This window comes from Lepus europaeus, chromosome 10 (genome assembly GCF_033115175.1).
Source record: "Lepus europaeus isolate LE1 chromosome 10, mLepTim1.pri, whole genome shotgun sequence".
NCBI lineage: Eukaryota > Metazoa > Chordata > Mammalia > Lagomorpha > Leporidae > Lepus > Lepus europaeus.
The window spans coordinates 13,408,934-13,541,617 of record NC_084836.1 but is presented as its reverse complement, the minus strand read 5'-3'; the positions used below and the strand labels follow the sequence as shown (position 1 = coordinate 13,541,617).

The 132,684-nt window shown below is 46.8% G+C and overlaps 3 protein-coding genes and 1 pseudogene across 10 annotated transcripts; 1 reads left to right on the top strand and 3 right to left on the bottom strand.

Annotated features, from left to right (window-relative positions):
* Positions 1-13,632: 13,632 nt before the first annotated feature.
* RTCB (RNA 2',3'-cyclic phosphate and 5'-OH ligase) lies at positions 13,633-42,994 on the bottom strand. The gene is made up of 12 exons (XM_062202959.1): positions 42,829-42,994; positions 41,080-41,158; positions 32,910-32,977; positions 31,410-31,509; positions 26,947-27,103; positions 25,349-25,505; positions 23,594-23,753; positions 21,478-21,653; positions 20,375-20,563; positions 19,313-19,423; positions 17,875-17,994; positions 13,633-14,750 (listed from the first exon to the last, which is right to left on the bottom strand). Exons 1-12 carry the CDS (start codon positions 42,919-42,921, stop codon positions 14,643-14,645), a joined length of 1,518 nt encoding a protein of 505 aa, XP_062058943.1. The 5' UTR covers positions 42,922-42,994; the 3' UTR covers positions 13,633-14,642.
* LOC133767556 (deoxycytidine kinase-like) lies at positions 37,088-39,180 on the bottom strand (annotated as a pseudogene).
* Positions 42,995-43,985: 991 nt separating the features above from the next.
* BPIFC (BPI fold containing family C) lies at positions 43,986-104,481 on the bottom strand. 4 transcript variants are annotated; one of them, XM_062202955.1, is made up of 18 exons: positions 102,517-104,481; positions 102,314-102,406; positions 89,457-91,870; positions 82,442-82,565; positions 77,694-77,814; positions 72,677-72,805; positions 71,357-71,512; positions 71,168-71,231; positions 69,060-69,120; positions 66,266-66,357; positions 64,068-64,244; positions 62,904-62,957; positions 61,561-61,731; positions 60,913-60,980; positions 50,757-50,799; positions 47,374-47,437; positions 46,570-46,646; positions 43,986-44,521 (listed from the first exon to the last, which is right to left on the bottom strand). In XM_062202955.1, the coding sequence occupies exons 4-18, from the start codon at positions 82,563-82,565 to the stop codon at positions 44,399-44,401; spliced, it is 1,524 nt and encodes a 507-aa protein (XP_062058939.1). In that variant the 5' UTR covers positions 89,457-91,870; positions 102,314-102,406; positions 102,517-104,481; the 3' UTR covers positions 43,986-44,398. The 4 variants fall into 4 exon arrangements, with proteins under 4 accessions (XP_062058939.1, XP_062058940.1, XP_062058941.1 ...); XM_062202956.1 differs by having other exon boundaries at positions 103,785-104,481; XM_062202957.1 differs by having other exon boundaries at positions 103,815-104,481.
* A 152-nt stretch (positions 104,482-104,633) lies between these two features.
* On the top strand, positions 104,634-132,214 carry FBXO7 (F-box protein 7). 5 transcript variants are annotated; one of them, XM_062202950.1, is made up of 9 exons: positions 104,634-104,935; positions 108,213-108,507; positions 113,888-114,115; positions 115,288-115,429; positions 119,806-119,889; positions 123,807-123,902; positions 127,107-127,283; positions 130,186-130,223; positions 131,509-132,214. In XM_062202950.1, exons 1-9 carry the CDS (start codon positions 104,814-104,816, stop codon positions 131,896-131,898), a joined length of 1,572 nt encoding a protein of 523 aa, XP_062058934.1. In that variant the 5' UTR covers positions 104,634-104,813; the 3' UTR covers positions 131,899-132,214. The 5 variants fall into 5 exon arrangements, with proteins under 5 accessions (XP_062058934.1, XP_062058935.1, XP_062058938.1 ...); XM_062202951.1 differs by having other exon boundaries at positions 104,636-104,935; positions 108,417-108,507; positions 131,509-132,213; XM_062202954.1 differs by having other exon boundaries at positions 104,857-104,935; positions 108,365-108,507; positions 131,509-132,213.
* Positions 132,215-132,684: the final 470 nt, after the last annotated feature.

Genomic DNA, 132,684 nt, shown 5'->3' with positions numbered 1-132,684 from the left:
AGCGCTTCTCTGCAGAGCCGTGGCTGCCAGGGCGGCGCTGCCCCTGGCGAGCTCTCCTCTCTAACAGCCGCCCCCCAGTCTCTCCTCTCCACGGCACACAGGCTGCTGGCGGAGAGGCCGAGGCCTGATGTTGCTTTGTGCTCTCTCCATGGGCTGTGAGGCCACACAAGCTGTTTTCGGCTCTTGGGTCCCGTGTGTGGCTCCCTCGCGGGCTCGCGGGCGGTGAGCTTGGTTTTCCATCCCTGCATCGCTCTTTGGCTGCGTCCTTGGGTGCAGACCGGTCACCAGCCTTTTCATGCTGGGTTCGTCGCTGTCGTTAACCATGGCCGGAGTGAACCCTCAGGGCTGCAGAAGGAAATTCATCCAGGGGCTAGAACTCTCCAAACTGCTTTTTGCCTACAGAGGAGGCCTGGAGGGGCCACTCCACAACATTTTTTATTTCCCCTGACAGTGGGGAGAAAAAAAAATCTCAGATGAAGGAATCCTGTCTCAGAGGCACAGGACCAGAAAAGGGCTTGGGAAATGACTTGAGCCGATGCTGGGCTTTTACAGAAATGACGGCTAGACCACGCAGGGCAGAAGCACATCTGTTCTCTCTCTCTCTTTAAAGATTTATTTATTTGAAAGGCAGAGTTGCAGAGAGAGAGAGAGAGAGAGAGAGAGAGTCAGTCTTCCATCCTCTGGTTCACGCCCAAGATGGCCACAATGGTTGGAGTTGGGCAGATCCGAAGCCAGAAGCCAGGAGTCAGGAACCAGGAGCTAGGAGCTTCTTCTGGGCTTAATTCTAGTAGGAGAAAGAGGATTAACAAGTAACTACAAATATGTAGTGTTCTAGGTGGTGATAATGGCTAACGAGAAAAAAAAGCAAGAATTTTTGTAATTCAGTTACTTTTTACTCTTCTTTTTAAAAATATTTTATTGTCTAAACTGACACAGAAAAATTATATATATTTATGGGGTACCAAGTGGTGTGGGTTTTGTTTGGTTTTAAAAACTGTATTTCTGGAGCTGGCATTGTGGAGTGGCAGGTTAAGCCACCCGTGACACCAGTGTCCCAGTATGAGCACCGGTTTCAATTCTGGCCGCTTCACTTCTGATCCAGCTCCCTGTCCACGCACCTGGGAAAGCAGCAGCAGATGGCTCCAAGTAACCTGGGCCCCTGCACCCATGTGGGAAACCTTGATGGGGTTCTAAGCTCCTGGCCCAGCCTCAACCATTGAGCCATTTGGGGAGTAAACAGCAGATAAAAGATTCTCTCTCTCTCTCTTTCTTTCTTTCAAATAAATGAAATAAATCTTTAAAATAAAACAAAAAAATGGTATTTCTTCTTTGACAGGCAGGCAGAGGGAAAGAGACTGAGGGTTCCCCTTCACTGGCCGAGGCCGGGAGCCAGGTACTCAGAGCAGGTCTCCACGTGGGTGTCAGGAACAGAGCTCCCCGAGCCACCAGCTCTGCCTCCCAGCACCTGCAGGAGCAGGGAGCTGGCGTCAGGAGCTGCAGCTGGGCGCTGGATCTGGGTACTTTGATGCGGGAGGCTGCTGTCTGAACAGCTAGCTAAACGCTCACTTGCTCACTGGCCGTGCAGGGCTTTGATAATGTTGAAAACAGGGCAAGCCCAGCTGTCTCCTCCAACACTTACAATTTCTTTGATGGAAACCACCCTTACTTCCCACCACCGTCTCTTCTTTCCCTACTCGGAGGCTGAGCCCTGAACAGATTCCAACAGGTAGGAAACGCTCACCCCTAAGAGCTGTTTGCACAGAGACAGAAACCCGCAGGGTCTCCCTCACGTGGAATCCAAAACCTGCAAGTTAATGGAAGAAAGAAAAGAAAAAACCCAGAAGTTGAGAGCAGAGTGTTGGCTACCAGAGGCCAGGTAGAGGCGGGGAGGGAAGAATGGAAAAAGGGTGACCTCTGGGGTCACAGGTCACAGGGAGGTGGAAGTAAGAAGTTCTGGGCTCATTCTGCACAGGGGGCTGGCTACAGATCAACATCAAGTACGCTGTAATTTTTTTTTAACAAAAAGGGCTAAAATTTTAGAAACGATTTTGAATGTTTCCACCATAATGAAAAGATCAGTGTTTGAAGAGATACATTTTATCCTAATTGAAACATTACACATCAAATCAGCCAAACATTAGATCGCATCCTGTAAATATGTATAATTTTTATGTGTCAGTAAAGAATTTAAAAAAATTTTTAAAGATTCTGGACAGCCTATTTGAAGGCTGGCATTAGGTCCTCTGGGAAGTTCTTCCTATTTGAGACCCATGGTTACCATACTCAAAACTACAATATCCATGTTAAAAATGGAGGATAAGGGCTGGCACTGTGGGTTAATGAGTAAAGCTACCTCCTGCAGTGCTGGCATCTCATGGGTGCCAGTTCGAGTCCTGGCTGCTCCACTTCTGATCCAGCTCTCTGCTATGGCCTGGGAAAGCAGCAGAGGACAGTAAGTCCTTGGGCCCCTGCACCCACGTGGGAGGCCTAGAAGCTCCTGGCTCCTGGGTCAGCCCAGCTTAAGCCATTGCGGCCATTTGGGGAGTGAACCAGTGGATGGAAGACCTCTGTTTGTCTCTGTCTCTGCCTCTCTCTAGCTCTGTTTAAATAAATAAATAAATATTTATTTTAAAAAAATGGAGGACAAGCATACTAGAGTGAATTTGGGGTCCTGGCTGATTAGTGACATTAGCTACACTTTGGCAAGGTGGATTCTGGTCTGGACTTTAGCCCTTCTGGGCTGTGCTTCCCCTGGCAAGAGACAGACCTCTCTGAACTTCATTTGTCAAATTAAGTACCTTGGGGCCAACGCTGTGGTGTAGAGGGTAAAGCTGCTGCCTGCAGTGCCGGCATCCAATATGGGTGCCAGTTCAAGTCCCGGCTACTCCACTTCTGATCCTGCTCTCTGCTATGGCCTGGGAAAGCGGTGAAAGATGGCCCAAATCCTTGGGCCCCTGCACCCGTGTGGGAGACCTGGAAGAAGCTCCTGGCTTCAGATTGGTACAGCTCCAGCCATTGCAACCATTTGGGGTGCCACGGCGCTGGCCCCTATAAATGACTTTTTTTTTTTTAAGATTTATTTTATTTATTTGAAAGACAGAGTTACAGAGAGAGGTAGAGACAGAGAGAGAGGTCTTCCAGAAGGCTGCAACGGCCGGAGCTGCGCTGATCCGAAGCTAGGAGCCAGAAACTTCTTCCAGGTCTCCCACATAGGTGCAGGGGCCCAAGGACTTGGACCATCTTCTACTGCTTTCCCAGGTCACAGCAGAGAGCTGGATCAGAAGTGGAGCAGCCAGGACTAGAACCGGCGCCCATATGGGATGCAAGCACTGCAGGTGGCGGCTTATTCTGCTGTACCTCAAGGCTGGCCCCATCTATCAAGTTCCTAATTCCTGGGTTTCTTTAAGTGGTTTTCACCCTCTTGCTACTTCAGTGACCTCCCATCTCCAACAGGGTCCAGTAGATGTCAGCTATTAAGGGGCTGGTGATGTGGTGTGGTGAGTTAAGCCATCACCTGCAGTGCTGACATCCCATATGGCTGCCTGTTTGACTCCCAGCTGCTCCATTTCCGGTCCAGCTCTGTGCTAACGCACCTGGGAAAGCAGTGGAAGATGGCCCAAGGGCTTGGGCCCCTGCACTCACGTGGGAGACTTGGAAGAAGCTCCTGGCTCCCAGCTTCAGCCAGGATGGAAGAGCTCTCTGAATCTCCTGCTCTCTCTCTCTCTCTGTAACTCTACCTTTCAAATAAATAGAAATAAATCTTTAAAAACCAAAGTGATGATTAGAGAGGGTTCTTGTGCTCTGGCGCGTGATCCATAGGGGTCTGAGTGGAATTTCCAGTTCAGCTGGCCACAGAACTCATTAAAATAAACAGAGAGGGGAAAACGCCGCAGCTTCTGGAAGGCACGAGAGAGACAAGCAGGTGTTCACTCCCGCAGAGCCCCAGGGGGAGCCTTGTGGAGTCTTAAACATTAGATAAGCAGCGCAGCACCTGGGCGGCCGCGGGCGGGAGGCGTCCATGGAGCCCTTCGGACAGCCTGGCTGCCTCAGCGTCCCACACCCCATGGAGGGCGGCGGCGAGGTGGGAAAACAGATGCTGTTCTGAACCTCCAGCCCCGACGTGACCTTGCTCTTTCCTGGAAGGCTGCAGCGCGCACTGCTTGGTCTCCAGTGGGTCGCGGGTTCCCTCGCAGCGTTCGTGTTACAGCACTGAGTACTGGCTGACAGCCTTCCAAGGGCTTGCTTTTCCTTTTCAGGGATTTTTATTTAAAGTCTATTAATTTGAAGGGTACAGCAAGAGGGAGTGAGCGAGCGAACGAGTGAGCGATTTTCCATCCATTGGTTTGTTCCCCAAATGTTTGAAGCAGCCAGGGCTGGGCTATGCCAGGTGAAGCCAGGAGCTAGGAACTCTATCCTGGCCTGGCATGTGGGACCCTTGTAACTGAGTCGTCATCTGCTGCCTCCCTAAGTGTGCATTAGCAGGAGGCTGGACTGGAAGAAGTGGTCTCTGTCCCCCGCACTGATATGGGGCTCAGGTGTGGCAAGCAGCAGCCTCACTGGCTGTGCCACAAGGCCCAACACCTTTTTAAATTGTTTTAATGGTAAGAGATCCTCAGATATGGGAAAAGCTTGCAACAAAAAGGCAGTGCCCTTCACTCTGGCCTCCGCTCTTTAAGGCTATGCTGTGTGAGGCTGGGCCCCATTTCCTGCCTGTCCCAGGGAGCAGGATTACCGGGCTATGTTGCTTTCTTCAAGTTCAGCACTGTGTGGCTTTGTCTTATTCAGCTCCTGGGTTATTCCACTCTGCACATTGCCTCCTGTCTCCCCGTGCACACAGATGGCACCACTGGAACCTGCGTCCTCTGTGACAGAAGGAACCTTGTCTCACTGTGTTCTCTGCGGGGTCCTAGAGCTGAACCAATCATGGAGCAGACACAGTGGCTGACGCAGGGGAGCTCCTGCCCTCACGGGGCTCACTTTCCTCTGGGGGAGAGAGGAAACAAACACCAAGGGAGGCGAGCGCTCAGGCTGGCCTCCTGGCCCCAGGTCACCGTGGGTCGCTGTCTGCAGGGGCAGCCTGCCCAGGAGGGGGCTCTGGAGCTGAGGTCTGGGGCCCCGAGGAGCTCGGTCAAGTCCCACACGCAGGAAGTTTCACCTGAAAGGGTCTGGGAATGGCCCACATGAGACGATAAGGCAGACCTGGGTAGTCGCAATTACAGATGAAGGGGATCGTTTAAGAAATTAGCCTGGAGTCAGATTACACAGAACTCTAGGAGCTGGAAAGTACAGATACACACACACACACACACACCCAAAGGAGGGAGAGAGGGGGGGGGGAAGCTGTTGCATAGGGGATGGTTGGTGGATAAGCATGGGGTTGGACAGATCATTTAAGAGGTGGCATGGAAGACGGTGCAGGGAGCAGGGCTGGAACATCTTCTGGAGGTGAACTACCAGGACTTGCTGATGGACTGGACGTGGTGGGAGAAGAGGGGGAGAAGAGCCAAGGGCAGTGGTGACCCTGCCAAAGGAGAGCATGGCTGAGCAGTTTTGGTATCTTTGCCATAGTCCAGAAGTTGGCCTAGGAACCAAATTTGACCCACTGTGAGCACATTCATTCTCATTCCTCTGCATTGTGTCTACAACTACTTCTGCGCTGCTGCAGCTTTTTCTAACAGCAGCATGGACTGGAGGGCTAGAAGCTTTCCAAAATAAAACCAAGGTGCAAAGATTAGAAAGAGGAGAATGGGGGCCAGTGCTGGGGCGTAGCGGGGAAAGCCTCTGCCTGCAGTGCCAGCATCCCATATGGGCGCTGGTTCGAGTCCCACTGCTCCACTTCCGATCCAGTTCTCTGCTATGGTCTGGGAAAGCTGTAGAAGATGGCCCAAGTCCTTAGGACCCTGCACCCGCATGGGAGACCCGGAAGAAGCTCCTGGCTCCTGGCTTCGGAACTGTGCAGCTCCAGCCATTGCAACCATCTGGGAAGTGAACCAGCAGATGGAAGACCTCTCTTTCTCTCAGCCTCTCTGTAACTCTGCCTTTCAAATAAATAAATAAGAGGAAAACGGACGTGGAGGGCAAGGTCCTGAGTTGCAGAGAGCAGGAGACAAGGGAGTGGGTGAAGTGAGGCAGGGAAACGAGCCCATCTGCCTATCTTTTATCCAGGATTCTCATCGGCTCTGGAATTCCCCATGCATGCATGAGTGAACCTCAACTCAAGTTGAAAGAGACGTGGCCCTGGGACCCTGGTAATTTATGTGGTACAAACAGTCTTTAGCCAAGATGGGTCTGTTGCTAAAGAAAGGCTCTAGCCCTTGGCGCAGCGCAGGGACCTCACAGAGTTCCCACAGAGGAGAGAGCCAGGAGCGTTCCTCATTCTCTGTTCATTTAATCCTGCATTCTCCCAGTACGGACCTACCAAGTACTTACACCTGACACTCATCCTTACTAAAGCGATTTGCAACACCGAGACTTGCTGTTTCCACTGTACCTGCGTTTTCAAAGTAAACCAGAGAGTCTTTGCCCAGCTTAAACCCATCAATGGCTCTGCTTTAGGAAAGGAAAGACCTTAAGCGGGCCTGCCTTAGCCTGCCCATGCTGGCACCTTCTGTCTCCATGGTTGTACCTCGATCCCCCTATCCTGAGCTCCTCTCCTACTGGCCTTCGCTCTAATGCTTTGAGCGTTTCCTGTCTCGTGGCCTTTGCATATACTATTTCCTTTGCTGGGAATTTTTTTCACTCCACTGTATACCTGGGGAAACCCCCAGACATCTATCAGGTCTCTGCTCCCTTGGCCAGTTAGGCACCTGTGGTTCCCTGTGCTTGTCCATCATAGCATAGCCCTGCATGCTGATTTGCTTTATCTGTTGGAGGAGATTGTAGCTGTCACTCAATCTTCCTCAACAGCCAAAAACCCCACAGGAAGGAAGGCTTTTCCACTCACCGAGGTGACCCTAGTGCCTAGAACGCATGGCTGAATGAATCTTATTTACGCAATGGTCTGCAGGTTTGCTGGTGTAGGATGGGAAGAAGGGGTTGTCTTCCTTATTGTCTGAGAAAGAAATGCAAGCACACGAAGTGAACCCGGTATTAGCAGAGCGGCTGCTGCGACCCAAGGGCAAGCTCCGTGGGCTCCTTTGCGTTTCCTGTGGAGGACTGGAAATCCATCCTCTAAGCCCCTCTGCTGACGCCCGCCTTTGGCACATACCCCCAGGAACAAGCTTTTAACATGTAAACAACAATATCCCTGAGACTGGGTGTCCTCAGGCAGCCCCTCGGCAGGCACACCCTCCAGCAGGCAGGGTAGGTTTGTCAGAACAGGCTACGTATTAGGCTGCAGACCACCAGGCCCCCACATCCCCGCAGACTTCAAATGAGAACTGTGTTTTCTTCTCGTGCATGCTACGTGTTCACCAAGAACTGTCCAAGGAGAATGGTGAGCTTCGCTCGTTGTGGTCATGCTGAGACCCGGATCTGCTGTGGACGCCACCTCTGCCTGGCTTCCATGGTTCCAGAGACAAGGGAACAGAATGTGTGTGGGCTCTCACAGCTTCCGCTTGTGACCCGTGTCATTGCCATTCACATTTCACTGGGCAAGGAGAGTCTACGGCTCCACTGGAGTACAACAGGGTGGGGATGGAGTCTCATGGGGCAGGGGCACTGAGCACCTGTGAGCAATGAGTCCATCACGTCGGTTGCGTGATCCGTCAGAGGTGTTTGGAGTTCAGCCCGAGTCATCTCGATGATTCTTTTATTCAACCAGAATGTGCTGGTTAAGGAAGGACTCAGTCTTCTCAAAGTTTGCTGATCCGAGTGTGACTTGGGGATGCTCCCAAGAGAAAATAGTATTTCTTTCAAAGAGAGCTCGAAAGGGGCTCCCACACTTGGCTGAGGCTAAGGCGTTGAAACGTTTCACAACACGTTATCAAGATCCGACTTACCTTCAGTTCTCAAAAACTTTGTGGCTAGATCCAAATCACTCTGGAACTTCCAGAGTTTCCTCTCCTGTTGGAGTGTGCTTTGGTTAAGTGCATGGCATTAAGTTGAGAGGGGAGAACCACCTGTTGAGTTGTGGGTATGTGGAAGAAATAAAATCCAGTACAAAGGTGGGCTTTTGAATGTTCTTACATCAAATCCTGACTCTGTCCCTTTAACTTGTGTGACCTGCAACGAGAGGTCATGTTTGCAAAGTGCCTCCTACTTAGTAGGTGCTCAACAAATGTTAGGTGGTGTTGTCACTGTTAAAGAAACTACTGAAAATGAGATTTAGGATATGCAAAATCTGGTGGCTTCTCCGTCTGGCACTCTGTCCTACCTAAGCTATTTACACATCCGTAACACAGACAGCAATGGGGGAGGCACTGCTATCCAACCTTGGTCGACAGCAGAGGTGATCTGAGAATCATACAAATAGTACGCCGAGGAGCTTTTCAACTCACGCTGTTTCAAAGTCTGAAACCCCCCTGTGGCCAGGTGCTGGAGCTGGGTCCAGTGCAGCAGAATTCAGCACCAGGGCCTGCTCCTGATGTTCCTCCCGGGGGTCCACAGCACTTGCTCTGGTTCATGTGGGTCCAGGCCCCTGAGAAGGCCAGGTGATGAGGGGTTTGGGAGGACTGGTCGCTCTAGCCCAGGTGAGCGGAGTCAGGCTCCGCAGAGCTGCAGGCACAAGGTGGCTTAGCAAAATCCTCTGAGAACGAGCAGGACTCCTGAGAGCCCTGCACACCCCACAGGCTGTTCCCCTGTCCAACACCCAGGACACTGGCACTGGGTGGCTGAGGCTGGCGAAGCCAGGGTGGTTTCTCCCCAGGTTCAGCTGCCGAATTCAGTTGTTACTTAAGGATGTAATAAGGAAGCACAAGTCTTTAAAGGTTTTTTTGTTTTTTGGTGAAGCTGCACCTGAGTTGAGCTGCCTGGGGATTTTTCAATAGGGTTGTACTGACACGAAGTCTTGGTTGATAGCAGAGGCGATCTGAGAATCATACTAACAGTACGTTGAGGAGCTTTTCAACTCGCACTGTTCCGAAGTCTGGTAGGCAAACACGGTCAGGGTGTGAAGGGGCAGAATGGGAGCATGCGGGATGGGGAGGCGCTGGCTGCACAGGCTTGTTCTGGGGACATGAAGGACTGTGTGCAGAGGCTTAGACCTGCGCCTGCCAGGCAGGAGGCGCTCTGCAACGCCGGTTATCGCTGCGGTCCTCGTTATCAAAGCAGCCACCTGCCCACCTGCCCACATCCGTGAGGGGTGCCCACAAGTTTGTGCATTTGCTAACCACTAGACGCAGTGACGCTGAGGTCTCCTGTTCTCTGCCGGGGTCCAATGAGAAACCTGCTCCCATTCCTGCGCCCGGACTGTTTCCTAACAGTCTACGGAAGTGTTCCCTCTCAGCCCCAGACTGAGTCCCGGGGGCCCGGCCCACATCTCCGGCTCCAGCACGCAGTATGGAGGCCAGATCAGAGTGCTCAGGGATGACCGACTGTTGAACGTGAGAGACCGCAGCAAAGGTGGTTGTTTGCTAGTGTGTCCTCCTTGGCTTCTTCCTCCTCTCACCCCAAACAGACCATGTAGCCCGAGCTTCATCCTCAGCCTCTCGCTCTTTCTCCACACTGGATCTCTTGCCAGTCTCACTGGCTCTGAGACCTAAGGCTCTGTTTACAACCTCTCTCTGCGTCCTGTAACGCATCTCCATTTGTAGCCTGGATGGCCCGCAGGACCTGGAACCCAACACCTCCTCCTACAAACTCAGGACCCCTTTGAAATCCGCTTTCCTTGGCACTTTCCTGTTTTTGTGAGAAGTACCCTTCCTTCAGGAATCCTGGTACAAAAATCAGTCTTGTTGTTGACTCTGCCCTTCAATTTTTATCACTGTCCCAGTCAGGAATCTTTTGGTTGCAAGAAAACTCGAGACTGGCTTAAGCACGATTATCCCCGCCCTCCCCGCCACATATGGGGAAGTCCAAAGGTATCCTGACTTCAGGCACAGACAAGTCCAGCGAACGCAGATGAATTCAGTGCTTATGTCCCAGGTTACCTTGCTGCTTCTGCCCCTCGGCTTTACTTTCCTTTATGTGGGCTCTGCTCAGGCAAGTTTGCTTGTGCTGTGTTCAGGTTAGGTTCAAGTCCAGGCCTTCAAACTATCCTCTTAGCAACACCAGAGGAAAGAGCACCTTGCCCTTGGGGAAGAGAGAACTCCCAGGATTCGTTTTTTTTTTTTTTTTGGACAGGCAGAGTGGACAGTGAGAGAGACAGAGAGAAAGGTCTTCCTTTTGCCGTTGGTTCACCCTCCAATGGCCGCCGCGACCAGTGCGCTGTGGCTGGCGCACTGCACTGATCCGAAGCCAGGAGCCAGGTGCTTCTCCTGGTCTCCCATGTGGGTGCAGGGCCCAAGAACTTGGGCCATCCTCCACCGCACTCCTGGGCCACAGCAGAGAGCTGGACTGGAAGAAGAGCAACCAGGACAGAATCCGGCGCCCCGACCGGGACTAGAACCCGGGGTGCCGGCACCGCAGGTGGAGGATTAGCCTAGTGAGCCGCAGCGCCGGCCAGGATTCGCTCTTACTCTAACCGGATTCTGCACCAGTTCCTTGCTCAGTAACACGGAGAAGTGATGCCCCTAGTATTCAGGTCTGAATCCGGAGGTGCAGTTAGCTCACCTAAACCACACCAATGAAGAGCAGCACTGGGATGGTCTCTAGGAAACACACGGGGGAAAAAGAACTTACATGGAGTGAGCTACCAGCTGCCACTGGCTGTGGCTGAGATGGTAGACAGGGATCTTCAGACTCACCCCGGAGTTAGAACTGACAAGACTTGGAGGAATGAAAACAGGCAAGAATCAAAGATGACAGTGATTTTCACCTATGGGGACTGGCAGGTAAGACTGCCTTCCCCGAGACTGGGGACAGACTTTCAAGGAGGGGAGAGAGGATGAGTTTGTGGGGTGTTAATGGGATTTTTAGGTGAGGCTAACAGATTTGGGCTGCACAGATGATATGAGGTCAAGAGCCAGAGATAATGGCTGAAGTGATGGAAGGAGGTGAAAATGCGCTCTGAAGAATGTGCCCACCACCAGGTCCAGGCCCTCCAGAGCAAGCGTGTTCTCAGGGAGTGCTCCCAGAGTCCTCAGCACCCAACACTGCAGTGAGCGTGTTCTCAGGGAGTGCTCCCAGAGAGTCCTCAGCACCCAACACTGCAGTGAGCGTGTTCTCAGGGAGTGCTCCCAGAGTCCTCAGCACCCAACACTGCAGAGTGAGCGTGTTCTCAGGGAGTGCTCCCAGAGTCCTCAGCACCCAACACTGCAGTGAGCGTGTTCTCAGGGAGTGCTCCCAGAGAGTCCTCAGCACCCAACACTGCAGAGTGAGCGTGTTCTCAGGGAGTGCTCCCAGAGAGTCCTCAGTGCCCAACACTGCAGAGTGAGCGTGTTCTCAGGGAGTGCTCCCAGAGAGTCCTCAGCACCCAACACTGCAGAGTGAGTGTGTTCTCAGGGAGTGCTCCCAGAGAGTCCTCAGCACCCAACACTGCAGAGTGAGCGTGTTCTCAGGGAGTGCTCCCAGAGAGTCTTCAGCACCCAACACTGCAGTGAGCGTGTTCTCAGGGAGTGCTTCCAGAGAGTCCTCAGCACCCAACACTGCAGAGTGAGCGTGTTCTCAGGGAGTGCTCCCAGAGTCCTCAGCACCCAACACTGCAGAAGGCCGGCCAATGAGCAACTAACTGGTGACTCTGGCGAGTAGTTTTTTCTTTTAATAAAGATTTATTTACTCAAAAGGCTGAGTTAGAGAGAGAGAGAGACAGGCAAAGAGAGAGGAATGTTTTCCATCAGTTGGTTTACCCCCCAAATGATTGCAATAGTCAGGACTGGGCCAAGCCCAAGCCAGGAGCTTCTTCTGAGCCTCCCATGTGGGTGCAGGAGTGCAAGCACTTGGGCCATTAAGTAGTGTGACTGGCGTGAGGAGAATCGGGGATGGAACGGGAGGACAGAGACTCAGGGAGGACAACCCTCAGAGACAGTCTGCCCACATGGGTCACAATTCTGTGTCCCTTCCTCGTGGAACTTTCCCTGGTGTCTACAAACCACCACTTGCTTTGCTTTTGTTTTGGGTCTCGAGAGCCGTCATTCCTTTGAGGAGTACCTGGAAGCTACTGACCTGTGGACTCCAAGTCGAGGCCCAGGGAGAGGCCTGTTTCACACACCCCCAACAAGACCACCACCCTGAGTGCTCAGTGCACTTCGCTGGCAGCCAGGCTCGCTGGCCTACCCCAGCAATGCCAACCAAGAGGACCGACTCCACTTAGAAGACTTTTATGAGTGCTCCGTGTTACAAGTTAGCTTCAGACTGGAACTAGCTAAATCTTGTCATGAGTAAGAAAATAAGAAAAGCAGTACAAAGCAATTAAATGAAGTGAGACGTCAGGAAAACAGCAGTAAATTTTGGAGTCCAAAGGCCTGGTTCCATGGGCTTGTAAGATACATACCTGGAAACCATTAAAAAAAAAAGAAAAGAAAAAAAAAAAAAAGGCCTGGTTCTCTTTGCCTAGCTTTGTCATCAGCTGGGAGCCCTTCAGCAAGTGGCTGCAGAAACAGGCTGTGCTCTAACCTGTAATGAGGTAGATACCTACCTTCTCCTCATTAAATTCCTCCCACATGGGAGGTCCAGACCAAGTTCAGAGTTCAGGTGTTGGCCTGGCCCAGTCTGCGCTATGGGGGTGTTTGGGAAATGACCGTGGATGGGAGATTGGTCTCTCTGCCTTTCAAATAAAAGAGCAAAACAGGACCAAGCAGTGCACGGTAAGAACCATCCTTTACAACTGAGGGAACGGACAGTGCTCCCTCCAGGGGCGGACCGAGCTGCATGTATGCACACAGCACGGAGCTGTTTTCTCACTTTGGGCAATCAAAGCAGTTGGCTCTGTTGCCTTCCTTTGAAGGTTAAGTGGTTTTTCTCCTCAAATGGCAAAAATAGCATCTTTTGAAGGAAAACAACTCAACTCAACATACGAACCGTTACTTTCTGTGGTCATGAAAAGGGTGAGTTTGCTGAAGGAGTGACGCCGAAGTTTCTTAAAGCAGAAAACTCCACTGCACGGTCATTCTGCGTTTCCCTTTCTCACCTACAGCATTTCCTGTCTGACACCAGCTGGTTCTGGGAGACTTGGCTTTGACTTTGTTTCCAGTGACACGCCACTAGGAGGCAAGCCCAGTCACAGGGAGCGCGCACGCATTATTCCACGCTGCCTCCGCGGCAGAGAACCTAGCACCCTGCCAGATCCCCACTCCTTACCCCTCTGGTGCTCACTGCTGGATCTGTGTAAGTCATCCGTGTCCAGAGGTGGCTCGTCCAGTCTGAAGGCATGAATAATTCATATTTGTGGAAGTAAGATTTCTAACTCGTTTATGCTTTCAAACTCTATCATCAAAATATTCACGTTACTGAGTACTCAAGGTAAGGAGATGTTGCTGCCATCTCCTATCACACATATTTGTCAGAGAAGTCTACTTTTTCCAGCCTTCCAAACACTAAGATTTAGAAGAGAATTCACTATGGGTTTTATTATAAGCTGAGAGATATGTTTTTAGGAGAATATTTTTTAGAATGAGTTGATAAAGACAACCTAGGAGAAAATCAGAAAACACAACACTGCCCAAAGTGAATCAAATACAAATTTAAATTGTGCTAAGCTATGAAATATAAGCAATACATGGCAACTTTATTAGATTTTTGTATTTTAGTGGCTGCTTGGACTCAACCAAGGCCTTATTAATGTGTAACTCAAAGACCTGAGAATGTCTTTAGGTGTCACCATATCTAACACAAAATCTGACTAGCTGGCCTGACACCAATCTGTCAAAACAGAGAAACTGTTAATGCCATAGCTCCAGCCACGCAACACTTTCATAATTCAATCACATGACATAAAGACATGCAGTTTTATGTGAGGCTTTTTTTTTTTTTTGCTGCTGTACAAGACATTACTCTAAACTTAGTTTACTGGGTCAGGCCTAACTGATGACAGCCACCACAGCAGGTGCCACGTTGCAGCTAAAACCCGGCCTTATATTTAGAATGAGAAAGGTAGCAAGGCCCGAGAAGTTAGTTTCTCTGCTGAGCCCCTAGTCCTGCATCTGCACCTACACCCTCTCCTCAATGCTCCCCACCACCTGATCACCGCCCCTCGGGTGCCCTCTGTTAAAAGATGCAGACGTGGTGTGTTAGATGGGTGATGAATGGACAAACCAACAAAGTGAGGGAAGAAAGCAAACATTCCAAAACCTTCTTATTTAATAGAACGTTCTTCATGGCACCTCTTGGTACGTAAACAGAACTCGAGGGGAAGTTCATCCTGATGATGAGACTTGCAGACCTGAGGCTGCTGCTTCACTTCTCCACCTACCAGAAGTTACTAAAACCTGTGGGCCAGGGAGCATACTTGTCTCTTTCCAAATCGGGGCAAGGGGACCCCTTCTGGAAGACTGTTTACAACACTGGCTCCTGAAGGCCGCAGCCTCCCCATCAGCCATGCCGACACGAGCAGCTACAGCTGCACACTTTGGAGCCTGCCAGGTCTGGAATTGATGTCTGAAGAGTGTTTCGGCCCACTTCCACTTCAGGGGGGTCAGTGTTGCCCAGCAGTCCTGCGGGCAGAGGTCCTACCCTTTGATAACGGCGATGGGCCGCAGTTTGATGGCCTTCTTGCTGATGCCAGCATCATGGCAGGTGTTCACCACGTCAGTCACGTTCTTGTAGGACTCGGGAGCCTGCAGGAAGAACCACACGCCGTAAAGGTCTACTAAGAAGGGAGCCTTCAAAGAACTCAACTTCACTCTAATTAAATAAATGCACATCAAAATAGAGGTAATTTCTGCCTATCAACCCTTGCAGTCATCAAGGGAACTCAACTGAGGTTTCCCATGTTGGTGGTAGGACTCCAACTATTGAAACCTTCACTTGCTGCCTCTAAGGGTGTGCGTTAGCAGGAAGCTGGAAACAGAAGCAGAGTCAGGACCTGAACCCAGGCACTTCCATATAGGATGTGGCCAGCCCAGGCAGCATCCTATGGGTTAGGCCAAACACCTGCCCTGCAGTCACATTATACCAGCTGCTACCTGCCCTTGCATTAATCACTGGAGTCCCAGCCATGCCCCAGCATCACTTACAGATTTCCAGCAAAACCTGGCTCACTCTGCACTCTCCCCTCTGAATTCTGAATGGTTTCCTTACTCACTGAGAGGACGCTTTCCGTGCCTTGGCTTCTGCTCCTCCCATGGTGACTCTGCTTACCTTTGCCATTCATTCACTCCCGGGGTCACAGGCCACAGCTTGTGCTCACAGTAACTACACCTCCCCATAACCTCGCTTCACAGCATCCCAGGCTGGTGATCACAGCCCACGTTTTCTGCTTGCTCCTGTTTGCTGCCCATCTGCAATAATCCTCCAAGCTCACAAAGACCTGCAGTCCCTCAGTAACAGCCTCAATAGTCCTGCTCTGACACTGTGCTGCACCTGTGACCCTGGCTAAAGGTAACTAACTCCATCCCTATCTCACTCCTGCACCTGTACGGCTGAAATACAGCGGAGAGGCCTTGGTGCTGCCTGGAAATCATCCAAAACCTCCCTGGGTCTTTCCTTCTCCCACAGCCACATTCCTGGTGCTGACCCTGCTTCCCACCACATGGGAAAACTTAGAAGTGACCAGAGTGGTATTCTCATAAGCTGTCTCACCGAATCCTCCCTTTCTGTGTCCAATCTGTCTTCATTGATTAACGATTATCTGTGTGTCTAGCAAAGATCAGCACCCTCCACTCGCACACCATCTCCATCTCTTCTCATCCACCCAAGGACACGGTGGCAGTCACTTCCTCCCAGTTTTGCATCATCGATTTCTCTTCTAGATTTTTTTCATCAGCAAACACCAGTCAGATCACATCTCTCTTCTGCCCGAAATCCTTCAGTGTCTTTCCATTTCACTCAGAGTTAAAGCAAAAGCCCTTTTGTGAATAAAAAATGATGAGCCACACAGTGTGGTACACCCTCCCTGACTTCATCTCCTTCTTGCTGCTCTTTTTTTTGAAAAAAATATTTTAGAAATTTTATCTGAGGGGTCAACGCTGTGGAATAGTGGGTAAAGCTGCTGCCTGCAGTGCCAGCATCCCAATATGGACGCTGGTTTGAGTCCCGGCTGCTCCCCTTCTGGTCCACCTCTCTGCTCTGGCCTGGGAAGGCAGTAGAAGATAGCCCAAGATCTCGGGCCCCTGCACCCATGTGAAGACCTGGAGGAAGTCCTGGCTCTGGATCACCCAGCTCTGGCCACTGCAGCCATCTGGGGAGTGAACCATCAGATGGAAGACCTCTCTGTCTCTCTGCCTCTGTTACTCTACCTTTCAAATAAAATCAGAGAGACAGAGAGATCATTCAACTGCTGGTTCAGTCCCCAAGTGCCAGCAACAACCAGGGCTGGGTCTGGCTGAAGCCAGGAGCCCAGAACTCAACATAGGTCTCCCACTTGGGCAGCAGGGGCCCACGTACTTGAATTAACACCTGTTGCCTCCCAGAGTGTACACTACTAGGAAGCTGAAATCAGAAGCAGCGGAGCCTGTACTTGAACTCATGCTCTCTAAAATGCGCTGTGGGAATTCCAAGCAGTGTCTTAACTGCTGAGCCCAACACTTGCGCCTCTTCCTTGCTCTTGCCACACTCGGCCTCCTTGCTGTTTCTCAAACACTGAGTCTGGAAAGCCTGGAAAGCTTACCTCCAAGTACCCAAAACCCTGTTCCCTGACTTCCTTAAAGTCTTTATTTAAGTTCCATCTCACAAAAGCCTTCCCTGACCAGCTAGTTAAAACTGCACCCCTCCCCACCTTCCTTTATCGCCTGTCCATGCTTTTTTTTTTTTTTTTTCACTTCACAGCCATACCTACGAGGTCATTAACACACATTTCATACTATTACTTGGTAAGCTCCACACAGAAGAGATTCACACTAGTTTTGTTCACTGCAGTATCCCTAGCAGCTACAGTAGACATTCAGTAAGTATGAGCTGAATCAAAAATGAAAAAAATCTTGTGCTACAAATAAAAAAAACCCTCAAAACCCCAAATCCCAAACGTTAACAGTGATTATCTGTCTAGTAAAACTACAGATGTTGGGGCCAGCGCTGTGGAGTGGCAGGTTAAGCCTCTGCCTGTGGAACTGGCATCCCATGAGTCCCGGCTGCTCTGCTTTTGATCCAGCTCCCTGCTAACGGGCTGGGAAAGCAGTAGCAGATGGCCCAAGTGCACGGGCCCCTGTACCTATGTGGAAGACCTGGAAGAAGCTCCTGGCGTCAGACTGGCCCAGCTCTGGCTATTGCGGCAATTTGGGAAGTGAACCAGTGGATGGAAGATGCCCCCCTCTTCTCTGCAACTCTGCCTCTCAAATAAATCAATAAATCTTTAAAGACAAAACAAAACTATAGATATTTTGGGTCAATGTTCTGCTGCTTTCCCAAGTGCATTAGCAGGGAGCTGGATCAGAAGTGGAGCAGCAGGGACCGGAACGGGCACCCATACTGGACGCTGGTGTTGCAGGCAGTAGCTTAACCTGCTCCGACACAATGCCGGAACCCCAGCTTCCTGTCAATGCACACCTGAGGGACAGTACTTGGGTCCCTGAGACCCACACGACTGAGTTCCTGGCTCCTGGCTTCAGCCTCGCCCAGTCTCAGCTGTTGTAGGCATTCAGGGAGTGAACCAGCAGATGGGAGGTCTCTGTCTCTGCCACTCAAATAATAAACAAAAACAAAACCAAAAACCCCTAACAGGTTCTGTTTGTAAAATCCTTATCATTGTGTACTGGTATAAACCACGCATGGATTTACGCTGAATATTTCCCAAATTCTACTTACCTCTTCCATAACCAGTTTGGGCGAGGCAACACGGATTGCGATCCCCATATCTGCCAGTTTGTCTAAGACGTCCTGGAAATCTAGATTACGCCGAGATTTAGCTCGGGACAATGCACGGCCCTAGAACAGAAAGGAATGCACATCACTTTTGAAATTGAGCTAAATTTTACGTTTGAATCCAGCAAGGACTTAAACCCTTGGTATTATATGCCTTTTCCTTATTTTTTTTAAAACCAAGAAAGTATTTGAAAAATAACCTTCCTGTTTTAATATCTTTTGTTATAAACTTCATTATACATATCCTTTTGGAAAAAATTTCTAGCTACATGAAGCGTATTTTTGTGTTCCTAATCATTGTTAATTGTTAAATATAAATATGTGGATTTTTAATTGCAAACAGTATGCCATCACAAAGCCCTTGAGTTCTTTGTGATTTAACACAGTTTCTCGACTTCAGCACTAGTGACCACGTGAACCAGAAAACTCTTTGCTGGGGCCACCCTGTGCTTGATAGCATGGACAGTTCCTCCCCAAAGCATGACGAGCAGAAACGCCCCAGACACTGCCAATATCCCTCTGAGGGTAGTGGCCTCAGCCTACTTAAGAAACACTGGGTTAAAATTAAGAGTTGGGAGGCAGCTAGAAATGAGGAATAGTCAAGAGGAAATTATTTGTGAATATCTGTCCCCTTTGAGGTTCCCGTTTCTATTTCCCATTTCAACACTGCCTAAGCATCTGATGGCTCAGAATAGGGGCTGGCAACCTGTAGTTTGTGCATCAAATCTGGCCAACTTTTTATTTTTTGGAAAGAAAGTTTTATTGGAACAAAGCGATTCCCAGTCACATGGTACTTATCGCTGCTTCTGCGCTGAAATGCACAGCTAAACAGCTGGTACAGAGACCACATGGCCCAGAAGGTCCACACTATTTACTGTCTGTCTCTTTATGCAAAAAACTTAGTGACTCCTGGCTTAGAAGAGGCAATGTGTAGTACAGACTACACAGGGGTTCTGGTTTGCAAATCAGGGCCATCATCCAAATCGAGTGGATGCATCCAATAGGAAGCAGCAAATTAAGCAAACAAACAGGGCCAGTGAACTGCTGAGATCAGCTGTGATGTCCATCTGCATCAGTTAAAGTTATATCACTTACAGATCTGTGAGAGTCAGCTCAGCTAGTGAGTTACTTTCCTGGTCTGGATTTTCTGGACTGGCAGTGATGAGGAACAGTCGCCAGCCCCATCATGGCCTCACTGAGGTCGACACTGGTGACCTTGGTTCACTAAACAGTATCAATCACGGGGAATCATTTCAAGTAGAAGACATGCAGATTCAAACCTCAACTTTGTTAACACCTGATTGGGTGCATTTACCCATCAAAATGCAAACAATAGCTACACTGAAGACAGCATTCCTAAGGAGGCTTCCATTTTCCTCACCGCTCCATGACAGGTTGTTCCAAAGGTCTCAGTCATGCCCTGTTCAGTGCCAGTAAGGACGTAACTGCAGGTTCCCATGGTGCCACCAATGAGCACCGGTTGTCCAGTGAGCTGAGAATGCACACAAATCAAACATGTTAAAATTCAGAATGCTACCAGTTTTTTTTTTTTTTTAAAGACTTATTTATCTGAAAGGCAGAATGACACAGAGAGATAAAGAGATCTTTTCATCTGCTGGTTCATTCCCTAAAGTCCTCAAGTGGCTGCAATGGCTAGGGCTGGGCCAGGCTGAAGCCAGGAATTCCACCTTGGTCTCCCACACAGGTGGCAGGGGCCCAAGCACTTGGGCATCTTCTGCTGCCTTCCCAGATGCATTAGTAGGGAACTGGATCGGAAAGCAGAGCTGCTGGGACTCAAACCAGCTTTCCTATATGGGATGCCGGAGTTGCAAGTGCAGCTTAACCTACAGTACCACCAGTGCTGCCCTACTGTAAGCTTTTTACACTTGACATTTACACTTAAGCCATTGAACTCTAGAAAACATTACTTTGATTCTTTCATACTTTGGGGGTGGGGGATAAGGAAAGGAGTCAATATGTGAGGACCAGGAAAGACAGAGAAGAATGTGAAAGCAAAGCAAACCCCCAAGTCTAGGAAGCGCTGCCAGAACAAACAGGCAAGGCACCTGCCCGCTCTGGCTCTGGTTTCCTCATCTACGAGACAGCAGTGCAGGCTGATGGTCCTCCTAACTCCTGCAGCAGACGCCGTAAAGATACGAGTGAACCAAATGGGCTTAATCTTTACCCTATTTTCCCATAACTAAGTCCCTAACTCGTCACATGGAGTAAAATACACTCCAGGGAGCACTTTTCCCACGGCACCCTGCACCACTGCCAGCAAACAATGGGCGCAGAGTCACTGCTCTGAAGAAGACCGGGACTCAGTGTCCTCACGCGTGATGGATTTCATGTTTTCCACAACTGCTGCCTTCCTGCTAAAATGCATCCACACTGAGAACTGTTTAAGATCCCACTGCTCAAAACCACAAAGGCGGCTGCGTGCCTGGTAATCCACGGCGATGAGGGGATGGTGAGGAGGGAAAGCCCGGGTGGATCCCTTCCTGTGCACCAGCAGCGTCCGCTCCTTCCCGTCCACCACGTGCTGCTCCACCTTGGCGATGTTGTGAGACACATCATAGATCACATGCAGGTCCAAGTCATCAGGGGTTGTGTTGAAGACCTTGGCAAAAGCCTACGAGAAAAAGCTCAAATGAGCAGCCAGAATCAGCTCTTTAGAACGTACCTTACTCATTCCTGTTAGGCTGTTCCTGAAGGCAGAGAGGCATGTAAGAGTCAGACACGTCAGCATTACTAACCTTCACGTAAAGGCAAACACTGCCTTTCAGAACACAGCAGTGCCACTCCACAGCTGCCGACTTTGGCTGAAAAGCTGCCTGCCTCATGACAAGAGCTTCCGGTGATCACCGACGTCATAACTAAGAGTGTCAACTGTTAAATCAACAACGGGAGTTACTGTGCACCTGCTCCCCAGGTGGATCTCTGTCCTTACTGTGTTGTACTATGCGAATTAATGGTAAAACTTGTCTTCAAACAGTACTTTAGACTTTGTGTCTCTGTGTGGATACAATCTTTGAAATCTTTACTTAGTATATACTATGTTAATCTTCCATATATAAAGATAACTAAAAATGAATCTTAATGAAGAATGGGAATGGGAGAGGGAGTAGGAGATGGGATAGTTTGTGGGAAGGTGGCTATGGGGGGAAAAACCGCTATAATCCAAAGTTGTACTTTCGGAATTTATATTTATTAAATCAAAGTTTTAAAAAAAACAAAACAAACAAAAGCTGCCTGGCTACTGTTGATCCCATCCTTTGAACCAGTTTCTCCCTCACGCTTCTGAATCTCTGTAAACAGCCTCTATCCTCTCTGCTGCTGCGGCACATTCTAGGAGTACTCTTGCTTTCTCTTCTCATTTCCTGAGCCTGATATGCTGCTGATTAAGAAGACACAAAATCTTAGACACACCTCCAATATTTTGAGTACTTACGTAAATTTCCAAAACCAAACCCACAGGCTTTGCTGACATCGTATTTGAAAGCATTTAACTTGGAATAACATGAAAGAGAGCAGCTCTGAGCCTACCTGGCGGGTTAAGAAAGTCATGGAGGAGCGGTTGACCCAGGCGTAGTTCCCAGCCGCTGCCATTCCCTTCAGGTAGTCCTGACCTTCCACAGAAGCGATTCGTGCACAAGCCAGCTGACGGTCATTTACGATGATCTTGTCTCTCTTCATGGCTTTTTCCATAGCCACCAGTGCATCTAGAACAAGAGTAAGTCCAGATCAGTTAGGTTCCCTTACAGAATTCAGATTTACTGAAGGCAGACTACATTCAAACTCATTCTACCAAAAAACAGGTGCAATACAACATCCCCTTTAATGTGGTTTAGAGCTTATCAATTTGTTCAGGGTTTACTGCGTCTTCTGTCAGTGTGACTACCACCACCTCTGTGGGATACAAAGTAAACACGCGCCCTCTAGGGACTTGTAGGAGACTCAGATGTGCATACAGGTAGCAATGCTCAGTTACTCCTTTCCCAATAGGTGAATGAAAGCCAGCAAGTCGGGGCCGGTGCTCTGGCACAGTGGGTAAAGCTGCCACCTGGAGTGCTGGCATCCTGTATGAATGCTGGTTCGCAACCCAGCTCTGTTATAGCCTGAGAAAGCAGAAGATGAGCCAGGTCTTTGGGGTCCTGCACCCATGTGGGAGATCTAGAAAAAGCTCCTGGTTCCTGGCTTGGGATCGGCCCAGACATCTGGCCATCTGGGGAGTGAACCAGCAGATGGAAGACCTCTCTCTGCCTCTGATTCTCTGTAACTCTGCTTTTCAAATAAATAAATAAATCTTTAAAAAGAAAATGAAAGAATGCTAACACGTGTTAGACATTTTAGTACCATCACAGCTTTTAATGTCTTAATATAAAAGAGCTAGACACGGCCAGCGCTGCGGCTCACTTGGCTAATCTTCCACCTGCGGCGCCGGCACCCTGGGTTCTAGTCCCAGTTGGGCACCAGATTCTGTCCTGGTTGCTCCTCTTCCAGTCCAGCTCTCTGCTGTGGCCTGTGAAGGCAGTGGAGGATGGCCCAGGTGCTTTGGCTCTGCACCCACATGGGAGACCAGGAGAAGCACCTGGCTCCTGGCTTCGGATCGGCGCAGCACACCGGCCATGATGGCCATTGGGGAGTGAACCAACGGAAGGAAGACCTTTCTCTCTGTCTCTCTCTCACTAACTCTGCCTGTCAAAAACAAAACAAAACAAAGAGCTAGACACAAGTTACTAGATCTGCAGGGAAATAAAAATCTCTGACAAAGTGTAGACAAGTATTCTATAGAATTTCCTTGAATACTAGTCAATGCTTCATATTTTCCTACATTAAGTAGTGTAAAAGATCAGGATGGCGCACATTCATAAATTCTCCCAGGCTAAAACTACAGAGGCTGAGCTATAACATGAAACTTAGATTAAATTCCTTGTGTCTATATACATTCTTATATATCCATAAATCCTTTTGCACAGCCTGTAAGTCAGCTGAAGTGACATATCCACTATTTTATTGCTTTTGTTCATGTTCTGTCACCAAGGTCCTGAGTGTGAGATTATCCAAACTGCACGGCGCACCTCAAATGTTATGTATCTACGAGGCCATCTCTGGTATCTTTCCTGAGCATGTTTTTTGTCTTTTACATTGTTATTTTGCCAATTTACTGCCTTCTGTCTTTACTTTTTTCTTGTAGATGACTATGACTTCTCCTTTATGAGACAATGAGAGCAGAGTACCCGCTTATTTTCTCACAGAATCCCCCCGACTACCTAATCTTACACAGTGGGTCTCTAACACACATGTGTTGAACGTTGACTCTGTGAACTTCCCAGGCTATTTTCCCCACTCTTTCTTGGCCACATACTTAATAACAAACAGGATGGTAACTGAAGCTAACACTCACTGATTAGATAGTGTCAAGCACTGATTTAAGCTCTTTATATAATTTTTTTCTTTTAACCTGCTGTGACAATACCACATGAAATAATTATGACACATTTTTATTTTTTTTTTCCAGATGAGAAAGTTAATTTGGTTGGTGAAGTTAATCTGTTTCAAGCAGCATAAAAACTCATGTAGTACAGTTTTAGAGCTTTCTCTCCTAAACCTCTATCCAGTTCTTCCTAGAATGGACATTTCAGCACCAATCAGACTGTACCTGTGGCTACTTGGTGGCCCAAGCCTCTGCTCCCACTGTGGATCATCACGCACACTTGTCCCTTATGGTCGATGCCCATTTTCTTAGCTGCATACTCATTGAAGATCTCATCTACAACCTGGATTTCTGCATAGTGGTTGCCTGCTCCCAGGGTCCCCAACTGCAAATGGAAGAATGACAAAGTTTCCTCTGTTGTTTTTTTAAAAACCATTTATAAGCAATTAAGTAAAAAATATACCAACAACAAAATAATAATACAACTACTGTTTTATGTAACCAAAAATTCCTAAACCTTAGAAATGATTCATTCAAGGGGCTGGCGCTGTGGCATGGAGGATAAAGCCAATACCTATAGTGCTGACATCCCATATGAACAACGGTTTGAGACCCAGCTGCTCCACTTCTGATCCAGCTCTCTGCTATGGCCTGGAAAGCAGAAGATGGCCCAAGTGCTTGGGCCCCTGCAACCACATGAGACCTGAAAGAAGTTCCTGGCTTCTGGCTTCGGACTGGCCCAGCTTCAGTCATTGCGGCCAACTGGGGAGTGAACCAGTGGATGCAAGATCTCTTTCTCTGCCTGTCTGTAACTCTGCCTTTCAAATAGATAAATAAATTTTTTATTGTGTAGTTTTTAAAGATTTATTTATTTATTTTAAAGGTAGAGGTACAGAGAGGAAGAGAGAAAGAAACATAGAGAGAGGTTTTCTATCCGCTGATTCATGCCCCAGATGGCCGCTCAACAGTCAGAACTGGGCTGAATCAAAGCCAGGAGCCTGGAGCTTCTTCTGGTCTCTCACCTGGGTGCAGGGGCCCAAGGACTTGGGCCATCTTCCACTGCTTTCCCAGGCCATAGCAGAGAGCTGGATCGGAAGTAGAGCAGCTGGGACTCGAACTGCAGGTGGTGGCTATATCCATTATGCCACAGTGCCAATCTCGATAAATAAATCTTAAAAAAAAAAAATTCATTCAAACAACAGCTATACTCGCTATATAACAAAAATAAGGTAGACAAGCTAATTTTCTATGCTTGATGCACACACACAGGATTCATAATTCATAAAACCTCAAGCCATTAAATGGCTTACTGGGCATTTTAAATAAGAACAAAAGGGTCAAATTTTGGGATGAACACTGGTCAATGCTGATTCTTAGATAAAGTCCAATTTCCAATGATTTCCAAAACATCTATGACTTTATGAATATCCACATAACTGAAAGAATGCGTCCCATAACTGGAGCCACAGGTGATCTGCAGAGTCATAGAACAGAAGTGCTAGAAGAGAGGCTGACTGGTTTTAACAATCCCAAGTTTCAATGCGAAAACTACAGTCTTGGCCAAGGTCACAGTGAATCAGTGGAAAAGCCATCACAACTGGCTACAAATTTCAAACACTGGTATATCCTCATCTAATGGACACCATGAACTGACAGGGTATCTCTTTCCATGTTTGATGCCAGGAAACTTTCAGACAAATCTACAGATGGTCAAAGCGTGTACACACGTGATGTTGGCAAGCACTGTAAGCCTTATAACTGTACCCCATTTTTCTCCTACTTCTACTTCAAATCTTGCTTTATTTTATGAACATCTGCAAGCTCCTGATGGCTTTTTAGAGTACAATGAAGTATAAACAATTTTGGGTTCTTTTCAATATACTATTTGAAAAACACCTGGAGACGCAATAGAAAATATAGCATTCTACAAAGGCAAAATTAGGAAAAAACGACATCCTGGCCCTCCGACCCGAGTGTTACCTGAGGAAGGCCTCTTTTTTTGGCCCGTGGAGACACCTTATTGGGGTCGGCTTGCAGCATCCTTCCGTACTCCTCACAGTGCTCCTTGTCTTCGGCCCAGGCATAGCCTTCTCTTAGAGACCAGTCCACACCCATCTCCAAGGCCTCCTCCAAGTCTCTGGGTAACAACAAGAATAGTCATTTCATAGCAAACATGAAAACCCAAGAAAGATCGCATCTCAAGGGGCAGCGGAACACACAACATTGTATTTCCTATGCACCGGGCCTTCTGCTAGACACAAAATTCATGCTCTTAGCAACTTCAGATTTTTCAGGAAAGCAGTCACACAGATAATTACAACAGGGAATGATAAACGCGGTATGAGAAATGACAGTTCTACTTGACATTTGCACTCCTTGTACTTTTCAAATCTTTTCTGTGTTAGATTTGCCTCTCCAATCCTGATTTCTATGAATTAGGCAGTCAAAGAAAATTTATAATCTTAATCAACTAGCACTATCTACCACTGATTTTATCAGCTGCACACCTTCATAGTAATTTGTGAAGAATTCCCATCAAGTACCGGTGTCTCAGTTTTCTCAGCGGACACAGGGTAAACTTTAAGGTCTGTTCCCACCTTCACAAAAGCACCGTGTGGCTTTACTGCATCTGCATGTTGAAGCTGAGCGAGCAAACCTTTCCCTCAGAGGGAAAACATTTTGGTTTTCATCCAACATCCAGTCTTTTTCTAAAATACGACCTGGAAAAACTAGTTTTCATTTCCATTCCCCACTAGTAATTTCAAACATTACTAGGACAACCTCACTATTTAAGTCCAGGCAGAGGCTTAGGCCACCAAGTAGCCAGTGTTGTGCGGGCTGAGCTGTTGTCTGCAATGCTGGCATCCCGCAAGAGCCCGTAGGAGTGCCGGCTGCTCCACTTCCAACCCAACTCCCTGCTAATGTGCCTGGGAGAGCAGAGAAGAGGGCCCAAGTATCTAGGCTCCTTCACACATGTGGGAGACCCAGATGGAATTCCTGGCTTGTGGCTTTGACCTGGCCTAGCCTTGGCTGTTGTGGTCATTTAGGGGAGTGATCCAGTAGACAGAGGATCTGTCTCTCCTTCCCTCTCTGTCTCTGTGCCTTTTAAACATATGAATAAATAAGTTTTTCTTTTCTTTTCTTTTCTTTTTTTTTTTTTTTTTTGGAAAAAAGGAGAACTCAGCCTCTAAAAGAGTCAAAGGATTTTGGTTTGACTTCTGACCTCACTTACCCAGCTCATTTACTATCTAAGCTCAGTTCCCCCTTTCTCATAGATCAGGGATAACAGCAGGGTTACTGTCTAGATGAAATGTGACGCACGGTGTCCTACACATGCTCTCAACGAGCACCAGTGGAATGCCATTCTGTTTCCAACACTACTCCGTGTCAAACGCTGTAATAATGAGCATCAGTTGTCTAACATTTCTAATAATGGGCTGGGCCTCACACTTTAAAAAACAATCAATTCATTACTATATTCTGAAAAGTGACCCCCATCTCCAAGTGCCCTACACTGGAAATGAGACTGAGGGTCACGTGGTTTTTCTCTCTCGCACTCTATTCACTTGTGTTCTTACTTGGCATTCATTGGAATGACACCTTTTGATCCCACCCCAACGGGAATGTGGTCAAACATGGCTTGTGCAAGCTGCTCCTTCACAGGCTGGACATCACTTTCATCTAAATTGGTTCTCAGCAAGCGGACGCCACAGTTGATGTCAAATCCGACACCACCTGCAAAATACAGAGAAGTTAAATATTAGCAAAATCAGGTAATTAGGCATTGTTACCTTCAGTTTCTTTCCACTAACATAGGGTTAAAAAGTTATTTAAATATACTGTTTCAGGGAGAGCATTATGGTGTAGCAGGTAAAGCCACTGCCTGCAGTGCTGGCATTCCATATGGGCGCCAGTTCAAGTCCTAGCTGCTCCGATCCAGCTCTCTGCTATGGCCTGGGAAAGCAGTGGAAGATGGTCCAAGTCCTTGAGACCCTGTGCCCATGTGGGAGACCCAGAAGAAGCTCTTGGCTCCTGACTGACACAGCTCTGGCCGTTGTGGCCATCTGGGGAATGAACAGGGGATGGAAGACCTCTCTCTCTTTCTGCTTCTGCCTCTTTGTGATTCTCCCCTTCAAATAAATACATAAATCTACTATTTTAGGAGCTCAGCAATGGGCATTTGACACAGTGGTTAAAGACACTGTTTGGAATGCCTGTATCCCATATTGGAGTGTGTAGGTTCAAGACCCAGATCCATTTGATTCTAGTTTCCTGCTAGAAACTGGGAGGCAGCAGGGAAGGCCCAAGTACTTAGGTCCCTGCTGCTCACTTAGGAGACCCAGATGAAGCTCCTGTCTCCTGGCTTTGGCCTAGCCCAACCCTGGCTATTGTAGGCACCTGGTGAGTAAACCAGTGGATGAAAGATCCCTCTTTCAAAACAAACATTTCAAAGTAGCCAACAAAGTGGTTTGGTGCTGGTTAATTCTGCTAACACCAAAAAAATCCAAAGTAGACACATATTAAAGGTACTTCAGGGGGCACACGTTTGGCGCCACGATTGAGTCAAGCCGAATGCTTGCTCTGGTGCTGCTCTCCACTGCAGCTTCCTGCTAATGGACACCCAGGGAGCAGCAGGTGACAGCTCAAGTCGTTGGGCTCCTGTCACCCACCTGGAAGGCCCAGTTCCTGGCTCCTGGCCCAGCCCTGGCTATTGTGAGCATTTGGGGAATAAAGGAATAAATGAGTGAATGAGAGATGTCTCTCTCCAACATTAAAAAAAGGTACTCATGGGTCAGGAAGGCAGTAATGATCAATAAGTAACATTTAATGAAAGTAAAAATAGAAATAATATATCTTTTTTTCTTAATCAGTTGTCATGGGTTGCTGATTCTATTAGTTCTGAATTTCAAATAATCAATTTCTGGCTTTGCCAGTATCTTTTTACATTCTTATGTTTTGTTTTTTGACAGGTGAAGAGACAGAGAGACAGAGAGAGAGAGAGAGAAAGAGAGAGAGAGAGAGAAATCTCCCATCTGCTGGTTTACTCCCTAAACGTCTATAACAGCTGGATCTGAATCAGGCAGAAGCTGGGAGCCAGGAACTCCATCTGGGTCTCTTCTCCCATGTGGGTGGCAGGGACCCAACCACTTTAGCTAATACCTGCTGCCTCCCAGTGTGTGCATTAACAAGAAGCTGGAAATGGGAGCTGGGTCAGGACTCCAACCCAAGCAGGAGCTATGGGTTCCCAATACGGTGGCTTACACACTGTGCCAAAGGCCTATCCTACCCTTTAACTTTATAAATTGATTTCTTTAAGGCTGAATAATATTTCATTGTTTGTGTACACCTCCTTTTCTTTATCCATTCTTATGTCAACTGGTACTCAGGTTGTTTCTGTATTTTTGCTATCGTGAATAATGCTACAATGAACACGGGATACAGATTTCTCTTCATGGCAGTGATTTCTGCTGCTATGGAGACACTTGTATACCAGTAAGTGGGACTGCTGGATGTTCATCTGGGCATTCCAGAAGGGCACTTCAGTTTCTAATAAAATTAAATCGAAACCCAGGTGTATCTTGCTACATAAAGCATTTTAAAATTAATACAATTTTTTATAATACATTTTCCATATCCTATGCAGTTATTTTGCACCAAATTAAACTCATTTTTCATTGTTTCTCTATGTGCTTTCTAAAGTATCCTGTACTTTCACTTGTCTGAGGAGCCTCCATATTGTTTCCCCTAACAGCAACACAACTCACACTCCTACCCAGAGGGTTCAAAGGCTCCCTTTTCTCAACACTCTCCATTTGCAGACCTAAGTATGTTTCTTAACACTGAAATTAGGGGTGAGCATTTGGCCTAGTAGTTAAGCTGCCAGTTGGAATGCCCTCACCCCATATCAGGCCCAGGTTCAAGTCCTGCTGGGCTCTCGACTCCAGTTTCCTGCCGATGTGCACAAGCGGAGGCAGCAGGAGGTGCCTCAAGTAGCTGAGTTAGTGGCTCCTGCCTCAGCCAGGCCCAGTTCTGGCTGTTGTGGGTATCTGAGGAATGAACCAGCAGACAGATGCTTTCTCCATCTCGCACATAAGAAAAAAATTAATAAGGAAAACTATTTTCTAACTTGTCATGATTTTATTGGACTCATGAGTCTTTTAAAAGATACTATTTAATTTCCAAAATATGCAGACATTTTTTAAAAATAAGCATTTTAAATTAAAAAAAAAAAAAGCTTTTGTTTATTTGAAAAGTAGAGAGGTAGGGGGTTAGGGAGAGAGCAGGGAGATATCTTCCATCTGGTGGTTCACTGCCCAAATGCCTTTAACAGCCAGGGCCAGGCCAGGCTGAAGCTCAGGTCCAGCTCTCCCACAGGGTGGCAGGGACACAAGCACTTGAGTCATCATTTACTGCTATGCTTGATCTTAGCCAAAGGCTGAGAAGCAATAATCTACTGCTTCCTAGGGCGTACATTAGCAGGAAGCTGAATGGGAAGTGGAGCAGGACTAGAACCCGGGCATTCCAACATGGGGTGCGGGTGTCACAAGCATCAGCTTAACAGCTGTACAACATCCTCTTGTTTTCTGAAAATGGTTTTTACTTAATTCTGCTGTAATCAGGTAATATCCTCTGTATCACTAGTTATTAAGTGTGGTTCAGAGACTCTGGGGTAGAGGTGGGGGAATCAGATTCCTTCTGTAAGATTAATTTAGTAAAAATGTTGAGACATCATTTGTTCTAGCTCTCTCGAGTACTCACTGACGTTCTAAAGGCTGTATGACACGTGGTATCATTGGTGCTGATGGATAATGAAATTTGTCCTTATGTATTCCTGAGTTTTAGATGTCTCGGTTTCAATCTCTAATAAGGTGAACACTGACAACAGCCTCATCCTCAATCATTTTTAAGATTGTACAGGGACCACTTTGGTAACTGCTGCTGTATATCATGCTTTGAAATTTGAAGCCTATTTTATGGCTCAGCACATGATCCATTTTGGTAGATTTTCCACGTGCATTTGAATAAGAAATGTGTATTACTGGGGCAGGCCTTTAGCTTGGCAGTTAAGACACTTGGATCCCACATGGAGTACCTGCTTTCAGTACGCAGCTCTGCCTCCTGACTCCAGCTTCCTGCTAACGTAGACCTGGGATGCAGTGGTGATGGCTCATGTAACTGGATTCTGGCCACCCATGAAGGAGACCTAGATTGAGTTCCTGGCTCCTAGCCTAGAACCAGCTATTTCAAGCATCTGGGGAACAAACAAGCATACAGAAGCCCCTTCTCTCTACTGAAAAAAAAAAAAAGAAAAAGAAAAAGAAAAAAAGCAGCACATCCTGTACTTCTCGGGGGCACTGTGATTCACGTGCACATATCACACACACATTCTATTTTAGGTCAGTGTCGTGTCAAGTTTGTTAACTGGATCACCTGTCATCTCTACCCTTACTGACTGAACCTGGCAATTGCTGAAAAAACAAAGCTAAACACTGGCTCACACATCTGGGTCCTTTCCCTTCTCCCCCTGGACCTTGATCTCACAAATCCTTATTGTATTAGTGGCTTTCCTTGGCCTTCGAACAAACTTGTGAAAAGCTTTTATTGAGCCCTGCCCTTCTCTTTCAGCAGAATTCGTCTGAAACCACCAAGTCCACCATTGCTGCAGACAGACCTTCAAGATGTCTCTTCAATTTCCAGTCTTCACTCAGACTCTTGCAAGCAAAGCCATCCCATCTTACAGAATACTTTCAGGGCCCAAACTCCCTAACCACAGCAGACAGGACACACAGAAATAATGGAGTAACAAAAGGAAGATGAGAGCAAACACTTCCCACAGGCCTACCAGCCTGCCCTCTTTTAGTCCTCATAGTAACAATGCGACCTGGGAGGTAACAGTAATAGCCTCTGAGCATCCACTATCTTTTTTTTCAGTAAACAGAATGTGGTGAGACTGAGGATGTTCACACAGAGAAGTGGTGCTCTGACTCAGGGTATGATCTACAGACAGAAGCTACACAATGAAAGGAGACCTGGCTCTCACCTGGGGATACCACTGCTTCCGGGTCATTCATATCAAAGGCTGCCATATTCCCAATAGCAAACCCATAGCCTGAATGGACGTCGGGAAGCCCAATGGATCGCTGGAAAAGAAATGAAGAGTGAAATACATCTGTCACTCTGGTTGCTCAAAGGATGTGATGTAGATTCTCAGAGAGGCTCTAAGGACAAAGCATTCCCCAAATCAAAACCTTGTTTCCAAAAAAAAATCCCTATTGGCAGAAATGAAATGTAAGAATTCCTAATCACAAAGCTAAAAATAGTGAAAAAGAAAAGCAAAAATCTTTTTATATAGTATGTTAATTAAGGAAGCCTAAAACAGAAAAGTCTAAAAATAATAGGAAGACCACATCGTAACTTCAATGTATTATTACATTTTAAAGATAATCTCAAGATACTGAAAAATCATGGTTGTGTCAAGTTAAGAAGGAAAATGGGCTGGAATTGTGGTACAGTGGGCTGCGCAGCTGCTTGGGATACCAACACCCCATATCAGAGTGCCGGTTCTCGTCCCAGCTAGTCTGCTTTCTGATCCAGCTTCCTGCTCACGTGCCTGGGAAGGAAAGGGAAGATGGGCCAAGTAGTTGGGTCTGTCACTGTAAGGCAGACCCGGATGGAGTTCCTAGTTCCTGGATTCAGCCTGGCCCAGATCTAGCTGTTACAGCCATTTGGGGAATGAACCAGGGGCTGGAAGCTCTCTCCCTCTCTCGTTACTCTGTCAAACAAATAAATAAATTAATCATTATAAGAAAGTGAAGAAATACCTAATTTATTTAGGTCATTAGCGTTTAAGTAACCACAACAAATGTAAGTTACTGGGTGACATGAATTCCATACACGTTCCACATCCGGGTCCTGGAAAAGGACTGTGACTCAGGAGCGTGCAGGTTAACCATGGCAAGGATCTGGAGACACCCAGAAACGTGCACAAGTTCCTTAAATGTACAAGCCATGGCGTGTCAACCCCTTCCCTCCCCAAAGTGCCCAGCAAAGTACTTGGCACAAAGTAACTGCTGAATGGATCCACTTTCAACATCTATTTGTAGCCGCAGAATCTGCACGTTAGACTGCAACAGGCCCACCTCTACCTTCCAGTTCCATTTATGTTGTCACCACGCTTCTTTTCTGATGTCTAAACAGCATGTTGTCCTCTTTCCCTCCACACAGTCTTAACCCTTAAACTTTCCATTCCTTCTCTAAACATCCCCAGTTCAACCTACAATGGTGATGCACCAGTTACAGAACAGTGAGGTACTATGACTAAGAAACAAGAAAACAAGTTCTCAAATGCTCACAGATTCTAACCAAAGGCAATCAGAAACTGAGACGCTAGCCAGATTCAGTGACTTCTTTACAGGGCCCGTGGTTATTTCTGGATGTCCAAATGTCACTAAGTGACATCAATACCAACGCCTAGTAGGTTATTCAACCAATCCCAGATAAGCAGGAATGGGAGTGATTCCCGCTCTGAACTCTGACTCACATGAACAATCCCAGGCAGGGCTGCCACATTGCCGATCTGCTTCATAGCTGGCAGGAAGCCACCAACACCTGAAGACAAAAGTTTAATATTAGCAGAGTACACACTTGACTTTTATCCTGAGATTTAAACCTATAAACAAATACATAATTAGACAAATTCATCTATACCAAAATCCCAAAACACAGACAAGAGATAGTTTAAATAGTTATTACAGATTTGAAATTAAGCCACTTTTTCAAAGATCAGTGCATCTAGATGGCTTAATCCAAAAATTATCATCTTTGAATAAGAAACAAAAAATAAAAGATGACATTTTAGGGAGGAAAACTGTAGTTTCAAAATAAAAGTGACTTTTCCCTTCATTCCAAAAAGCACTCAATTTTTCTAAAACACAAAATAAAGGTTAAATACAATGGAAATATACTGCACACCTTAAAAAAAAAAAAACTCTTCCTCCTGGTATTTATAACTTTTATTTCCTAGCTCAACAAAAAATCATTACACTTTCATGATACATTACACAAACTGCAAGATCATCTCTTATCAGCAACTTCTCTGAGAGGAAAAAAACAAAGTAAAGCAAACTAGGACGTGAAGAGGGACCACACGCTCTCAAAGTAGAATGTGTGATCTGTACGTAAACTCTAAAGTAGCAGGCTGCTTAATTAATCCACACAGCAGAAAAAGCAGTATGAGGCAGGACGCAAGAGGCGGGACTCAACACACCGATCTGCTGAGAAGATAATCCACCACGGCCTCACTTTCTCTTCCGACTTCTCACCAAGTATGAGGTAAAGAAGGACTGCTCCTTCCCAGTGCAGGAACAATGAGAAAAAAACCTGGAAAATTTACTATACACTATGTTCCCCTAATATTTCATATATGATAAGAAATCTAGGAAAATCTACACTTTTACCTCAAATGAGTTAAGGATAATCATAATTTAAACTCATCTTTTAACTATAATCATTTTCAATTTAAAAAGAATAGTCTGGGGTCAGTGCTGGCGTCGGCTCCCTGGTCTAAGTCCCAGCTGCTCCACTTCCAATCCAGCCCACAGCTGATGATCTTGGAAATTAGTGGAAGCTGTCCCAAGTGCTTGGGCCCCTGCACCAGAGTGGGAGACCCAGAAGAAGCCCTTGGCTCCTGGCTCCGGATTGGCTCAGCCCTGGCTGTTGCAGCCATCTGGGGAGTGAACCAGTAGATGCAAGACCTCTCTGTTAATCTCTCCCTCTAATGCTCAAATAAATAAATAAATATTTTAAAAGTCTGAGAAAAAAAAAAGAATAGTGGCCGGCGCCATGGCTTGACAGGCTAATCCTCCACCTTGCGTCGCTGGCACACGGGGTTCTAGTCCTGGTCGGGGCGCCGGATTCTGTCCCGGTTGCCCCTCTTCCAGGCCAGCTCTCTGCTATGGCCCGGGAAGGCAGTGAAGGATGGCCCAAGTCCTTGGGCCCTGCACTTGCATGGGAGACCAGGAGAAGCACCAGGAGGAGCACCTGGCTCCTGGCTTCAGATCAGAACGATAACTTTCAGTTATCTTTTAAGAACAATTTTCCCCTTCAGTCCCCACAACTCTACGTAGTAGGATGAGAGAAGGATCATCCTTATTATGAATGAGGAAATAAAAGGAGAGATAATACTAAATGACTTACAAGACATACCCTGTGCCCAAACTGAGAACAAAGTCAAACTTGCTCTAGAAACATTATTGTAGGCTGGCGCCGTGGCTTAACAGGCTAATCCTCCGCCTTGTGGTGCCGGCACACCGGGTTCTAGTCCCGGTCGGGGTGCCAGATTCTATCCCGGTTGCCCCTCTTCCAGGCCAGCTCTCTGCTATGGCCCAGGAAGGCAGTGGAGGATGGCCCAAGTCCTTGGGCCCTGCACCTGCATGGGAGACCAGGAGAAGCACCTGGCTCCTGGCTTCAGATCAGCACAACGCACCGGCCGCAGTGGCCATTGGAGGGTGAACCAACAGCAAAAAAAGGAAGACCTTTCTCTCTGTCTCTCTCTCTCTCACTATCCACTCTGCCTGTCAAAAAAAAAATTATTATAGACATATTAATAAATATCAGTAAACTCATTAAATACCTAACTTGGCCTTATCTTCTACATAAAGGTGGAATGGGAGGCATCTGATAAAAAACATTTAAAAAAACTTGATTTCTTATTGTGATTCTTTAAATTCCACTTTTTAATTTTTAATAGGAACACTAATTTACATAGGACACACCATTTACTATGTGATATTAAAATTACTAAATATAGGGACTGGTGCTGTGGTGTAGTGGGTAAAACTGCTGCCTGCTGTGCCGGCATCCTATATGGGTGCCAGTTGGAGTCCCAGCTGCTCCATTTCTGATCCAGCTCCCTGTTAATGACTTGGAAAAGTAGTGGAAGACGGCCCAAGTGCTTGGGCCCTACACCTACATGGGAGACCCAGAAGCAGCTCCTGGCTCCTGGCTTTGAATGGGCTTGGCTCCTGCCACTATGGCCAGTTGGGGAATGAACCAGTGGATGACTTTTCACTCTGTCTCTATCTGTAGTTCTGCTTCTTGAATAAAAAAAAAAAAAAAAAAAAATCTTAAATCACTAGGGACCGGCGCTGTGGCGTAGTGGGTAAAGCAGCAGCCTGCAGTGCCAGCATCCCACATGAGGGCCGGTTCGAGTGCCAGATGCTCCACTTGCAATCCAGCTCTCTGCTACGGCCTGGGAAAGCAGTAGAAGACAGTCCAAGTTTGGTGCCGATGCTGTAGTGCAGGTTAATGCCCTGGCCTCAAGTGCCAGCAACCCATATGGGCATAGGTTCAAGACCCGGCTGCTCCTCTTCTGATCCAGCCCTCTGCTATGGCCTGGGAAAGCAGAGGAAGACTGCCCAAGGACTTGGGCCCTACACCCATGTGGGAGACCTGGAAGAAGCTCCTGGCTCCTGGCTTCGGATCAGCGCAGCTCCGGCTATTGAGGCTAACTGGAGAGTGAACCAGAGGATGGAAGACCTCAATCTCTCTCTGCCTCTCCTTTTCTTTGTGTTTAACTCTGAGTTTCAAATAAATAAATCTTTTAAAAAAAATTACCAATTACAAAAATGGTCTCCAGTGAAGTGAGAAGCACCAAGATGAAAAAAACAAAAAGCCAATTTGCTAAGGGAGATATAGTATGGGGAAAGACAGGAGGAGGCTGGGTCTTTATAATGTACAAGTTAGCCAATGTACCTTTTCTAGACCTACCTCCAGACTTCCTGTTGTGAGATAATTAAATGTCTTCGTTATTTAAAAAAAAAAAAAAGGAAAAGAACAAAGAACAGGCCGGCGCTGTGGCTCAACAGGCTAATCCTCCGCCTTGCGGCGCCGGCACACCGGGTTCTAGTCCCGGTCGGGGCACCGATCCTGTCCCGGTTGCCCCTCTTCCAGGCCAGCTCTCTGCTGTGGCCAGGGAGTGCAGTGGAGGATGGCCCAAGTGTTTGGGCTCTGCACCCCATGGGAGACCAGGATAAGCACCTGGCTCCTGCCATCGGAACAGCGCGGTGCTCCGGCCACAGCGCGCTACCGTGGCGGCCATTGGAGGGTGAACCAATGGCAAAAGGAAGACCTTTCTCTCTGTCTCTCTCTCACTGTCCACTCCGCCACTCTGCTTGTCAAAAAAAAAAAAAAAGAACAAAGAAAAATAAACAGGTCATAAAGTTTTACATGGAATTAAGACAATCTTTTTTTTTTGACAGGCAGAGTGGACAGTGAGAAAGAGAAACAGGGAGAAAGGTCTTCCTTTGCCGTTGGTTCACCCTCCAATGGCCGCCACAGCTGGCGTGCTGCGACTGGCGCACCGCACTGATCCGAAGCCAGGAGTCAGGTGCTTCTCCTGGTCTCCCATGCAGGTGCAGGGCCCAAGCACTTGGGCCGTCCTCCACTGCACTCCCTGGCCACAGCAGAGAGCTGGCCTGGAAGAGGGGCAACCGGGACAGAATCCGGCGCCCCGACCGGGACTAGAACCCGGTGTGCCGGTGCCGCAAGGTGGAGGATTAGCCTAGTGAGCCGCGGCGCCAGCCGACAATCTTTTTTTCATCAAACAAAAATGACTAAAATTTTGGGTTTTCTGAGAAGACTTGCATGAATTCTGAGCTATGAAGATGTACAAAGCCGAAGTAGCTGGAACTGTATGGCCACCTGAAGTCTTCAGCAAACTCACAAGGCACCCAGAAATTCTCTGACCTTTTCAACCAGACTTTCATGCCCGTGGGCCCTTTTAAGTAAAGATTTATTTACTCTATTTTAAAGTGTTGCAGAGAAATGGAGTGGGAGGGGAAGCAGGCGGGGTGGGTGGATCTTCCATTTGCTGGTTCACTCCCTGGATGGCTACAATAGCCAGGACTGGACCAGGCTGAAGCGAGGAGCCAGGAGTTTCCTCCAGGTCTCCCACACGGGTAGACCAAGGTGCCCAAGCACTTGGGCCATCTTCTGCTGCTCTTCCCATGTCACCAACAGGGAGCTAGTTTGGAAGTAGAGCAGCCAGGACATGAACCCATGTCCATATGGGATACCAGTGCTGCCCCCATGTTTGTCTTTAAACGCTTCATTTTTAAATTTTTTTGACAGGCAGAGTTAGACAGTGAGAGAGACAGACAGAAAGGTCTTCCTTCCGTTGGTTCATCCCCCCAAATGGCCGCCATGGCCGGCGCTGCGCTGATCCAAAGCCAGGAGCCAGGTGCTTCCTCCTGGTCTCCTATGCGGGTGCAGGGCCCAAACACTTGGGCCATCCTCCACTGCACTCCCAGGCCACAGCAGAGAGCTGGCCTGGAAGAGGAGCAACCGGTACAGATTCCGGAGCCCCAACCGGGACTAGAACCCGGTGTGCCGGCGCCGCAGGCGGAGGATTAGCCTAGTGAGCTGCAGCGCCAGCCTAAAGTCATCATTAACATCTAACGTGAAGACAGGCACTTCACATAGATAATCCAAGTTGGTTTTCAGTGTTCTTTCCAAGAGCCAGCACTCATGTTCACAATGAAACTTCTCTAAATATTCAGAGAAATGCCTTGCTCTTCATTTCTTCCCTGAAAATATATTCTGTTCAAGTGTTTTTCTAGAGTAGCTCAAAATGATTCCACCCAATTTGGCTGTGGCCAAACTGGTTATCCATCCAGTCATGCCAGTCTTGATAAGCTGTCTATTGTTTCATTCATGCAGTCAAATTCATATAATTTAGATGCAAAAATACACCTATCACTATACACGGATCTTTAAAAAAACAATACAGGGCTCTCTGAATCTTTTGAGTTTGCCATTGAGAAGCAAGCTGGACTCGAATTGGACTGTGACAGGCATATGACTGAAGGGCAAAAGACCATCGTTCAACAACCAAAAACACCCATCGTCCAGGGGCCAGCATTGTGACGTAGCAGTTGAAGCCGCCGTATGGGCACTGGTTCCAGTCCTGGCTGCTCCACTTATGACCCAGCTCTTTGCTATTGTGCCTGGGAAAGGAGCTGAAGATGACCCAAGTGCTTGGGCCCCTGCACTCGCGTGGGAAACCTGGAAGAAGCTCCTTGCCTTGGCATGGCGCAGCCCCAGGTGTTGCAGCCATTTGGAGAGTGAATCAGCAGATGGGGGATTTCTCTTTCTGTAACACTTAACTTTCTTTTTTTCTTTTGACAGGCAGAGTGGATAGTGAGAGAGAGAGAGAGAGAGACAGAGAGAAAGGTCTTCCTTTTTTTGCCGTTGGTTCACCCTCCAATGGCCGCTGCGGCCGGCGCGTTGTGCTGATCCGAAGCCAGGAGCCAGGTGCTTCTCCTGGTCTCCCATGCAAGTGCAGGGCCCAAGGACTTGGGCCATCCTCCACTGCCTTCCCGGGCCATAGCAGAGAGCTGGCCTGGAAGAGGGGCAACCGGGATAGAATCTGGCGCCCCAACCGGGACTAGAACCTGGTGTGCTGGCACCGCAAGGTGGAGGATTAGCCTGTTAAGCCACGGCACGGGCCGTAACACTTAACTTTCAAATAAACAAAATAAATCTTAAAAAAGACCCTGGCTCAGGTTTCTCATGCATCATATGAAGAACATTCCCACCACTTTTCTGAGACACTTAGTTCCTCACATTCATCTTGGGTACTCTGAACATTACACCATCTGGCTACAGGTTCAGGAACCACTTCTCAATCTTCGCAGACTTGTGTAAGGATATTCACCTACAGTGAGGTTTCTGTCCATGGAGATGTTCCTGATGCAGGTGCCCTTGGAGCTGGTGGAGGGAGAAGGGCAGCCTCTCTTGGGTGGGGTGGCCATCCTCATCTGGTGGCAGCCCCAAGTGCACAGGGTGGCACGGTGGCCACAGGTGCGCGCTAGGCTTGTGCTGCTGCCAAACATGCCCTGAGCTGCCCCCGTGCAGGCACTGGCCGGCACGTCCCACATGTGGTTTTTAGATTCATTGTATTCACGTCTGTACTAATTACATGAAGGGGGAGTGTTTAGCTCTGATCCAAGTCTGAGCTGCAGGCAGGAAGGGGCTTCTTCCTGAGGGAAGGACATGCACAGGATCTACAGTGAGGGCGCTTAGGCTGATTACGGCACGCAATCAGTGTGCTGTGGGCACACGGCTCTAAAATTTAACTATCAAACTTTATAATCCCAGTACAACACATCCTTTCAGTAGGTTACATCATTTATAAAAAAAAAAAAAAAATGCTGGTTTTATTCCAACAGACAAGAGCAGTGTGATGCTGTGGCGCAGTAGGTTAATCCTCTGCCTGCAGCACCTGCATCCCATATGGGCACTGGTTCGAGTCTTGGTTGCTCCTCTTCCCATCCAGCTCTCTGCTATGGCCTGGGAGAGCAGTAGAAGATGGCCCAGGTCCTTAGGCCCCTGCACCCGTGTGGGAGACCTGGAAGAAGTTCCTGACTCCTGGCTTTGGATCAGCTTGGCTCCAGCTGCAATAGCCATCTGGGGAGTGAATCAGTGGATGAAAGACCTCTCTCTCTCTACCTCTCAAATAAATAAAATCTTAAAAAAAAAAAAAAAAAACCACTCTGGGGCAGCCATGTGGCACAATGGGGAGGGCAGTGTGGAAGCTGGGAACACAGTGGGTTGAATCACGGGAAACGGGGTTCTAGATCCAAGCCTAGGACTCGGCAGCTGTGTCACTTTAGACAAGTGAGCCTGCTATGGAGGGAAGCCTTTAGTTTGCTGATCTTAAAAAAAGGTCCAAACCTGCTGATTTCTATTTCATCACCACCGTCAGAGCATCTTGGTAATCCGTAATCGTCACTGCAGGCCGTGAGACAGCTGCCATAGACCCTGTTTACAGGTGTAATACCTGGAGTAGGTAAGGTCAGGGAGTGTGTATGCCCGAGAATAGAGGCCATGAAATCAGACTCAGGGATCTGAATTACGGCTCCATCACCAAGAGGTTGTGTGACCGTGACTGTGAGTAAACTCTCTGAGAACTGACTTAAGCGTGTGTAAAACAGGTACAGCTTCCTGTCACGCTAAGCACTACGTGAGACAATCCATGCACAGTACCCAGTAAGGTACCCGGCACACGGGTAAGGCAGGGTAAATGGCAGCTCCTGTGATTATCATTCAAGGTTACCCGAGAAACAAACCAGGCCCAACCAACTCCAAATCGTTTCTCAAAGGCCAAGTGGTTCAAATGTGGTCATAAATAAGTTAGCTCATAGGTTTTCATATCTTGATTATTCCTTGGCAAGATTTAACAATTCTAGGCCGGCGCCGTGGCTCAACAGGCTAATCCTCCGCCTTGCGGCGCCGGCACACCGGGTTCTAGTCCCGGTCGGGGCACCGATCCTGTCCCGGTTGCCCCTCTTCCAGGCCAGCTCTCTGCTGTGGCCAGGGAGTGCAGTGGAGGATGGCCCAAGTGTTTGGGCTCTGCACCCCATGGGAGACCAGGAGAAGCACCTGGCTCCTGCCATCGGATCAGCGCGGTGCGCCGGCCGCAGGGCGCTACCGCGGCGGCCATTAGAGGGTGAACCAACGGCAAAAGGAAGACCTTCCTCTCTGTCTCTCTCTCTCTCTCACTGTCCACTCTGCCTGTCAAAAAAAAAAAAAAAGAGAAAAAAAAAAAGATTTAACAATTCTAGTTATCTAGTTATTGAGTTACTTTTTTTTTTAAAACCACAGAGACGGCACCTTTTACATTAATGCCAATGGAACGCTAATGTACTTACCACCACCCCGACAGGCATTCCTTAATTCCTCAAACATTAACTTCTCCAGAGCATCGTTCACGTAGAAAACTCCTTCAACCTGGAACCAAAGCAAGGAAAAACACCGTCTAAGCACACGTGTTTCGTGAAGCACAGGCACGGGAGAGAATACGGCACATGCAATATTTGTTTTGCTTTACTTTTTTGTTTTAAAAGATTTACTTATTTGTTTGAAAGGCAGAGAGAGAGAGAGAGAAAGAAAGAGGGAGCGGGGGGTTTTCCATCTGCTGGTTCATTCCCCTGTTTGCCACAACAGCTGGAGCTTTGCTGATCCGAAGCCAGGAGCTTCTTCTGAGTCTCCCACGTGGGTGTAGGGGCCCAAACACTTGGGCCATCTTCCACTTCTTTCCCAGGTCACAGTAGAGAGCTGGATGGGAAGAGGAGCAGCCAGGACTTGAACCAGAGCCCATATGGGATGCCGGCGCTGCAGGCAGTGGCTTTACCCACTACGCCACAGCGCTGGGCCCCTGCTTTATTCTGCTTTGTTTATTCTCTGACTCTTAAAGCCACGTGTAAGAGACAGGCAGTTCAGATGCTGCTCAGTGAGGCTGTCCAGTGGGGTGGGGGGTAACAGGTCCTTCACAAGCAGGCTGCCGGCTCTGGCTGGAGCCTGTTTCCAGACGGCTGGCATCTCCCCCACTAACAGCTTCTCCTGCGGCACGTGTGGCCCTGCTGTTTTAAATCATGCCTTCCCGTTAGCTGCTATCTTGCACCCAGAGCCAGCAGAGGAGGGGGCTGAGCCCCTCAGGAGACACACGCCCGCTATCTCCACGAGCCTGAGGCCAAGCAACATCCAACGTGTGAACCCCCCTCCCAATGCGCACGCACCCCACAGAACGCCTTAGAAACCCCGGGCACTCCGCCAGCTCCCCTCTGGGACCAGACGCTTTCCTGTCAAATCAAAGCTTCTGCCTCTTTGCAAATTGTTTCCCGGCTTTTTATTTCTATATTAAGCTCAGGAAAAGAAGCCCGAAACTCTCTCGGGCAACCGGCCTGCCTTGTGCGACGAGCAGCATTTAAGGCACCCACATCCCGCACTGAAGTGCCTGGGTGCAAGCCTTGGCCCTGAAGCCAGCCTCCCACTAACGCACACCCTCCTGGGAGGCAGCAGGGTCCCCGTCACCCCTGCGGGGGACCTGGATTGGGCCCGGCCTGGCCAGCCTCAGCTGTCGCAGGCATGCGGGGGGTGAACCAGGGGATGGGAAACATCAGATAAACAAAACAGATTTAATAACAACACATCATCAACACGCAAGACTGCCAACCTTCCGTGCACCTGCACGCCACATTAAAAGGTTTGCAAAACTACGTCGAAACACCTGTGCACCACTAACGATCCGAGACACCCAGCAAACCCCGGCTCTCAGGCTCGCGGGGCCGCGTGGAACGCGCCAGCCCCTCCGAGGAAAAGAGGCGAACCGGACACGACATCCCGGCCGAGCGGAGCCGCCGACCGGTCCGCAGGCTCCCTCCTCCGCCCCGCAGGGAGGAGCACACCGCCCGCCCTGTGCAGCCGTCTCCCTAAACACCCACCCGGAGGCCGGAGCGCCGGGCCGGCCCGACTCCCAGGCGCCCACCCGGGCCGCCGGGGTGGGCGCAGGCCCCCGGCCTCGGAGCCGGCAGGGGACCCGCCCCGCGCTGGGGAGGGGTCGCGAGGCCGCGGAGGAGGCCCGCCGCCGCCCAGCCCGCCAGGCCCCGCCTCCGCCTCACCTGCATGTTGGGCACGAAGCCCTTCTTGATCCTCCAGCAGTTCTTGTTGATCTTTTCCAGGAACTGGAGCTCATCGTTATACGTGCGGCTCATGGCGACGGCGGCAGACACTCTCCACTCCGCTAGGACGAGCAGCAGCCGCGCTGTCCACCTCCCGGAGCGCGACGCGCATGCGCGACAGGCTGCGCGGAAGGCGGGGCCGACGGCAAGCCCCGAGGCTCGAAACTCCTCGTGCCGATCGCTCGCTGAGTTCGACTGCCCTCTAGTGTTTGTCCTTTGCAGGTCCCTCTGAGTGGATCTAAGGCTGGGCCGCTGCTAGCTTAAAAGTGGCAGTGTTTGGTGTGACGTGGTTGCCTTCTGTCCTAAGAGCACCCTGAGGCTGGGTCAGGTCCATCTGCCGGGGCTTCCCAGGCTAGCCTTCCTGATGACCACGTCCTCTGCCATGGAGCTCTTAACACCGGTGCCTCTTGTGGGGAGTGAGCGTTCGGTGATTTCAGTTTCTCGTGTTGGGAACTGGAAAAGCTTGATGCGAGTTCTCTCTGTGCCGTTCAATGGGTTTGTGTAAGGAATCCCCCTTCGCCTCTGTTTCCTGGTCTGTAAAATGGGCTCATCATACTTCGCTGGAGTGCGTGTGCACGTTCTGTGAAGTGAGAATCCAGGAGTACCCAGCACAGGGCCTGGCAGCCTGGCAACTCCCTCCCAGCTCGTTCTAGGCTGTCAGCATGGCCAGAGCCAAGTGTGTGGGTTCTATTCATGTCTGAGATGTCCCACACTGGCTCCCCTTTCTTCCCCCTCTTCCTCGTCATCCCATTTTGATCAGGCGCTGGTTAGCATCGTTATCAACTATGAACTGTCTAGGTTTAAGACTTGGCACCAGGAGTTAGTGGAAAGCGCCCTAAAACTTAAAGAAGTGATACAGCTTCCGGGGTTTCCTGTGGACACCCTGCTGCTCACTGGGGAGATTTTGTCAGGCGAGGGATCCCCTTTTAAATCAAGTCTTGACATCTGTACAAACTCAGTTTTTGTCCAGGTTAAAGAAACTAAATTCTCTTTCCTTTTTTTCTGCCTTATTTTATTAAAGAATTTTCAGAGCAGGACATTTCTTAAATTAAAAAAAAAAATAAGATTGGCATTGATAGAAAACCATTTTAATGAAATTCAGGGGGACAGTAATGGTGAATATAAAACATAAAATCCAATATACAGGTAACGGAAACACTCGAGAGCTGAAGGGGTCTCCGCTGGTGATACCGACACAAGCACAGACTTCGGGGTTTCTTACTCATCTGTCAGAGGTACATGCCTAGCTCTCTGCCCTAGAATCTCAAAAACGCAGGCACACCCAGCATGCACACACATCCAACCCCCCCCACACACACACACACTCCAGGCTCAAAGGCACACATAGCCCAGTTTGCCCTTTAGCCCATTTTGTCTCCTTCTAGAAACTTCCTGCCTGTGCAACTCACCAGGGCGTTATCACCCCAGTGTGCACTGTCATTCCGCTCTGGGTTGACAGGAGCTGTGGGATTCGGGGCCATTGGCTTCCTGGGGTGGACTCAAGAGGCAGTCACGGGGCAGGCTTCCCCTGCCACCGTCCACTGAGCAGGTTCAGATCTTTCCAACCAGGGAGACTCGGCTGCTGCTCCAAGGATGCTGCATACCTCAGGTCGGTGGAAATCAGAAGGAAGCTCTGCAAAGTATGCAATGGTGTAGCGATGAAGGTCACACCGAGCCTGGGCATGTCTGGACTCTGCGGGCTCAGGGACAGAGGCCCCACCATGCCCTGCCCTGCCCTACCCCCGCGCCCGTACGTGAGGGCCTCAACAGGAGAACGGGCCATTTTGGATTACAGGGTGCTTCAAAGTGATCACGGGGACAAATGGAATTTTTTTTTTTTTTTAATTTTTGACAGGTAGAGTGGACAGTGAGAGAGAGACAGAGAGAAAGGTTTTCCTTTGCCGTTGGTTCACCCTCCAATGGCCGCCGCGGTAGGCGCGCTGCGGCTGGCGCACCGCGCTGATCCGATGGCAGGAGCCAGGTGCTTCTCCTGGTCTCCCATGGGGTGCAGGGCCCAAGCACTTGGGCCATCCTCCACTGCACTCCCGGGCCATAGCAGAGAGCTGGCCTGGAAGAGGGGCAACCGGGACAGGATCGGTGCCCCGACCGGGACTAGAACCCGGTGTGCCGGTGCCGCAAGGCGGAGGATTAGCCTAGTGAGCCGCAGCACTGGCCACAAATGGAATTTAAAGATACATTGATTTGTTGCAAACGTTTCTGAAACCCATGCATGCTCTTTGATGACAGGCACTTCCCATGAGCTTTCTGTGACTTGTAGAAGGGGAGGGGAGGAGAGAGGTGGAACAGGAAGGGGGGGTCTTGGGGGGGCATGGGTCTCTTCCAGAAACTCAGGAGGGAGCCGCAAAAAAGCTCATGGGAATTACATGTTATGAAAAACTGCATGGATTTAAAATTGCTTTTACACAAAAATATATCTTTTAATTCCATTTTCCATGAATATCTTGAAGCAGCTTTATATTTCCACTTCTTCAAACCCAAAATACACAAATAAATAAATGGCAAAAGAAAGAAAATAAAGATATTGTGAAGTTCGTTAATAACGATTAACCAGAAATCAGTGCTCAAGAGATCCCTGGGGCCAGGGAGGGTCTTAGTCTAGGGGGCGCCCGAAGCCTGGGAGAACAGGAAGAGCCGGTCTGGCCCAGCCCTGCCCTTCCCCAGCCACCTGCGCCGCTGGCCTCTCTGAGTCTCACTTTCATCAGTGAGATGGAACCAATGCTCTCAGCCTGCAGTTTGTCTTGGGGAATAAATAGCGAAGCGCACTGAAGAACACCCGGGGCTGCGCATTTGGCCTAGCAGGATACTGAGGTCCCGTAGGAACCCCAGCTTCTGTACCCAGCTCCAGCTCCTGATTCCAGCTTCCTGGTAACGCAGATCCCACAAGGCAGCAGGGGACGGCTCAGGTGATTGGGTTCCTATTACTCAGGTAGGAGGCCTGGGTTGAGTTCCCAGCTTCCAGCCTTAGCCTGGCTCAGTCTTGGCCATTTCTGGCATTTGGGGAGTGAACCAGTGGACAGGAGATCTGTCTGTCTGTCTGACTGCCTCTCAAAAAACAGGAAAAGCATCTTTTGTGCCATAGAGTGAGTAAATTTAGCTGCCAAGTAAAGATTGGACTTTGATTGATTTATGAACTCAAGCTTAAGTGGTTTTCATTGCTAACTGCAACCTTTTTTTTTTAATTTGACAGGTAGAGTTATAGACAGTGAGAGAGAGACAGAGAGAAAGGTCTTCCTTCTGTTGGTTTACTCCCTAGATGGCCGCCTCGGACGGTGCACTGCGCCTATCCAAAGCCAGGAGTCAGGTGCTTCCTCCTGGTCTCCCATGTGGGTGCAGGGCCCAAGCACTTGGGCCATCCTCCACTGCCCTCCCGGGCCACAGCAGAGAACTGGACTGGAAGAGGAGCAACCAGGACAGAATCCGGCACCCCAACCGGGACTAAAACCCGGGGTGCCGGCGCCGCAGGCGGAGGATTAGCCTATTGAGCCCTGGTGCCTGGCCTAACTGCAACCTCTTAAGAGCTAAAGCGTTTGCTTACAAAACTCCTTGGGCTGGGAAAAAAACAAAGCAGTACAATCTAAAACACAAAACAAGCAAAACAGGAGATGACTCATTCTATCAAGAAGAGAAATGGGTTGGTTCAGGGAAGATTTGCATTCTTACCTGAAGAACTTCAATATCTGAATTGACGAATGAAATGTTGTAAGGGTTGGGCAGAGGAAATCCTTGCTGCAATTTTGCTAAAATATAGAATGAGGGGTAAAATAACTAGGTGTGCGTCCAGAAGTTTTAGCACACGTTTTGGTAACAGGCTATCGAGCAGTTTTTACATACTTTATCTTTTAATTTTTCTTGATAAGTTATTTTCATTCTTTCTGCTGTGTTCCCGGCTTTTTCCTGGGAGAACTATTGAGTAATTCTGATTTAACAAAAATGCACCTCCAATTAAGCGCATTTGTACAGCACAAAGGTGCTGAATATTTTCAAATTGCCCAACTTACATGTTGAAAATATTTAATAAGTGGGTCCTGAGAACATTTTGTTGTCTCATATAAAAAGTCTTTTAACCAAGCCGAACTCCAAATGCTGCAGTTTGTGAATAATTGCAGTGTGGGGAGAAGGCTCAGCACTGTCAGTCATTCAAACTGTATTTACCCAGTGGTCCTTGCCCAAGAATCACACAGATGATTCCATTTCCTGCGGAGCCGAAGGAGATGCTGCTGCCTGGGAGAGAGGTTTCAAACTCCGACCTCAACCAGAGTCGCCCAGGCCTGCCGAGGGTGCAAACGACTTGGACCTCTAGTAACTAATTTTGCAACCCTGTTGTAGGTGGTACAAGCTTCGTAAATCCTGGCTCTGGCTGCGGGTCAGAACATTCCAGAAGGCCAAGCTTCAGGGTGGAAAGTCCCAAACAAGCCCCGACATGCTGCCAGCCCCAGAGTCACATCATTTCCCAGGGGTTCTTACCGTTGGCCAGGGGGAGGACCCCAAAGTGAAGGATGGAGGACAAAATATTCTCAAACCTCAGGACCTAAAATGAAAGACAGCACTGCATTAGCCGCCAGCCGGGGCGTTTGAAAGCACCAGGGCTGGCTGGGGCCTGCTCCTGGCCAGAATTGATCAGTCTCCAAAGCAGGAAGGAAGCTAGCATTGTGCGACCCCAGAGCGCAGGCGTTCCCAACTCTGCCCCCGAGGACAGACGCTTCTGTGTTGGATCTTGGTGACCGCACGTGCAGAGGGCCTGCAGGGTGGCGGCGACATGCCGCTTCCATAGCCACCAAGCAGGACAGCCAAGAACCAAGAGATTCCCCAGTAGGCGGCCTGCCTCTCTGTTCACGGGGGACTGCAACCACAGGCATTCCCTTGCACTGCCTTGTGCTCTGAAGTTAACGGCATCATAGAACACCCAATTTATCTTTAATAAACCATGCTTGTTGTATAACCTGAGCAAAATGCTGCTTCCTGAGAGGATTCAGGTTTTAAAGATAGTAATCAGGTCGTGATAAACATCAGATCATTTAATGAATCCATTTTTATGTCTCGTATGTGCGTAGCATTCAAAGGAATCTCTCTGAAGCTTAGCAAAGGTGGCTCTACAGCCAGATTTCCTAGGTTTACCTGTCGCTTTGCCACACTTACTGTGTGATGTCGGGAAAGTTACTTAACCTCTCCGTGCCTTCATTCCTTCAACTGTAAAATGAAGGTAATGGTAATAATCTCATAGAGTTGTCAAAATTAGAGTTATGGGGCTGGTGTTGTGGCTTAGCCTCTCGGGAGGCCTGCATCCCGTATTGGAGTGCTGGCTGCGGTCCCAGCTGTTCTGCTCCTGATCCAGTGCACTATGCCTGGGAAGGCAGTGGAGGATGACTCAAGTGCTTGGGCCCCTGCCACTACCTATGTGGAAGACCAGTTTGGAGTTTGTGGCTCCTGGCTTTGGCCTGGCCCAGATCTGGCTGTTGAGGGCATTTGGGTAATGGGCTGGAGAATGGAAGATCTGTCTGTTTCTCCCTCTCTATCACTCTTTAAATAAATAAATAAATAATCTACCTTTGAAAAAAGACTACAGTTAACATGACGTAAAATACCTGGTATACACCACTGCCATTTTCCCCAGAAATGCCGTGCTTAGCACATCCCGTTATTGATACTGAGCAGTTTACCTGGGTCTTCCCAGAAGGCTGGGGCTCATCGCGCCTCCTCCCTGGACTCGGGAAACAATGTTTATGAGAGAGGCAGCTACGCATTCTCATCGACTGCAGTCTGTCAGCCACCACGTGGCCGCGCTGCAGAGGTTCTAACCAACAGCGCGTGTGACAGTCCCGATAGTTCAGGCCTCCATGTCTGGCAGGAAAGCTATGACTTATTTTCCAGCTTATAGACATCATTGCTCCTGGCTCCTGATCACCCCAAACTGAGAGTCAGGAAGCTCCTCCAAAATTAAACAGACAAATTCTACAACATCTTGGCTAGTTTCTCTTCCTCTGTTCCTACTGGATAACTGTGTTTGTTGTTGTTGAATGTGGTAACAGTTAAATTCAGTATTTATCATGTCCCAGGCACTGCCTTCGGAGATGTTAAGACATGAGCAAGGCTGTACCACCGTAAGTGGGAGCTTATGCTTACAGTTTGGCCTCAGAGTTGATGTATGAACTATTATGCTTGGGGCTGGTGCTGTGGCGTAGCAGGTTAAAGCCCTGGCCTGAAGCACCGGCATCCCATATGGGTACCAGTTCTGGTCTCGGCTGCTCCTCTTCTGATCCAGCTCTCTGCTATGGCCTGGGAAAGCAGTAGAAGATGGCCCAAGTCCTTAGGCCCCTGCACCCACATGGGAGACCCAGAAGAAGCTCTTGGCTCCTGGCCTTGGATTGGCTCAGCTCCTGCTGTTGCGTCCATCCAGGGAGTAGACCAGCGATGGAAAACCTTTCTATCTTTACCTCTCTCTCTAACTCTGCCTTTCAAATAAATAAACATAAAATCTTAAAAAAAAAACCCTGTTATTCTATGCCATCTCTTGACAGAGGGGGCCAGAACTGAAATAATTGTTATAAAAAAGGCCATCATTCAAATTTAAGACCTACCATGTACTTAGCACGCTAAGTGAATTTCACACATAACCTCAGCTAATTCTCTCCACAACCCCAAGGCTGTAAGCCCTAGCCCCATACCTACTCGTATTGCCTAGCTGGACTTACTCTCATCCACGTGTTTGCTTGTCATCTGCCCCCTCACCCCGTTCCATCCACAGGAACTAGGCATGGTTCCACCCAAGCACTCTGATAGCAGAATCCATGCTACCAACTTCTCTAGCTTGGTGCCTCATGAAGCAATGAAGTGGTGACTGGGTTTTCCCTGCTGAAGTATGGGGAAAGGGATTCTCAGGTCACCTGTTGAGGTGTCCCTCTTCTAACCAGCAAGTCACCAGGATGGGCTCTCCTCCCTGCCGCCCCATCCTAGGTCCCCAATACCCATAGAGTCAACCTTGACTTTATTTTAGGAGATGAGTAGAAAGCATTTGAAGAGCAAACTTAATTAGAGCCTAATAATTTCCATATAACCTCTTCCTATGTGATTTTGTGCTATAAATTTATTTATTTGATAGTTTTTGGGCTATAAATTTAACCTTAGAGAATTATTTCTCGAGAAAATAAAATCTTCCCAAGGTTGCCTGTTCTCCCAGCATCACACAATGTCTTATAGTCTTTGAGTTCTTTTCGAAGTTTTCCTGCATCAATAAAGTTGGAGAGTCCCTCTCTTGTTTAATGGCAATGAGCTCTGTAGATAAGTAGCTACTGACAAAGACCTATTATTGACCCACCTTTATTCAGGCTCCTGAACCTTCTCCTAGGCCCTTCTTTGTAAAATTCAGTTTTGGCAAAGAACTTGCCTACGTCAGTTTATCCAGAACCCCTATCCTGGATTCTTAATCATTCTTTGATAACTGATCAAGGCACTCATCCTCTACCACCCCCTAGGTGATGTCTGATTCAGCAAGAATCTCGCCAGGCTGGCTTAGTCAGAGCCCCGGTCTCCCCACTTGTTTTCTCAGTACTTTTCCATTCACTGACCCAGCCTCTGCTCCTTGGCTGTCACTTCCTCCTAGCTGATGCAGTAACTGGAGATGAGCCCAACGTCTCTGCCCCACGGTGAGCTCCACTGCGGTGCTTCTATTCCCTATCGCAATGGTCTTGGACACAGTTCTTGCTGTGCTCAAACAAGCCTCCTTCAAACCCTTTAGTTAAAAGCTGCAATCACGGGGAAATCAAGTATTCAGAGGCACAGGAGACAAGCATCCACCTTTTAGGCAGATCTCATTCTTCCTGCTCCAGGGCACCCGAGGGCTCTGTTCCTACCTCAATCTTGCTGCGATTGGGTTCCGGCAAAGACAGGCGGAATCTGTAAGAAAACAGGAAACAGTTCAAGGAGGCAGATTTCACAATGGCCACCTTCATTCATGGAAAGAGAGAGAGTTCAGGAAGTCACTGTTAAAAATGAAATGCAAAAAAGCGGGCAGAGTTCTACGGCATCTGCTCCTACACCCTGCTGCTTACGAAGCAGAGCAGGGACAGCAGAAGGCTCGTCTTCGCAGCCACTGCCAAGTGCATTTGCTGCGGGACTGGCTGTGGGCAACCTGCAATGCAGAACAGTCTCAAGAAACTGCTTGCAGGTCCTCCGGCTCTGGAGTCAACCTTATAGCTTCCCTGACTCCTCATCGTAACCCCAGACAGCTTGAGTGTACCTGACATTGAAGGCTGACGTTTGGCCTAGTGGTTAAGCTGCCTGTTGGGCTGCCTGCATCCCGTATCTGAGCGCTGGGCTCCAGTGCTGACTCCGCTTTGGATTCAGGTTCCTGCTACTGTGCACCCTGGGGAGCAGCAGGTGACGGCCCATGAAGCTGTGGCCCTCACTCCCCATGTGAGAGACCTGGACAGAGTCCCCAGCTCCTGGCTTCAGTCTGACCTAGCCCTGGCCACTGTAGGCATTTGGGGAGTGAAATGCGGATGAGAGTTCTTTGCGACTATTTCTGTCTCTTAAATAAATAAATTAATAATAATAAATAAATACTGTGCTCAGTCAAGGAGGCATTCCTCAAAGATCACGTTACCTGTACCATGTTTAAGCTGTTTAAGTAGTACCTGAGGTAAACATTAACTAAGAGAGATGTAAAATGCAACGCAGTATAATTGTTAAAAGAATGCCCAAGTTTGAATCCAATTTCCGTCCCTTAATAACTCTGTAGATTTATTTCCCTCAATCTTAGTTTTCTCAGTTATAAAACTATAAATAAGAATACTGGCCTTGGCCGGCGCCATGGCTTAACAGGCTAATCCTCCGCCTCGCGGCACCAGCACACCAGGTTCTAGTCCTGGTTGGGGCACCAGATTCTATCCCGGTTGCCCCTCTTCCAGGCCAGCTCTCTGCTATGGCCCAGGAAGGCAGTGGAGGATGGCCCAAGTGCTTGGGCCCGGCACCCGCATGGGAGACCAGGAGGGGTCACCTGGCTCCTGGCTTCGGATCAGCACGATGCGCCGGCCGCAGCGGCCATTGGAGGGTGAACCAACGGCAAAAAGGAAGACCTTTCTCTCTGTCTCTCTCACTATCCACTCTGCCTGTCAAAAAAAAAAAAAAAAAAAAAAAAAAAAAAAAACAAAAACAAAAACAAAAACAAAAAAACCTGGCCTGATAGAGCTATAGTGAAAATTGAATGAGATAACACACGTACAATGCTTAGAACCGTACCTTGCCTATCCTTATTGCCCTACGCATATGAGCTGTTGTTACTCTGAGGAGAAATGATCTTAAGCCAGCACGTGATGTCCTTGGCAGGCTTCTTCAAATCTCAACAGAGCACTCGATACAGGTCCAAGCAGCAGGGAGCCCCTACCTATAGACGGTCAAGGTGAATGCCAGTGTGTTCTGATGCTCGAGGTTTTCAATAAATGTTGATTTAATTGTGAAAGAGAGAGAGGGAGGGAGGCAGGGGGTGGGGGGAGAGATCCCATCTGCAGGTTCACTCGTTGGAGCTGGACCTCGACACCAAAGCTAGAACCAAGTACCCATGTAAGCAGCAGGAGGCCGACTACGGAGCCATCACCACCGCCTCCCAGGGTCTGTGTCAGCAGGAAGTTGGTGTCAGGAGTCACAGCCAGGAACGGAACTCAGGCACTCTGATGTGGGATGCAGGAATCTTAACTGGCACCTTAACTGCTAGGCCAAATGTCTATCCTTGTGCTTGATCTTTTCCAGGGATTTCCATAGGAAAGCTAAAGGCCCAAAATGCCTCTCTCAGTTTTCTGAGGGCTGGTCCATAGGCAGTCCTCCCCATACACAAGACCCCTTTATTGTGCAGACTGGGAAACTGAGGCCCAAAGAGGGGAACTATTCCTGGCAGATTTGGGGCTGGAGCTCAGAGTTCTCGATGCTCATCCCAGAAGTCCCTTCCATAAAGGACGGGGCCTCCCCTCCTTCCCCGCTCTCCCAGCATTCCATGGCTCACTTTCGCCCAGGTCTCGGGCTTCATTTCTGCATCAGCCTTGCAATGAATCTCTCCAGCTGACTTCATCCTCTCCAATCCACCTTCCACACCAGCCCCAGAGCGAGCTATGCCACAGGTTGTCTAATGAGGACACTTTGATCGGCTTGTGATAAAACACAAGTCATTCGTAGGGCACAGAAGACTTCCAGTACCCAACTGCCTGTTCACCCTCCTCTCTTCATTTTCCACCTTGCATTTTATTCTCAGTAACCTTGAACTGCTCAGCGCTAAGCTGTTTTAGTAAACAGTCCCTACAGGCCTGAGGCAAAGAACTGTCAGCTTAAAAACATGCCAAGGACCCTGAAAAGTTAAAATTAATAAATATCTACAAAAAGTCACTACTGCTCAACACCACTTACAGTTAGATATAAATTTTAGATGGGCATTTCAAAAAGTTCATAGACAAAGGAATTAAAAGATACATTTCTTTGGGTGCAAAGATTTTCTGAAGTTAATGCATAGTTTTTTTCCTGAAGCATCTGTGTTTCCGGCTGCCCATATTTGAAAGATGTGAGCTACTTTTGGCTGGCGTCCCTAAACGTTAGAGTGACTCAGGTCAGAGAGCTGGGGACGACTAAGAGGTCTGTCCTGGCCCACTGCCTGATGCCTGGGCCTCTGCGCCTTTGTTCATGTCAACCCTGATTCTGGGCGGGTTGTCCTTCCCCTTGCTCTTTCACTCTTTGTAACAGTTTAAGATTTAACTCAGGTGTTGCCTTTCAAGAATTACTTTGTTACTACATTGTTTTGGTACAGATGCAATTTAAAACTTATTTGTTTAATTTATTTGAAAGGCACAGAGAAAGAGGAAGAGAGAGTGTGCTCCTATCTACTGGTTTATTCCCCAAATGCCCACAGGAGCCAGGTCCAGACTAGGTCAGAGCCAGGAGCCAGGAACTGAACTGAGGTCTCCTGCATGGGTAGCAGGGACCCAGCTACTTGAGCCAGCCCTGCTCTCCCCTAGGGTGTGCATGGGCAGAGCAGGAGTGGGGCCATGGCTTGACCCAGGTCCTCTGATACGGGATGTGGGTGTCCCAAGTAGCATTTTCACTTGTATGCCAGAAGCCTGCCCCTGTAGTACAGCTGAAGAGCAGAGAGTCACAAAAGCATGCTTGCTTGTTATCAGCCAATAGCATGTGAGTATGAACTAGGTTTTGAAACTGCTTCAAACTGCCAACTGAGAATAACTATCAGAGAACAGTGAAGTCTGGCCAGGCTTGTACGTGACATCATTGACACTGAGGCTCAACCCGGTGCCAGTGGAGATGAGGACCAGGATCCACGGTGGAGATGAGGACCAGGATCCATAGCGGCTCCTTGAGATGCTGCTGATGGAACGCGAGGGAATGCCTCCTCTAGCCACCCCACCCTCAATGATGGGCAGACCTATTCTGGTTTGGAAATTTGGCCTCCCATAAGCGTGGAACACACCTTTGAGATTCCCTTGTCTTTTCATCACAAGCCCAAACCTCTCCTGGCCACCGTGGGAACACCTGCTCTGAGTGAGCTTGCCTGGGGTTTCCCATGAACCAGACTGTCCTTTCTCCCATGGCCGCCTTCCTTCTCTTTCCGAGTGCTCCAGGCACACTTGCCAGGCTGGGTTTCTAATAGACTTGGAGAAAAACAGGTGGAGCAGAAGGACAAAGTCTCCCTGCCTTTGTTTCTCAAAAACCTCTAAGCTCAAGCCGACCACTAGGTGGCGTCCGACCTCCATGCTTTGACTTTTCATCCTCTACCAGGCCCCTAAGTTGTTGTGTAAGCCCGGCTATTGGGAGCCAACTCTTAGCACTGAATCGTGAACTCTTTGGGGAAGAGAGCTCACTTGGCCCTGCTGTGCAGACATACTAAAGTATGACCTATTTAAAAAGTTTCAGATGAGATTTATTGCCCAGACTGAAACCAGAGCTAGAGTGCAAATGCTTAAGTGTGGTAAAAGGTTGTTTTGTTTGTTCGTTTGTTTTGTGATTTGGGTTCATCTTGCAAATACATAAGGAAGGTCAAGTGTCAAAAGCACTATTAATGTCATTCTTCCAGCCACCTGTCCACAGCAGACATTGAAAACCAACCCCGCCACCCAATACCCTGTGAATTCTTGTTTGTGTCTTTGCTCAGTGACTAGGAAACCTCTGAGGGTGGGAATCAGACTCAGTCGTCTTTGTATTGCAAAAGTTGGGTTGAGCACATTTTGGCACTGAGTGTTCATTCATTCATGCATCCATTTGCCCCACCGGTATTTACTGTGCACTTAATATGTGTCAGAACTGGGACAGGTGCTGCTGGGGGCAGGGCTGAGCAGGACCAGGCACGGCCACTGTTCTCAGGTGGCTCAGCCTCGTCGGGGAGGCTGACACTAGTCAAATCATCCTTCCTGGAGGGCCAGTGCAGCCTGATGATGCCGGAGAGGCCTCTGGGGGTTGACCAGGCTGGGTGACTCAGGCCATGTTAGGATTTGAATCTTTAACCTGAAGAGCAAGGAATCCACTGACAGTTTCTAGGGAGAACGGTGTCTGTGTTGTGTAAATATCACTTTGGCTCCAGGATGGGGAAGAGAATGGCAGGTCAAGAGGTTTCCCAGGTTCTCATTCTGTGCTCAGTATCGTGCTGGGCGGTGTGTCTACCGCTGTGGAGGATGGAGAGACCCTGTGCACAGGAAGCAGCCAGAGGACAAACAAGGCAGTGTGACCCAGGTGCCCCTTTGCTGCAGGAATGCTGGAAAGGAGTATAAAGGTGAAGAAACCAGCCGGTGCTATTGGCGTGTGTGCGTGTGAGAGAAAGACAGAGAGAGAGAGATGGGGAATGTCTTGGGAGGAAAACCAGCTGTCCTTTGAGAGAAGCACTCTGTAGCCACCTCCAGTGTGTCCCTGTGCAGCCAACCTTGCCATTGCCTGTTTTTTTTTTTTTTTTTCTTTTTGACAGGCAGAGTGGACAGTGAGAGAGAGAGAGAGAGAGAGAGGTCTTCCTTTTGCATTGGTTCACCCTCCAATGGCCGCTGCGGCCGGCGCACCACGCTAATCCGAAGCCAGGAGCCAGGTGCTTCCTCCCGGTCTCCCATGCGGGTGCAGGGCCCAAGCACTTGGGCCATCCTCCACTGCCTTCCCGGGCCACAGCAGAGGGCTGGACTGGAAGAGGAGCAACTGGGACAGAATCCGGCGCCCCGACCGGGACTAGAACCCGGTGTACCAGCGCCGCAGGCGGAGGATTAGCCTATTGAGGCACGGCGCTGGCCAGCCATTGCCTGTTAATCTGAGCATTACTCCTATCTGCCTGTGGGCACGGAGGATAGGAACCACTGTCCACTCTGTGTTAACAGCAGTACAGGGGACAGAACAGGTACTTAATAAATTCTTACTCAGAAAGCATGAGTACATGACCAGAACAAGATGGGTAGGGCGTGGGTACTGGAATTGGGGTCACTTTGAGGGTCAGCCAGTCTGGAAGTGGTGGTCATTTTAGGGGGCTGTAGAAGGTAAACGTGGATGGAGTGCAAGGTAGGACAAGTAGTTTAAGAGCTTAGAAACCCGAGCATGTGGACTGAAGGCACAATGAAAGGTTTGGGGGAAGGGATGTGTTGGACTCTGAAAGGACCTTCTTGGTGAGGGAGAGCTCCCCAGGTTGTAACCTCACTACCTCCCGCAACTTGGGAATTCCCACAACGCGTCTGGGAGAAGGATCCACTGGGGACTTCCTCTTCCATTGGGGGTCACCTTGCTGTGGCCTTCCTCTGCCCTGACTTCATCAGTAGCCCAGAGGAAGGGTAGAGATAGGGGCCAACCCAGGTGCCCACACTGAGTCCACCAACCTGTTCGAGGCAAGATCCCAGCAGCAACTGTGAGTCCATCCTTCCTGGCCTGTTTTCTTTGCTGGGTTTCGGTCCAGATGGCTCACACTGGGAAATGTTTATCTGCCCAAGCTGTGAGGAGTGGAGTTAGGTAGCGATTCCATCTGCCTGGTGTCAGCTATATTTGTGCTATCTGGCTATGTTGCCTGGGAGGGGTTGTAGGGTGTACTCGCAGGAATGTGCTCATGTGTGTTGATGGTAACAGGGTGGGGGCAGTCTGTGAGCATCCAAAACTCAGACAAAACAAAGTCAAAAAAGTCCCAGAGTTCTAAATGGTTCAATAATAATGCGCATTTGATTGTCTTCAGCTTTGCATGTAATTAAGAGAATAGGGTTAGAGCTAAGTCATCAAATGAGGCCCAAAGAAGGGAAAGTGTCATGTAAATTAGCCTCTAAATTAACCTCAAACATGTCAATTAAATGGCCAAGCCTTTCCTGGGGTTGTCTCCAAACAAAACTGCGTTTGGAAAACAGGCTCCATTGCAGATGGAGCAATAACCAGAAACTGGTTTATGACCTAGAGGACCAAACTGCATGGCTTTTAAGACCCTCCTGACTTGTCATGTCTCTTGGGGCCTGTTTCTCTCTCTTATTTGGTCAAACTTTGATGCTAGAATGGGAAAATAGATTGAAATACTGCCACCACGATGAACGTTTCTTGAGCGGTGACGGTATGCTGAGTGTTGTGCTACATTATCTCCCTGGCCCACGTGACTCTCTGGAGAGGGGCGCTGTTTTGCTGATTAGGAAACTGGGACTTAAAGAGGTCAAGTAATTTGCTCAGGGTCACACACCTGACAGGTCATAGAATCCCAACCCAGGGGTGCCCATCTCCAGAGAGCATGCTTTTCAGTCAACATGCTCAGAGAAGTCAGGTTTATTAGCACGGTCAGCCTGTCTTCCCCTTGATTCCTTAAAGCAATGGGAAAACAGCTGTGTAGCTTTTCCATTTCCAGACACTCGGTTCCAATGTCTTCTCTTTCTTCTTTTAATACAATAATTAGTTAAGTCAGGGAGAGAGAATGCTCTCCCCAACTGCCTGCAATGGCCCCTGTTGGACTGAGCTAAAGCTGGGAACTGGGAACTCGATCTGAGTTTCCTAGGGGATGGCAGAGACCTACAAACTCAAGCCATCACTTGCTGCTTCCCAGCGTGCACATTAATGGGAAACTGGAATTGACAGCAGAGCTGGGACTCTAACCTAGGTACTCTGATAAGGGATGCAGGAGGCACCCCAAGTGGCATCTTAACTATTAGGCCAAATGCCTGCCAGTAAGTCTCATTTTCTAAGTTTTTGCTCTTTATAACACCAAAGACAGTAGAATGTAGGAAGCAAACACTTATGGCCTTAAAAACAGGCTCATGCAGGCTCAAGTTCTGGCTTTACCACTCAATAGCTTGGTGACCATGAATAAGCTAAACAACCTCTTTGTAAAATGGGGATAATATCTACTCCCAAGACATTTTTTTTAACACTGTATTAGGCCCTGGAGATTCAGAATTGTAAGGTTTAAATAAAATAATACATGTGCCCTGCATGGCACACGACCTCATAGACAACAAAAACTCAGTGACAGTTACAAACCTCGGAACAAAAGGTGCTTTCTCTCCTAGCAGCACAGGGCAGCAGGCAGGAGAGTGAGCTGTTACTCTGCACAGAGGGACTTGACATCATGCTGTATAACTGAATGCCTTTTCCTGGCTGAGGCTAGCCTCAACTTTCAAATCCTAATCACAGCCAACATTTCTTGAGTACTTAACACATGCTTCATGTGGGCTAGCTCATGTATTTTTCACATCAGCCTCCTGGAGGTTTTATTATATAATCACTTCAGAGAGGAGGAAGCAGACACCCAGAGAGAGAGGTTAAGTAATTTGCCTGAGAATACACAGCTAATTAATGGCAGGGCTTGGATCTGAACTCCATGAGTCTGATTCCAAAGCCTGTGGCCTCACTGCCTGTCTACACCTATCCCGCTGTGGTTCTGTCTACACAGCTAGCCGTCTGCTGCTCCACGAAGAGACACCTTCAGGCAGAAGGCCGAGGCGTTCCTGGGAGCTTCTTTGAGAACACTTGGCTCTTCTCAAGATGTTCCACGGATCCCCACCCAGTTACACCTTTCCTGCTGGACATCACCCAACACCAAACCAGCTTGTCCTGAAAAGCAGCGCGTGCGGAGCCAGAAGTGGAGGAGCTGGCTGGGGCGGCCCACGTGGGAAGCAGAGCGCTGCTCTTGCTGCCAAAGGCCCCAGCTGCCGTCTCCGCACTGCCTGGCTGCTTTGCAAAGTCTTGCTCTCGATCTGGCTGCTTGCAGCCTGAGGGAGGCCTGGCCCACCTTCCTGCCTCCAGTCTGCTCACTGTCTCAGGTTGCCTTGGCAGTCCTGCAGGTACCATCCTGACACTGTGGACGTGGAACAGGGCTGCGTCTCAGAAAGGCCCCTCAATGGACTTAATGCTCCACTATCCCATTTGTAATTCTACTTCTGAACTAGAGACCTTACATTTTCATTTTGCAGTGGGTCCCCCAAATTATGTAGTGGGTCCTGCTCAGAACCCCTAAGGCATGAGGGGACAGGAAACCTCAGCACAGAATCTCAGGGGAGCTCCCAGGGGAATGGGCAGCATGGCAGGACCCTAACTTCATTGTTTGTGTCCATCAGGCCATGGGCTGTAGGAAGCTGGAGAATGAATTCACACCCTTCTTAGGAATTCAAGAGGATCAACATCCATTTTTCAGTACCTCCTAAAAATAAGTGTCATGCCCACTGAACATGCTGGTAGGAATGTGGTGGGGGCCGGTGGTCTTGCATAGACCTCCATGGGAGGGAGGTCTGGTCTCCTTGCTCCTTTCCCACCTGGCTGCATAGCCTGAAGTCCCATCCTTGGGAAATCCTTCCTCCAGATCCTGCCAGTAAGCCAGACACATGCACACACGCAGAGAGCTGGACTGGAAGAGGAGCAACCAGGACTAGAACCCGGCACCCATATGGGCAGACGGCACCACAGGTGGAGGATTCACCAAGTGAGCCACGGCGCCGGCCCCGTCGATTCTGCTTTAAGTGTTTTATCGCTTCCTTTTCTTCCTTCCACGAATGTAGTCTGATCTCTGCAAATCCTCCCCCCAGGTAGTCTGATTCATGTCTTCAACCCTCAGCTTTTTAGGGTAGAGGAAAATGGACCATGAAGTAGGCCCTTCCTAATGGCAGTTTCTGTCCAATGGTCTACGTGCTGCACGTGACCTGCCCATGTCCGTTCACTGTGGGGAAAGACCCTGTTCCACTCTGTTCTAGTAATGGGATCGGGTTGTCAGAGTCTGACGGCACCTTAGACTTGATGCTGTACAACTTTCCTGTTTCATAGAGAAGGAACCCGAGGCTGAAGGAGGTCGATAAGCTTGATGCTGGTTACAGAGCCAGTGAGCAGGGATCTGAAACTTGGTTCCTTAACCCCTTAAACTTCATCACTGTCTCTGAATTTGATGAAAAGGAACTTCATACAGCTATACCATTAATCAGAACGTGCACTTACATAACGGACTTCTGTTTTCAATTCTTTTATTCCCCCCCTGTATCTTAACACTACTCCAATGGGAAAGAAAAAGAAAAACCTCAGGGTAGTGTTGTGACATCACAGTTAAGCCGCCATCTGCAATGCTCACATCCCTAATGGCTGCCAGTTGGAGTTTCAGCTGCTCAACTTCTGATGTAGCTTCCTACTGATGAAACTGAGAAAGCAGTAGAAGCCTGCCCAAGTGCTTGGGCTCCTGCACTCACAAGGGAAACCAGAATGAAGCTCCTGGTTTCTGGCTTCAGCCTGGTCTAGCCCTGGCCATAGTTGCCATTTGGGGAGTGAACTAGCAAATGGAAGATCTCATTTTCTCACAGTTTCTCTCTCTCTCTCTAACTCTGCCTTTCAAATGAATAAGATAAATCTTAAAAAAGAGAAAAACACCACAATGCAATTTTTAATTAAGCCCGTACTTCGAATTTACCTAGTGGTACAAGAGAAGCACTACCTGACCTGCATTCATGAAATGATTTCAATTTTTCTCTTTAGGGTTGCTTTGTTTCCATGGTCTGTGGACTCCCTTGTTACTGTAGCTTTCAATAATCATAAAATCAAATCAATAGATCTTACCTGTTGAGAGACAAGGAGCAGATAAGTCTTTGTCCCAAAATAACCAGGCCGACACTGGTACTAGCAACCTGCAGACAACAAAAGCTTTCATTACTAAGATAAGTGGATCTGTTCATTTTGGCCACACATATAATTCCTTTTACAAGTAAATAAAAGAAATTGGAAAGAAACTGCCCTGAAAATTCTTTCTTGCAGGTGAGAAAACTATAAACACTATAAAGACTTTTTGTTTGAGGACCTCCTTTAAATGATTTTTTTTTTCTTTTCTGTTATCTCTCTTCTTCATGTATGTGATGGGGTGCGTGTATGTAAGTATGACATTTTGCTTAAGTTCAATATATTAGTTCCTGTCTACCAGATTAAATTTGAACTTCATCTGATCAAGTACATTTGAGTGCTACCTTGATTGTCTTATTTGAAATAAAAAAGAAACGCAACTGTCCATGTGACTGAGGTAGGAAGAAGGGCACACAGGAGGTAGAGATTGGCAAGGTTTTATGCAATGAGTGGGGAGTGAGTGCTGGCCTTCCTCCCTCCACACACCCCCTCCCTGCAGTCTTAACTCTGGCCTCACTCCCCACGCCTCCAACAGTCCAGGTCCATGGTGGGAACAGGGAACAGGCTGCCCTCCTGTCCCCCAAAACTTACAAAGTCCATGGACACGATGGTTTTCACAGTGGAGTTCTCAGGTTGGATGAGTATCATGATGGAGGCAGGGATGTCCAGGGAGAAGTTGCCCGGTTGTAAGTTGATAACGGGAGGCTCTGTGGCCATGATCCGCACCATGAAGGGCTGGGCCAAGATGTAGATGTCTGCAATCTGCCCATGTGCAGGGAAGGAAACAGAGATTGGGAGTCAGGGTTGATGGGGGGAAATCACAAATTTGGGGTGAGCTATGGTGATTAAGTCTTACATAATGCAGCTAAAATACAAGAAAACTTTTTAATAGAAACAATATCACACACACACACACACATACACAGAGAAAACCAGTAACAACAGCTGACCTCGGTGAACACACACTGCATGCCAGCACTGTGCGAGAGACTTTAGGAATGATCTCATTTCATCCTCACAGAATCCCTGTGAGGCAGATTCTACCAGGATCCCTGTTCTATAATAGATTTGGGGAGTCCTGGAGAGGCTGAGATATTTTCTCAAGGTTGTTGGAGAATACATGGTAGAACTGGGATTCAAATTTATGTGTGCCTAACTTGATACCCTTGCTCTAAAACCAGGATGCTACACAAACTTCTCCTTGCCCTTAAGAGCAAGACTAATGTTCAATGCCTACCATGCTATCAAGGCATGGCACTAACAGCCTTTCTACTAAAGTCACAAGTGAGGGCACCAATCCTTCATTTAAGTTAATAAATCCTTTTTCTAAGTTAATTATTTCAAGGGTGACAGTACTTTATGGTAGGAATAGATGATTTCTTTTGCGACCTTACAATGCCTTTAATTGTATTTTTTATTTTAAGACTTATTTATTTATTTGAAAGGATGAGTTACAGAGAGGCAGAGAGAGAGAGAGAGAGAGAGAGAGAGAGAGTCTTCCATCCACTGGTTCACTCCCCAAGTGGCCACAACGGCTGGAGCTGGGTTGATCCAAAGCCAGGAGCCAGGAGCTTCTTCCAGGTCTCCCACATGGGTGCAAGGGCCCAAGCGCTTGGCCCATTCTCCAATGCTTTCTCAGGCCATAGCAGAGAGCTGGATCAGAAGTGGAGCAGCCGGGTCTGGAACCGGCACTCATAAAATGCCAGCACTACAGCATCGCCACGGCACCGGCCCCTAATCGTACTTTCAATGTACTTCAACACGTACTGTTCACAAAATATTTGTGGGTATCTTAGTAAGAGGAAAAAACTCCTAGTAATGGAAAGATGGACTCATGCTTGGACCTAAAGAGACTGTAAAAACTCACAAGACTTCCTGAAGTAACTGCAATGAAACCAAATACATGATCAAGGAGTCAAACTCAAAGCACTCACCCGGGAGAGCACGTTGCCAAGGCCTTGAGAATTTTGAATGAGATGGTTGGAAATCTGAAAAATAAGAACCACGACACCACTGTAAGGCTTTTACCTGAATTGTCTTTTCAGGGAAATGTGTTTCTTATGCTTTTATGAGTCAAGAAACTCACAGCGTAACATGTTTGTTACAGCTTAACCACAGGGAATTCGAAGTCCAGAGAAGTAAAGTGGCTTGTCCAAGTCACAGGAAGTTAAACACATTTTAAGTGCCTTTGAATTTGGAAACTCTCCCCACCACCAACACATACCATGTGAAAACATCCTACAGTCATCAACAACAACTCTGATGCGATTGTCCTTATTTTCAGAGGTTCCTGAGACAGAGGATGCTTAAATAATTTACCTTTACAGGGGAATGGTTTTCAAATCTGAATCTGAAAGTCCAGTTCTGAGCATTGTAGGGAAGCTGGTGCAGCCACACTTACCAATTTGATTTATAACTACTATATAATTAAGATGTAGAGAATGAGAAGATTCAAAGGGGGACTCTCAATAAAAGATTTTGGTTTACTGGTAGGAGAGAGAATTCTCATTATAAAATGGAAGTACAAGGCAAAGAGAGCTATCTGTCCTATCCCTCAGCGAAGTCAGTTGCCATTACCACCAGGGGCAATCTTTACATTGGTGGAACGCAAGGAGTTATAACCACGGTGGTGATACGTGGCCGTTACGTGGCACTTACTCCGTGCTAGGCCTGGGTTGAATGCTCCATGTGTATTTGAACATCTGGATGTCCACACTGACCCTTCAAGTATGGAGCTATCATTACCTTTTATTTTTTTCCAAAATGAGGACACTCTGGCAAATGGGAGTTAAATATGTTGAAATTACTGAGAGTCACTGTCAATACTTGGTGGAGGGGGTCTTGGTATTATTTAAGATGTATCTGGAACAATGGTCAGATGTCATGAAAAAAAAATTGAAATTAGCATAAATGGAAACCCAACAAATACCCAGATAATAACAACATTCATCCCATAATTCCTTCATTCATTGTCCTGCTAACAGTGACAGCTTAAAAAGGTCCAGGAATCAAAACCACGACCTAAATATCCCACAATGCGATATGGATAAGAAGGTGGAATTATGGCGTCATTGTCATCATTCGTTAACTCTGCTCACCTCTTTGGTGGAGAACGTGACATCGAGAGCCCCCGCTGTGTAATAAGCAAAAGATGCAGATTTGAAGAAGTACTCTGAGATCCCAATGTAGAGCATAGAGTCACTGCGTTTGGGCAGCACAAAAGGAGCTGGTGAGAAGGGGGGGTTGACAAGGTTCTCCAGAGGGTAGAATGTGCCCTGTGGGAAGACAGAAAGACTAGTGTACTGGGGGAAAACTCGGCGAGCGGGACTGAGGAGGTGGGCCCTCTCAAGCCAGAATGAGAAAAATTCCAGAAACCCGGTAGGATGAGAACATCGTAAGGCCTCTGGCTCCTTGACTGGTGACAGTGTTTCAAAGCTCTGAGGATTCTTGAGCATATTTGGGTGTCTGTCCTTGCAGGGGTGTAACTCAGTGAAGGGCTTCTAACCGGCCCTTTGCTCAGACAAAGGCAGGAGGTGCCACACAAAGGTGTCAAACTTTTAACCTTCGAAATCCACGACCTGTGTACCCGGGACATCACAGAAAGACTCAGAAGGACCCAGAACTCTGAATGGTTTAAAGTATTTTGTGGCATTCCTAATGCTTTTGTTAGCTGTAGGGACTTAATATAAAAATAGTCTTATCCAACATCAAACTTATTTCAAAGTCTGGATGAGTGAAATGTAAGCTGAAATGCCCTCCAAATGACAACGAACTTTGAAGTAAAAGTAAGAATCAGCACAATGATCACTTTCCCATGATCAGCTTCAGCAAACGTCATTTCCCTGACAGAAGTCAGCTGCTTTCAGTTAAATCCACCAACCTGAGAGTTAAGAGCAGAGGAACTAATATGTACAATCTACTGATGTGGTACTTTATAACAAATGCAGACCACTCCCTTGCTGGCTCTTAGTCTCAAACCTACTCCCAGAGGCCAAGACATCCTGGTACAGCTCTTGAAGGAGGCAGACACAGGTTGTGCAATCCAAACGATCACTGGCCCATCAATAAAGTGTTCAATAGTCTTTGGGGGGGGGGGGCGGAGCTGTGGTGTAGCAGGTAAAGTTGCCACCTGCAATGCTGGCATTCCATATGGGCGCCGGTTCAAATCCTGGATGCTCTACTTCTGATCCAGCTCTCTGCAATGCCCTGAGAAAGCAGTAGAAAATAGCCCAAGGACTTGGGCCCCTGCACCCGCATGGGAGACCCAGAGAAAGCTCTAGGCTCCTGGTTTTGGATTGGCTCAGCTCGGGCTGTTGTGGTCATTTGTGGAGTGAACCAGGGGATGGAAGGCTTCTCTCTGTCTCTGCCGCTGCCTCTCTGTAACTCTGCCTTTCTTTCTTTTAATATATATATATATTTTTTTTTTGATAGGCAGAGTGGACAGTGAGAGAGAGAGAGAGACAGAGAGAAAGGTCTTGCTTTTCCGTTGGTTCACTCCCTCAATGGCCGCTGTGTTTGGGCCGGTGCATGGCGCTGATCTGAAGCCAGGAGCCAGGTTCTTCTCCTGGTCTCCCATGCGGGTGCAGGGCCCAAGGACTTGGGCCATCCTCCACTGCCTTCCCAGGTCACAGCAGAGAGCTGGACTGGAAGAGAAGCAACCGGGACAGAATCCAGCACCCCAACCGGGACTAGAACCTGGTGTGCCGGCGCCACAGGTGGAGGATTAGCCTAGTGAGCCATGGTGCTGGCCAACTCTGCCTTTCAAATAAATAAATAAATAAATAAAATCTTAAAAAAAGAGAGAGAATTTTTGGAAAACACATAAACATGAAGGATTTGTTGAAAGAAAATAAAATGATTTGAAGAGCATGTTATGTGTATTTCCTTCTGCATATAACCTACATTTTCTAAATTTTGGTTGTTGACAGCCAGGGTGAGAATTCTGATGATGAGAAAGTTACCCTTGGGGCCAGTGCCGAGGCGTAGTAGGTTAAGCCTCTGCCTGTGGCACTGGCATCCCATATGCGTGCTGGTTCAAATCCTGGCTGCTTCACTTCTGATCCAGCTCCTTGCTAATGGCCTGGGAAAGCAGTGGGGGATGGCCCAAGTTGTTGGGCCCCTGCACCCACATGGGAGACCCAGGTGAAGTTCCTGGCTCCTGGCTTTGGACTGGTACAGTTGTGGCCTTTGCAGCCATTTGGGGAATGCACCAGCGGATGGAAGATGTCTGTTTCTCTCTCTTTTATGTGTAACTCTGTCTCTTAAACAAATAAATAAATCTTTAAAAAAAAGTTACCTTAAAATTCACGTCAAGGGAGTTCTCAGTAATTTCTGGAGAATCGATTATGGAATAATCCAGAAGAGTGTAGTTGTCAATCTTTGTTAGGACTACAGGAATGACAATAAAAAAGAAAATCCACATTCATTAAAGCATGGTATGATATATGAAAATATCAATGAAAAAAATTTAATCTTTAATTCTGTTTAAAATATCAATTCTTTTCACAAGTAATATGTGCTCCCTTTTAAAAAAATCCCTTTTAAAAAATCCATTTTAAAAAATAAGTCAAAAGAAGAAAGTAAAACTCTTTCTTAATCACATTGCCCTGAAAGACACATCAGTAACATTTTGGTGTATATTATTTTAGCCATATGTAGGTGCACACACACAATACATGTATACTTGTAGTTCTATAGGAAGTTAGCACAGAGTCCCATAACAATATTAAGTCATATATTAGGTTGGTATAATAAGAGGTTTTCAAAGTTAATGTTACAGATTTCTGTGCAGTTAGAACTCCACTTTTTTTTTTACAATGAGTATGCATTAATGTTGTAATTAGAAATAATTTTTTAAAAAGTGACATTGTGAGGGGAAAATAAAATCACTAAGTTGTAAAGGCCAAGGAAATTATTGTGCACCATGCCATCAATTTATTTTTTACATTATAATCTTCAGAATAAAGCAGAAGGCAGGAGGCCCAGGGGACAGTGGTAGGTGGAGCATCTGGGAGGATGGATTTCAGACAGGTTGCAGTGTCGTGGTCCTCAGCCTTCTGAACTTGGCTTGAGAGAGCTGCCCTCCTGACCACGGCCCTGTGTTCTGTGGTTGAAGACTTCCTCCCTGTTCTAGAGAAGGTGCCTGTGTGTTACCTCTTCTCTTCTTGCATGTTATCTTAGTTAGTTCTATAGAGATGAGAAGCAAGAAGGGATGAAGTGGCTTGCTAAAGTATGGGAACAATGCAAGGCATTACTCTCTGTTGCTATAGTTTTAAAAATGTCCAGACAGTAATTCTTTTATAGGTTGGGGGAGTAAGGCTCAGAGGTACAGAAACTTGCCTAAGGCAAGTTAGGTCATGAGAATCCTCCACCAGTTCTCCTCACTGTGTCTTCTTTCTCTTTCCCAGCTTCTGCAATCCAATCATATTCGCCCACCCCTTCATCAGTCTGATATTTATTAACCAGGATGAGCTAGGCCCTGTGCCTGATGCTGGGGGTACAGAAAAGAGTCAAACTTTCTGCCCCCACAGAACTCTTAGTCTGGGGGTGGAGGGAGACAGATGAACAAATAGGAAATTATAAATACTATCATGAGAGCAGATCTAAAACTGAGATCTGGATGGTCCTAAGACAAACTTGCTCCTATAGTCTTCCCTGTCTATAGATGCCAAGTTCTTTCTTCCAACTCTCTGGTTGCTTAGGGTAGAGCCAAATGTCTTCCTGATTCCTCTTGTGACCCATGTTGGTCTATTGGCACATAGCGCCTCTGTACCCTCAGGATCAGCCAGAGCCTGAATCTGACTTGCTGCCTTTACCCCTGCTCCTGAAGCAGCACCACCCTTGCTCAGATGGGTCACTGCACCGGTCTCCCTGCTGCCCTACCCCGCTCTCCTTCCTGTCTGTCAGGACAGGAGCCAGAGGGATCTCCTCACAGTGTAGGTCAGAGCATGCAGGCCTTGCCAGAACTCCCCAAGACTTCCCATCTCAGAGTGAGAGGGGGACCTCCTATGACCTGCAGTCCTGAAAACCTAATCATCCACACACCCACCTCCTACCTCACCTCCTGCTACTTTGTCCCAGACTTCTCCTGGTTCGGCCTCCTTGTAATTCCCCCCATGTGCTGGACCTGCTCCTGCGGCATGGCCTACGTGTGTGTGTTTCCTCTACCTGGTGTGTTCCTCATCCAGACCTAGCAGCGCCTCATTCCTGCTCCCTTCAGGTTCTTCTTGTCAGTGGTGCCTTTCCTGGCCACACCGTGTAGCACACGAACCCTTCCCCAGCTCAGCTCTCCTTTAGCTTTCTTGTTTCTGCTTATCACTGCCATCACACAGAGTCTTGCTTTCTGTTGTCTCCACCCATGCCCCACTATTCCCAGCAGGGCAAGGATTTTGGTTTCTTGGGCATTCTGCTCTATCCTCAGCACCAAGAACAGTGCCAAATCTATTTGGGCAAAAGGATGAGTGGAGTGCAAAGAGAGAGAGACGTGTGTGAGGGAGCACGGGAGTACAGAGAAGGGGCGACTTCGTGGAGTGGGGGCCGTCAGGTAGGAGATCTCGGAAGAGACTGTGCCAAAGCTGAGCCTTGAAGACCAAGAGGAGTGAGCAAGACAAGTGAAGGCCGACAGGTGGAGCGCAAAGGATTGTTCTTGAGGGATTCGCAGAGAAATGGGCACTCAGTAACTCTCTGTTGCAGGACAAAATGGATGGATGCAGAGCAAGCTCTTCCGGGCAGGGAGGCAGCAGGAGCAGTGTGCCTGCTGGAGCAGAGAACGGGCAGGAGGAGGCGGGCAGAGGTGAGAGGGAGCCGGAACACAGTTAATCATTCTGAAGAAGATGGCTGTAACGCCAAAGCTGGCATCAGAGCTCGTGAGGGTCGAGCACCCTGAAGAGCATCCCGTCTCCTCCTGAGTGGTGTAGTTTGTTGGCAAAGTGCATATGCTCAACACACGGGCATGTCCTTCCACACATCTTGCAGGGGCTCCAGTGTGCGGAGTGGACAGCAGAGAGAAAGCTGGAGCGAGCCAACCTGGAGGGCAGCTGAGTCTGCAGGTGGGAAGAGAACCAGATAGAAGTGACAGTTCTGGGACTCACCCTCCAGTGTGCTGAGATTCACGTTCAGCGCTTCAACCTCGCCTGTGATAATGGGGCAGAGCTAGCCATGAAAGGAATAAAAAAAAAAAGCAGATTATTTATTGAAACAAAAGCCACTACTGATGTATTATCCCTTTGGTCATCAAGACTTTCCCTTAAATCCGCGGATGCCCATGAGCCTCAAGTTCCAACGGTCTGAGCATCAAGTCTTGAATGCTGGCTAAACTTCATAGCAACTGCGGCCACACCTGCTGAGCCCCATAAAAGAGTGAGCCCTTGGCCTTTCTCTCGGTGGCATGATGGGGCATGTGCCACCGACCATGCAGTTGCTGTTGCACCTGACGAACCTGTTACAGGAGCAACTGCGTCTTTCCTAATGGCTGGGGGTGCTGCCCGCCTCCTATTCTCTATCAGCAGCTCCATGTCCTGCTGGGAGTGGTTTTTGTTGTTGCTGTTGTTTTCAGGAGTGGTTTTAGAGACTTTACTTACCCCCCCGCCCCGGGCTAGTTTGAGAGCCCCTCCTACGAGAGATCTATTCAGAAATCTTAGTCTTGAATGGGGCTAAAGCCTATCTGTAGGATGTGCCTGCTGCTTGCTCACTGATGTGCTTGACACAGTGGCGATAGCAAAGGCTTGGGAGTCTGGGCACCTGGAGCTGAGCCTTGGCCAGTTCCCTGGACTCTGGCCTCAATTTCCTCACCTGCAATGTTGTAAGTAGACATCAAGGCAATCCATGGAGAATTGCCAGCTCATAATGAGCACCCAGGAAATGTTGGCTGTGGTTCTTTCAATTCCAGTATACCCTCTCTACAGCATTGAGGGGCAGGCACTACTAGCCCCTACGTACACAGGGGAAAATCAAAGCTAAGAGAGGGTGAGTTGCCATGAATCACACAGCTGGGATTTGACATCTGATCTGACACAGCTGTGGTCTGAGCCGTCTTTTCCATTTTTTCCAGTGGCACAGACAGAACTACAAAAGCAAAGCATCTATTATCTCTAAGCCATGCATAAACTAGAGGCATGCTTAGTTATTGCGCACTGTGACACAATTCATTCTCCATTGGCATCCTGCCACAGGCCAAAGCACACAGAGAAGAGGTCAGATGCAGGATCCTTCCCAGTGACAGAATCATGTGCGCACTCACTGGCGCTCAGTCCCTCTCAGGTAAGGATGGAGAAAGACTTTGAAGCCTCAAGGTCCCCTGGCCAGCTCTGCCACCTCCCGGGACAAGCTACTGGATGTTACTGAGTGTTGGCTTCCTCGCCGACTTTCATTAAGCACCTTTTGTCTGCAAAGCACTGAACTGAGCAAGACCATCCTTGCCCTCTTCTCCAGAAGTCTCCCTTCATTGCCAGTCCTCTTCATCCCTGTACTGGTCCTTCCCAAAACATGGGGTAAATAAAGGCACAGGGAAGACATGAGAGGCCTGGAAAGAGAGTGCCTAGCCAACTTCATCTTTCCCTTCCTCATCCTGGAATCAGGATGCCTACAGCTTTGGAAGGCTTCTTAACATTATTCTGCTTTCTTAACTTATTCTGTTGCCTGTAAATACTCATATCTTTTCTTCTCTCTTATTCCTTACCTACCCAAATCCTACCTAAACACCAAGGCCCAGCTCAAACCGTGCATCCTGCAAAAATATCTCCCAGGACACTCGCAGGTCCCCATTTCTCTGAATGCTCCTGTTCAATCTAATGATCATGTGACAGAATTCATCCTCTTCCCATTTCTGTTTGAAACCTGACTTTGATTTTTCTAAACAGAGAATTATTCCTCATTGATATTCTCAACAGACTCCAGTCCAGTACTGGAATACCGTAGGTATATAACAAGTAAATTCTTGTTGATTATTTGTCCACTCTGTAGCAAAAAGCTTGAGGGAGGGGATTCTGCTTTGTTTATCTCTAAACCCCTAGTACTTACCACAGTGTTAGGCACATGGTAGGGTTTTGATAAACTTATTAAGTTGCAAAGGACAATATGTGTCAAAGTGCTTTGGAAGGTGGGCACTCAGAAAAGATTTACTGACTAAGAATTAATTTAAGCCTGGTGGAACTGGTACTGATACCATTTTACTGTGGTCATCTAAACTTTAAAGACTTACCATTTCATTTAAGTTCTTTAAAATGGGTTTCTCCATGGGCTCAGCAAAGGAGTTATACAGGACACTAGGAAAACAAGACAGAAAAATCTTATTCAGGGACCATCACATGATGGCCATACACCTCTGGTAGGTACCGCCTGAGCATCTGGCCCTGGGCTAGCCATTTCTTATCATAGAGCTCTCACTCACCTGAACTGTCCAAAAAATGAGACATGGGCATGGCTCACTTGGGCATAGCAGTCTTCAAGCTTCAGGAGTGGCTGACCAAAATCATTTCGGTTTAGGATAATGTTACCAGTAAAGTAGACCCCGGAGAGGAACAGATCAGCTCCTCCTGCGTCTTTGCTGTTTAGAGAAAAAGTGCAAGGTTACCCTAGTCTGGGCCAGGCATGGCGGTAGATCCTGCTTCTCTGATTACCCAGAGACTCTAAGCTCCTGGAGGGCAGAGACTTGGTCATGTTCACCTCTGGATTCCTGGCACCTACAACAGTAGGAGCAAAGTAGGTGCTAAATGAAGATGCACTGAACAAATGAAGTAGCAGATATGTGAATGGTGACAGCTTTTGGGGTATTGTAGCTATTTTAACCTGAGTGCTCTGGCCCTGGTAGTGGTTGAGCACCATTCATAGTGATGCTTTTTGGAAAGAGGACATCAGGGGCAAAGTTGGCAACAGCTTGTTCAGGAGGGGCACAGATGGGGAGGCTGTAGTCTGTGAACCCTCAAGGGAGTGGACATGTCCCCAGGACTTAGCTTGTGACCCGATACAGAAAAAGCATTTTTTTAATCTATGAAGAGTCAGTCATCAAAGAAACGAGTGAATACATGAATACATATTGCCTATGGGGGGACACACCATTCCTTTGCAAGCATCAAGACTGGAGTGCTTGAGATATGGATAAATGATCCACAGCAGGCATCCAATAAATGGTTGTTGAGTGACTTAGAGGATGAATGAGTGTCGTATTCTGGGGCACCAACCAAGACAGACCTAAACATTACACTCAAGACAGTGACTTGCACGTAGTAGGTCATCTATCAGTGTGCCTTCAGTTTTCCTCCTTTCTCCTATACTAAGGTGCAAAGGTCTTTTGGTTGGGGAAGAAACAGGCTCAACCTCTGTGGGAGGTTGGAGGGCTCCATTTTCCATCAGTTGCCTCTGCAGATGGGCAGGTGCGTTGAATGACTGGCTCAAAATCATGCAGCGAATTGTGGTGTAGCTAGCATATTGAGCACATTTCTACCCCTCCAACAGTTGAGGATTTGTGGTTCTTAGATTTTAAAGGGCAGTTGATCAGCTGTTCTCATTTTAAGGGATGGGTTCTTTTCACCCCATTGCCACCCAAGCAGGGATTCCCTGATTGAATCTCATTTGGGAAAAAAAAAATATTCTTGAGATAACTATGAATACTGAAGAAGCCTAATGCTGACAGTACTGTTGCTGAGACAGTCTCCACTTCTGCTCTATTTCTGCCCTAGAGCAGTCCCAGACATTTCAGGGGAATACTCACAAGAGTGGAGACTTGACCGCCCAGTTGGTGCTGACGTTGGCAGTGCCGTGGTTGGTCAGTGCTTTGATTCCCACCCCTGGCACAAAGGCTAAGGAAGTATTTGGAAATGAAAAGGCATTGATTTTTATGCTGTAAAACAAGAAAGAGAGCAGTTAGAACAACTCTTCTGGCATATCTCTAAGTCAAGCAAAATGGGAAACATAGGTGTAGAACTCCCGCTGGAAGTTGTGAATTGTCAATCATACAACAGAAGGAACCTCTCTTCTTAGGTGTGGTCTGTAGGCCCCATCTCCTAAGCCCCCTCAAACTCATAGCAGGAATGATGCTTCTCATAGCTACCTGAGGGGGGAACCAGCAAGAATGGAAAAAAATTCATAAACAATTCTTTGGTTTCTTTAAAGACAAAAACAGACCCCATATTGGCATTATTAGTTTTCCCTTTAGCAGTTCCAGTGTTTCTCAAGAGAGGTGATATTAGAATTTTGGATAACAGTGATTTTTGTAGGGGACTTTCATGCACATTGCAGGATATTGGGTGTATATGCGAGTAGTGTCCTTTCCCACCAGTCACTGGGACAACTCAAACCATGCCTTCCTCTTGTTTCCAAATGTCCTCTACATAGACAGTATCTTTCCTGGTTGAGAAGCTTATTTCTAATAGTTGACTTCTAGAATTCTCTGGGCTGTCAAACAGGTAACCTGAAGTACCTGAGAGGCAAGGGGTTTCACATAATCTACATGGGTGTGTGCCTTATGACAAATTATTATGAATACTTATTGATAAAGTAGTATGAACATCTATTGAGTGACTACTACTTGCAAGGCACTGTGGTAAGCACTTTGCATGAATTATCTCTTTTTAACCTCACAATAACCTGTAAGGCAGTTGCTGATCTTGCAGTCTTTGACTGAGAGATGAGAAGATAAGAAAAGTGACTGGAGTCATCTCTAAGTGGTAGAATCAGACTTGGGACCCTCCTCGATCTGACTGCAGATTGTGCTCCTTTTTCACTTCTTCCTTTTTTTTTTTTTTTAAAGATTTATTTATTTATTTGAAAGGCAGAATTATGGAGAGAGAGAGAGAGAGAGAGAGAGAGAGAGAGAGAGAGAGAGAGAAAGAGGAGAGAGACAGAGAGAGATTGATTTTCCATCTACTGCTTCACTCCCTAAATAGCTGCAATGGCGGCTGAAGCCAGCAGCTTGTTCTGGGTCTCCCTTGTGCATGCAGGGGCCCAAGCACTTGGGCCTTCTTTCACTGCTTTTCCAGGTGCATAAGCAGGGAGCTGGATCAGAAGTGGAGCAGCTGGAACACAAACTGGGGCCCAGACGAGATGCTGGAGTCGCAGGCAGTGGCTTTACCTGCTGTGCCACAACGCTGGCCCCCCGATTGTGCTCGTAACAACAGGACTAGGCCCTTTTCTTGCACGGTGCAAAGAGCGCTCAACTCTTTTACAAAGCACTTAACCTCTTTCAGTCAACCACACAAAAGAAATGTAACTTACAGGTCGGTTGAGAATGCAAAATGAGTTCATGTATGTATAACTGTTACACAAAAGAAAGGGGTTGTTATGAACTAAGACTAGGCAAGTTTTAAAACACAAGTGGGCTTGCTCATAGGAACAACCATTTGCTATTTCCTGCTCTATGCTCCCTTTCCTACCTATTCACCACCACACACTCTGAGTCCCACTGTGGGAGAATGGCAGAGATTAACTTACCCTATCTTGGAAATATTTTCTTGTGGATACACATGGTTCTAATCCACTCCTTATAACCACTGAAGAGTGTTCTAAGCTGTGGCTCTGTCTTTAAAAAAAATGCACTCCTTTGTTGATGGACAACGAAGTTGTTTTTGTACTCTGTATTATAAACAATGGCGCCATGTGCATCCTTGTAACACTGCTTGTGGACAGGTGCTTCTCCAGAGAGGATGCTGAGAAGGGGAACTGTTGAGTCAAAGGGTGTATGTGTGTGTGTATGTGTGTATACAATTCAAAAATTATTGAAAATGCAAGTAAAAGATAATTTTACTTTGGTACAAAAAATCTTGAAAGTCATTCATAGCCTTTTCATGATATGCGTTTTCCATACATTTTTACAAATATTTAATTTTATTTGAGAAGCAGAGAGAGAGAGAGAGAGAGAAATAGGGGGGAGAGAGGGAAAGGAGAGAGGGATCTCCCTCTTACTGGTTTGCTCCCCAAAACCAGTAATAGCCAGGACTGGGCCAGGCTGAAGTCACGGGAATGGGGAGCTCCATCCAGGTCTCCCAGGTGGGAGGCAGGGACCTAGTTACTTGAGTCATCATGCCTCCCAGGGTGTGCATTAGCAGGAAACCAGAATGGGGAGCAGATTCAAGACTCAATCGAGGGGGGCCCAGTATTGTGGTGAAGCAGGTTAAGCCTCCACTCGCGATGCCAGCATCCCATAGGGGTGCAGGTTTGGCATCGGCCAGGCCCAGCCCCAGAAGTTGGAAGATTTCTCTCTCTCTGTCTCCCCCCATCCTGCCCCGTAACTCTGCCTTTCAAAGTAAATAATAAAATAAATCTTGTATAAACAAAAAGACTCAAATTCTGGTCCTCCAATAGGGGATGCGGGTGTCCCAAGTGGTGTCCTAACCCCTATGCCAAATGCCTGCCCTACTAAGAACTTCTTGACATATCCTCTTACTTATATAAAAATACTTGTATATCATCTGAAATAGTACCTTCCAGTATCTAATGTGACCCACACAAGCAATTTAAATTTTGTCACATTTAAAAAAGAAAAATAGTTGAAGTTAATTTGATTACTATTTTTACTTAATCAAATACAACCCAAATATCATCACATCAACATGTGATCAATATAAAAATAATTTACCAGATATTTTATTTTCTTCTTTTAAAGAATAAGTCTTCAGCTGGCGCCGTGGCTCACTAGGCTAATCCTCCGCCTGCGGCGCCGGCACACCAGGTTCTAGTGCCGGTCGGGGTGCCGGATTCTGTCCCGGTTGCCCCTCTTCCAGGCCAGCTCTCTGCTGTGGCCCGGGAGTGCAGTAGAGGATGGCCCAAGTCCTTGGGCCCTGCACCCACATGGGAGACCAGGAGAAGCACCTGGCTCCTGGCTTCGGATCAGCACGGTGCGTTGTGGCCATTGGAGGGTAAACCAACGGTAAAGGAAGACCTTTCTCTCTGTCTCTCTCTCTCAGTGTCTACTCTGCCTGTCAAAAAAATCTGGTCTGAATCATGTACTCAAGATATACTTTGACTCAGGCACAAGATTTCATCTGAAATACTTGACCTATGTTTAGATTTGATAAAATTTTCAGTTGAAAAAGTAAATATAGGTATTCAAATGGCTCCAAACACACTTAAAAGTTTTTTAACATTTTTTTTTGCCCACACAATCCTAAAATGCTTTATTTCAAGTTTTGTTTGATGAATCAATACCCTATTCCATCATTTTGTAAAGCTGAACTCTATAGAATGGCTTTATTCTTAAATTCTTACAGCAAATGTTTCCTGGAAAACCTTCCCTCCCCCTCCACCCTTTCTAAAATTTATATAAAGGGAAGCATAAGTTTTTAAAATTAAAGTTTAATAAATAAAAAATGCATTCCTCAGTTGCTTGGTCACATTTCAAGAGCTCATTGGCCACATGTGGCCAGTGGCTACTGTATGGAATGCACAGGTCTAAAACCAGCAATGCTCAGAATACCTGTTTTCCCTCATTTTCACCTGCACTTCTTATTATACAAGCCTCCTTGTATGTTTCTGCTGGGCATTAGCATTGTAATTAAATAACTAGTTTTTTAACTGACATTAAGGGCAGGGGACATATAGGTGTCCCCTACGCCTAGAACAAAGCCTGGTATGTAGTAGGTGCTCAATACATGCTTGTTGGACAGGTGATTTTACACAGACCAGGGCATTCTTCATGAGCCTTCCCCAGCTCACATCTTTCTCCCCTGACCAAAAAACAAACAAAATAATAATAATAATAAACCAAAACATCTTTTGGTTTTGTGGAATGCTACCATTGACAGCAGAGACTTTTTATTGCAAAGGGGTGAAATTACCACCAGTCTGAAGTCATCACTGGGGCAAATTGTGAATAAGTCACAAAGAACTCCTTAAAGCTTGGCTCTCCCCTAACCTTCAAGGTGGGCTCGAAATGGACAAGACCTGTTCTTTTTTTTTTTTTTTTGACAGGCAGAGTGGACAGTGAGAGAGAGAGACAGAGAGAAAGGTCTTCCTTTTGCCGTTGGTTCACCCTCCAATGGCCGCCGCGGTAGCGCGCTGCGGCCAGCGCACCGCGCTGTTCCGATGGCAGGAGCCAGGTGCTTCTCCTGGTCTCCCATGGGGTGCAGGGCCCAAGAACTTGGGCCATCCTCCACTGCACTCCCTGGCCACAGCAGAGAGCTGGCCTGGAAGAGGGGCAACCGGGACAGGATCGGTGCCCCGACCGGGACTAGAACCCGGTGTGCCGGCGCCGCAAGGCAGAGGATTAGCCTGTTGAGCCACGGCGCCGGCCAAGACCTGTTCTTACACTGCCTTTGGGGTTCTTCCTGGGGACTCCGGCAGAGGTTGCCCCTGCTGTCTCATCATCCAGTTCCCCTTCTTTCTTAAACATTCCTGCACTTACGGGGGAGGACAAAGTTGTCTGATGAGAAACTAATTTCTCAGTTTCCCTTGTTAATAAATGTGGCCATGTGACTAAGCTCTGTTCATTATTATTTTAAAAAGTCTTAATAGGATAGAACTTCAGAAAAATAAAATCAGTAAAGTAGACTGACTCAGCTGAACGAGCCCCTTTACTCTTGCTTCTTCATCCCTCAGCTGCCTGAAACATGGATTTGATGGCTGGAGCTGCAGTGGCCATTTTGGGCCATGATGCAAACTCGAAAATAGAAGCCAGAGCTGAGGACAGTGTCACAAAAAAAAAAAAAAAAGATACAGAGGCTTGATTCCAATGAAGCCAAGGGGCTTCCTCCACTGTTTCTTCTGTGTGAGAAAAACGTTCTTCTCTTACTTACTTTGAAAAATTATAGTCCACATAATCAACCTTTAGAAAGTCAAGAGACTCAGAACCTTGTAAGTCTGGGATGTTCCTTTCTTTTAACATTTGCCCAATCATCTCCATCCCAGCTTGGACACCTGCGAGAGAAACAAGACAGTATCAGCACATAACGATGTTATAGCATTAGCCACACCATTGCAACTTATTGAGTAACTCAATGCTTTTAGAAATGAAAACAGCAATCTGACGAATTAGGCGTTATTATCCTTATCTTACAGATGCAATGTTGGTACTCAGAGAGACTTAGGAACTTGCCCAAAACCATAGAGCTAAGACCATGAGGAATTTTCATTTTGTGGCCAGCAGGGCTGTAGAGTTTTATTATCACAGGACAGTGTGACAGCAAACGTGCAAAAAATAGTCCTCAAACTACAAATACTACCGTTCCCATTGTGCCTATGTCATAGGTAAGGAAATGGGCCCCTGAGAGGTTCACTCTTGCCCAGATCATACAGAGAAGTGGGGGAGCCGGAAGTCAGCTCTGAACAACTGTACTGCAGAACCTGTGGGTTATGAGCAGTTACAGAGTTAGTCCACATTTCCCTTCCCTTCCAGACCCTTTAGGCTGGAGCATTCCTGGACCAAGGTTCACAGCTCATTGCAGACCCTGGGAAAAGTCATTTGCATGATGAGTGAGGACTCATCTCTTAACTTCAACCTTCTCAAGGGGGGACATTCTGCCTTTATGCCTTCCTTTGCAGTTTAAGTTCATTCCCAGGTATTCTATCCTTATTGGAAATTAAGAAGAGCAGGTTTTTGAAGATGTATTTATTTGAAAGAAAGGCAGAGGTGGAGAGAGAGAGAGAGAGAGAGAGAGAGAGAGAGAGAGAGAATGAATATCTTCCATCCACTGGTTCACTCCCCAAATGGCCCAATGGCCGGAGATGGGCCAATCTGAAGCCAGGAGACAGGAGCTTCTTCTGGGTCTCCCACATAGGTACAGGGGCCCAAGGACTTGGACCATCTTCTGCTGCTTTCCCAGGCTCGTTAGCAGGGAGCTGGCTCAGAAGTGGGGCAGGGGGCTGGTGCTGTGTTTCAACGGGTTAACACCCTGGCCTGAAGTGCCAGCATCCCATATGGGCACAGGTTCGAGATCCGGCTGCTCCACTTCTGATCCAGCTCTCTGCTATGGCCTGGGAAAGCAGTAGAAGATGGCCCAACTCCTTGGGCCTCTGCACCCACGTGGGAGACTGGGAAGAAGCTCCTGGCTTCTGGCTTCTGGCTTCAGATTGATGCAGCTTCGGCCACTGCAGCCATTTGGGGAGTGAACCAGCGGATGGAAGACCCTTCTCGCTGTTCCTCCCTCTCTCTGTCTGTAAATTTACCTCTCAAATAAACAAATCAATCCTAAAAACAAAAGATAGGCTGTAAAGGATGTAAAAACAGAACCAAAGGCACCACTAGAGAGCTTAGGGCTGAGTCCCAACATTGTTGTCTGCCAGCTTGTGTGGCCCTGCAAGTTACGTAATCTCTCTGCCCCCTGCAACTTGCCTCATCTGTGACAAAGATTACAGCAACAATGGAGGGGTCTGTTCACAAGCGGGAAAGTGACAGCAGCCAGTGTTTGCTGGGTGCTTGCTATTGCCAGACCCAAGCCCAAGTGCTTTGCATTGGTCAGTACATTTGTTTCCCATAACCATCCCATCCGTAGCACTATCATAATCCCCTCCATTTTAATATCTAAATTTCAGGTACCACTAATAATAGGTGTAGCAAATCCTTTTCTGGAAAAAAATGCAGGGCCATAAATAATTAAAGAGACAAAAATAGCCCTAACCAATTGGTATTATAGCGCCCGTGTGCGTCAGAACTGTCCGTGCTCCCTCCTTGGATGCTCACGACAACCGAGTCACAGAGCTGCTTGGGCCACTATTTTGCACTGCAGGCAGTGGAGGCTCAGAGAGGTTCACCAACTTTCCTGGGAGCACACAGCTCGTGTTGCTGTCCAGGGCTTGGAGGAATGGGAAGTAGAGGACAGCACGTGGGTTCAGGAGCTCCTGTTTTCCTGCAGCCCCTTACTGGTGTGTCTTGGGGAGTTTCAGACCCCTCCTCTGTGAAAGGACAACAACGAGCAGGGCCGTGGGAGTTGCCTCAAGAAATGATTCTGACTTCAAAGCCTGCCCTTCTCCACCACCCTTGGCTGTATTTCCACTGACGATCTCATTGGATCCTTGCGTCGCACTAGCGGGAGGTGGGCAGGCACCATTATTACCACTCACTTCCCAGGTGAGAATACCTACTTGCCCGAGGTCACGTGTCGAGGAAAGGGACAGAACTGACATTCACACTCAAGTGGATGGACTTCAGATTTGTTCTTTTTCTTGAAGACTTATTTATTTATTTGAAAGACTGGTGGCCAGCACTGTGGTATAGTGGGTTAAGCCATGGCCTACAGCATCAGCATCCCATATGGGCGCTGGTTTAAGTCCTGGCTGCTCCACTTCCAATCCAGTTCTCTGCAAATGTGCCTAGGAAAGCAGCAGAAGACGGTCCAAATCCTTGGGCCCCTGCACTCATATGGAAGATCCAGGTGAAGCTCCTGGCTCTTGACTTTGGTCTGGTACAGCCCTGGCTGTGGGGTCATTTGGGGAGTGAATTAGCAGATGGAAGACTTCTCTCTGCCTCTGCCTTTCCCTCTCTGTAACTCTGAGTTTCAAATAAATAAATCTTAAAAGAAAAGGCTTAATTACAGGAGAGAGAAAGAGGGAGAGGTAGAGGGAGAGGGAGAGGGAGAGGGAGAGGGAGAGGGAGAATGAGAATCTTCTATCTGCTAGTACACTTCCCAAATGGCTGCAATAACTAGGTCAGGCTGAAGCCAGGAGCCAGGATTTTCTTCTGGGTTCCCCATGTGGGTTCAGGGGCCCAAGGACTTGGGCCATCTTTGGCTGCTTTCCCAGGCACATTAGCGGGGAGTTGGATGGGAAGTGAAGTAGCCAGGACTCTAACCAGTGCCCATATGGGATTCTGGTTCTGCAGGTCACAGCTGAACCTGCTGAGCCCAGCACTGGTCCCCCTGATCAGTTTTTCTAACAGCTTTGCTCTAGTGGGTGGAAGAAACTGTTTGCATTGCTTTAATTTTGTTCATGGAGATGCATATCAGTATAGAACCAACACACACATACCCACATTCCTGGTGTGCATTTTTGCATATATCATGGTTCATGTAACAATTATGCAATGTGGATCAATATTATGTTCCTCTTGCCCAAGGAAGTGCTGAGGGGAACACAAGTTGTCCAAACACCATAAATTCCCTCCCTTTCTTCTTATTTCTTTTCTGGTATAACAAGTGATACATGTTGGATTAGATTTAGTTAGACATTGGCTGGACTAGCAGGGCCTGAGTGGGAGAGACCCATCCAGTCAGGCAATCTTGGGCAAAAACGTACGGGAAGAAAGTGCAATGGCATGGTCTGATTTTGCAGACCTCCCCCTGCTCCCTGCTCCCTGTGCAACTTAGTGCAAGGAAAATCACATTCCCACACCTTCCCAGCCTCTTTTCTTCATTAAGCATCCTCTAAAAGAATGGATCTTAACCTTTCCATGTCTCAGATTCCTTTTCATGTCTAATAACTATCCTGATACTGCTTTGAAGAAAAAAAAATGCACATCTCCCTCCTTATACTCTGCACTTTATTTTAGGGGATTCTAAGTCTTTTCCAAAATGGAGTACTGGGGCCGGCACTGTGGCATAGTGGGTTAAACCACCACCTGAGATACTGGCATCCCACATGGGCACTGGTTTGATTCTGGCTGCTTCACTTCATATCCAACTCTCTGCTAATGGCCTGGGGAAGCAGAGGAAGATGGCCCAAGTGCTTGGACCTCTGCACCCATGTGGGAGACTCAGAAGAAGCTCCTGGCTCCTGGCTTTGGCCTGGCCCAGCTCTGGCTGTTGCAGTCATTTGGGGAGTGAATCTTTTTCTCTGTTTTTCTCCCTCTCTCTGTAATTCTGCTTTTCAAATAAAGTAAATAAATCTTTAAAAAAAAATCCCCAACCCCCCCCAAACAAACAAACAAACAAACAAAATCAAGTTCTTTTGGAATCTCTAAGACATTACTTTTACTTTCAAATCTCTTTTTAAAAAATTAAGCAAATTTTTGGGTTAACATGTAATACTTACATGATACAGTGCAGAATTTCAATACAAATACATGGCATAAATCAATCATACCAGGGAATTAGCCTTTCCATTTCCTTATCTATTACGTTTGAAGCCCTCCAACTCCTGTCTTTCAGTTCTTTATACAGAATAAAACACTATTGTGAACTACAGTCTCCTACCCTATGCCACAGAACACCAGAACCCACTGCCTTCATCCAACCATGCTTTGGGACCCATTATCCAAAGTTAAAAATAATCATAGTTGATCTAAACTTAAAACTCTCTTTTCCTCTATCCTGTCATACATTCTTACTTAGTTCTTCCTCAGAGCTCTGAGACGCTCACTGCACATGTCTGTGGAAAAGAGAGGGAGTAATGCTTGTGGCCATCTTTGGAGATATCTCCCCAGTCAAGGTGAGCATTTTCTAGGCAACGTCTTCTTCTCAGCCATCTTAGCAGCTTCTGTAAAAAGGACCAAACCCCTCCATAGTAGAGCTTGTCTCCGTCACGAGACAGCCCACGTCATGAGCTGTGGGATTAGAGTCATTGACCCCATCTAGGTTGGCTACAGCATTGCTTTGGAGAGCATCCAACTCACCATAGTCCAGGGCCCGTTGAGTAACCCTTGCCTTGATGCCAGGGTAAATGGTCTGAGAGGATGAGCTGTAGAGATTCCACAGGAAGAAACAGCCCCAGATAACAGGAATGGTCTTTGCATACATCTGCAATTAACCAACATTTATGGATTTTAAAAAATTATTCTTTACTGTCTTACTGGTTGGTTCCATCCAGCTTCCTAGGCTTTCTCATTTTTATTGCCCATTTCTAGAACTTCATCCAGCCATCCATCATCCCCCAACCCCTCTGCCTATTCATCTATCTTTTTATCTACCTATTTATCCACCCATCCACTAACCCATTATTTAACACATAAGAATGTGTTCCAGGTGTTGGGGACATAGAGGTGACCTACACATGGCCCCTGGCCTCTGTTTTCCACAGACTAGGGAGTGAGTCAGTATGTGCATGCAGGCAGTTATAACATATGATACAATACGACAGCTTAGTGGTAAACTCAACGTCTGAGATATACCCTGGAACAGGCAGGGTGAGGGTGGGAGAATCTTGACAGTCTAAGAACAAACAAGGCTGTAGTTTAGGGAAGTGGCCTAATTGGTGTTAGGCAATCACTGATCTGCTTAGATTTCAGCTTGATGGTTGCTCTCTGCTCACAAGACAGGACTTAAGCTCTTGGCATAGCCAATCAAGATCTTTTATAACCAACTCCAAATTTCTCAACTCATTGCTCCTCTCCTCTCCATGTGGTAGTAGTTTGAGCTGACCACACTGAGCTATTCACATTCCTCAATTTGCCAGTTTTCTCAAGTGTGGGGGCTTTTGTGTGTATGTGTGTGTGTGTGTGTGAGAGAGAGAGAGAGAGAGAGAGAGAGAGGGAGAGGGAGAGAGAGGGAGAGAGAGAGAGAGGGAGAGAGAGAGAGAGGGAGATTCTTTCCATCTGCCATCTCACTACTCAGATGCCACCGGAGCTACAGCTGGGAGCTGGGAACCCCATTCAGGTCTCCCACATGGGTGGCAGTGACCTAGTTACTGTCACCTGCTGCCTCCAGGGGCTTGGCATCAGAAGTGGAGCCAGGCACCCTGATGTGGATGAAAGTGTTTCAGTTCTACCCTCCCACTGTAAACACACATGCCAGTACACTCTCTCTCCTCCCTGGCTCCTGCCTTTCACGCCGGTCCCTGCCTCAGACTCACATGCTCAAATTCCATTGATGAATGCGTTCTTCAGGGCCAGCTCTGGTGCCCCTCTGTGGCAAGCTCCCTCACCATGTCATCTCACGTTTCCTCTTTATGCTTTTGCCACAGTTTTGCACCAGGCATAGGTGCCCATTTGAGCATTTAACCCACCACGTTGTCATCTTGAGATCAGGTCTCATCGCCTCTACTGCTGATCTCTGGTTCAAGCCAATGTTACTTCACATGGACGGTTACAATAGCTTCCCTCCTGGTCTTCTTGCTTCAGTCTGTGCCTCTTTCTATCTATTCTCCACACCACAGCAAGAGGGGCACTTTTTAAACACAGAGTTATTTTTGAAATAACTGTTAGAACCCTCCAATTCTTTCCCATCTTACTCTGTATAAAAGTCAAAGCCCCCCTTTTTTTCTTTTTATTTGATAGAGTTAGACAGTGAGAGAGAGAGAAAGAGAGAGAGAGAGAGAGAGAGAGAGAGAGAGAGAAAAGTCTTGCTTTCGTTGGTTCACCCCCAAATGGCTGCTACAGCCAGAGCTACATCGATCTGAATCCAGGAGCCAGGAGCCAGGAGCCGGGTGTATCTTCCTGGTCTCCCATGCAGGTGCAGGGGCCCAAACACTTGGGCCATCCTCCACTGCCCTCCTGGGCCACAGCAGAGAGCTGGACTGAAAGAGGAGCAACCGGGACTAGAACTGACGCCCATATGGGATGCCGGCACCACAGGAGGAGGCTTAACCAAGTAAGCCACAGCACCGGCCCCCAAGAGTCGAAGCCCTTGGCACCAGCTATACGGCCCTCCTCTCTCCATGCCTCTGTGTCCTTGCGGAACTCCATCCTTAACTCACATGGCCGCAGCCTCACCAGCTGACTGAATCTCGAGCATTCCATGCGCCTGTCTCCTGGTGTCCATGCACTTGCTCCCTCTGCTAGGTACAGTCTTCCTCTGTTAGCCACATGTCTAGGTCTTTCTCTTTTTTTTTTTCTAGTACTTCCTAAAACATCCTTTTAGCATAGCCTTTCCTAACTACACTATACAAAAGTCCCCTTCCATGTGACCTTGACTGTCCTTAGGCCCATTGCCTTTACTTTTTCCCAAGCACTCAGCAGCAGCACAGTGTACTCATCTGGTTACTAGTTTATTTGTTGTCTGTTTCCCCTGCTGGAATTTTCAGGCTTTATTGGCAAGGACTTCATTTCTTCAGCACCTTGAACGGTGACTGGTGCATAGTAGGCGTGAATGTTGCATGATTGATGGGATGAACGAATGAATACCTTCATCAAGGGGCTTTGCATCAGGCCACATGTGCCTAATGGGTCCCCCTGTTTATGGAGCAGTTCTTGACCTTAGTATGTAGCACTTTACATGGAATTTATGTTGTAATTTTCATTTCACTTGCCCGTTCCTTCACCACAGGGGTTGTGTCTTTCTTCTATAACTCCAGAATCTAGGCCAATACCTGGCTCACAAAAGACACAGAGGCTTTTAAATAAACACGCTCTCCAAGTAGAGGGGCCACATCACTGTTCTATCTCCTGAGTTTGGCATATATAGATGACTAATGTATGCTTATTGCATAAATGCCACCTCATCAATCACTTTCACCCCATTTTCTTGTTGGATGAAGCACAGGGACAAACAGCAATACTGATGGGGATTTTTTTAGAATGACTGCCAAGTGAGTAACATATTAACAAGCCTTGTTTCTAGTTGTGGGAGTTTACAATTTGGATGATCTGTCACTGTTGCATTCACACCAGCCAAAGATTCACAGGTGACAGGTACCACTGAATTAACACACAAACATGTGACCCATCAAGGAAGGGGGCCTTGTGAAGGTGGTCAAGGGAGAGTAGGTTGTGACACTCATTGTTCAGCCAGAAAGAGGGGTCAGACCAGATGGTCAGGTAAGGATTTGAAGTAGGAAATGCTTTGTGAGCAGCCTTGGTGAGGATAGAGAGGTCTTTTTAAGAGGGGTGTGTGTGTGTGGGGGGGCTGCAGGATTGGGATGATGCAGACAAAGAGGTCTTTTACAGAATTGCTTGAAATGAACAGAGCAGTCTGATCGGAAAGGAAGACTCCAGGCAAGGCTGTTTCTAGCCCATCTTTGGCTTTTGTGCAGCATGGGGAAAGGTGCACCTCTGGAGAGATGCCAGCCTGTTGGTACAGAGTAGGGCCAGGGGAAAACAAGTTGGGAAAAACCCAGGAGTGAGCATTTGGTGCAGGAGTTAAGATGTTGCTTGAGATAGCAGCATCCCATGTCAGTGCTTGGTTGCAACTCTTAGTTCTGTTCCCGTTTACAGCTTCTTGCTAATGTACACCTTGGGAAGCCGTGGTAATGGATCAAGAACTTGGGTCCCTAACACTCATGTGGGAGACTCACGTGGAATTCCCAGCTCTTGGATTTTGCCTGGCCCAGCCTTGCTGTTGTAGGTATATGGGGGAATGAACTAATGGATGGGAGTTCTCTCTGCTTTTTAAATAAATATAATAATAAAAAAGAAAAGCCTCACATGAGTATACCAGTATGTGCAACCTGGGCTGGCATTTTGCTTAGTGCACAGACTGCCCACCTTGAACAGGGGCTTGTACACAGATTAGTACATGCTCATGTATGGATTTCACGCAGGGCATTGAGGTTTGGAATTAACATCTTGACCTGTTTGTGCCTGAGTCCATCTTCAGCTCTGGAATGTTGGCTTGGTCAGCCTGCTGACATCTCTCACCTGACCTCCCAGGAGCCACCTCCAGCCACAATGAACATCCTGGCCCTTGAACACACACCATGTTTTCTGCCCAATGTCATTGCTTATGCTGCTCCCCTATCCAGGCCTGCAGAAACCCCATGCACCATGAAGGTCCATTTAAAACATGGTCTTCTTTCTAAAGCCAGTTCTGACTTCCTGAATTAATCTCATTTCCTCAAGGACCCGCTATCAGAACACATGTTGATTCATGTGCATTAAAATGTTTCTTGTTTTGCTTATTGTCCACCACACCTACCGGAAGGTAAGTGCATGAGGGAACAGATAGGATCTGGTTGGAGGTCTTAGATCTAGCAAACTTCCTAGGATATAGTGAGTAAGTTAATAAGGGAAGAGAGAGCCTTTACCTTACACTACAGTTCTTTGCAAAGGTGATCCACAAGACATTGTATACCCACCCTTCTGAATAGATGTTGGCCGAAGTCCTGGAGTAGGGTGCCAGAAATTGGGGACTGGGTCACGGGGAGGACAGACAGGATAGTTGGGGTTCTGAGAGTAGGGGTCCATGCAGAGTAGTGGCTCTTTACCATTAGATACAGAGGCATTTCAATATTTTAATATTGGCATGGCCAGTTTGATCCCTACAGAGTTGTTTGAGATCTACAGAACACTACAGAAAGGATGTGGACAGCAGTGCTGGAGGCAAGGCTAGGGGTGGGCGACTTGAGGGCAGTCAGGGTGCAGACAATGCCAAGGGAAGCATAGAGGAGTCGGAGTGGGAGTTGAGAGAAAGAAACTCAGGTAGGAGAGGAGAGTCTCTAGCCAAGCAGTGAGTACGCTGAGAGTTGGTTCCAGGAAACATGAAGAGTTGAATTAAGGTGGCATGAAATTTTTATATTTTGGGATGTAGGATGGTATTAACATCTTGTACTCAGAGAGCATGGAAGCAGGTCCCCCCTGCAGGGGCTGAGTCTAGTGGCCCCTGCTGTACAAGGCCTTTTCTGATCCTTTTGTTGTCCTAGGGGGTGGTCAAGGGGTCCAGAAATGGATGGGACTATGGGCATGAGGGGATCATGGCTGAGGCTCAGCTTCATGGCTAGTTATAGCTGAAATAGAAGTATTTCCACATTTTAACAAATGACGAGGCCATGCTGGGTATGCAGTCATGCTAGCACCACCGGATGTGGAGAGTTCTAAGAGGACATCTGTTGCTGAGGCAGACCTCACAGGGATTTTTCTTAAAGAGCAACATATTTTCATAGCAGTGGAAAGCAGCAGGAAAGAAGTCAGACCAAAACATTTCTACTCACTAAATTGCATGTAAATTAAATAAGCAGAAATTATCTCTCTGCCTAGCACATAGTAGGGCTTCAATAAATATTTTCTAATTGACCATCTCATTGTGTGTGTATCCATTTCCAAAATGAAACAGCATAGTAAACCGAACCAGTGATAGGACTCATTAATGGAAAACAATGAAAATAATAAATTTGTATTTTTTTGCCACTTAAAATGCTCACAATTCCTTGCAGTGGGCATTATTATCCTACCCCCATTTTAAGCACATGGACATGGAGTAGCTTGTCTAGGATCTCACGTAAGTCAGTCAGCCAGGGCTCAAACCCTTTTCTCTGGCTCCTAATTCTAGAGCTGCTGACTTTTTTCATTGAATGACTTATTTCTTTGGGGGTTTTAAATAGGAGTTGCTTGATGCCATCTTCAGTGTGGAAAAAATCAAGAAGCATCTGGAAAATTTCAAGCAACAGGATGCTTCTTGGTCATATACGGTGTTTGAAATGTTTTCTAGCAGTCAAATATGTTCTCCTTTTTTGGTTAAAGGATGTTTCCAGAGTGGTTACTTTCATGGAGATCCAAGGACCCAAAACTGCAGATGGGAAAATATAATTTTCCTCTGAAATTTTATGAGGGAATGAAATTACTAGGGTACCAAGGGATGGATTGTACATGACTTTCGGTTGAATTGTTTGGTTGGGACGATAATTTATGGGCAGAGAGGAAAGGAACCTTGTCAAGCAAGGTGATGACTCCTAAGAGGTTAAGTAATTTGGCTGACAAGTAAGGACAGGGCCAGTTGCCTGTTAAAAGAAAGGATGTAGATGACTTTAAAACCCTACTAGCTAGTTACCTATTTTGTTGCTTCCGAGGAATTGCTTCTTTCCAAGATTCAAAACCTTGGTAGTCATTGTGTTTCCTTACTAATATACAGGCAGAAAAACACTCCTAAATTAAATCTCCCTTGCCTGAATAAGAAAACATCAGTACAATTTAGCAAATTCCCAAGACTCACAGATAGGCTCACCCCTACCACTTGGATAGACTGGAAAAACTGATTCAGGGAGTGATGAGTGGGTGAAATGTAGCCTTCAAAGCAGAGGCATGGGTTGAAGAATTAAGTTCAAAAGGGTTTAAAAAGTCTAGGCTGTAAGGATATTTCAATTTGTTGGTTAAGAACAAATTACTGTCCATGAGAAGTCTAAATCAACAGGTCTGGAATATGGGCAGAACTGAAGAATATTTCCAGGAACTGTCAGCCCTTACATCTGATTTTATAGCAAGATCTATAATGGTAAAGGATCTTGAAAATCCTGCCAAGTCATTCCTGCCAAAATTCCATGCTTATCTCCAGTAAACTTAACAATTCAGGTAAGTGGGATTGCAGTTTTGCTCTGGCAGGATCTAGGTCACTGATATGGTTTAAGACCCAATTCCAAAGCACAGAGATTGAAATAGCTCCTAAGTCCAAACCACACTAACCAGGAGGTAAGACAGAACTTCCTGCCACTGTGCTGGGTCCCCTCAGAGACAGAAGCAAAACTAAGTCCAGAACACCAAGCATCCTCTTCACATTGCTCCATAATGTAAAATTCTACGTATGGTCCACATTGACTTTTCTGTTTTTTCACTAAGCCTCTTGCCTAAGAAGCTTCTAGGTGGGCAAGAGTGACATAAATCAAACAAGCAAAGCATAGTAAAACCTAGGCAGACCATAGTAACAACTGAGGATATGTGACAGCTGAGAGTTCAAGGCAGCTTACCCGATCCTGCATGTCTCCAGTGAGGGATCTCTGTGTGGAGATCGTGCCCTGGCATAGTCCTGAAATTTTTCCATGATTCTTACCTCAAGTGGAGGACGTGTCCAAGCTGGGCAGATCTTTGATTCCTTCTGCCTTCCAAGCTGAAGTGTGTTCTTTACCTTGAGCCTTGAAGTCAGCTGTTAAAATGCTGAGATAATTAAGTCTGAATCATCTCAGTGGTAGATTTTTTTAAATGCCTCTTTCAAAATGTGATACATAATTGCTTCACTACAATTACCCAATGGCATGAATGAACACTGCAGTCTCTCTCGAGATGAACAGACAATACTACCTAAGCGATAATTACCTTCCTGCAAAACACACAGATGCACACATACACCACACTTGGGAAATTGCTATGGCGACTTTCCCAAAATGATTAAGTCAAGACTTCAAGAATATGGAAAAGGGTGTTGTTAAATTATGTTGAATTAAAGAGGAAGAGTTATCCTTTTTGGGCAATGAGCCAGTTTCTCCAAATCAGGGTCCCCATCTCTCCACTGCCCAGAATATCCCTTGTACTTCTGCTGGATCATCAATCAGTTGGAGTCTGAAAGCACGTGGTTGATATCCAGGCTTTATTTTCAAGGTAGGATAACAGATAGTATCTCTAAGGGCCTCTACCTTTCCAGAATGTTAATTATTTCCTGTCCCAGCACTCCCTTGAAGTAAGTTGGGTGGGCTCATCAAGTACTATGTAACTTGATATCTTTTAGAGCCCAAACTCTGTCCCCAAACTTTTCCCCTGTATTTCAGTCAATGCATATTTTGGATGGCCAGGGATCTGATTCCATGAAGCATCTCATGCCTTATGTACAATTCACTCGGTAAGACAGGATGCCCAGTCTTTCTGGCTTTCTCAGGACCAGGCCAGTCCTGGTCAAATCAGAAAGGTTGGTGACCCTAGTAAGAACAGGAGGAAACTTCATTTGGCATTATCCATATTTCTGGTATTTCAGATTTCTTATGGACTTCAAGTTATATTTACCTACTTAGTCTGAGTTTCCTTGGGAGTACATGAGGATAAAAACAGTTTGTACTTGATAGGTTCTGATGAAGAAAGACATTGATAACATATGGGAATGTGCTATTAAAACTATAAAGAGCCATAAATTTTATTCACAAGTATGTAGCTGTATCAATGGTGCTAGGAGCCTGCAGACTCTCATCACAGAATCATTAAGAGTCAAGCACCACGGATCAATCTATTCATTCAACAAGAAATTTCCACTGACTGCTTATTATGTGTACAATCCTCTTCGGCAGAAAAAGAATCCTTGTCCATGTGGAGACACAAAATAGGCAAACAACAAAATAAACAAAAATGTATAAACTGTCCCATGTGCTATGAAGGGAATAAAGGAATGTGGTTAGTGGGATGGTCTTGTACTTTGGTAGGGTGATGGCGCTGAGGGAGGTGGGCTTACTTTGTTAGGATGTCTAGACAGGCATCCCTGAGGAGCTGAGATATGTCCATTAGAAGCCAGGCAGACAAAGCCTGTAGGAAAAAGGTAGAGGGAACAGCAAAGGTGGGCCAGTGTGTCTGGAATGGAGTGAGGGCAGAAATAATAGTGCTAGACATTGAAATGGTGATGGCAGGTGAGTGTAGCTGGAGTTCTGTAGGTGGAGAGGTTGGCTGGAGACACGAATTTCCGAGTCATTGTCCAGAAATGAATGAGGTCATCTGTGGCAGCTTCCCAAGGGGCATATGCCACTAGAGGTATGGGAGATAATTTCAGGGGCTTCACAGATAAACACTTGAAATTGTGCTGTGACTATTTTCAGGTCATTAGAAAAATAAATACAGAATCAGGCATGGAAGGAGCCAAATGACATCACAACCATATGTGAAAGAATTTCATAAATTACTTCTAAGATATGTCTGTCCTTTGCTTGGTATCCTGGGTGAAGATACCCACCAGAGAAACACCAGTTGCTGCTTCATCTCTCTTAGCTTTCATTCCCTCTCTCTACGTACGTAGATCTCTTTCTTCTCTCTCCTCTGCAGAGCAGCCTCTTGGCTCCACTATCCTCCCTTGCTCCCACTTTTACCAGCATCCACCCCATTACTTTACTCAGAAAGGCGAGTTCTTGCCCAGATTCTCCTTTGTATCTCATATTCATACACAAGTGCTGTAGGAGCTGCTAGATTTAGAAAGAAGCTGAATATTCTAACAATATCTTTCCTCATGGAAATAAGTATTATAAAAGAACTGAACATCTAACCAGATCTTGGTGAAAATCCTCCTTTAGTCATTGTTGTGTATCCTGGGGTTCTATCACAGGATTTAGGGGGAATTCTTAGGATGAACAGCTTGCATAAAGGCTGAGGAGAGAGAATGTAAAATGTGGAGATCCCTCCTCTCAGTGGTCTTTTCTTGTCTGGACCTGTCCTGGTCATTCCAATACCCCAACTTTAGGCAAATTATTTCACTCTTCTGGTTCTCAGACGCATCATCTGCAAAAATGGAGATCACATTTACTTTGAAGAATCACTCTGAGAATTAAATTAAATGAGGCAGCACATAAAAAGGTTTTTTTTATACAGTGTCAGTAAATCAACTACATTATTGCTTATATTTCCTTATGACTTAAAGAATATTTTAAACACCATGTATTTTTTAAGATGTATATAAGGTTTAGTATTCATGGTACATTGTCCCTTGCTATCTTGGGAGGATTGGTTCTAGGACCCCTACAGACACCAAAATCTGCTGAGGTTCAAAGCCCTAATATAATGTAGCATAGCATTAGTGTAAATCCTACACAATTCTGTACACTTTAAATAATTTCTAGATTGCTCATAATGCCTAAGACAATGTCAATGGTATGCAAATAGTTGTTATACTATATTGTTTAGAGAATAAGGGCAAGAAAAACTGTCTCAGTACAGATGCAATTTTTTTTGGATTTTTTTATGCACACTTGGTTTAGTCAACAGATGCAGAATCCATGGATTTGGGACCCATGAATATAGACAGCAAACCATATATATTTGTTATAGTTATCTTATATACTTGGAAATAAGCAGAGTTTTTCATTTACACAGCACTTCTCTTTTAAACAAATTTATAAACATTTTTAAGAAGAGTTGATTGGTTGGAAAAAAAGTAAACAACAGTACAACTTATGTGGGACATACAATGACCTTAAAAAAAAAAGGGGGTCTCACATAATTGGAGTTTGGGAAACAAAGATCTAAGAGATTAAGGCTCTGTTCTTCCAAATTCCATTTGGAGGAGGTATTAGAAATTAGCTCATCAGGCATCCTTTCTGTTCAAGAAATCATTTTAGGGCAGATTTGCCAAATTTATTATTAAAAACAATCATAACAAAAGCCAGCAGCACTTTATCCAGTTCTAATATTTAATTTAGGTTTCCACATTTAACTAAAGATTTGCTGGGAATTCCTGCTTGGTCAGTCTACTTATAATGGCAATCTAGAATGTAAGATTAATTATTTCACTTACTAACTGCTGACAGTGTACTTGCCTCTGCAGATCAAGGCACATATTTAACTACATCTACAAGAGAAAAATCGTAATTACCTACATAAAGATAATTGTTCATTAAAGAAATATGTTGAGTTGTAGCACTAAGAAATTGAGCATGCCTCATTTTTGGTTTCTAGAGTGTGTGGGCTCTTCCTGCATAGAAAGAAGCTAACTGAATGTCAGACATTTTTTGAGCATGGAAGACAAATAGTGTTACTCTTTATAGGAGACAAAAGTGGGACGGGACAGGGATTCTGTAAACATGGGGTGATGGACCAGAGAGGGCAGTTTTAGAATAAAAGACATTTTGAGTTCTGATCACTTGTTGCCTCCTAATGTTAGTGCTGGTGAAATCCAGTTCAAAAGTAACCCTGAAGAGGTATATAAGAGATAGACAAAAAATGAACACTAACATTACTGAACATTTACTAGACTCTGGATATCAATAATACATTAACTCCCCATCAATACTTCACTAGGAACCAATAAGAAGGTACTTCAAAAGTTTATGGAAAATTGAGTAAAAAAAAAGTTAATTTTGGTGAAAAATATTTTGAAATCCATGCTTATCAAAGGTTTTCAAAAAGTTTGTAGAAAGTGACTATTATGAAAAAACAATGTATGGTTTTGAAAAGAAATAAACTTATATTTCCCACAAACTAAAAAATAAAAATCTGTATTTGAGAGACAGAGAGACAAAGAGACAGAGAGACAGAGTGTTGTCATTTGCCAGTCACACCCCAGATGCTGGCAATGGTCAGGCCTGGGTTGGGACCAGTGCCAGAAGCCAGGAATTAATCCAGGTCTCCCACATGGGTGGTAGGGATCCAATTACTTGAGCCATCACTGTTGCCTCCTGGGAACAGTGATGGCTCAAGTAATTAGCAGGAAACTGGAATCAAGAACTAGAGCTGGGTATCAAACCCAGGAACTCTGATATGGGACACAAGCATCCTAATTCCTAGGATGAATGCCAGCTCCTTCTATGAACATTTTGAAGTACCTTTGTACTATCTCCATTTTATAATTGGGAAGATTGAACAATTGAGAAACTTGCCTAAGCTGATCAAAACTTGCCCTCACAGCTATTAAGTCATGGACCCAGAATTCGGGACCCAGGTGTTCTGTTCCAGGAGTCTGCCCTTTTAACCACTGTACTATGTTGCCTTTTCAGAAAGGTCACTGAAGGGCAACACATAGCCCAGGGTATGCAGAAGGTAGTGGGGGGGGGGGAAGGATGCTGTTGCTAGGCAACCCATCTGGTTTTTCCAGTTGCTAATTGATTCTGTATGAGTAACACAGATTTATGTGTTTGTTCAAACTCACTAGTTTATTCCTAACTTGAGGAGCTGCCTGGAATTTGTGTGGGTCTTGAGAAAGATGAGTGGGCCATTGGTTCCCTCTGGAAGGGCTGGGGGGAATTCTGGCAGGATGATTCTCTCACCTGGCAGTAGCTTCCCCTCCCCTCCCTACTTTGACCCAGGTCACACTCCCTTGAGGTTTGTGTGATGACAGTCCTGGGTGGTCACCAATGACTGACTCAAGCCGTAGCCTCTTCTGCCAGTTGCTCTTTGGAAGACTTTTCAACAGTGACTGCCTCTTGGTTTTGAAAAATAAACAAACCCGTTCACCCCAGTCCCTTCAACTATTAGCAGTTACCTAAAAGGACACTGCATGCTATGACTACAGTTCAAAATGAGTTTAAGTTCATGGTGAATTTTAAGTGCACATATGGGTGCTTATTCTGAGACATGAGAGATTCTGCAGAATCAGACAAGATTGTGTGATACTACACTGACACATTTGGGATGCACTGGTGTGAGTCCAATTCAGATAGACCAGGATTTCTCCATCTTGGCCCCGCTGACAGTTTGCACCACACAACTCTTCATTGTAGGGGACTGGCCTGTGCATTGTGGGACACTCGGGACATTTAGCAGCATCCCTACCACAGGAGCACCACTTCTTCTATTTCAGCTGTGACAAAATATCTCCAGACTGTCAAATATCTGCTGACAAAGTCACTACTGAAAGCCACCAAAATTAAGCACAGAAACACACTATGTAGTGACATTTTGGTTAACAACAGATTGCATATACAAGGGTACTTCAAAATGTTTATGGAAAATGGAATTAAAAGATGTTTATGAGGCTGGTGTTGTGGCACAGTGGATTAAGCCGCTGCCTGTAATGCCAGCATCCCAAATGCACACCAGTTTGAGTCTGGGCTGCTCCACTTCAGATCAGCTCCCTGCTAATGTACCTCGGAAAGCAGCAGAAGATGGCCCAAGTCTTGGGCCCCTGATACCTATGTTGGAGACCCAGATGGAGTTCCAGGCTCCTGGCTTTGGGCTGGCCCAGCCCCTGCCATTGTGGCCATTTGGGGGAGTGAACTAGCAGGTGGAAGATCTCTCTCTGTAACTCTACCATTCAAATCAGTCAATCAATCAATCTTAAAAATCAGTTTATTTTGGCACAAAATAAATGGATAGCCACGTATACCCACAGGATGGTGGGCCCTGAAGATGATCATGGGACTAAAACTATTCATAATGTCCACTGACATTGTAGCCACGGTGTTGCTGTAGCACAGCACATTACTCAAGAGTTTGTGGTGTTGCTGGTGTAAACAAACCTGCCCAGCTGCCAGTGATACAAAAGTAGAGCAAGGCAACTATACAGAGCACGTGATAAGATAAAAAATATACTGGTTTATGTATTTGCCGTATCATGCTTTTATTGTTATTTTATAATATATTCCTTCTACTTTAAAAAAAAAGTTGACTGTAAAATAATGTGCCATGTAACGCTGGAAGCAGCCTCACAAATATCATATGCTTACTTTATCTCATGACTGCATCGAGGGCCACATCAAGTAATTGACCTACACCACTTAGGTTTCACTCTATCTTACTTGGACAATGACACAATGATGAACGATGCAGTTCTCACACGTATCCCTGATAGTAAGTGATGTGTGACTGTACTATATTATTCTATCTACTCTTAGAGTAGAAAGCAAAATTTCCCTTAGGAATTAGACACAAACATTGCTAATAACATTTTTCTTATTTAACCAACAAAAAGTGAATATTCTTGCGTTAAAAGATTCAAATAATACCAAAGTTTACAGATAGAACTGTTGTAGTTGCCGTCCAAGACCATAATTTATTTTTCTCAACAGGTTCCAGATATCTTCATTTGGTTCATGGCTAGGGTTTTAGAAGTTTCAACAACTTCTGGAGGTTCTTAACCTGCATGGTTTTAACTTCTCCACACAACATTTTAAAGGGCCTATTTCAACTTCTCACCAAGCACAGCTACTCAAAATCTTTTATTCATGTTAACAACAACAACAACAACAAAGACTATATGGTATAAACCAGTGGTTCTCCAAGTGTGGTACCATCTGGGGATAATTAGAAATGCAAATTTTCAAATTATTTCCAGGTCTGCTAGATAAGAAACCTGGAAGGTGAGACTCAGCAATGTGTTTTCAAAAGCTCCTTGGAGACAGGCATTTGGCCTGGTGGTTACGATCCCTGTGTCCCACATTGGAGTACCTGGGTTTGATTTCTGGATCCTGATTCTGGTGCAGACCATGGGATACAATAGGTAATGACTCAAATAGTTGAGTCCCCACCATCTACATGGGAGACCCAGATTGAGTCCCTGGCTCCCTGCTTTGGCTCTAGGCAGTCTCAGCCATTGCAGGCAATCAAGGAGTGAATCAGTGGATGGATGCTGTTTCTCTCCCTCTTTAATAGTTAAAAAAAAAAAAAAATAGCTCCCCTATGTGATTCTGATAGAACCTAAAGTGTGAGAACAATTGATATGTAGATTAAAGCTCAAGGTTTAGGAAAATGGACCGGGTTTATAAGAAAACATCCTAATCTAAGGTCAACTAGACTCTTTCTGGTAGAGTCAGGATGAGGACTTTTTCCAGACATATTAAAAATTAATAAACAAAGCATGCATAGCTTCATGTAATTTTGAATTTTGCTTAACTAGTCCTTGAACCAGAGCTGGGGGATGAGGGTTGTTGAAGATGGCTAAGATCTGTTTTTTCTCCTTGAGAAATTCACAACCTAGGACTGGAGAAAGACTGGTGGTACAGTACATCGCTTCTCGGCCTTTTGGCTAAGATCAAGTATAGAAAGTACAATACGATGATATGGATAACACTGAAGAGTATGTTCCCAATGCTCTTGGAGCAAAAAGAAGAAACAACACACTCTGTCTAGAAAAAAGATGGTATTCCAGGTAGAAGAATCATCATAGGTGAAAGCACCAAGGTGTGCAAGCCAACTTGGTGGGGGAGGATACAAGGGGAAAAGGGGGAGAGGCATTGTGTAGTGAGGTGTTAGTAGGGGTCATTGGGTACATTGGAAAAAGTGACTTCTAGCTGGATTGTGAAGGGATTTTGTCATGCAAAGCTATTTGAATTTCATCTAGAAAACTAGAAAAAACTCTGGCAGGTGCCGCAGCTCAATAGGTTAATCCTCCGCCTGCGGTGCTGGTACCCCGGGTTCTAGTCCTGGCTGTTCCTCTTCCAGGCCAGCTCTCTGCAGTGGCCTGGGAGTGCAGTGGAGGATGGCCCAAGTCCTTGAGCCTTGCACTGCGCTGGCCGCAGTGGCCATTGGGGGGTGAACCAATGGAAAAGGAAGACCTTTCTCTCTGTCTCTCTCTCTCACTGTCCACTCTGCCTGTCCAAAAAAATAAAAAAAGAGAACTAGAAAAAAAACTCAACAACAGAAAACAAAAACTCAACTAAAAAGTATGCAAAAGATCTGAACATACCTCTCACCAAAGAAGATAAATAGATGGCAAATAAACCTATGAAAAGATGCTAAGCATTAATTGCCATTAGGGAATTATAACTTAAAATAATGAGATATCATGACACATCTATTAGAATGGCTAAAAAGATAACAACGCTGACAACATGAGCTGATGGTGAGGATACAAAGCGAGGAACTTCTCACTCATTATTCGTGGGAATGTGAATGGTACAGACACTTTGGAGATTGGAAGTTTCTTAGCAAAATAGATATGGTCTTATCATAGGACTGATTAATAACACTCCTACTGATTTGAAAGCTTATCCAACTGAATTGAATATTAGCTCCACATAAAAATCTACACACGAGGGGCTGGCACCATGGCTCACTTGGTTAATCCTCCGCCTGTGGCGCCGGCATCCCATATGGGTGCCGGGTTCTAGTCCTGGCTGCTCCTCTTCCAGTCCAGCTCTCTGCTGTGGCCCGGGAAGGCAGTGGAGAATGGCCCAAGTGCTTGGGCCCCTGTACCCACATGGGAGACCAGGAAGAGGTACCTGGCTCCTGGCTTTGGATCAGCACAGCGCCAGCTGTGGCGGCCATTTGGGGGGTGAACCAATGGAAGGAAGACCTTTCTCTCTGTCTCTCACTGTCTAACTCTATCTGTGAAATAAAAAAAAATCTACACACGAATGTTTATGGCAGCTTTCTTCGTAATTGCCTCAACCTGGAAGCAACCAAGATGGCCTTCGGTAGATGAGTGGATGGACAAACTGTGGTACGTTACGTTCACAGGGTGACTGCTATTCACTGACAAAAAGAAACGAACTATGAAGCCACAAAAGGCATGACTCAATCCTAAACACATATTGCTAATGAAAGAAGCTAGTCATGAGGGCAGAAAATGCTATACTCTGTAAAATTCCAATTATATAGCATTTTGCAAAAGAAAACTAAAGATATCAGTCATTCAGGTATTGTTGCTGTTGGTACTGAAGGAGATTGAAGAATAGGGAATGTTTTAGGATGGTGAAACTATTCTGTTTTATACTATAATCATGAATACATGACATTAAGCATTTACTGAAACTCACAGAACTTTAGAGCTCAAAACATTAACGCTGGGGCTGGCACTGTGGCTTAGTGGGTAAAGCCACCGTCTGCAGGGCTGGCATCCCATATGGCCACCGGTTCGAGTCCCAGCTGCTCCACTTCAAATCCAGCTCTCTGCTATGGCCTGGAAAAGCAGTAGAAGATGGTCCAGGTCCTTGAGCACCTACACCTGCGTGGGAGACTTGGAAAAAGCTCCTGGCTCCTGACTTCAGATTAGTGCAGCATCAGCCATTGTGACAAATTGGGGAATGAACCAGCATATGTAAGACCTCTCTCTGTCTCTCCTCTCTCTGTGTAACTCTGACTTTCAAATAAATAATTAAATCTTTAAAAAACATAAACCATTTAAAAAAATTATTTACTTGTAAGGCAGAGTTAGAGAGAGAGAAAACAGAGAGAGACAGAGAGTTCCATTTGCTGGTTTACTCCCCAAATGGCCACAACAGCCAGGGCTGTGCTGGGATGAGGCCAAGAGCCTAGAGCTTCATCTGGGTCTCCCATGTGGGTACAGGGGCCCAAGCATTTGGGTCATCTTCCACTGCTTTCTCAGTGTATTTGCAGGGAAGTGGATTGGAAGTGGAGCAGCAAGATCTTGAACTGGCACCAATATGCGATGCTAGCATTGTAGGTGGCAGCTTTACCCACTATGCTACAATGCCAGCCTCCAAAATATAAACAGTTTTTTTCCTAAAGATTTATTTATTTGTAAGTCAGAGTTACACACAGAGAGAAGGAGAGTCAGAGAGAGAGAGAGAGGGAGGTCTTCCATCCACTAGTTCACTCCCCAATTGGCTGCCATGGTTGAAGCTGCGTTGATCCAAAGCCCGGAGCCAGGAGCTTCTTCTGGGTCTCCCACACAGGTGAAGGAGCCCAAGGACTTGGGCCATCTTCTACTGCTTTCCCAGACCATAGCAGAGAGCTGGATTGGAAGTGACTTGAACCGGCGCCCTTATGGAATGTCAGCACTACAGGCGGTGGCTTTACCTGCTATGCCACAGCGCTGGCCTCTAAACCTTAATGTATATATATTTGACAGAAGACTCTAAATGTATTGCAAACATCCTAACTGAAGGGCATGGAGGAATAAAGTGCTGACATAACAAACTTTGGAAATGAGTAGTCTGTAAAACTAAATGTAACAGGAACTGTATATAAGCATTGTACTCTAGTTGATAATGTTGTTTCCTGCATGGGCATAGGATAACAATTCTGAAACCACTATACATATTTGCTAGAATTAAGCAATTAAGTAAATAGAAGGTGGATGGCTGGAGCCAGGTTTCTCATGGTTGCAAAAGAGGAGACTAGTGTATGACTCACTTGGTAGTGGAAACATCAGAATGATCTTATGCTTAGCTACACACGCACACACACACACAGTTTATAGATATAGCACACACATACAAATTTATCTCTTTGCTCTGTCAGCTGAGGCACAGAAGCAATGACACTCCCATAACAATTAGCACACCAAACACCCAGATCTTGGTTTCTAATATCATTCTCCGATAAAAGGAGCCAGGTAGGGCCTCTTGGAAAAATGGCTGATTTGAAGATTGGGTAGGAAATATACCAAGTGATTCAGCAGCGTCTTGTAGGGCCAGAAATTAAGAAAGTATTCAAAAACAAAACAAGAAAGTGAACAAAAATCCACAGTGATTTCAAATGAATAGATGTCAACAGAAAGGTCTCCCACAGTGGACAAAACTAAGCAACAACAAATTGCTCATAAAATATTCATAATTCTATACTGATATTATTGTGTAGAAAAATCCAAATAATTTATGCAGATGCTCCAACCTTTAGCAGGTGGAATGGTTAAGTCCTACTGCTTAAGTGTGGGCTGCACATGGTAACTTTCTTCTGAAGGTTTTGATATGGAAAGGGGACAAAGAGAGCGGCAGTGGAAAAGCCAAATGACCAGGGTTGACAATAGCAACAAGTCATACTGCTGGTAAGTCCTACTGATGTGATGTGACAAGAAAGGCACTTTATCTCTGTGGTCTTCCTCCCAAGAACACATTATCTCAATCTAACCATGAGATAAGTATCAGACAAATGTCAACTCAGGAACAACCTATAAAGTACCTGATGGGTGCTCCTCAAAACAGTCAAGGTAATGAAAAGCAAAGAAAATCTAAGAAACTGTTACAACCAAGAGGAGTCCAAGGAGATATGATGACTACATGTAATGTGGGTGGGATCTTAGAACTGAAAAAGAACAGTAGGTACAAAACAGAAAATGCAAATAAAGTAGGAACTTCAGTTAGTAGAAATGTCACAAATGTGCCACATTAAACTGTTTATAGGGAACACTAGTATATGGGAACTCTCTACAATAATTTTATAAATTTAAAACTGTTCGAAAAATTAAACACTTATTTTTTAAAAAAAGATTTATCCATTTGAAAGTCAGAATTACACACACACACACACACACAGAGAGAGAGAGAGAGAGATCTTCCATCTGATGGTCTACTCCCCAACTTGTCGCAATGGCTGGAGTTGCGCTGATCCAAAGCCAGGAGCTAGGAGCTTCTTCCGGGTCTCCCACATGGGTGCAGGGGCCCAAGGATTTGGGCCATCTTCCACTGCCTTCCCAGGCCATAGCAGAGAGCTGGGTCAGAAGTGGAGCAGCCAGGTCTTGAATCGGCATCCATATGGGATGCTGGCGCCTCAAGACAGGGCATTAACCCACTGCGCCACAGCGTTGGCCCTGAAATTAAACACTTATTTAAAAAATTAGCCAAAGGCACCAGTTCGAGTCCGGATTGCTCCTCTTCTGATCCAACTCTCTGCTATGGCCTGGGAAAGCAGTAGAAGATGGCTCAAGTACTTGGGCTCCTCACCCACGTGGGAGGCCTGGAAGAAGCTCCTGGCTCCTGGCTTCAGATCAGCACAGTTCTAGCCACTGCTAGAACTTCTCTTTCTCTCTGCTTCTCTGTAACTCTGACTTTCAAATTAATTAATTAATCAATTAATCTTTAAAAAAATGTTAGCCAAAGGGAGCCAACAAATGGATCCTTGCAGGAAACTGACATCCTATTTATAGTGTGCCATGAAATGATCCATCAAAAAATTGAATTTCTGAAGTATTAAAGTTGCAGTAGCTATTGCTTGCACCCATTAAAACGACATCCTGCAAAAAGTAAAACAATTCTCAAGGAGGAACATAATTGTGAGAAAGGGTGTGGGATATTCACAGACCTTGCAGAGTTTGGAGGTCTGTTCCCTAGACTACCCAAAATCTTAGCAGTGCATTGAGGATGCTCTGGTTCTCTTCCAGGATCCTCCCATACTCCTGTGACTGGACTATTTCTACCACCCCAGCAACTGAACCATGTTAGGCAGAGGAGTACAACAATGATCCCAGGTATCCTAGTCTCCTGCTGTTGCCTTAATAAATGATCACACACTTAGTGGCCTGAAACAGCACAAATAGGTATTATCTCCCTGAATCTTTCCAACACACCTGACATGTTCTCTTGACCATTATCACTTTTGTAGATAACTTACATAGGCGTATGTAGTACTCAGAAGTAGACTATAGTAGATGGGCTCCGAAAATGGTCTCCAAAGAGTATCATCACAGTAGTCTTGCATTGTTTTCTGTAAAAGTGATATTTCAGTGAGAAACAAACTTTTGTTTATGTCACTATTATGTGAGATCTCTGTCAAAGCTTCTAAATTTAATCATTTCCAAGTTCTATTATTCTTACTTCTGTGACATTTTCCCTGTCCATCCACTGACATTCCACAAATTCATTTCTTCTCTGTTACCAAAAGACCTTCCTGAGCTGGTCTCAAATTTGGTGGTTTTCAAGGTGATTTTTGTCTCCAGAGGGATATTCATCAATTTATGAAGCACCTTTGGTTCTTACAACTTGGGAGGTAGAGGGTGGTACTGATATTTTGTGGATAGAGTTCAGGAATGCTGCTAAACATCTTACAATGCATAGAACTGTCCCCACAGTAAGGCCTCTGTGACCCAAAATGTCACTGGTGGTGAAGTTAAGAAACTGATGTAATCTCTACCCCTCCGCCCTTCAGTGATAGACGATAGATTCACATTTCAGATCTGAGCATGCCCTTGGCATTATACACCTGCCAGATACATTGCTTCCTAACACCTTCAGAATAGCCTGCCCCATATTTGTGGGGGGAGGATGTGGATTTCAATACTATGAGTCCTGCTTCCCCAAGGGAGGAGTTCACACCCCAGCTACCAGTCTCCTTTGGAGTTCAAGCTCAGGTGTGGGACCTAGATTCTATTAGATGCGCTCCAGTGAGCCTGTGATTTGGAAGTAAGCAAGATGAAGCAACAGGCTCTTGTGGAGTTTGGCATTTTGTTGGTGTAGGAGGTTGCAAAAGCATGTGATACTTGATGACAGGAATGGCAGCCATTCTCCAGTGGTTCCTGGCTATGGTGGCAGCAGCTTCCTACAGGGTAGTGTGTGTGACAACTACAATCCCAATTGTAGCAGTTTCTGCACCAGGCCAGTTTTACAGCGTGGTTCTGAGCTTTGGTCTTGGAAGCTTCGCCTGGCACTACTTTCCCAGTCTTCCCTCAGTTCCCTGTAGAGTCACCCCTTTACTGTGTAGTCAGTCAGAGTTAGCTTCTAGTAGATTCCTTGGCTTCAAACGCTTTAGTGGCCTCCCATACATTCTAGACTGTGTCCAAACTGTCACCCCGGTCCTAACACCCTTCCTCAAGCCTATACTGCTTGCTACTATAAAGTCTATTGGGCAACTCTCCTCCACCTACCCCAATCCCTTGGACTATACTTATCTCTATTAAACAAAAGCCACTTTTTTTTTTTCACTCTGCTGCACAAAATGATTCACTAAACCACAAACGGCATGGCCAGGGCAGGAACATGGCTCTTTGGTTTCTCAGTTTCTGGCACTTAGGCTGTGATCAGTCATCAATACGCAGAAGGAAAGCCAGGATGTGGACAAGTGCTGCCACCTGTTGGCAGAGACGTACATGTGCAATCATTTGGACCGCGGTCCTCACCCAAGGATCAGACTCGATGACTTCCAGTCCCTCGCCTAAGTTATCGTCATCATAACTGTCAGAATCCCCAGGATGATCCCTGGTGGACCCCCCAATCAACCCTGTCGGTATTCACGCCTCTGGGTTGATGCTCCCACGCTGAGGGGCTGGGTTTGTGACCAGAAGGCAGAAGCAGTGGTGTGGGATAAGAGACACGGTGGCTTTGACTTGGTCTCTCTCTTGGACTTCTCCCTCCGAGGCAAGCCAGCTGGCGCGCATGGGCCGTTCGGGGGGAAAGCCGAGGCCGCCGCCAAGGCCTGAGCGTGAGCCGTCGCCGGGGGTCGGCGCTCCAGCCCATGTCCACCTCAGACGATAGTGGCCCCGGCCCACGTCTCAAGAGACCCTGAGGTAGGGCGACCCTGCCAGGTCACCCCCAAACGTCCTGTGGTTGCTGCTTTCAGGCGCTAAGTTCCGGGTTGTCTGCTACCCAGTCTCCGACACAGACCCTCCTGTCGTAAACTCTTTCTTCACATTTTGCTGTGGCAGGAGCAAGTTAACCGGAGCCGCGGCTCAATCCAAGGAGTCTCAGCCCACAAGTTTTCTCAGGAAAGTGCCACGGCAGAAATGGGGCAAGGAGCAGGCCCTTGAGCGGCGGCGACTTTCCAGCCCCCACGTCCTGTCAGGCACTCCTGAGGGCGCCCGCACAGCCGCCGCAGCGGAAGTACGCCAGCCAGCGCGCCGCGCGGCAGAGTCGGCGCCTGCGCAGTGTGCGCCTCGCGCCCCCACCTCCCAGGCAGTGCCGTTGCGCGCCGAGTCATCGATAGGAAGACTTCCGTGCGGCCGGGGTCGCTCGCCGGGTGGGCTCCAGGGGGCGCCCTCGATAGAGGAGCCGGAGCGCTCGGGGTGCGGAGGCCGCGGCGGGGGGACCTTGCCCCGCTTACATCTGAACACCCGCACTACCGCTCGGTAGTCGCCGCTCCGCGGTCATCTCCCACTCCCACCGTCCGGGTCCCCGCCGCCATGAAGCTGCGGGTGCGGGTTCAGAAGCGAACCTGGCCGGTGGAGGTGCCGGATGCGGAGCCCACGCTGGGGCAGCTGCGCGCGCACCTGAGCCAGGCCCTGCTGCCCGCCTGGGGGTACAGGTACGCGCGGGGCGCGCCGGGCGGCGGCGCGGGCGTGGCCGGGCGGCGCGGGGACACTCGGGGTGTCGCCTGCCCCCGGGGCGCGGGCGCTGTGACGCGCCGGGCTCTGCTCGCCTCCGGGAGGCCATGGCGCAGCCCCCCGGTGCCCTCCCGGGTGAGTGAGCGCAGCCGAGCTCTCAGGCTGGGAAACGAAACCGGGGGTCCGCGCGGCCGCTGCGGTGTCCCGGCGGAAGTGAGGGGTCGGGGGTCGGCGGGGAGCACCCGGAGGGCGGAATCTGCGCCCTCGGGCTGCGGGGACCGGGCGCGCAGGGTCCAGGCTGGGCGGCGCCAGGCCAAGGTGCTGTGTTTGCTGTTTGTTTATTGTTGCCAACGCTGGCCTTCGCCGGGGCCCTGGGCCGCCCGCGGTTTGGAGGCGGGGAAGCTGGGACGGGCTCCCGTTCCGTTGACGGGGCCGCAGGGGAAGCCGCGTTCCGGGAACCGAGCTCTGGGAGCCTGGGGCCGTGGAGGGTGGCACCGTTCTCAGCTGGGCGTGTGGGATTGCGCTAAGAAAGAAACAGAAGAGTTGCTCCTTGGAGCTCTGTAAGGGAAATCCTCGAAAGAAAACTTTCCTGTTCGTGGGCTCCAGCTGTAAGACTCTTAGAAGCTTTCGCTTCTTTAAAGAATTCAGGAAAATGAGGCCATATTAAATGCTTCTCATTTTTCAGCCTAAACGTTATTAGATTAAAAGTAAGCGTGTTTTCTTCCAGATGAAACAAGCAAAAAAAAAGAAAAAAAAAAAGAAAGAAAACATCCTAAAAATTAGGGTGCTGACATAACTTTTTAGACGTAGTGAGTACGTGCCTACGGTTTTACATGCTGGCATTGTTACCTCACCATGAATTTTCAAAATTAACTTCTTTGATGGGGTTTCCACTTGGGTAAGTACGTACGTACGTACGTGTGCATCTCATTACTGTTTTTTAATGAGCACCGTTCTGAAAGGATGTGAAACCCAATATGATTGTTTGCCCAAGAGCCCAAGTTGGTTTCTCTTTTGGGTTTGTTTTTGCAGTTCAGACTGGTTAAGTGGAACGAGTTTTAAGTTTCAGCTTTGAAAGTAAGCTCATTTTTTTCTGTGAGTATGTTCATTTTGTAATAAACAGGTAGTTTTAAAATGTGTCCCTATGACATTTTTATTTGTAAAGTGTCTTTACTAAGCACTTGCATCAAGGATTGCTATAAAACATTTTTGAAAAGCCTGGCATTCCTAGAATTCCATTTTTCTGGTGAAGTTACCCAGCCCCTGCACCAATTTCAGAAACTGAAACCTTCAAGGAACTACATGTTACTCTAGAAGTAAGAGGGTGTTTCAGAATTTCCTGAGAAAATGGAACTAAAATGTAAGTTCACTTTGGTACAAAAATATTTTTGAAATCCACTCTTTAGTTTTTTCATGATACACGTTTTCTGTAGAGGCATGTGAAGCTGACGTTTTTATTAAGCATTCATTACCTTTTCTAGAAATAGATATTTGCATGTGCAACGGACTAGGTCCTGTTTAGAAAAACAAGCTGTTGCTGTGACAAATGCTCTCTAAACACCTAGTTCATTTGCGGTATCTTTTTCATTTTCTGCCAGAACCTGGGTGGTGTTTTTATGGGCAGATGGCAGATTTTCAATGTTTGGTTTATTAAAGCATTTTGGAAAAAGAGCAGAGTGACATCTTTTTCTTATAAGCAGGCATTCTCTACCAAAGACACTTTATTTGGTAAGAAAAAAATGTATTTCTGTGTGAAAGAAAGATGAGTTGGTTCCAACACTTCTCAAAATGCAGCATTGTAGGAAAAAGTGAAGGGAACATGGTTTTCAGAGGACTTTGTGTTTTGTTAACCTCTCAGGATTTATCCAGATTAGCCTTGCTGAGTGTCAGTGTCTCCTAAAACGTGTTGCACTGGGTCGGTAGCTATTCCTCAAGACTGTGTGACGACAAAGGATGGTATTTGGCGCAGGCCCAGGAATCCAGTGCAGAAAGGCCGGTAGTTCATTGCTTCAGGCTTGTGTTCTTCACTTGGGTGGCACTGAGTCTCTGGGTTTGTGCCGTCTTCCCTGTAAAAGGCATGTAACTGATCATCCATCCATAGGAAGGTGACCTTGTATTGCAGTCTTCAACGGGGGTGGGGTGAGGTGAGGGGGGTGGGTGGGGTGGGGTGAGGGGTGGGGTGGGGTGGGGTGGGGAGATGAATTTGTACTCAGCTATCTCTACTTTTTGTGATCGCGAATATTCTTTTAGGATGTAGGTTCAGTATTTTGGGACCGATGTAGGCAAGCTGTCATGTAAGGACATTGAGTTAGGCATTCACTCTCATCTTTGTCTTCCCAGCTAATGTTGGGAGGTTGGTATTTATTGTACAAATATATTATTTGCCAGCTGCTGGAGATACTATTTGAAACTAGACAGACAAGATCTCTGATCTTATGCATCTTAAGTTCTAGTGGTAGGGGTGTGGGAGACAGGTAATAAACAATTAAATAATTGTATTTTCAAATGGTGTTACAATAAAATTAAGCATGGGGATGGATTAGAGAGTGCTGGGGGCATCTCTGAGGTGGTGACATTGGAACTGACCTGGAAGAGCAGCTACAGTGGCCCAAAGGCTGCAGTGAGATTTTCCGAATGGGGGATGGAAAGCTCCTGTGACTACCTTGCAGTGTGTGAGGGAGGATGTCGCCAGCTTTGCTGGAAGTGGGAAGGGGCCCAGTGGCAGCTTCGGAGGCCAGGTTAAGGATTATTCCAAGTTCAGGTGGAGCCATTGCAGCATTTTAAGTGGAGGAATGATGTGATCTACTTTATATTTGAAAAGTGGTATTTCATCAAATCTCATTTGCTATCTAGTATAAGACCCACACTGTTTCATGTAACATGAAGGGAAAATGCTGTCAGTTAAAGTGATAATGTTTAACTGAGCCACCCTGGTTTGAAAGGTGTCAAAATATATTAAAAAAATGTGTCCTAGATTTGATGAAAACATGGATTAATGCTAGGAAAGTACTGTGTCTGTCCCCCAGGCTAGAGTTCAACTGTTAGAAATCTATCAACTAGGCATTTGAAGATAAGAACAAATACGTTTATATAATTGTATGAAAACTTCGGCCTCTCTCGCTCCTTCCCTCCCCACCCCCTTTTTCATTGATTAGTTCCTCTAGCATCATACCATGTACCTTGTATGTGTTTCAGATGTATTATTGAGGGCAATGGTAATAGATCACTCTTACTATCCTTATCCATCTCTCTTGGCAGTTCTGATACCCGATTTGCAGTTTCATTGAACAACAAGGATGCCCTCACTGGAGATGAAGAGACCTTGGCTTCATATGGGATTGTTTCTGGGGACTTGATATGTTTGATTCTTGAAGATGCCATTCCAGCAGCTAACTTGCCTTCATCCACAGATTCAGAGAATTCCTCAGTCCAGAATAATGACCACCCCTCTTTGGCCGCCAGCTCCAGTCAGGCCAGCCAGCCCGATGAACAACTGCGCGATTCATTCCAAGAACAGGCAGCTCAGTCTGACGTCTGGCATGATGACGGCATGGTAGGTATGAAAGGCCAGCTGTGAAATGGAGTGGTTGATACCTCACATCGAACACCTCCGTCGAAGTCCTGATCATTCAGGATAGTTATTACCAGGCGACTGCAGATTTCATTCTCAGAGAACATTATTTTTTTTAAAAACTGCTAAAGGTCTGAAGCAGTCCAGGGCTGTTATTCCAGAGTGTCTAGTTCGTACCTTTATATTTTGTTCAGACGCTCACTTTTTTAGCTACATTACCCATTGGCTTCGGTTACTGTCTCTGTGCTCGTGATCCCCAGCTTGGCTTCTTGGGAAGCTACCCCACAAAGCCGTTCTAGCCCAGTTATTTCCACACGGCTTGAGGACATGCGTACCCGGAGTGCTTAAACTGTTAAGTTAGTCTCGAGATGTCTAACACGAACTCGGAAGGCTGCGCACCTCCCACCTTCTCTGCCCGTCGGTGGCACAGCTGTTGTCCTGTGGTTTTGGACTCCTGGTCGCCAGCCCATTAACCAGCTGTGGCAGTTTTTGTTTTCCATGTCAGGCTTCCAATGTCTCTTCTTCAATCTGCTTTCAAGTTTTGCCATTTTCCTATGTTCTTCATTTTGTTGTTTCTTGGCTCTGTAGTAACTGTCTAGTAAATAGACCATAATTTTTGAGCTGAAAAAAATTATCAAGTTCCATCTGTATTTTTTTTTTTAAAGATTTATTTATTTATTTGAAAGGCAGTGTTAGAGAGAGAGAGAGAGAGAGAGAGAGAGAGAGACATCTTCCAATGCTGGTGCACTCCCAGATGACCGCAACAGCCGGAGATTCTTTCTGGTCTCGCACGCGGGTGCAGGGGCCCAAGGACTTGGGCCATCTGCTGCTGCTTTCCCAGGCCATAGCAGAGAGCTGGATCGGAAGTGGAGCAGCTGGGATCTGCAGGCAGCGGCTTTACCCGCTGTGCCACAGCGCCGGGCCCTCTGTCTGTCTTAAAGAGGAAAATGTTGTCTGTCTTCCTGTTCCTAGTTTTCGAGGCTTTCTGGAAAGCTGCCTCCCCCTCCCCTTTTCAGGGCTGGTTTTTGTTCTTCTCTCCTGTAAACTGTCAGACCGGACTCCTTTATCATCTCCACCCGCCAGCCAGCAGAGCACGTCACAGGCTCCAGGGCCCAGGTGCACACGGCAGTGACCGCTTCTGTACCTTAGCTCTTGTTGTTCATCCACATTGAGGTGCCCTACCTTTCCTGCCTCTCGGTCTGTATTGCTGTCCATTTCCCCAGGCCCGTGCCTACTGTAACCCAACGTTTGATTTGATTTCTTTGGATTGTTTATCTTGTTTTATCAACACCTCTATGTTATCCCATTTAAAAATTTCTTTTATGGTACAAATGATTACTTTTTTTTATTTGAAAATACAAACATGTATACCTTTTTGTTAATTGTTTTGTGTGTATACTTTTTTAAAAAAACAAGGATTTATTTATTTGAAAGAGTTACAGAGAGGCAGAGGCAGAGAGCGAAGTCTTCCATCCGCGGTTCACTCCCCAAATGGCTGCAACAGCCAGAGCTGAGCTGATCTGAAGCCAGGAACCTCTTCTGGATCTCCCATGTGCGTGGGAGGACTTGGGCCATCTTCCACTGCTTTCCCAGGCCACGGCAGAGAGCTGGATCAGAAGTGGAGCAGCTGGGACCTGAACTAGCACCCACATGGGAGGCTTTACCACTACGCCAGAGCGCTGGCCATGTGTGTGTATACTTGCCATCTCAGCCAAAGCATTCGTGGTACCTCTTATGGCGTTAAGTTTGGATAGATACTAAAACAACACTTTTTAACAGATTGGTAAATTGTGGAAATCACTTATGGATAAATGGATTTTAATATATTTTAGAAACTATTGGATCTCTGTGTTTCTGCCTCAGAGATAATTTAGAGAATAAGTAAGAATATTTAGATACATTTTAAAATGGCACTTCTAAGGTTTTTTTTTTTTTTTTTTTTTTTTTTTGCTGAGCAAGGGATAACTTTAGTAGAAGGGCTTATTCTCCTCTATGTACATTAAACAAGGTGAAGCTTTTTATAGCGTAGGAGAATGTTGAGAAGTTAGTGTTGCCTCAAGTTAATAATTTCAGTACTAAAACCATTGTGTGGTATTCCAAGGGTTGTGACTGGAAAAACTCAGCATGGTAACTAAGCCTAAATAACCCCGTGAGTACTTGACACAGTATGATCTGCTTCAGTGTGGAATGAAGCCATAGAAAAGGAAATAGATGGGGAAAGTTTAAAACCATAGGAGATACATTTCACCCTTGTAATCAAACAAGAAATTGATTTTCTGATTTCCCTGTCTTTGAGAACTCATCTAGTATGTGTTGAGAGCAGAGGTGGAGGTGTCAGACCGATCTCTTAGGTATGTGTTAGTCACCCGCTTCAGTCTCTTGCCAGTGGCCATGGCAAAGTGATCTGCTCGGAGAGGTGGTGCCCAGCACGTGTGAAGAAGATAAAAGAAGATAACCGTTATCAGTGGGGCTCAGGGCGTGGGCCGGTTCTCTCAGCATGGGAGGCCGTTTGGACAAGTCTGCTGGGGCCTTCTTCTTTTTTTTTTTTTTAAATCAGCTTAGGGTGACCCTGTTTCTATTTTCCCACAAATGTGAGAATAGCTCTCACCTCTCACTCCCCTCTTTCACTCACACTATATAGTTTTAATTTCCTCTGCCCTTTCTTTAGCGGGAATACAAATGTAAAAGGAGAAACATGTGCTTTGCCTTAAGAGTGGGGCACTTGCCTAGGAAACAAGCTTGCCGAGCAAAACTAACGTAGGTGACTTGGTTTCGCTGAAGCTGTGTATTGTGTCTACAAGCTCTGAACTGCAAGTCTGGGGGTCAAATCTTTATTAGCTGCTAACCTTGACTGTATTATTTAATCTTTCTGGATCATGTTTATAGCATCTATAAAAAGGTGATATCCTGGCCGGCGCCGCGGCTCACTAGGCTAATCCTGCACCTGCGGCGCTGGCACCCGGGTTCTAATCCCGGTCGGGGCGCCGGATTCTGTTCTGGTTGCTCCTCTTCCAGGCCAGCTCTCTGCTGTGGCCCGGGAGGGCAGTGGAGGATGACCCAAGTGCTTGGGCCCTGCACCTGCATGGGAGACCAGGAGAAGCACCTGGCTCCTGGCTTCGGATCGGACCAGTGCGCCGGCCGGAGCAGCCATTGTGGGGGTGAACCAACGGAAGGAAGACCTTTCTCTCTCTCTCTCTCTCACTGTCCACACTGCCTGTCAAAACAACAACAACAACAACAACAACAAAACCGGCAATATCCTCTGCCCTGCCTGTGTTATAAAAAGGATCATGGAAAGGTGCAAAGGAGAAAACACTTTGAAAACAACACTGTGAAGTTGTGAGATGCTGTCCTTCGGCAGTTGCTCAGCAGGCTTTTATTGTAATACCTACTTGCGCTGGGTGCTGTACGAGGGTTACAGACATGGGGGACATTTCTGTGGTCTGCTCCTCCATAGTCAGCTTGCAGCCATGGAGGGATACAGATGGATAATCAGAAAATCGTGCTGCAGTGTGGTAAGGGACGATGATGAAGGCCTTAGCAAGGCAGCCTCTGTTCCCTCTGTTGAAGAGATGGGGATACTGAAGCGGGCAGGAAGGCACTGGCAGAACGTGTGCTTTTAAAGAGTCAGGGACCAGGCAGATGCTGTGGCGTAGCGGGTAAAGCTACTGCCTGCAGTGCTGGCATCCCATATGGTTCGGGTCCCAGCTGCTTCCAATCCAGCTTTCTGCTATGGCCTGGGAAAGCAGTAGAAGTCCTTGGGCCCCTGCACCTGCGTAGGAGACCCGGAAGAAGCTCCTGGCTTTGGATTGGCGCAGCTCTGGCCGTTGCAGCCATTTGGGGAGTGAACCAGCAGATGGAAGATCTCTCTCTCTGAGTCTCTGCCTCTCCTCTCTCTGTGTAACTCTGATTTAAAAAAAAAAAAAAAAAAGAAGTCAAGGACCAGTTGATGAAGGGCCTGTTGTGCTGAGGAGTGTAAGAGTTGGGATTTCATCTGTAGGCCTTCCTCAGGCTGTCCTGTGAAAACAGTTGCTTAATGAGATGGTAAGTACGTGCTACAGGGCTTGAGGAAATGCTCCTTAGTTAAGTGTTAGGTACATATTGTTGTTATTAGGCTCCTCAAAACAGTGCGTTTTGGAAGGTGGGTTTAGGTGGCTGAGCACTTAGCATTTTCCACACCCGGTGATTGTGGACCAACTTGTCCTGAGAGCTAAGGCACACTTGAGGGGAATTGTCCGTGCTGAGGAGATACTGATGAGTTTTTTTATTTTTATTTTTTTAAGATTTATTTATTTATTTGTAAGAGGGAGAGACAGATCTTCCATCTGCTAGTTGATTCTCCAGTTGGCTGCAAGGAGCCAGACGCTTCATCCGGGTCTCCCATGTGGGTGGCAGAGGCCCAAAATCTTGGGCCATCCTCTGCTGCTTTTCCCTGGCCATTAGCAGGGAGCTGGATCAGAAGTGGAGCAGCTGGGACTGGAACCAGTGCCCACATGGGATGCCAGTGTCACAGGTGGTGGCTTTACTCCCTGTGCCATAATGCCAGCCCTGAGGAGATTCTGATAAGTTTTAGGCCCACACAGGACACGGTTAGATTCTTCATTGTCAACAAACCCCTGGCAGCAGTGGGAGGAATATTTTAGAAGACCTGAAACTAGAAGCTTGAGTTGTTGCAGGGATGCTATTACTGGAGGTCAGAAGAGAAATGATACGGACTAGGACTGGGCAGATTTTAGAGACACTGAGAAGTTAGTTCCAGTGGAACTGTGAAGACTGATCATATTGGGGGTGAGGTTTAGTAAGGTAGAAGGAAGAGTCAAGGATGATTTCCAGGGTTTGGGCGCGTTAGGTAACATTGGTGAGATAAGGGGTGGAGGGTGGAGGAGTGGGTGGCAGGTTCATTCACTCATGAGGGATCACCTAAAGTGTCTCCTATTTCTGAATCCAGTGATGAGCTGTGACTTTTAAAAAAGAATTTGTATTTCAGTTATTTGAAAGGCAGAGAGAGATTCTTTCCGTCTGCTAGCTCACTTTCCCCAGGTTTCCATAGTCGCCATGGTTGGGCTAGCCTGAAGCCGGGAGCCAGGACTTAAGATCTTCCACATGTGGCCGGCACCTAAGTACTTGACCATCCTCACCTGCTGCCTCCCCAGGTGTGCATGAGCAGGAAGCTGGAATCAACTGGAACCAGGACCAACCCCAGGCTCTCCCGCATGAGATGCAGGTGTCCCACGTGGTGTCTCAACTTCCTGTGCCAAATGCCCACTCCTGCTCTCACAGATCTAAGCGCACTTTAAAAAATAAATGTACCCTGTGAAAACACGGCTTCTTAATGAGTTCCTGCCTTTGTTATCCTTTCCAGGCAGGGCCTAGTCAGAATGTGGAAGCTGAATCAATTCCAGATGTTGTGGATGTGGAAGAGGGCACGGGCTTCTGTCCCTCAGAACCGATGCTGTGCAGCGAAGCCGTGGAGGGGCAGGTGCCGCACTCGCTGGAGGCCCTGCATCAGTCAGCTGACTGCTCGAACGCCAGCGATGCCTTGATCGTGTTGCTGCATCTTCTCATGTTGGAGTCAGGGTACATACCTCAGGTAAGGACGCCAGACGAGGCGGGACATCCTGATCGGGTGACTAGGAAGCAGCTGGAGCTTCCGTGTCCTCCTTCCCACGCCATGCTGCTGGTCTGTGGCCCGTGTTACAAGTTACAGAGATGTAGTCGCTCAGGATCACTGCACCCCTGCAGCACGCCATGTGCCGAGCCAGGAGTTAGGGTATGGAAATACAGTCACGCACCACATAAGGATACTTAGGTCAGTGGTGGACCACTTGTACGATGGTGGTCCCACAACGTGATACTGCTTTGTGACATTGCCGCCGTCCTAGTTTCTGTAAGTACGCTCTTAGGACGTTTGCACCATGGTGAAATTGCCTAGCGACCTTGTTCTCAGAACGTATGCCCTCATTCAGTGATGGGTGATGCTGTTGGCACGCTCCTTGTCCTTAAGGAATCCATAAGCTGGAGAGAGAGACAAAAGGATAACTACAATGTCTAAATAACATAATAGAAGTATATAGCCATGATAATATAAACAATGTAAGGGGATGAAAGGGAATGACAGCTTTCTTTTGAAAAAGGTTTTTACAAAGAAAATGATAGTCGAGCTGGAGTTTTGAATAATCATGCAGTTTTGCTAGGCTGACAAGTAAATCTTTAAGAAAAAAATCACTTTTTTTTTAGATTGACTTATTTAGAGAGGAAGAGATAAACAGAGATCTTCTATCTGCTGGTTCACTCCTCAAATGGCCTCAGTGGCCAGGGTGGGCCAGGCTGAAGTCAGGAGCCAGGACCTCCAGGTCTCCCACGTCGTGGTTGGGGCCCAAGCACTTGGGCCATTTTCTGCTGCTTTCCTGGGTCCATTAGCAGGGATCCGAATCAGAATTGGAGTGGCTGGTTCTCAAACTGGTGTCCATACGGGATGTTGGTGCTGCAGATGGCGGCTTAACCCTCTGTGCCACAGCGCTGACCCATCAATCCCTATTTCTATCACAGTATTTTATCTATTTGGAACAAAACTTTGATAGCAAAATATTGCAATATATTATCCTCCATAAATAACAATATTAATTATTTGGTGCCCTTTATTAAGGGGACCATATGGAGTGCTTATTTCTAAACAAGTTAGGTGGCTTCTGGATTTTTAACCTTTTTGAGAGTATTAGCTTTCTTCACCCTGTCTGTGTTTTGCTTTCATATCATCCTCAGGGGACCGAAGTCAAAGCCCTGTCCATGCCGGAGCAGTGGAAGGCGAGTGGTGTGTACAGGCTGCGGTACACGCACCCCCTCTGTGAGGGAGGCTCTGCTGCGCTCACCTGCGTGCCTCTGGGAAACCTCGTCGTCGTGAACGGTACTAGGCGGCGTGGTCCTGGCTGTTGGTTTATAAATACTGTTTTCTTTCCAAGTGTTTTATACTTCATTGATTAGCTATCCTGATATAGTTGTGATCTTTCTCAATTTTATCTAATTCCTAGGCCACTGATACAATCCCTGATAGTGTGTGTCTTGGAAGATTTTAGAACATGAGGTTATGTTGAGGCCAATAGCCTTCGCTCTTGGGATAGCCCTGCTATTCGATGTCTTTTTGTAAATTTTTTACGGGGACTAGCTTTGTGGCACAGTGGGTTAAGCCTGCTTTGTGATGCAGGCATCTCATAGCAGAGTGCCAGTTGGAGTCCTTGCTCCTCCACCTCTGATTCAGCTTCCTAATATTGTACCTGGGAAGGCTGTGGAAGATGGCCCTACTACTTGGGCCCTGCCACTCAATGTGGGAGACAAGAATGGTGTTCTTGGCTCCTGGCTTTGGCTTCACCCAGTCCTGGTGATTGTGGCCATTTGTGGAGTAAACCAGCTGATGGAAGATCTCTTTTCTGTCTCTCTCTGTCTTCTGTCTTTCCCTCTCTGTCACTCTGCCTTTCAAATTAAAAAAATAAGATATGGGGCTGGCGTTGTGGCACAGCAGGTTAACACCCTGGCCTGAAGTGCCGGCATCTTATATGGACATCGGTTGAAGATCTGGCTGCTCCACTTCCGATCCAGCTTTCTGCTATGGCCTGGGAAAGCAGTAGAAGATGGCCCAAGTCCTTGGGCCCCTGCAAATGCGTGGGAGACCCGGAAGAAGCTCCTGACTCATGGCTTCCGATCGGCGCAGCTCCAGCTATTGCAGCCAATTGGGGAGTGAACCATCAGATGGAAGACCTCTCTCTCTCTTTCTCTCTCTCTCTACCTCTCTCTACCTCTTTCTACCTCTCTACCTCTCCTCTCTGTGTAACTCTGACTTTCAAATAAATAAATAAATCTTCAAAAAAATAAAATAAAAAACAATAAATCAATGAAAGGAGACAGAGATTAAACAGAGATCTGACATCTGATTCACTCCCTAAATGCCTGCAACAGGCAAGACTGGGTCAGGCTGAGGCCTGAGCTAGAAACTCAGTCCAGTGTCCCAGGTAGCTGGCAGGGACCCAGCCACTTGAGCCATCAGCTGTTGCCTCCCAGGGTGTGTATGAGTAGGAAGTTGGAATTGGGAGTGGAGCTGGGGCCGCAGCTCAGACATTCCTGTGTGGGATACAGGTGACTCAAGTGGTGTCTTAACTGCTGTACCAAACAGCCGCCCCTCTTGGTGTCATAGCCTCTGTCATGTTCTACTCTAGGGGCATTGTGCTCACAGGGGAGAAACAGGTCTGTCACACATACATTCTCTGAAGAATACCTTTTTTAACCTGTGGGTAGCTTTTTTTTTTCTTTAATATTTTAAATATTTATTTTCTTATTTGAAAGGCAGAGAGACAGAGAAAGAGCTTTCCTGTGCTACCTCCTTCCCCACGTGCTGACAAAGGCTGGGCCTGGGCCAGGCCAAAGCTAGGAGTCAGGACTCAGTCCAGGTGGCAGGAACCCCATTACTTGAACCTTCACTGCTGCCTCCCAGGGCGTGTGTTAGCAGGAAACTGGAGCCAGGAATGGGATGTGGGCATCCTTAGTTGCTGGACTAAACCCTGCCCTGGACTGACCCCCTAGTTATTTAAAAAATTTTACTTAAGTTATGCAAGTTTCGTGTATTTCATATATACAGATTTAGGAACATAGTGTATTCCCCCCTCTCTCTTTCCGACCCTTCTTCCTCCCTCTCACATTCCCACTCTTAATTTTCACAAAGTTCTATTTTCAGTTTCCATAATGATCGTGTAGTTAACCTTGCAGTAAATAAAAGAGTTCAACAAACAGTATGAAGAAGAAACAACACTGAAAGGTCTTGAAGGCCGAGGTAGTAAACAGGAGCTGGGGACAGTCTGGCGTCTCTGTGATCCGCAGTGCGCGAGACTCTGCTAAGGCGCTGAGGCCTCGGTGTGTGTGTGCTTTGTCACCAGCCCTCCGCCTCCCGGAAGTCACTGGATGCAGCATTTCTGTTCCTCCTCTTGCACGTTAAACTTCCCTGGGATGCACTGCGTTCCATCTTGTAGTTCATTTTCACCCACATGCCTCTCAGGTCCTTCCAGCTGCCGGTCGCCAATCGTCTCATCATCACACACCCTGGAGAGCCATTTGGGCAACGGGATCTGTCCCTTTTATTCTGTTTTGTTTGTTTTTTGTGGTTTATCCTTTTTGCTAGAGACAATGGTGTGGTGAGGTTGGAGCGACTGCATTGTTAGTTAGTTTCCAGCATAGCTCATGTTGTGTGGCGTGAAGGCAGTCCCTGTGACCTGCCTGGGAGCAGCGTGTTTAGCATGTCCTGTGGTCACTGGTTCGCTGGGATGGAAGTGTGGCAGAGCCCTGTCACCGTGGCAACCTTGAGCAGCAGCACGTTTATCTGTTGCATTTTGGGGGGACTTTATAAGATTTTGTTTGAAAGAATGTTTTCTGCTAAAATTTGTTTTGAGAGCAATGGCTTACACTGTCTTAATCTTTGAAATAGAAGATGATCCTGAGTCCTTTGAATCACCAGATTCTTTGAGGTGTTGTCTAAAAGAACCAGTATTTCAGCTTAAATTGCTTTGGTGGTACTCCACGTTTGTCAGGATGTGACAGTCTGATGGTGCTATGACCTAAGACTGTCTCTTCAACAGTTCATCACAAAGAGCAAATGTAGCTTTTAGTTTGGACTGCTTGTATGCAGAGAGCCTGCCCTCATGTAACTGTTCTGTTCTATCCCATCGTAACCTGCAAGGTTGAAGTTATCAAAGTCACGAATATAAAGTTGTAGTTTTTGCCTCAATTTATCATAAAAATACTCAATAACAAGTGATGCGTATAGTGCCCTCTGTTTACTAGCTTCGTGATACTGTCTATAAAGAAAAGAGTTGCCAACTGTCTAGCTTCTGGTGTGGTGTTCCTTTGCTATTGGCGTATCAGCTACTCACGGACTTGTGTGGCTGCCAGCTGTTCCGGGCTTGCGTCCTTGGAAAGGAGTGGTGTGTCCTCAAGTGTTTGCCTCAGCCACAGCGTCCTGTTTAGTGTACATGTGCTCGTGCAGCACTACTCTTTCAGGGAATGAGCTGAAGCACGCCTTTGTGTCTGTGCTTAAAGTGATGTCAAGAATATTGGTCCATTGAATCGAGAGAAATGGTGCTGTGCAAACCAGCCAGGGTCTTTTCAGTAACAAGGGAGGACTCATGACCAAGGGTTAAAAAAAATAAATGGAGTTTTTAGTGACTGCATTAGAAATAATGATTTTATTGTGTTTGGTTGCCTCCTGTTAAACTTGTTGCATGTCTTTCAGTTATTAGTAAGCTGCCACTATTAATACTTATAGATTTTATATAAAAGTGCTTGCTGTAATTCATTTTTTTAAAAAAATAACTCATAACTCAGATTAATGTTTGGGAAAGCCCTGTCTACATATGGCTCCAAAGGAAAAGAACTAAGGGCCATTTTCTCTATTTTATTTATTTAATTTTTTTTTGACAGGCAGAGTTAGACAGTGAGAGAGAGAAACAGAGAGAAAAGTCTTCCTTCCGTTGGTTCACCCCCCAAATGGCTGCTACGGGCGTGCTGCGCCGATCCGAAGCCAGGAGCCAAGTGCTTCCTCCTGGTCTCCCATGCGGGTGCCGGGCCCAAGCACTTGGGCCATCCTCCACTGCCTTCCCAGGCCACAGCAGAGAGCTGGACTGGAAGAGGAACAACCGGGACAGAACCAGCGCCCCGACCGGGACTAGAACCCGGAGTGCCAGCGCCACAGGTGGAGGATTAGCCTAGTGAGCCGTGGTGCCATCTATTTATTTAACTTTATTTATTGTTTTTAATTACACAGAGAGAGCTATTTTTCATTTGCTGTTTCTTTTCCCCAAGTGGCCGTAATAGCTGGGTCTGGGCCAAGCTGAAGCCAGAGACGGGTGCTTCATTTGGGTCTCCCACATGGGTGCAGGGGCCCATACACTTGTGCCATCCTCTACTGCTCTCCCGGGTGCATTAGCAGGGAGCTGGTTCAGAAGTGGAGCAGCTACTTTTCAAACTGGCACCCATTTGGGGTGCCGGTACTGCAGATGGTGGCTTAACCCGCTACGCCACAGTGCCGGCCCCCACTGTAATCCTTAAGGGGGGTGTTTCAGAGTGACTTCTCTTCATGTGATGGGAGGTTTACATTTTGAGCTTGCGATAGGCCCAGAGCCGTTTGTTTTGTATAATGGGTCCTTGGTGTACTGGGGATGAGGTATTGCACGATCAAACTGAGAAAGGAGGGCAACTGGTGACCACGTCCTTGATTATCCTCTTTCTTTTGCTTATTTTCAGCTACTCTAAAAATCAACAATGAGATTAAAAGTGTGAAAAGATTGCAGCTCCTGCCAGAATCTTTTGTTTGCATGGGAGAACCAGGTAATGTAACCCTGTTTTAACTTTTAGAATAAAGCTTTGAGAGGTTCACTAACAAGCCTGAAAGAAAACATTCAAAATACTGAAAGTTTCTAAATGAGATTCACGCAAATTCAAGACAGTGTTGGCTGTTTCAGAATGTGAGGTTTTAATGATATTGTAGTTTGAGGAGTTTGTTCCTTTCCTGTCTGTCTTAGGGTCTTAGCATGCCAAATTATATTTGTACTGCGTTATGAAAGAACACTAGTATGTAATTCAGCGCAATCTCATCCTGCTTCATAGTTTCTGTATTAATTTGTGGAGATTTTTGTATCATTGTATTCAGCCCATATGGAAAAGATCTGTGTTTTATGGAACTAGTTAAATGCAACATCACTCTTGAAGATTATTGCACTAGGAATATTTGTTTAAATCTATAAAAATTTGACTGGTATTTGATGCAATTTGGAATTACCAAAAGTTGGCATTGTAGGTATGGTTTTGCTTATATTTTATTAAATTATTAATAGATGCAAAAGAGACAGGTTTTCGTTTTTCCTGTTTTCTGGCTCAACTCACATTGTGAGAGGCGGAGAGAGGTAGTGGCAGGGGGGAGACAAGGTGGAGAGGGGAGACAGGGCAGAGAGAGGGATCCGACACCTTTGCATGTTGGCCTTGTGCCGGACATGTGCCCTTGCGTGTTTCTCCATTCACTCCTCACAGCAAACGTAGGAGGCTTCTTCAGCCAGACGGGAGTGCTGTTGCAGAGAGGGGAGTGGCATTTACAGCAGTGTGTTCTAGGGACGGCTGCGTGCATCTAGATCATTGCTTTGAAGGCCTAGGGATTTGTTAGTTCCCAGGGAAGATCAGACCCTGAGACGCTGACTTATACTAGACCTGCTAAAGGAGACTGCAGAGCATACATTTATAATGATCTCTGGGCATAGAATCAGAACGTGGAACATTCAGTGTCAGACTAGACCACGTTTCTCACTCTTTTCTTTTTTAGAGTTGTCTGTGTGAACAACAAAAATCTACCCTGCTGTGGCCTAGTCCCTGCTCTGTTCAGCTGTCAGCCCGCTGTCTCTCTTTGCAGCAATATCAAATCAGATGCTCCTTTCCCTGGGCAGGGATCCAAAGTTTATTACCTTTGCCAAAGACAGAAATGTTGGGGAGCTTCATGGCAAAACCATTGCCACTGGCATCCCTCACATGTGCCACATTGAAGGAGCCAGCATAGCTGTCCCTGTGGGCGATGACACCATGCAGCTGAGAATGGTCCCACCGATCACTCTGTGTGCATCGTCTGCGTCAGATTGGATAGAGCTGGTTACCCTGCCAGTGTTGTTCACCTCAGTGAGAGGATCTGGCCCGCCGTGGTGCGAGCACCCTGAGTCACCAGGGTGGGGCTCCCTCTGTCCCACAGTCGTCTTCCTTCCTTTGCACCACTGGTCCTTTGTCTCTTCTGCTGTGGTGTGGTATGGTGAGCCGCAAAGTGGCCCTTGGTGTCACAGACTGGGCAGAAGTGCTGCCCTTTGTTCTCGGCACTGATGGCGTCCAGGACTGCACAGGGTGTGACCTCCATGGAGCACTGCCTCCACACCTTCCTGACTGCGTCTCCAGGCTGTGCGTTCTGGAGCCTGTCCTCGGCTGGGGGGCTGAGGTGTACACACACCTGTCATGTTGAGCACCCCGTGCTTTGGTGTGGGAACTCGCTTCAGGAGCCTCTTGGGGCCCTGGCTCACAGCAAAGCACTGTCTCTCAGTGGTGTTTTTGTCATGCCCCTAAAGAGCCTTTGCAGTTTTTACCCCCTAATTGGTCTTCCTCGTGAAATTTTAAGGCCAGAAATATACTGCGTATTTATTGAAATACTGTGACCCTTTGGAGGATCACACACCAAAGTAGGATATGTTTTGCCCACCAAGAACCAGTTTTTGTTTTGTTAGGGGTGATTTTGCCTCTGACTCATGAATCTGGAAAGATAGTCTTATTTTTAGATCAGGCGAACTTCAAGTTCTTTGGCTACAACACTCAGTATGCAACCCCACACTAGAGAGGACCTTGCTGTGCAGAATAGAAGATACTTTCCATTTACAGAAGAAAAGTGGGTTTTTTTTTTTGTTGTTTGCTTGTCAGTACATTTATTTGAGATTCAGAGAAATAGCAGGAGTTATTGTCTGCTGGCTCCAGCCCCAAATACACACAGGGGTCAGGGCTGGGCCACACTGGAGCCAGGAGCCAGGAATTCAATCCAGGTCTCCCATGTGGGTAGCAGGGACTTAAGCACTTGAACTATTACCTCCCGAGGTGCAAACTAGGAGTGGAGCCAGGACTTGAACCCAGGTACTCCAGTGTGGGCATCCTAACAGGGCATCTTAACCACTAGGCCGATGCCTGCCCCCGCAGTAGAGGCCTTATGTCAATATTAGAGTTCTGCCAACAGTTCTAGAGGAGTTTAAATTACCTCGAGGTCACAGAGCTACTCAGCGGTGGAACTGAGGATTTGAATAGATTGGTCTGATTAGCCTAGCCTTGGAGAAACAACTTTTATAGGGATGGAGCTCAGACTCCTAGTCTTTATCTGGTTTCTCTTAAAGAAGTAAGCCAAAGGGAAGTAACTTAACATTGTTATATGATGAACTTGTGGGCTATATTTTAATTATTTCTAATGAAGAATTTTTATGTTGGGTAGGAATATGCTGCTCCTTTGGCAAGTCATTTTAGTGAATTTTTACTGAAGCTTGTGGTGTATATACCCTAGTAACTAACTAGGTACTGTTATTTATCCTTTATTTATAAGTTTCTCATTAAATACTTACATATTAGATTGATGAAGAAGACCAATTTAGAGAATATCAGTTTTCACATATGAAAAAAAGGCTTCTTTTTAAAAAAAATGGTGTGTTGACATTATATTTCAACTCAAGATTGCAAATTTACATACCAGAAATTTAGAATTTAGCTGCCTGTATCTCCTTGTTCTTATCTGTCAAGTTATAATGAGTGTACTACTTGGAGCAAGCATAAACTTTCCTACTGATGTACCAGGGACTGTACACGGAGCCTTTAAGTTTTAACAATTCTTCCGTGGCGTAGTGGTGGTGTCTTCTTTAAACTGGTGAGCACACAGGTGAGGGTCAGGGTGGGGCAATTAATTTGCCAAGGTTACAGACTCCGTGAACGGTAGAACTAAAGTGCGATTTGTCACTGTAACCCCACGTGAATCTCCTGAGATATTAAAACATACACGCTCTGATTCAGCTGGTCTGCGGTGGGTGTGAGGTCCAGTTCCTCTGAAGGACTCTCACCTCTGTCAGTCCTGGTGATTTGCAGGATCCGTTGTGAGTAGCAGCGTAGTGGCTCAGAACGAGTGCTTTGGAGCCAGACAGGGTTGTACCTGGCTCTGCTGCTCACTATGGCGCCTCGGAAGGCTCTGTGCCTTGTCCTGTTTTTAAAATGGGAATTGTAGTATCTTAATTTTCTGTAGGGGAGGATGGCTGATATGAGAGAAAGCTTGAAAAATGCTTGACCTAGTTGCTAATCCATGGTAACCATGTAGGAAATACGCTCGTATGTTAGGATTGAAGTGCCACAGAAGTGGTTCCCCACCCTCTCCCAGCGCCACGAGAGACTGGTAGAGATGCAGTACAGTTTTGTCATCTGAATGAATCACACACAACAGTTTTTTCTACAGCTGTAGCCTCTGAGCTGTATAGGTTATATAGTTGTATAACTTTATTATTAACTTCATCCTGTGGAATTTTAGCTTTACATCTAGGGTTTAGTTTCATCAGTTGTGTGCTGTACCTCTTCCCCTGCTAGGGACTTTGGTTCACATATATCTCTAGGAATTGTTTGTGAATTGGTTTGGCAGAAATTGAAGACAGATGTCATTTCAAGTTATTCAGCTTGATTTTGTGTTTTATTTAAAAATATTCCAGGGGAAAATGCAGCCAAGATATACAGAGATCTTCAGAAGCTCTCCCGCCTCTTCAAAGACCAGCTGGTGTATCCTCTTCTGGCTTTTACTCGGCAAGGTAAGGGATGATAATGTTCATAGGTTGAATGGTGGTAAAGAACAATAAGTGTACTTAGTGCAGGGACATTCAGAAAGTTCGTGGGAAATGCACAATATGAAAAACTTGTGCACGGATTTCAATTTTTTTGGCTTCAAAATAAACTCATCTTTTAATTCCATTTTCCACAAACTTTTTGAAGTCCTCTTGTGTGTTTCGTGACTCTGTGATACCTGACTTTCTTCTTTTCTCCTCCTAGTGAAATTCTCTTCTTAAAACTAAGCTTAAATGTCAATTCCTTACATGTTCCTTTATGTATTTCCATAGCCTTTTGTGTGTATCTTTTTATTTTATTTTATTTATTTTTATTTTTATTTTTTTGACAGGCAGAGTGGATAGTGAGAGAGAGAGAGAGAGAGACAGAGAGAAAGGTCTTCCTGTTTGCCATTGGTTCACCCTCCAATGGCCGCTGCGGCTGGCGCATCTCGCTGATCCGAAGGCAGGAGCCAGGTGCTTCTCCTGGTCTCCCATGCGGGTGCAGGGCCCAAGCACTTGGGCCATCCTCCACTGCCTTCCCGGGCCATAGCAGAGAGCTGGACTGGAAGAGGGGCAACCGGGATAGAATCTGGCGCCCCAGCCGGGACTAGAACCCGGTGTGCCAGCGCTGCAAGGCGGAGGATTAGCCTGTTAAGCCACGGCACTGGCCTTTGTGTGTATCTTTGTTACAGGCTTTTCCCAGGATATCATAATTGTTGACATGATTTCTTTGAACCTAAGGTTGTGAATACCTTGAAGCTAGGGAGTATGTGTCATTTAATTTTGTGTTTTTGTGGTCTAGTACACAGTCTGGCCCATAAATAATGTTGAAACTATAGATTGAGTCTAAGTGTTTTTTTTTTTTTTTAATTTATTTGCGAGACCAGGACCAGGGAAAGAGAGACAGGAGAGAGAACGTTCACATGCAGGCGCACCTCCCCCCTTCCGCTGGGTCACTCAGCAGATGCCTGCCAAGGCTGAGACTGGGCCAGGCCTGGGCCTGACCGGGGCCTGGCTGCAGCCAGGAGCCAGGGACCAGTGCAGGTCTCCACATGGGTAGTAGGGGTGCGATTATTTGAGCCGTCACTACTGCCTCCCAGGGTCTGTCTTAGCAGGAAGTTAGCTAGTGTTAGGAACTTAGACCAACCTGGGTATTCTGATGTGGGCTGTGAGTGACCTAAATGGCATCTTAACCAATAGGCTATGTGTCCTATCCTGGGCCTGAGTGTTTTGATTTTCTTTTTAAACATTTACATTTAAACATTTCTTTTTAAACATTTATTGGGGCCTATGGTAGGCAGTTTGTTGGATGTTTTGCTTGCATTCTCATTTAATGCCAATATATTTAGAGTAGATTCTATACATTTTATAGATGTCAAAGTGATAATTTATACTTCACTGAAGATCCTTGTGTTAGCCTTCTCTTATTGTGTGCAGGGCGATACCGTACGATCTCAGTGACTTAGACTGTACATTTATTTCTCAGTTGTATGTGTGTTGTGTGTGGGTCTGCTCTGGATAAGGGGGTGGTCTTTCTGCATGGCGAGCTCCTCTGTGGCAGAGGAGAAAGAGGGCCAGTGGAACCTTGTGTTGTTTCTGAGCGCTCTGCCCCAGAAATGATACGGTCACTGCCACTACATTTCAGCGGACAGAGCAAGTCAGAGAGGCCAAGCCTGTGGTAGTGGGGTGGGGAGGTATAATGATAGGGTAGGAGGTGACTGAGAACCATACAGTCCTTCAGCGGCTAAGCAGTTTGGGACTCACATAAATAGGTATTTGGCTTTTATTTGCTATCTGAATTTAAGGACATAAATAATATTTTTGCTCTCTTATTGTATGGTGCCATAGCTATTATTACCATAGTTTCCCTCTTTTGTTGGTGATAAGAGCGTGGAAATAATGCAGATTTCAGAACCCTTCGATATGTCTGTGTTGGATTTTCATCATCTTTGCTAGTGGAGAATAGTATTATAGATTTTCCAAAGGCGCTAATATAGTTTGAGCAGTCATAATCTGAAGTGGTCCAAAATCTGAAATTTTTTGAGTACCAACTTGATGCTCAAAATCTTTGGGATTGGGATTTCTGGATTGGGGATGCTTAACTGATCAATCTTAAGCCGATATTCCAATATTTGTGAAACTCCCAAATCTAAACCACTCTAGTCTCAAGCATTTTGGATAAGGGATACTCAATTTGTGTCAAAGAATTTTTTAAAAAAGATATATCTATTTGAAAGGCAAAAAGAGAGAGAAAAGAGTGGGAGAGACAGAGATCTCTCCTGTTGGTTCACTCCCCAGATGGCTGCACTGGCTGGGGCTGGGCCAATCTGAAACCAGGAACCAGGAGTTTCAAGCTGGTCTCCCGCATGGGTGGCAGAGGCCTAAGCACTTGGGCCATCTTCCATTGCTTTCCCAGGTGCTACAGCAGGGAGCTGGGTGGGAAGTGGAGCAGCTGGGACTGGAACTGGTGTTCGTATGGGACGCTGATGTTGCAGGCTTTGGCTTAACCCACTGTACCACAATGCCAGCCCCCAAAAGAATTTTTATTTGACTTTGGAGCATATTCATTTTTTCTGTTCTTGGTTTTGCTTCTGAATTTATTTATATCTCTTTTCTTTAACCTGATTGACATCAAATAACAGTGCTTGCAAATAGCAGTGCTTGTGCCAAACATTATTCTGATCACTAAGTGTATTAGCACATATTTTTGTTTTCACAACAACTCAGTGTGGTAGGTGGTATGTAATGTTATTTGATCCATTTTACAGATGAGGAAATTGAATTAGAGTTTTTTCTGAAGGCACGCAGCTATGTGGCAGCTCTAGGAACCAGTTATAAAAGCCAGTGGATTTATCCATTTTCTGTAGTAGGACAGAGAAATGTTGTTGCATTGAGTATCGTTTGAAACAAAATGCCTTTGGCTAGTATTTAGCTGTTGTCATCGTTATTTATTTGATCTGTATTATAGTGTGTTTGTCTCTCTACTAAAACATAAGGGGAATAAGGGGCCTGGAGTTGTCTGTCAGCCTGAGGGCCAAAACTGTTGTCATTCAGTGTCCTTGTCTGCTGGGACCACTGTCTCATTTGTCACCTCTTTAGATAGGAACAGGTGACCGCTTTGTTCACTGTGTGAGGAGAAGCTGGTTCTTCACTCAGGAATCCCTGATTTTCTCTTTTTTCCTACTCCAGCGCTGAACCTGCCGGACGTGTTTGGGTTGGTGGTCCTCCCGCTGGAGCTGAAACTGCGCATCTTCCGACTTCTGGATGTTCGTTCCGTCCTGTCTTTGTCCGCAGTTTGTCACGATCTCTTCATTGCTTCAAATGACCCACTGCTGTGGAGGTGTTTGTATCTGCGGGACTTCCGAGGTAATGTCCATCATGACAAGTTAGCAAGGAAAGGGCTTTTGCTGTCTGTGGTTTTAATGACTCACCTGCCAGAAGTGTTCAGTTGTAGACATTTTTCCCTTTTTAGGCTTGCAGATGATCACAATGAATAGCTTAGAGGGCAGAGATTCTAAGCTCCATGTACCTCTGGAGGCCCCATTCATTCTTGGGTTCTTTGCAACACAAATAGCTCACTAGACTAAGTAGATTATTTCAGGATAGAAAAATGCAAAGGTAGGTTTGTCCCTTCTCCGAATGCCACCCTGACTCTCGGGATTTCCTTGGTGAGAGCAGTCTGTGGGTTAAAGCAGTCTTGCTTCCTGATGGCCTGGTGCTAGGGCAGCTTTGCTGCTGTTTGCTCACCTGGTGGGGACCTGGGGACAACCATAGCAGTGGTGCCAGCAGAACCTGGGCGCCAGGATTTCCAGACCAGAGGGCAAAAGCTTGACTGTGGGACTTTCTTTCCTGCTGCCATCGTCTTCCTATGTATCAGTGTTTTTTGAACTGTTTGAGTGGGTCATGAAATCATCTTAATAGGTCATTTTATAAGGAAACAACAAAACAAAAACTCCACAACTGAGAAGTCAGCTTATTTTATAAATAGTCTCCATATTTGTAAAATAGAAGTAAATTTCTGTTTCTGTTAGGTGTATACTGTGTTGTAGTATAAAATACTTGTAGTTTACTCAAAGAAGTTTGAAGTTTGGTAATGCTGTACATCTATCATAGTAGCATACCACCTTAACAATTGTAAGGACCAAACAATTGTCCCTTTCCTTTTTTGTTTTTACAGTAGAATAACATGTTGAGTCATTTGGATTATTAAATTTTTTTTTCGTTTGAAGCTTTAAAATGTGTGAATGACCTGGTTTGTTCCTTTTTTCTTTCTTTTTATTTATTTATTTTTTTGACAGGCAGAGTGGATAGTGAGAGAGAGAGAGAGAGACAGAGAGAAAGGTCTTCCTTTTTTTGCCGTTGGTTCACCCTCCAATGGCCGCTGCGGCCGGCGCACTGCGCTGATCCGAAGGCAGGAGCCAGGTGCTTCTCCTGGTCTCCCATGCGGGTGCAGGGCCCAAGCACTTGGGCCATCCTCCACTGCACTCCCGGGCCATAGCAGAGAGCTGTCCTGGAAGAGGGGAAACCGAGATAGAATCCGGCGCCCTAACCGGGACTAGAACCCGGTGTGCTGGCGCCGCAAGGCGGAGGATTAGCCTGTTAAGCCACGGCGCCGGCCAAGATTGTTCCTTTTTCTTCTCCTTGATTCCTGAGGTCTGTATTTTACTTTATTTATGTCCCTGAATCCAGAGTTTAAAATGTTAATTTTGTCAAAATTGGCAGCAAGTGTCTTCTCAAAAAATTAAGAAATATAATTAAACAAAAGTAAAGAGAGCGAGAGATCCAGAGTGGCCGGCACACGCTGAAGGACTGACAGAGAAAGCAGGCTGCCACAGAAACCCGCCTAAAATGAGCAAGTGCCTTTTCACTTGGGTTCCGTTCAGGAATCGAGTTTTGAAGCAATCGATCTCTGTTTCACTTCAGGTTGAGGTCCACAAGCTCATTTGTGAGATGTGTGTTCGCATTTTGTAGTGAATTTTCCCCTGGATAGAATGTTATGGGGCAGGAGCTTGTAGCATCCTAACTTACCCTTGCTGATATAGTTACTGTGGATAAGACATCTCCATCTTTTGCCCAAACTCTTCATTAGGCTTTATGTTGATTGGGTTCCTCTTTCCTCATTCCACACATTTCACTTGATCTTAGCCAAAAGGCCGAGAAGCGATTCCACACATTTCAAATGAAGAATTGTACTGAAAAATGCTTAGAGCTGGCCATACTTCTGATAGTTGAAGCATGCAGTACATGGTTTTCAGAAAGTAACCTAAATATGGAGGAAAGCCCTGGGTCAGCTTGGCCTCCAGTAACGACCATGCTCTGATGCGGACTCTCAGAGGTTGTCACCCAGTTTGGAGTAATTTGAGACATGATTTTAGAAGCAGTTGATGCGGGGCTGGCGCTGTGGCATAGGTTAAGCCTCTGCCTGCAGTGCTGGCATCCTAAACGGGTGCCAGTTTGAGTCCCAGCTGCTCCACTTCTGATCCAGTTCCCTGCATACAGTGGAGGATGTCCCAGGTGCTTGGGCCCCTGTACCCACATGGAAGACCTAGAGGAGGCTCCTGATTCCTGGCTTCAGCTTGGCCCAGCCCCTGCCTTTGTGACCATTTGAGGAGTGAACCAGTAGAGGGAAGATGATATCTCTCTCTCTCTCTCTCTCTCTCCCTCTCCCTCTCTCCCTCTCTCCCTCTCTCCCTCTCTCCCTCTCTCCCTCTCTCCCTCTCCCTCTCCCCCTCTCTCCCCCCCTCCCTCCCTCTCCCCTCCCTGCCTCTCTCTCCCCCCCTTTTTTTTCTGTACTTTTACCTTTCAAATGAATAAATAATAAATCTTAAAAAAGCAGCAGCTGACATGCATGCATGAGATGAAGATGGATCAGGGACCAGTTAGTGCAGCTGTATATCCTGCTCTCATCCTTTAGGGACCACCACATTGATTACTGTGTAACACAGAATAGCGATGGTCACCCTGGACCATGCAGAGAAGGTTTGAATTAGATTCAAGAAAGTACAGATGATACATGATTTTAGAAGCAGTTGACGCGGGGCTGGCGCTGTGGCGTAGGTTAAGCCTCTGCCTGCAGTGCTGGCATCCTAAATGGGTGCCAGTTTGAGTCCCAGCTGCTCCACTTCCGATCCACCGATGATACAGTGTGTGTTATACAAACAGTGCATGCTCCTTTTTGTGGTTAATGAGTAAGTTTCCAACCTCATTGGGTTAATGCTGGATGAATGAAATGTTTGTTAATCCTTATTTTTTTGTTTTTCTTTTGAAGATGGTACTGTCAGAGTACGAGACACAGATTGGAAAGAAGTAAGTATTTGTAAATTTTATGGCTAAAATTCATAGCAGAAATAACTGGTGAATTGGTATATTAAAGACAAATTTTTTACTTTTGTTGTGATGTAGTGAAATATTCTTTCATTAGATTTAGTGTTAAAGTAGTTTCAACTTGAGATTTAGTCTTTATTTTCTTATAATTAATCACACAGGAGCAACTAATGATTGTTTCTCTTCAATATGAAGTGTTCTTCTCTTGTTGTAAAAAATAGCGGAGTGTGTTGTCTTTGTGCTGGAGTTGTTTTCAGCGATTCGACCAGGTCACATAGCACATGAAAGAAGAAATTATGTTTTAGTTACAGATGACTGCTGTAAAAGATACCAATTCACTAGTTGAAAGGCTAGAGAAGAGTAAAATTCAATGAAGTAATACAAATCAGACTGTACTTTTTTTGTACTATTTTTTTTTTTTTTTTTTTTTTTTGGACAGGCAGAGTGGACAGTGAGAGAGAGACAGAGAGAAAGGTCTTCCTTTTTGCCGTTGGTTCACCCTCCAATGGCCGCCACGGTAGGCACGCTGCGGCCGGCGCACTGCGCTGTTCCGATGGCAGGAGCCAGGTGCTTCTCCTGGTCTCCCATGGGGTGCAGGGCCCAAGGACTTGGGCCATCCTCCACTGCACTCCCTGGCCACAGCAGAGAGCTGGCCTGGAAGAGGGGCAACCAGGACAGAATCCAGTGCCCCGACCGGGACTAGAACCTGGTGTGCCGGTGCCGCAAGGCGGAGGATTAGCCTAGTGAGCCGCGGCGCCGGCCATTTTGTACTATTTTTTAAGAATTTGTCCCATTGTCTAAAACAGGAATTGAGTTTTATTTTAAACTGAGATGTATTAGAACAGTACTTCGAGGGAAAAAAGAATTTCAGTGCTGCCCTGCCTTCCCTAGCTTAGCTCTGTATTTTGTGATCCGGTATTTTCAGTGAATGTTTACATTTTGCACTTCGAAAAGAGGCTGACTTGCACTAGCAGATCCGTTTGGGAGCTCGGGATGACGGCTGTGAAAGCCCACGGCATGCAGTGCTCCTCTTTGGGGTCTTCTGTTACTTCAGATTAGCACAGTTGCTCGCTTGCAATGCGGTTATAGAACAGAGTTTACTTGGCACTGCATTTGGAGCTGCTGTTAGAAATTGGCCACAGTTCCCTTCTGTGCAGTGCTAGAACGTAGAGAAGGGAGAGGCATCGCTGGGTGAGTCCTGTTAGAGCACATTAGGACCTTTGGAAACCTCTGAATCACTTCCCAGATCTTGTTCTTTTCCCTGCAGCTGTACAGGAGGAAGCACAAGCAAAGGAAAGAAGCCCAGAAAGGGCGGTACGTGATGTTCCTGCCGTCGTCCCCCCACCCCATCCCGTACTACCCCAACCCCTTGCACCCCAGACCCTTTCCTTCCGGCTCCCTTCTTCCTCCGGGAATCATCGGTGGTGAATACGACCAAAGAATAATACTTCCCTACGTTGGAGATCCCATCAATTCACTCATCCCTGGGCCTGGGGAGACACCTGGCCAGTTCCCTCCTCTCAGACCGCGATTTGATCCAGTTGGCCCACTTCCGGGACCCAACCCCATCTTGCCAGGGCGAGGTGGACCCAGTGACAGATTTCCCTTCAGACCTGGCAGGGGTCGGTCCACTGACAGCCGTCTGCCATTCATGTGATTGCTTTATAATCTCACGTGTGGAGCCCGATTGGTGTTTTGGTTTGTTAGAACGACAGGTGTCATCTCCTTGGGGTGCTGATGTCTAGTGGTAGTGTTTGCACTCTCAGAAACCTCTCAGTAGATGGGTTTCTAGCTCCAGGCACGGAGTGGCCCGCGGCTTGTTCTGCAGCAGGGTTGACCTTGGGGATAGTTGGCTCCTGATTTCCCTGCTCTGGATTCTCCAGTAGACTGAGGTTGTGTATGGATGATGTCGTGCACCGGATTAAAAAGAAATGTAAACTGCACAACAGCTTTGACTTTTATTACAGAAAGATATGATTCACGCTGCTACTTGAACATTTCAAAATGATCAGACTACCTACTGGGTATAGGTAGATTACTATTACAGGGATGTCCTGGGTTTTAATGCTTAAAATTTTTGTTTATTGGCCAGTGCTGCGGCTCACTAGGCTAATCCTCCACCTGCAGTGCCGGCACCCCAGTTGGATTCTGGATTCTGTCCTGGTTGCTCCTCTTCCAGTCCAGCTCTTTGCTGTGGCCCGGGAGTGCAGTGGAGGATGGCCCAAGTGCTTGGGCCCTGCACCCGCATGGGAGACCAGGAGGAAGCACCTGGCTCCTGGCTTCAGATCGGCACAGTGCGCTAGCCGTAGCGGCCATTTGGGGGGATGAACCAACGGAAGGAAGACCTTTCTGTCTCTCTCTCTCTGTCTGTCTAACTCTGCCTGTCAAAAAAAATTTTTTTTTGTTTATTGGCAACAGAGAGAAAGGGAGAGGGAGGAGTGGG

Excerpts from the sequence above, each read along its gene's own strand:
- RTCB (XM_062202959.1), bottom strand. The coding sequence starts at position 42,921 with ATGAGCCGCACGTATAACGATGAGCTCCAGTTCCTGGAAAAGATCAAC. Across the intron at positions 23,754-25,348 it reads AAAAAAGAGGCCTTCCTCAG|TTGGGGACCCTGGGAGCAGG; the intron begins GTAACACTCGGG and ends TTCCATTTGCAG. Across the intron at positions 19,424-20,374 it reads TCATCGCCGTGGATTACCAG|CTCACTGGACAACCGGTGCT; the intron begins GCACGCAGCCGC and ends GTGCATTCTCAG.
- BPIFC (XM_062202955.1), bottom strand. The coding sequence starts at position 82,565 with ATGTATGCAAAGACCATTCCTGTTATCTGGGGCTGTTTCTTCCTGTGG. Across the intron at positions 69,121-71,167 it reads TAAAGAACTTAAATGAAATG|CTCTGCCCCATTATCACAGG; the intron begins GTAAGTCTTTAA and ends TTTCATGGCTAG. Across the intron at positions 66,358-69,059 it reads GAATCTCAGCACACTGGAGG|TCCTAACAAAGATTGACAAC; the intron begins GTGAGTCCCAGA and ends TCATTCCTGTAG.
- FBXO7 (XM_062202950.1), top strand. The coding sequence starts at position 104,814 with ATGAAGCTGCGGGTGCGGGTTCAGAAGCGAACCTGGCCGGTGGAGGTG. Across the intron at positions 123,903-127,106 it reads TCTGGCTTTTACTCGGCAAG|CGCTGAACCTGCCGGACGTG; the intron begins GTAAGGGATGAT and ends TTCCTACTCCAG. Across the intron at positions 130,224-131,508 it reads GAGACACAGATTGGAAAGAA|CTGTACAGGAGGAAGCACAA; the intron begins GTAAGTATTTGT and ends TTTTCCCTGCAG.